The sequence below is a fragment of the Amborella trichopoda genome, chromosome 13 (genome assembly GCF_054954075.1).
Source record: "Amborella trichopoda isolate Santa Cruz 75 chromosome 13, AtrichopodaSantaCruz75HAP2 v2.0, whole genome shotgun sequence".
Taxonomy (NCBI): Eukaryota; Viridiplantae; Streptophyta; class Magnoliopsida; order Amborellales; family Amborellaceae; genus Amborella; species Amborella trichopoda.
Window position 1 is genome coordinate 42,487,244 of NC_142348.1, and position 144,179 is coordinate 42,631,422.

A 144,179-nucleotide genomic window follows, 5' to 3' on the forward strand; every position below is an offset into this window, starting at 1 on the left:
AAATAATAGAAGAAAGGGAACTATGCATATAAAAAACACAACGGACAAAGGGAGGAGACATTACATTCACTGGTGATGTAAAACCGTCACGATTATCCATTTTATGAAACCAGTACATTCTCCTCAATTGTACAACTTTCACAATTACCGAGAGTTTTTGTTAATGTTAAAAGGAAAAAAAATAAAAAATTTATAACAACTCCCCAAACTATCAGATGCAGCTGTAGGGTTCATCCACCAGCTCAAAGCTGAGGTGCTACGATGTATTTGACGGGCTTTGAGTGGAGAAAAGACAATATTCGGCGACCGGTAAGGAAGGTGTAGACAAACATGCAAATATCTTATGCATTGTCCAAAAATGCTAAGAGTTCACTAGAATTAGCCTAAGAACCCTAACATCCTATACTTTGCACCAATAAAGTTGAATTCATTAGAATTAGCCAAAGAACTTCCATAAGTGTTGAATTCAATGCAAATACCCAAAAAAAACTCAGTTTTTTTGTTGGCACATGACCCCAGCCATTACAGGCTGTGTTGGGCGGGGCATGATTAATCAATGCCCTTTGGGTTATGGTTTCTTCCGCTTAAAGTTTGTCCAGAAAAAGCAAAGTGACCTACTTTGTTTGTTTATTTAGGTGCATTAGAAGCATATGCATCTTGATTTTCTATTGAAAATGATAATGTTTGACATTGTAGAGCATGTTTACAGCTCAAATACTGAAGTTGTTTTTTACATGATTACAAGCTTATTGAAGCCATGTTCATTACACCCAAGTTTGAGTTATAGAAGAGTTCCATAGAAATGCTCCTGTACTGCAAAACAGTGAAATGGTTGTTAGAGCAGACACTTTAGCAGAATTCCCTTATGTAGAAGAAAATGGTTAAAGAGGAACTTAAAAGTAGCTTATAATCGCGTAAAAAAGATAAGCACCTCGGGTATTCAGGTATATTTTATTGATTTAAAATTTTGAGATCCACTTTAGAATAGCCACATGAGTATTTTTAAAAGGAAAATTCGGGTATTTTTTATTTATTTAAAATTTTGAGAACCACTTTAGAATAGCCACATGAGTATTAGTTTACATACGGTTGACACCCTTAAAAACTAGAATTAAGGTGCGCACCTAAAGTCTTTGAAAAGGGTTCCTTTGAATTGGAAAAGTATCTAACTGATCATCTCTACATTTGCCAAGATGTATAGATATGAAGAAAAAAAGAAATTTCAAATCCTAAAAATAGTACATCTTGCAACATATTATCTAAACCATTCATTTTCAAGAGTTACATGTGTTTATAGATTTAATTTTATTTGGTGATAATATGTGGTTATAGATATGCTTGATTTGAACCGTTTTTTAAGTTTACAATTTTATAATTAGAGATAAAAAATAGATCCCGCACCATCCTAGGAATTTTTGATACTAAAATTACACCACATGACCAAGTTTGGTGGTGCACCTTAATCTGATTGTTTAAAGTTGCAACCTGTTGCAAACTACACCCTTTCTAAAATTATAATTTTTGGAGTTTGGTTATCTACAAACTTTTTTTCTTTTTTTTAAAGGTTAACTTGGAACCTTGGTAGGAATGAAACTCCATATGTGATGCCCAGCATTGTTTTAACCAATTAGATCTAATCCAAAAATTGGATAATATTCATTGAAATTTAAGATGTTATTTTTTCAGGCATATATAAAATGTGCATGGGAAAACCCTTTTTTCCCATTTTTTTTTTCTCAATTTTTTTTAGAAGCTGATTGCTAGGTTGATGAAGTTCCATCAGTGAAATCTAAGGTCCTAAAAATACTTGCAGATGTGGTTTTTACCAGACAGACTATAGACGACAGGAGCATAAAATATTGATAAAAAAACATTGTAATCACTTCGCATGGACATTTCCTCAAACTTCTCCAAGGCGTCCAAGTATTTAACAATACTGGCTTATCCATGAAATGGAAATCATCTCTCTCGAATTCTTTCACTTTATAATAACGTCATTAATCTACTTTATCATCACTTCATTAATCTTCAAATAGAATTCTCATCCATTCAAAGTTTTCAGTATTCAGACAAGGAAAGTTTTCATGAGAGAGAGGAGCCATGGAATGCATAAATCAGATTTTCCACTAAGCATTAAACAAATTACATTGTCCAAACAGACCCAATTGAAGGGAAAGTGACTGAACTCAGAAAACCAGAATTGACAAAACAAAGAGAACCTAGACCTCATTCATCCCTGCACACAACAAACAATACTACATTAAGAGATTAATAGAATGAAAATCCAATGGATTAATTCACCCCACAAACAATACCAATACCATAATAAGAGATTAAGAGAGAGAAAACCCAATAAATTAATTCACCCCATAAAAACATATAAGGTTATTACAACTTTCACAACCAAAAAAACCCATCTCACTATAAGTAGATGAGAGAGAAAACTCATCACACCAAAAGCAAGTAGAGAGAGAAACATAGGAAAAATACTCACATTTTGGGCGTTTGTTGTTGCTCTAATTGAACAGGGGTAGAAGGGTCGAGAGACCAATCAGGAGGGAGAGGAGGGAGAGGGGGATACACAGTGGGGCCTCTCTTTATATCCCATGCCTGCCTCTTTCTCGGTCTGGTCTTCATGTGGTGAGAAGTCGCCTTCTTTTGTGGCCGAGAAGAGCACTCAACAATGCTCACCTTCCTCAATTCCACTTGCTTCTTGAGACCAAAACTAGGGCAAATCCTAGAGAGAGAAGATGGCAGCATTACGCAGGAAGAACCCATTCTTCTCTCTCTTCACCACCACAAAGGGAGTGGATAAATGGGAGGCAATGCTCCCTTTAAAGGTCTCTTAGAGTGAATTAGCTTACCCAAACTTTTTATAAATGACCATGACACACTCATTCATACCTCCCAAACCTCATGAAGAAGGGAGTCGAATTTAATGGAATGAAAAAGTTTATATAAGGATGCAAATTACGGATGCCCTTAAAAAATCCGTCCGAAAAGGTCGTTTTAATGTTAAAAAATCTTTAGATTAATCATCGACACCGAAATTTGAAAAATAAAAAAAATTTAAGTTTTAGAAATAGTATATTTTACAATATATTATCTATACTGTCAATTTTTAAGATTTTTATATATTTATAAGTCTACTTTATTTTAATTATTTTTTAAATTTAAAATTTTATAATTAAATTTAAAAATAAATTTTAAAATAATCTTAAAAACATTTTACATCGAAATTATAAATTACTATAAAATAAAATTTGAAGGTACACCTTACTTCTACACCTACGGATGCATCCGAATGCAAACCGCATCCTTAATGGAATTTCTATTTTTTTAGTCTTCATCCTTAGGTCTTCTTGACGTGACCAACATGTTTGCAAATGACCTCTCCCTCAAAAATTGTGAGAAGCATGTACAGTATGCTCCCTTTTCTCTTACTACTCACTTAAGGATTTGATGGTTATTCTATTTTATTTTATTTCAAGTTTTCTAAGATATCACCATCTAAAAATTAGATGGTATCGATTCAATCTCGAGTCTTTTTTTTTTTTTTCAAGTGCATAAATAGTATGATTAGGAAATTTTTCTTATTGATTTTAATCTATGAGTCAAAGAGATTGCGCAAAAATTGGGGTCTTAAAATTAATTCTAAATGGGGTGTTAGGGGAGGGAGTAAATGGACATTCTACTCGTGCATTAGTAGAACATCTTTTTGGCAATTGTGAAATGGTTGGGAAATAGTTATCTAGATCGATCCTCCACAGAGCCGGTGTCGATGAAATAACATATGCCAAATCACTCTCCATCATATTATTCCAGTATTAATTTGATTCCCCTACACAAACTCTGCTTCATTAGCCGAACTAGGGTCACAAGAAACCTGGAATTATGTGAGGATAGATTCATTTTGTAAACGGTGCACCTTAAACAAACCAATTAAGGCGCACCTCCAAAATTAACCATGCCATGTAATTTTGGACTAACAGATTCTTACAGTTATCTCAAATCTATTTTTATACCTAAATATAAAATATTAAACTTCAAAAATGGCTAAAATTAAGTATATCTATAAATATATGAAAATCTTGAAAATTAACTGCCTATGTAATGTGTTGCAAGATGCACTATTTTTGGGACTTAAAATCTTTTTTTTTTTTTTGCATATTCATACATCTCAATATCGAGATGATCAATTAGAGGGATTTTCAACATTAAAACAACATTTTTTGATGGAATTTTGAAGTGCATTTGTAATTATACATTTTAAGGTTACATGCAACTTATATAAACTTCTTTTTTTTTTGGTAAATATCCAGATATCCATAGGCTAGGGATTAGCCTTGGGCAACACAGTTTAGTTTACCCTAGTGCTTTAAAACTCGGATTGATAGGATGGATCATTCACTCATAGATTTGGGTCAGATCGCTAGATCGACCATCCAGTGTGGGTCTAGATCGGTATGAATCAGTGACCAGGAAAATTATAAAAAATCAATAAAATAAAGTAAAAAATTAAATATGGAGTTAAGGCGTGGAGTTCATATGACGGGGTTCTTTTACAGGGGAATTGAACTTGGCCCAATACCATCTTGAAATTGGTTTGGTCCCAATTGATTCCTATATGGATCGATGATCCAAATTAGAAATCACCGAGCTTTAAAACACTAGCTTACCCAACCTTGTGGACATGGTTGATATTTGCTTGATCTAATTGAGTAAAAGATCTCCTAGAAATTGCATGATGACTTTTCCCTTTGGGGCGATTCAAATTCTAACAGCCCGATTAGACCGGCTCAGATCGGAAATGACCACTAGCCAGTTTCGGTTTCAGCATGTTTTGGTGAATCGGTCAGGTACGTTTAAAAAATTTAAAAAGACAATTATATAAATCCCAAAAAATAAGGAATTTTGTTTGTAATGTATTTTTTTTAATTTATCACCATTTTTGCAAAGATTGGAAATCGTTTGGACCATTAATACTTATGTTTATATTTTCCCATCTTTTTGGAAAGTTTCAAAACTACCTTTGGATATAAATCGAACCTGTAAAATCTGTTTTTTCATCAATTTTCAACTTCATTTGGATGTGCTTCGTTCAATCATGCTTTAAATATGTTTTCCATTTTTCATTATATTTTTTTGTATTTTTTTTTAATCATTTTTTTTTATTGCTTGGGACTTGCCAGGTTAGGCCGGTTGAACAGGCTGGTTTACCAATTAGACCAGTTGAACTGCTTCCGGACCCATACTTCCGAACCCATGTCCAGTTATCCGTTCCGGTTCACTTTTCCTACACAAGTAGGAAGAACTCTTCAAAGTTGCTCAATGACTTTTCTGTCGGTATTAGTAAAATGTTGATTGTCACCAAATCCTAATGTTGGATGAATCGTTGTTGTCATGCCGTCTGTCACATTAGAACCAATGTATAACTGCAACAAAATCACTTTGCAAAGCATGAATACTAGGATCTATTCCAGCCATCTCCCAGCTCCATTGCTCATGAGGTAGACCACGTTTCCATGCTAGGACTCAGTAATTCAAGTCAACAAGGGCCTGAGCGGCTTGCGGGCATGCAGAGAGAGAGCATGAAATGGATAAATAAATCTGTAACACCTTTACAGAACGGTCCACAAGCACATTTTGGAAACAGTTGAAAATTTCCAATCAAGTGTAAATTCACCTGTTTACCTACACTGCTAAAGAGTGGGTAACAATGAATCACACCCAGTTGCTTAAATACATGCATGAGATTATACAAATGGAACCATAAAGACATCACGCCTCTTCAGCATTCTTCAAGGATGCATCTCTGGAGTCTCCCAAGCTCATGAAGCATGAGAAGCGCAGCAGAATCTTGAGAACTTTTCTTATCAGTTCGTTGCTCCCCCTTAATTTCAATGGCATCAGAATTGGGCAAATATAATATCATTTTTGTGACAAACCTGCAGGTAACATGAAGGTGAAACATATAAGTAAAATTTGTGTACAATCAAATCTCTCTCATAGATATGGCTTCCAAGATGAGGTCAATCAACCTTGAGCCCTCCGCAATTGACTGATATTCAGGCATTTTATAATTTAACTTCTTGCAAAGCAGGTGTAAACTTGTCCGTGGGCCACCCTTGCGCATATCCACAGACACCTTCACTGCAGGGTTGACTATTTTTTGTTAGGAGAGAGAGAGAGAGAGTGAGAGAAAGAGATGCATGTGTCACTGAAAAACGGAAGAGAGCAGATAATCACCCTTTGAAATCACAAAATATATCTTTTCATCCCAGTTCCAAACAGTATCTTACGCGATTCAGGTTAGGTTTTAAATGCAAATAGGATTTGAGTATATGATGAATATGCATCCGCATCTAGTAATGGAATGAAGAATGTCGTTGAGTTTTTAATCGATGAACATGCATTCAACTACCGAGACATGTAAGAGACTCATCAGGGGTTTCTTCATTCGCTGTTCACAATATTCAGTTACATATGATGAGGATTTGTTTTCTAGAACATGGTTTTAAGCACATGTCTAGGGTAGATAGCTCCTTACTTCAGCTATTTCTGAAATCCTACTTAGTTGATAAACACAATAAATTTTACATGGTCTCAACTTGCAAGTAACTTGCATAAGATCTCTAAAATAGTGGTGAGTTTGGTTTAAGGTGACTAATCATTAGATGTCGCACCACTCTATTTTCATAGGGCACTCAGAGATGGGTAGAAGCCCTATACATGTATAAGTTGATAACCTTCAGATGGACGTAATATCGTAGTATTGAGCATTTCCATACTACTAAAAATTTATGGGACATTTGAAGACGTATTAAAATTTATATGTGAAGTTTAGGTTTAAGGATCTTGGGCCTATAACATGCTTTCTGAGCACTAACTTATTTGAACCAGGGCTAACCTAGTGAACATGCCGCTCTCCATATGTTTCTTTAGAATGCCAATAGCAGCCTTTGCAAAATGCTCAGAGTGCATGATTAGAGACTTTTTATGATCTGGTGTGGGTGGCAAACATAATCAGCAAGTGCTTGCGTTGATTTGTGAATTACCAGGGGCACTTGTGGCAGCAAGTAGTTAAGAACAGGTAAAGGACTAGATGAAACGGTTATTGCCCTGGGACTCAATTGATACCTATGGGCCTTGGAAAGGTATAGTCTCCGGATACTTGGTTGTTGCATCAGATATAAAATCCAGGGTGAGAATAGGGGAAGGTGAGGTAGTGGAAGGATTTGTGGTCAGGGGGCTCCACTTTGGGAGTCACTCCACCGAAGACCACATACAATGGGCCAAGGGCGATGGCGTCCCAATCTTATAAAATCATTGGAGAGCAGCTGATCTGGTCTCCCAGGTTTTGGAAGGACCTAAAGGATAATGAGATATCCGACCTGGACCCTCTATTGGATACTCCAAAAGCCAAAACATATCCCAAACTCTAGTTGAGTCAGGATGGCATGAACCAACCCCTGCCCCAAGTAGTGGCTTCAAGGTTGGCCTCCTTTTACCAGTCCCTCGCCCCTTTTGTCACCCACAAAGCATGGCTCTGCTCCCTACCACCAAATATACAAGCTATCAATTGGGTGATAAAGGTTTAAAACAAGGTCCTCATATGTGATCAGCTGCACATAGAGTAAATCCAATTGCCATGTGCAAGGATGAAGAAACTATAGCTCATCCCTTCATAGAATGTTCTGCATTGGGCAAAACTTTGTCCTCTATTTAGGCCATTGGATGGGTTTGGTGGTTCAAGGGTTGTGGTACACCAAACTGTGGCGCCCTCTTGTCCACTCCATTCCCTGCGTCTCGAGTTGAGAAAGTGGTTGATCAAATTATAGAGAAAGTGATCTCGATGAGGAACAAAAACGAATTCTAGTTCTTATCAGTGGAGGACTTGCATGACCAATTGGAAGATAATACTGCCTTCAAAGACTATGCACGACCAAGGATCAAGTTCCTAGTCCCACCGGAGATGGATGTCATCAGATTGAACTTTGTTGGTTAATCCCTTGACCGTCCTGGACTTACAGGGTGTTAAAGTTATGTCCTTTCAAGGCCTTAAATTTTGACATTTTCAATGGCTCCCGACTTCAATGGGAGTAAAAAAGCAGCATGACTCTAGGATCTTGGCACACTGGGACCAAGAGCCATGGAATCCCGATTAAACCATGAGGAAGATTTATATGCATGGGAGGTACCGAGAGGGTTACCTCCTAGTCAAGGTTAGTTGTTATGTTTGTGCCATGGCGATGTGACTTATGTGTTTATATGAACTTGATGACAAAATAGCCATGTACGGGAAGGCTAGGGCAAATAGAGGACATTGGCCTGAATCCCCGACTCTAGAACCTTCTCGTAGCATATGCATATACAGTCGCAATGTATGGGAAGCCTCTCTTCCACGGATCCGCAAGTGCGAAGAGAGGAACCCCTACACCATGTGTGCATGTTGCTTAGGAGGTGCACCTGAAATCCACTTATACTTGAGGATTTAATGTCACACATTGGTTTTGACTTTGGTAGCCTAAGATCATGAGCCCTTGATTATACACTGTGGGTTATGAATCAATTGGGTCATACTGAGAAGACGGCTTTGGATTCTAGATCTAGCTGAGTGAAGTGCTCTGATTTGTAATTCAACTTCAAGAATCCTAATTTCCCTTGTAAAAGTTTTAAACAACGCCAAAATGATTTATTTTGATGAAAAATCATTAAAATATGTTGTATGGATTTTTGAGCTTTTTTTTCAAATTTTTCTAGGAAAGAAAATCCTGTTTTCAAAATTGTTTGGGATAACTAACAAACAAAGACAGTTCCCCGGGACCCACACAGGACATCCAAAGGGCCAATGGGTGTCCATGTGGTGGTTTGGGGGTCCCACATTACCTCTCGGGGAGGATGATGTGGGGGTGACGTCAACCCCCTCAAGGAAACCCCATATCATTATGCAGATTGTTGTTTTATGTTATGGGCATTGTTTTATGTAATTTTGTATTGAGATTTTGAAAAAAATCTTTGTAGCACATGTTTAATGCTTAAGGCAACGGGTTTGTGTACATGTGTAGTAGTTTCTAGGAGGGGAATAGGGTTTGTAATTACAAGCCTAACCTTAAGGGTATATGGTAAATGTGCAATTAACTACCTAGCTTATGTGGCATAATTTCATTAGCCCCACATGCTCTTATAAAATGGAGGGAACTTTTGAGATTTGCTTTTTGCTGGAATATTTGCCAAATTACCATAAAGGTATACCCTCCATCTTGGTTTCAGTTTTATTGAATGTAAAGAGCATGGGTATTTTAATAAAGGAATGATCCTTTGAATAATCTTTGATCTCTCTTGATCCATATACTTGAAGGCATCTTCTATGCATATTTTAATATAGATTCCATCAGCTTTCTTCCTTTAATTTTGGTTGATATTTCTCTGAGATTTTCATAAGCATATCAGTCACTTAGATTTTCTTTTTGATCCCTTGAATTGTTGGTTTTATAAGAGGAGACTATGCTGAAATTTTGTGAACCGAATTGTGAATTCAATTGAACTGGTTTTGTATTTTAAGAGCCCGGGTTTCTCCCACGATTTTCCCACTTGATTCGATCTTTAGATCTCTGCAAATCCTTTCATGTCTTAAGTGTGTATCAGTAGATGCTTGGCTCCTCACTTATTAGATAATGAATTAGCCCGATTTTGAGGTATGCCATAGCATTTCACCCAATGACATATAGCTAATACTCAAAGCCGTAAACTGGGCACCTGAGAGCTCCAATTGGCTTCCCATGGTCATGATGCATTGCACTCTTGAGCATATATATGTTGATGAAATGGAGATCATGTTGTGTTAAGTTTTATGAGTTTATTGATGTATAGTTTTGCCTTGTAAGTTTGAGTGGTGTCGAATTTTCAAATGCACACTATACAAGTGTATTTTGATGATCTCCCTTTGTAACTTGTTTTGTTTAGGTGCAAGGGATCCTAATTGAGTTGTATCTTCTCATTTGAGTGTATGTTTAAATCAATAGCTCACTGTAGTGACAATGACCTTGCGGTAATTTGATTCCGCAAGTTGTAATTTCCAGTGCATTGAAAATATAAAAGTGTATTGGCTTGCTTTTTTGTCTACATTGTAGTCCAAGTCAAGAGAATTGGTTTCTATACATTCACACAGGGTTCAGGGGATTGATCAAGAACAGTTTATCGCAGGTACTTCTCGCTTTTTCAGGAACTATTGGGATCACAAACTCCACCACTCCTGGGACCTAGGCCCCATTGGAAGGCTTAACCTCTATAGTAGTGGATGGAGATGCTCAATATGTAATCTCTTGGGCTCCAAAGCAACTCTGATTCCCTGGCGACTACGAGCACTTTTTGACCAAACCTTTGGAATCAACAGTTTGTAGAATGTTTCTTTCAAACATGTTCAGAGAGGCAAATGAAGATGTGGATGCATTGCCAAACAGGACACTATGGTACCTCATTTGGATGTTTATAGACCTCATCTGGAGGTCCATGAGCTCCCCTTTCTTTCCCCACCTTCCCCTGCCTTCCTATATACCTTTGTCAGTTCCAGGGTGATAAGCAACGCTCCTTCACCGTTAAGCATCTGGAGGTCCATGAGCTCCCCTTTCTTCGCCTCCCCCCCCACCCCCACCCCACCTGTCCTCATGTTATTTATGACAAAACACATGTACTCTGTGCTGTCATAACTCCTAAGTCACAGTAGGAGTCACAGACCTCACAATTTTTGCATAGACAGCACCAATATGTAAACTATAATCCTCTTATTCAATATGATACAGTCAATTATTCTCAAAAAGACTTCTAACCAATAATTGGCTTTTTCAGTGAAAGTGAGCTCAAGACCTTATTGATATGCTCATCTCCATGGCCATAAGCAAGTTGACACACTCATGGAGCTTCAAGCTAAGAGCTACAAGAATGATAGCGCACAACTTTCCAACCTTGCTTTATGCTCCATTTGAAAATGCCTTGAAACAGTGTACGGGACTTAAACAACTTTATCTGTCTAAGGAGGTTAATGCTCCATGTTTGGGAGCATTTTGAAGCTCCAAATAGCTTCCACACATAATAATTGGAGCAAATAAGCGGCATTTTACATTATGCTCAAAAAAAGGTCAGGAACCCTTTTTATCTGGCTTTCCCAAAAGGAATTCTGCCACCTAACAGAATGCAAAAGGTGAAAATGGCGTTTATCGGATAAACAATTCCAACTGAAGCCTTTTTACATACAGTTTGTATTGTTGATGTAGTTATCAACTCCAGGTACCTCACGAAAAACAAATATCAAAAGGTGGCCAGGTGATAAATATTCTGGATTAAGTTTCTAATCTACTACGACATAAACATGTAAGTATAATATACGCTGCATACATAATCCCATGTACAGGGACACATATGCACATGCGCGTACACAAATGGTAAATGGAAGTGTCCTTGAGAATCTTGAATGGCAATCAAATTGCTTTGACAGAAACTGAATCTGGTAGAACTCTTCATGTGGTGCACATTCTGGGAATTGACTTGATATGTTATGTAGAAAAAGTCACTCAAGGAACATTGACCACACAATATTAAGGCTTATGCTATTACTGCTGCTCCATTATTAAATTCAATTTGAAAGGAAACATGTTCAACATTGGAAAAATACATGGGAAATTGAATCACTAAGATGGAAAGCAAAGATTCAAACAATTCAATCAGTTCTATATTTCATCAATCCAAGTAATATCCAAACATATGAAACCAACAGAAAAATATATCACAAAACCCATCATTCAATTGCTTTGTATGATGTCAATAGAAATCATGCCAGATGCATCCAGACCATTAATTATTCTGACAAATCACATAGCATAAAGGTGACAATAAGAGGCCTTTATGCAGTTGCTTACCTAGCATAGTGACATTGGGATCACACAAATCAACAGAGGGAGGATCTGGAGATGTTTCCAATGAACATGACTCATTCATGATCCTTCGCTTTTTGAATGAATTCTCAGTGGAATTACTATCTGTTGGCATGGTTATAGAAGTGCTGGGGTTTGGATTAGTGGAATTATTAACGACTTCATTTACATGTCTACTCCTCCGTGATACAAAGCGAGAGTGCACATGGCCTCTTTCCTGAAATATTACAAAATAACCACATCATCAACCAAAGACAAGCAAGCACAACCCAACAACACCAATTAGAGAACCAAACGATGAAAACTTCTAATTAAAATCAAGATCTATGCTACGGCAGTTCTAATATGTCTTCAGATAACATAAGAAGTTGACAATTTAAGCAAGCCTGCCTCTTATTGAGGCAAATATGATACAAAACAAATGCAACCATGTGTGATAGATTGGGTTACCTCCAAGTCAGCCAACAATTGACGGGCTGCTTGTTCCATTGCAAGCTTCTTTTTTCTCTCAACTCCTGTTCTGACCAAGCGAGCATCCCTAAGTTGTATCCCAACAGTAGCAACAATGGAGAGATCCTTCTCCGCATATTCAACTCTTCGAGTAAAACCTTTTGAATCGCATAATTCATACAATTCACGCACGGGAGGCAAAGGAAGATTACATGGTGTTACAAAAGGAGACAGTATTGGTTCAAGTAATCTCCAGACAGTTTCTAGATTGAATCCTGAATCAATCAATATTGCCCCTGCAATACTCTCTAATAGGTCCCCAAGAACCTGCATTCAGGGGAAGGATATTAAGGAAACCAGCAGATTATGGCCCAAAAGAACCTTGAGGTACCAATTGGTGGGAGAACCAGAAAGGACCAACCCATGCATCTTGAAGTTCAAAATACAACAGAGCATTAGGATAGATATAGCAGCCACACCCAAATGCAAAAGAGTAAGAGAGAAAAGGTTAGGTTGAACCATAAATTTACCTTTGGACATTTAGACCGTGTAAGAGAGAGATCTTGGCATTTACTATCATGATAATCCTTGACACGCTGAACATATTCAGTAATCTGACCCAAGAGGAGGCCAGACGCATGTAGCAGATGAGGTTGAAGATCATGCTTTACAGCAATTTGAGCAAAATTTTCATTATTCACTGATGCTGAACGCAAATCAGTCAGTACCCCTGGATCAATATCTCTATGTTTTTCAAAGAGATACCGTGTGGTAAGAAGGTCCAACAAAGAGTCCCCAAGAAATTCAAGCCTCTGGTGAAATTATGATGAGCAAAAGTCAGAAAAGATGAACAATTTTTATGTACACTTACCATGTATTACATAAAACTCAGAAGATCATGTGAGAAGTCAAATGAAGACATACAACTGAAGAAACTTGAGTTCAGTTAAGATAGCACCTGGTAGCAAAAGCCTGCTCCAAATTCTTGCCGAGAAGCATGAGTAATGGACTCCACTAAAAGGGCCTTGACCAAAAAAGTGTAGCCAATTTTTGTCTCAAGTAGTTCAAGATCTTCACTTTTTGGAATATAGCACCGCAGAGATGCACTGTTAGCTGCCTCTTCAACTAAGGTGGCATCATATTCACAATCTATACCCATCAAATTCATAAAAGAAATAGCAGCTTTCAAACTGCCGCCTAAAAAGTAAGCCCCTATTAAAGCCTCCAGGCAATCAGCAATTGTTTTTGAACACATCCACCTGTGACCCCTATCACATGCACATCCAACTTTTGTAGCCGTTGATTGGGTTACGTATTGGCTATCCAATGGAACATCACGAGTATCCAAACCACATTTACAAGGAACAGGAAGAGCTATGCACTGCCCAGGTGCCACCCAACGGAGAGGATCAAATGGTGCATCTCGAATATAATTCTGTAACATATTACCCAAAAAACAATATATATAAAAAATAAGACAGCATAAAAACGAACCTGAAAGACAAATTTATAAATACATTTCAAGGATCCTATGCCAGAAAGGTTAACAACTGAGATTATGATTGAGAACTTTAGGGCGAAGGCAAAAGACCTCCACATGGTCTTCATTAATCTAGAGAAAGCTTATGATAGAGTACCTCGAGAATCGATTCGGCAGGTGTTGGAAAAGAAAGGTGTCTCTAGACATTACGTCGACTTGGTGAGAGATGTATGATGGGGCGCTAACTAGTGTACGAACAACTAGTGGAGAGACGAGTAAGTTTTCAGTGACAATAGGTCTACATCAAGGTCAGCATTGAGCCCGTACCTCTTTGTCATAGTTATGGACGACTTAACTAGGCACCTAGAGGACAAGGTACTGTGGTGCATGTTGTTCGCAGATGACAATTTTGATGATGAGACCTGAAACGGCATCAACACAAAGTTAGAACTTTGGAGGGATGCTCTAGAATCCAAAGGTTTTAAAATTAGTCGAACTAAGACAGAATATAGGAAGTGCATGTTTAGTAATCATATGAGTAGAGACAAGGAAGTAGTCAAGATTGACGGTCAGGAAGTACAAAAAAGACCACACTTTTGATGTCTTGGGTCGATAATCTAAGAAAATAGACAGATCGAGAAAGATGTCGCACACAGAATTAGAATTGGGTGGGCGAAATGGAGATGTGCAAACTGAAATTTTATGTGATCGTCGCATACCAATGAGGCTAAAGGGCAAGTTCTATAGGACAACGGTGATACCAGGTTTGCTCTATGGGGCGGCGTGTTGGGCAGGCAAAAAACAATATACCCATAGAATGAGTGTAGCAGAGATGAGAATGTTGAGATGGATGAGTGGCGAGACAAGAAGGGATAGAATTCGAAATGAATATATTCAAGAAAATTTAGGTGTGGCACCAATAGGCAATAAAGTGAGATAGAGTAGACTTAGGTGGGCTGGTCATGTGTGGCGCCGACCAAGTATAACACCTGTTAGGAGGTACGAGTTAGTTCAAGTGAAAGGACTGAAAAGGGCAAGGGGTAGGCCCAAAAAGGCGTAGTTGGAAGTAGTCCGAAAAGATATGGGGACTTATGGCTTCACTGAGGATATGACCTTTAATAGAGCATAATGGAGAACTAGGATTCATGTATCTGACCCTAATTAATTGGGAATAGGCTAAAATGATGATGATGGTTTCAAGGATCCCATATGACAAAGGAAATTCAGATTTCCGTGGACTGAAATGTTAAGCATGTTTTACTATAACCTAAATTTCTGAAAATTAAGTTTTTGAAACTCCTAGGTAAGAATGTTGAAATAACGTAAGAAATAATGTAAAATAATAGTGGAATTGTAGTGAATGTTATGACCTCATGTTGTTATTAAGGAAACCTCATGGCTCACGCTGCAATAGAGGAAACCACCAATGACGGAGCATGTGATAATAAGGTATATTGACCACGAATCCCTACATTCTTGGAAACTCAAACAGCACCAAACTTGACTAAGGAAAATCCTCACATTTTTGGAAACCCAATCAGTACCAAAATTGACCGAGGTTCTTTGAATAGTATCCTACTATATTTGGACTCCCTAATAGTCGTAACCTATGTGCATGTTGACATCAAGACATGTATTTCAAACCCCACGTAGGTACGTGTCAACATATAGGGCACATTGTCCCATATTTTAAACAATGATATATACATCCATATTTTTGCCCAATTGTTGTGCTTAAGTGTCCTTTTCCTCTCTTCTTCCTCAAACTTTCATGTTAGAAAAGAAAGGCTTGAAACCCTAGGATGTCCATTGTTTTTAAGCAACCCCAGAATCAATATTTCCTTTATTCTTGGACTTGAAGATGTGGTGCTTCAACAACCCACATTTTTAGGAAGATCATGTCGCTATTGTACCAACAAGTGAGTTCCATCCTATCAATAAGTAAGATCTTCCACAATTCTCTTTCTTTCCAACAAAAAAGGAAACCCTAGACCTTATTTTGTCAATTTTTTCTTTTTTTTTTATCCCAAGCCAAAATCACATCAAATATATTCCATATCCTTTTTGCCTAACAAACCAGAATGGGGGCCTTTTCTAAGGCTTTGAAAACTAGGGAAGTAGTGCCTTAGGAAAAGACTTCAGGTTTCAAGTTCGAGAGAGAGGAAAAATGACAGAAATCAAGTACAATATTTCCCTTTCCTTAAGAAGCAGTTAACCTAACCACCCAGGATCGATATTCACAACAATTAGGTTTGTTGGGTTTTGTGGCCTTTAAAGGCCTAGAGAGCTTGTCAATATGATACTTTATAGTGGACTATGCACTTCAGTAAGAGTGTGTGTGTTGATTGACCAAGGGTTGGGCAGTCAATAGCCCTAGTTATGTCCAAAACCCTTAACCCCTGGGCATATCGAAAAGGGTTTGCAGTAGGTCATCCCTTGTTGAGGTCGAAGAGACCCAGGGATGATGTTTGTAGGCTAGGAGAGCTGTTTAGTCTCTTGTGTGCGGTTGTAGGCCCCTGAGAGCAAAGGCTAAAGCCTTAACAAACTTCCGCACAGAATGTACACATGGCAGCCGCATTATTAGGAAGCAGCATTATAGAAGGACACGTGTACATGTGCATAGAGAACACCCTTTTGCACTGTGGTGACAAGTGTTAGACTTGCTCTTAAAAGGGGAACGAAAATCCACATTCCAGGATCATGATCCCACTGTTTGTTGTTCAACCTTGACAAACCAATCATGAGCCCTTGAAATGAGACTATGGGTCATGGATCATCTTGGGTTGGATAAGAAATCGATACTATATCATGGTTTCTTGGGTGAGTGGAGTGCCTTTATTGTCGCTATTTTTGACCTATCGGTACCAATCCACTTCTAGTAAAAAAATTGGTATTATAAATGTTTCTATGATTTTAAATATTTTTCAGAATTTTAAAATCTGCCGTTATATTTATTAAAAGGGCATTTTTGAAATTTTCAGAACTTGAAATAACACATGTGGGACCAAGGATCCAGCCCCACATGTGTGTATCTTTCTTCTACGAAAGGGGCCCACGTGCCCCCATAGGGGCCACTTTTTTTTTTTTTAACAAAAAAGAATTCACTTTTTTAAAGGGAAAACAAGAGGGCACGCCATCTTCTAAGGAAAAAGGGGGCACACCACCTTTTTAGGGAGAAAGGGTGCATGCCCCACTTTCTTTACAGGTTTTGTTTATTTGTTTGGCACGCCACCTTTTAGAGAGCAAAGGAGTACACCATGGTTTTAGGAAGTGGGGGGCACGCTCCACTTTGTTGTACTTCTTTAAATATTTTAAATTAGTTAGAGTGAACATAGGAAATCTATTTCAAATTAGATTTGGTTTCCTATCCCTATTCCAATTTTAAATAAGAGTTGGACTTGGGTCAAAGTTTAAGAGGATAAGTTTCATATCTTTTCACCCAAAATCATGATGGTTGTTTTTGGGATGGATGACTTTGATTAAATCTCTCTCACCCCATAGATTTTATATTTATCCTAAAGGTCAAGCTAGAAATTGGATTAAGGCATACTTAGATTGGAGTCCTATTCAAAATAGGAAATAGATTTTGTTTCTATTTAAACAAGATTCCAACCCCCTCTCTCATTAGAAAAAAAAGATTTCTCTCTCTCTCAATGCCCTAAGATCTTCTCTCTCATTCCAATTTTTCTTTCTCTCGATCATGCCCTATTTTGCTCTCTCTTGAAAACCATGTGACCATCTTTTGTCTTAGAGAGAATCACGCTACCCTCTCTTTCTCTCTCCTTTTAAGTAGCTTCTATTAAAGAACGAAAAGAAAAGAGAAAAAGGGTGGGACTTTCAAACCCTAAGAGATGTTTGCCGTATTTTGAAGAAAGAAGAGAGAAGCACACCTTAAGGAGAGATTAACTCGCAAGATCAGCCCTATTTTGTTTACATAGGGTTACTATAAACCCTAGTTGATTTTTAAGCTCTCCAAAACCCTAAAAAAAAAAAAACAACGTATTGCCCATAAAGCTTCCCCATCTTAGCCGCAACACCCTAAGGAGTAAAAGCGCGCCATTGGTCAGGGAATCGGGTGTGAGGTGTACTAAGTCCTGGTAGGGTAACTTCTATAGTTTTAATTAATTTTCAGTATTATTTCCTATTTTCTGTGAATTTCTAGGAACTTATTTTGTTTTAAAAATTGTGATGAAAGTTATTTTAAAGCTCCTGGATAGTTTCTATTTCTTTTGGCAGTGAAAATAGAGATCCGAGGTTGTATCGGACACTATTTTGATTTACAACAATATTTAGTAACCTTTGTAAGTGGAATTCAGGTATTTTGAATTAAAGTAAAAGATTTTTTTTTTAATTTAATACCTTGAGTTCCACATAGCCACACCTCTCATTAGTATCAAAGCCTCTTTTTTACTGTCGTATTTTATTTTTATTTGAGTCAAGAAAAATGACATCAAAAGATTTCTTGGTTGAATTTATTAAGTCTAAAAGATTTGATGGGAAGAACTATGCTAGTTGGAAGAGAAAAATAAGTTATGTCCTCTTTGAAGGACTTAGCCAAATGCTTACTAATGACCGCCCACCTATACCAAGAGGAAATCTTATAAAAGGCAGGCTGTAAGAGATGCTTATACTCAGTGGGAGCGTAAAAACACTCTAGCAAAGCATGTGCTACTTATGGCCATGGGTGACACGTTTGCTCTTGAGTATGAGCACCTGAAGACTGCAAAGGAGATTTATGAACGACTTGAGACCGATTATGCCTCACATTCTTTCACTAGAAAGACCATGGCTATGAAACAATATCCATTTTTCAAGATTAAGGAAGGAGGAAAATTAACTCAAGGCTGCACATGAAAATATGCAAATCTGTCAGATGCTGAATTCTATGCTGAGCTCATGGGAAAACTTCATTTCAGGCCTTACCGCAAGGGAAAGCATACCGAAGTTAGACAAGATCAACGCCAAACATAAAGTCGAAGACGAAAGGAGATTGTCTCGCCATACTTCAATGACTTTGTAAATTTGGTAAACCTTAAATCCGACTCTAGTTCATTCAAGAAGAAGAAGGGCAAAGGAAAGAGTAAGAACAAAACAAATGAGAACAAAAAAGGAAATAATAGGCCTAAGAAGAAAGATTTAAGAATACCCAGTGCTATAATTGTAAGAAATTTAGGCACATAGCTCAGTATTGCAAAGCACCCAAGAATACCAATCCCAAAGGCAATAGGGAGCATGCTTATGTGGTCCTTGAGACTATACTAGTTGACCCAAAAGTGGGGTCATGGTGCTTTGACTCTGGGTACACTGCCCATGTGTCAAACACCAAGGATGGATATAGAAATTTCAAGCATGTTGCCCCCGAGGATCAGTATATCTATATGGGTGGGAATCAAAGGACTGAAATTCTAGGTATTGGAGATTTTGTCCTTCAACTTGAGAACGGAAAAAGCATGGTCTTAAGAAAACTCTTTATGCTCCTGAGATGAGGAAGAGTTTGGTTTTGGTCGCTAAATTGGCTAAGGCAAGCTACTCCACCATTTTTACTGGTCATAAGGTGGAGGTGAAATATGGAAACGAAATAGTCATGAATGGTCATCCTGTAGATGGTTTCCTTTCAGTTGCAATAAATAATTCCATTTCTTATGTCTCGTGTTACAATGATAACAATGATGATGCATATATATGGCACATGAGACTAGGGCACATAAATCCTAAATGGATGGAGAGGTAACAAGAGAGGGATTAATTAATAATCCCAATGGAGACTTAACCAGAGTATGTGAATCATGTGTTCAAGGAAAGCTGGTTAAGAAATCCTTTATGAAAGCTCAAGCTGGTTATGAATGTGGCAACTAAGGGCCGTAAGAGGTACTTTATCTTCATATGACATAGCTTATTTTTCAAGGTTAGATATGACAAACTATTTAGAATGGTCCTAATTTGTCAAATGTTCATAGGACGCCAGAAAAAATTGGGTTACACATCATAGGGAAGATGGAAAGAGCCTAGATGATCCATCCCCTAAAAAAAGGAAAAGTGAGAATCTGACTGTAATGGCATGGCTTCTTCATTCCAAGTCAAGGGATTGTTGTTCCTTAGAACTACAAAAGATGTATGGGAGGCAGTAATTAAGACATACTTGCAATTAGATGATCTAGCTAGAATTTACCAGGTGCTTCACAAAATAGAAAATTGGCAGCAAGGGGAGATGATAAGGTATAAAACACTATCAGCCTATTAATATCACGCCATTGATGCCATTACAAAACAAACCAGGCAATGAAGGATCTTAAGAGTTCTTAGCAGGCCTACATCGGAACTTTGAACATCAGAGAATACATGGTCTAGACAAGGACAAATTGCCCATTCATGAATCAATATTTACATATACACTAGTTTGACATAAAGAACTAGATCTTTGTGAGTGACAACTAATCCTGCCAAAGTAGCATATGCATTGGGTGATGCACCAAGGAGTTCCTTGACCCACTTTGACCACCAATGCACCATACGCACCATTGGGCTTGCACCACACGTATCAGGCTGCACTAGTCGGCCTACACTGCACTTACCAACCACATCATTCAGCCTGCACCACATGCCATGCACCATGCTGCACGAGATTGAGGGATAAAGGGTGGATTGTGTGAAATTGACGCAGTGATGAGGGTGGCCAGGTAACTGATGTAGAATGTGTGGTGGCCAGGTGGCCTCCATACAAGTCATGGTGGAAGCATGACCAACACGTGTATAATGTGTATTTGAAATTCGAATGTGTAACTTAGAGCTATAGTAACCCCTTGCCAAGCCCCTGGTGAGGAAGTGCGTGGCTGTATACATTGGCAATTGTATAGTGGAATACCAGTGGGCTACGACCCTTGACTATTGCTTATGTGACCCTTATGTGTGAGCTTGTGCTTCAAATTCTCTTGTCTAATGTTTGGCTGGCTAAGCCTGGGTTGGGTTAGGACTAAGACTTAGCACTGCACTGAGTGTGTAGTGAGAAAATCTCCCTCGTGAGATCTTCGTGGTGTGGCAGAGTCAAACCACGAGGATAGTCCATCGAGGATGGAAGGCAAGAAGGTGGTGCGCTAGAATGGATCTAGACCTAAGAAGGAGAAAACAAAACAAAAAGAGGGACCCCAGAAGGCCATCTCAGGCTATTTCATATGCGGAAGCGGCCATTAGGCGATGGTGTGCCCACAAAAGCAACGCTCAACACTGTTCATTTAGAGCAGGACAAAGGAGACCTTAGTGCAATTGAGCTAATTACGGTTGTTGAACATAATGCAGCTGGTTGGGACAAAAGCACAGGCTTAAGCGGAGTCTAGGTCAGGTGATGAGACCACTGACTCTGAGGAGCCAAGTGATGACTCAAGTGGGTCATTGTAAGGAGACTATCAATGATGGAAGTGGGTCAGAAGGAGGAGTCCTCTAACTCAACAATCGGAGAGGCCTCTTCCACCAATGGGAGGTGTGATGGGGCAAGCCATCAACCTAGCCCTAGTGAGGCTAAGTAGAGGAGATTTGACAATCGGCATGATTGGTCAACCTATGGTCAAGCTAGTGTGTGATCATCCTCTTGAGATTGTAGGCGGCAACATGGGTCGTGGTGGTAGCGGAAGATTTGGCCACATACCGAGACACATGGTGGTAGCGCTAGGACCTGACCATGTGCATAAGCAAGTGAGACTTGGTGGAAACAGTGGACATGACCAAGTGTGAGATGGAATTAGCAGGAGGCTTGGTTTAAGAGAGCATGGTCGTTAGCTGGAGTTGTGGTTTATGAGAACTCGCAAGGTAATGCTTCCGACAAGTTAAGGAGTTTAGTATTAAGTTATAATTAAGTTTGGACCGTTTAGTTAAAATTTAATTGTATGGACAAATATTGTCCAAATCAATAATTTGCCAATATAAATAAAGGCGTGGATGGGCTGGAAAGACATTCATGTATTCCTCTTTTAAGAAAAGAAAGACTATCTTGGGAAAAGAAGCCTAAGACTTGAGCCCTAGGTAGGAGAAAACCTTAGGGCTTATCCAAAATTGATTGTCCCAATGTACTTTCTTGCTGATTTTCTATGTTTATTCAAGTCCTCTACATCAAAATTCAACTACATATTCACTTTAAAATGTTTTACATTATACCTGCAACTTGTGGTTCGTCGCCAATTTGTGAAGTGTTGCATTACATACAGCCCGTGACCTGCAAGCAGATAATTGCCCTTCATGCTTCTCTGGATATTTCAGAAAGAGCTTGCAGCTTACTGCATATTTCAATACTGAATCCCCTAATAACTCCAAACGCTCAAGGGAGAAATTTTCAGAACATCTTTTACTTGTAATTGCCTCCAACATCTGTCCATAAAGCAAATATTTTGAGTTTGTTAAGTATTTAAAATTAAGCATTTGCATACACCATGAACAGCTAGAAAGCATACCAAAGCACTAGACACATTGTGATCACCGATTTGGCAAGTAATTTCCTTTCTAAGCTGGCAAGCCAACATCAAGGACTCCATTCGGTGCATCAAAGAAGGGAGCAAGTAAAAGGACTTCAAAACATCTCCTGATAGACTAAGGTTAACTAGAAGCTCAGGAGGCATTCTGATGAAGCCCTGTGGCCCATTCACTGGCATCTTCACATCGTCTTCAGGACCACTCTTTTCAAAAGAACCAGCTGGTGAAAAATCAGAAGCAAATATCAAACTAAATCATCAAGAATTATCCTCTTCATCATAGTTAAATTGCTTCAATGGTCAAACGCAACAACAAAAAATAAATCCATCAATATTCATTGCAGAACATTAAAAGTACACAATAAACATGTATATTTAAGTTCACTTCTTATAAAGTTTTCCTCGTAGAATGAATTACGCAAGGCAAAAACCAAGTGCCCATAAAAGCAGAATTGGGAAGGATACAATTCACCGCAGTGAAAATTAATGTTTCAGAACATTTCATGTGCAGTCCAGATATTATTAAATTTCATAAATTGGAAATTACCGATTAATCTCAAAAATGGCAGATGCAAATAGTTCATTTTACCAATAGCAATATATGGCTGCTATCAATATGCTTAGCTTCAGAATTAGGCTTACCCAAAAGAAGGTTGTGTGGATTATGGCTCTGCTTCAAAAGAAACAATGGTTGCCCAGGGTATTTAAGTTCGATGTTATACCTACACAGATAAAGATATCAAATAATAGCTTTTCCGCATGAGAAGTAAATAAAGAAATCTCAACACTAGGAACTTTATATTCTGAATATATAGAAAAACAAAACATTGGCAACAAATACTTCTTCTTGAAATAATCTGCGTAAGAACTGTATTGTGAAGTTGCATCCTCTTCAAATGGGCTATCAGCCATAGTGTTGTGTATCATATCCATTATACAATAAACACGACCAGTATGAACAGACAAAACCACTCTATGTTTCAGGTCTGATATAGGGAAGGCTCCATTAGCAAGTTGGAATATTCTTGACATCATGTGTTCATCCTCACAAGTAGTACTGAAAAACGACCAACTTTGCATGGCACCAAAGAATCCACACTTTCCAATGGGCAAAGAAGTGTTCTTCCAAAAATTCATCATCGTGGCACAAGCATTAACACCCTCCCAATCAATACTTACTGCTTCATGATCATGTGGAGCAATTATAAGTGGCAAGAGCAAGTACATATTGGAAGTTGTCCATAACTGCATGTTTCCATTTTCTAGAAGACCCTCCTTTTGCTTTTCAACCCCATTTAAATTCTTCAACATTTGAAACAGTTTGCGGTACAATGCATTATAGAACATTTCATGGAATAATTTTGATTTTCTCACCTGAAGCATGGGAAAACAAATAAGTCATGGAAGCAAGTACTAGAATGAAAGAAGCATCACAAGGAAGAAAACAATATAACATCTGAACAACATGCTCCACAAACCTGATCTGCATTCAAATTGATTTCACCACATGAAAAAATACAAGATTCAACCACTTTATTGGACTTCAGATTAAGATTTATTTTAGTATTTGCCACATCATTGTCCAATAATGTGCCCATTAATAGTACGAATCCAGAATATTGCTCCCCAATTGTGTTAGAAGAGAATGATACTTTATATGCATGGAAAGTGACATCATCCACTTCATGCGACCAGGTTCCAGATATAGCATGCACTTGGGCTGTACCATGGAGCTCCTTCCTTCTAGTTGTTCCTAAAAATAAATCAAGAAAGGTGATTTCACTTCAAAAATATCGAAACTATAGCACATTAGCATATACCCCCATTTATGTAAAGGCCAAGCAAGCACGAGAATGGCATTTCTTAATATATCGAAATCCAGTGCTAGCAGAGAGAAACTCAGAACTATATTACCATGCAGAAATAGCCAACACACAAAGAAACCAATATATATACCACATGATACATGCATGTTGCACCATCAATATGCTGCTAAAAAGACAAAGGAGTTCGAGATGGTGACATTTTGTCATTTAAGATGTTTAAGGTTGATGTGGCAGATAGAAAAAGTGATATAAGGTCACAAGGGCATGTTCAACTTCAAATTGAAACAAGGTTTAACTATGGTGGAGGTTGGAAGGATCCATCACAAGGGTGTAGGGAATGGGAGTATTGTTTCCCAGGGATAAGGTAGTTGCCTGAGACTCAAAATGAAAGATCAAAGAATGATGATATTACATAGGTTGGCTATGCCTTCTAAAAGAAGGCAAGAGCCCAATTTATTTCGTTCTACATTTGCTCATTGAGAAGAGTCCAAGCCCCTAGCCACACCAAATATTTATGAGGTCTATTGTTCCACAATAGAAGTTATGGTCTTATAATTTCATTGACGACAATTGGCCTTTCCGTTTCACTTTTTATATACGTCATACAACACATGCTTGCACCCAACAGCATCTTCCTTCTTCCCAGAAAGATGTATTTTACTCTATATACTGCCAGTCCAAAGAAGACAACAAGCAAGGTCAATCGTCCCTAGTATTAACGGATTAGAAGAAGCTGTTCTGAAACAAGACAGTATCTTCTTAAAAGACTTAATAAAACTGTAATATCTTCAAAGCGGAAACCGAATATAACTTAATAGAGGCTTTTACTAGTGATGTTGAAGACCAGAGATGAGCAGGGAGAAAACCACAAACACACTTCAGAAGGCAAGCAGAGGCAGTGGATGCAAAAGATGGATTTTTTCAGAGGTCAGTTCATCTATGATAGAATAATTCAGTCACGTGATGCCAAATGGCTGGACCATGTCAACATAAATCAAACACTTTGTCCAAATCGAGAGAGTCATCATTCTAATGCAATTCACATATAACTTCTACAAGGAAATTTTTTCAAATGGGTTACATGAGTAATGAAAAGAGAGGTGTCTGTTGTATAAAAAGCAAAGTGCACATTTTAAAATTATACCCCAAACTCCACTAATAAAGAAACACTGCCACCAAACCACTTAATAAAAAGTTGTGTCAGATGCTATTGATTTAGCATATACAACAAATTGAGACATAAAGAAAGGACCCACCAGCACCCAAAGATGACCTTATAGTTTCTCCAACTAAATCATTTTCTTCTGGTTCTTCAATTATTGGAAGAAGATGATCATCAAGGGCCCCGATTTTGTGCAATTTTTGGCATGCTTCTAGACATGCAAGCTGCCGTGAAACATGACTGTTACGGTTCACAGGTCCCTTTAACATATGAAATGCTGCATTAGGTGGTAGAGTTAATGTACACTGATAAAATTTTCCCACTAAGGTGTACTGAAATGCTGGCCTTGGAGTGTAGTACCTAACACCAAACATGTTGACTTAGAAACTGAAGAAAACAATACCCTGTTTACCATGGAATATATGCTTTCCCAAAAGTAACTATGTAACGAAGAAAATTCAAATGGTAAGAAACTTACTTGTCTCCAGGTAACTTATCACAATACTTGTATAGAAGATTGATGCTTGAATCTAAAGTCACAGTAGCCCCAGTGGATGGAACAGAATAGAAGTAAGCCTCATCCAAGTGACTAACTATAGGGATACAATTATCAATAGCAGAATCTCTACTCAAAGTGGTATCCCTCATGGATTGTACACTCCTGATAAGGTCAAAAAGTGCATCTCTGTCCTTGATATTATCCCTGCAAATACTTAAACATCAAAAGCCTTTCCTTCTTTCACTAAACAAACCATGCTTCTCCTCAAGTGAGAAGAAAAGATCATGCACTAAAATTATCAATTCTCAGCCAATTCTTTCATATTCATGCACAAAGTTTTTAATTCTTACATGAAAAGGAAAAGATAATAAGCTTCTTACATGAAAAGGAAAAAATAATAAGAACCCAATTCAATCTTGAGATAACATACAACATATACTTTCCTTGAGATATTACCGGAAGCCAACATAGCAATTTCTCTTGCAAAATTTAGCAAATTAAGCTACAAAACACAGCTAGAAACACCAGTCTAGGGAAGGGTTTGTTTATGACCTTTAAAGGCCTAGAGAGCTGGTATATAAAATATTTTACAGTGATTTGTGCACTTAAGTAGAAGTGTACTATGGCTGACTGACCTAGGGTTGGGTAGCCTATGGCCCAGGTCATGTCCGTAACCCTTACCCCTGGGTATTTGGTACAACGGCTAAGGGTTTATTGTGGGTCATCCATTGTTGAGGTCGGAGAGATGCCTAGGGGAGTTGTTTGTAGGCCAAGAGAACTATGTAGTCTCCTGTGTACGGAGGAAGGGCCTGTGACAGCGAGGGTCAAATCCTCAACAAAATTCAGCACGACACGATCATATGACAACCACATTTTGGGAAGCAACCCTTTATGAGGGACACGTGTACATGTGCATAGAGAGCATCCACTTGCATTGTGTGTGCACTTAACTTACTCTTAAGGAGAACCTATAGTCCACATACTGGGACTATGGTTCTACTATTTATTGGCTAACTTTGATGGGTCAATCATGAGCCCCTACACTTGTTTGTGGATCATGGGTCCCATTGAATTAGTTTGAAAAGACAGTAATAGACAGTAATGGATCATGGATCCGGTGGATCGCTTTGATATTCGCTTGTTTTCGACCCATTAGGTACCTATCCACCTTTAAGTTATATTTCTGTATGTTTTAGATTTTATGAAACTCCAAAAATATTGTTTCAGCTTAAATCGTGTTATTGTGAATTTTGAGAATTTTTAGAATTTTAAAAACGTTTTTAAATGTATAAATACCCTAAAAGGGTATTTCTGGAATATTAAAATTATGGGGGCATTCTGGAAATTTTCAAAAGATTGGTGGGACACACGTGCTGAGCTAAGGCACCAATGCCACACATGTGGGGCCCCATTAGAATGATGGGTTTTGTGGCCTTTAAAGGCCTAGAGAGCATGTAAAAATGATATGTACAGTAAAATATACACTTCAGTGGGAGTGTGTGTGATGACTAACCAAAGGTTGGGTGGTTTATGACCCTGGTCATATCCAAAACCCTTGGCCTTGGGCATGTGGCACTACCGAGAAGGGTTTGCAGTGAGTCATCCCTTGTTGAGGTTGGAGAGATGCCCAGGGATCATGTTTGTAGGCCAAGAGAACTGTGTGATCTCCTGTGTGCGGATATAGGCTTGTGAGAACAAGGGCCATAATCCTCAATAGACTTCCATAGGGAATGTACACATGACAGTCGCATAAGAAGCAGCCCTTTCTAGAAGGACACATCTACATTGAAAGAGCCCCACTTGCACTGTAGTGACAAGTGCTAGACTTGCTCTTAAACGTGGGGAGAACTGAAATCTACATTCCAGAATCATGGTCCCACTGTTGTTATCCAACTTTGAGAAGTCAATCATGAGCCCCTACAAAGAGATTGTGGGTTACGGGACTTTGTTGAGTTGGATAAGAGAACAGTTGTGAATCATGGTTTCTGGGGTGAGTGGAGTGTCCTTATTATCGCTTATTTTGACCCATTGGTACTAATCTACTCTTAATATATTTTTAACTATTTTTTTAGAATTTTAAAATATTCTCTACTGTAAATTTTCATAAAAGGGTATTTCTGAAAATTTCATAGCATCTTTAAGCACATGTGGGGACCAAGGAACCAACCGCCACGTGTGTGCCACCCAAGTGAGGCCACATGGGCTCCTAGGGTGGTACACCGCTTTTAAAAGTTTAAATATTTTTTTAATGGTAGAAGGGAGGAGGGGCACGCCCCTTTTTGTGACATAGTATTCCCCACACCACATTTTTGTGGAATATGGCTCCACGCCATATTTTAGGAAAAAAGGGACACACCTCCTTATTTTATTTTGTTTCAAATTTAAACTTGCTAAATCTACAGATGAGAAATCTAATGAGATATGGTTTCCTAATATTGTGGGAAATCTAGATCCAAATAATATTTAAGTTTGATTTCAAACTTAATGAGAGGTATAGATTAAGTTTAAATTTGATTAGATTTATAATTTAAATAGAAGTGGATTGGGTCAAAGTGTAAGGAGCTAAGATTATTAAACTTTCCACTCAAAATCATGATGGCTGATTTTTGGGATGGATGGCTCTAATCTCTCATTTCACAGATTTCCTATTATCCTAAAAGGTTTAACTGGAAATTAGATAAGGCAAATCCTATTCAACCTAGGAGATAGGTTTTCTTCTAGATTTCCTTGTATTTAAAGACCAAGTTTGAACTTATTCAAGAGCTATCACAAGATCTTTTCTCTCTCCCTCACGCACCAAATTGGGAGATTCTCTCCTCTCTCTCTCACAAACCAAATTGGGGGGGACCTCTCTCTCTCCCTCATGCACCAAATTGTGAGAGATTCTCTCTCTCTCTCTCTCTCTCTCTCTCTCTCTCTCTCTCTCTCTCTCTCTCTCTCCCCCTCACGCCACCTTCTCGCTCCTCTAATTTTTATCCACGCCACCCTTTGTGAAAGAAAATAATGTGGGACTTGAAACCGTAGGACTAGGGTTTGTTGTATTTTTTTAAGGAAGAAGAATAGAGAGATCAACTCCCAAGATCAGCCATATTTTTGTTCCCGTGGGATTTGTATAAACCTTAGTTTATTTTGAGCTCTCTAAAACCCTAGAGGAAGAAGGATTACCTACAAAGCTTCCCTATCTTAGAATTCCAGTAACACCTTAAGGAGCAAAAGTGTGTCATTGGTTAGGGAATTGGATGTGGGATGTACCAAGTCTTAGTTGCATAACTCCAGGCATCTTCCAGTAAGTCTTCGTATAAGTTTTTATTTTTTGTGAGATGTGAAACCCTAGGACTAGGGTTTGCTATATTTTTTTAAGGAAAAAGAGGGAAGTCCACTATAGAGAGATCAACTCCCAAGATCAGCCATATTTTTGTTCTCATATGATTTGTATGAACTCTAGTTTATTTTGAGCTCTAAAACCCTAGAGGAAGAAGGATTGCCGACAAAGCTTCCCTATCTTAGGATTTCTAACAACACTTTAAGGAGCAAAAGTGCGCTATTAGTCAGGAATCAAATGTGGGATGTACCAAGTCCTGGATGGGTAACTCCAGACATCTTCCAGTAAGTCTTTGCATTAGTTTTTATTTATTCAGTTTTAATTTCTATTTTCTGTAAATTTTCAGGCACTTATATTGTGTTAAAAATTGTAATAAAAGTTAGTTTAAAGTTCCTGGATTGTTTTTATTTCAATTGCCAATAAAAATAAAGATCTTAGATTGTATCTAGGGTATTGTTTTAATTTTTCAGCAACATATTGTGGCCCATGTAAGTCGAATTCAGATATTTGAAATAAATATAAAAGAAAAATGTTGAATTTAATACCTTGATTTCCACATAGCCACACCTTTTTCATAGGGGACATCACGTTAAGCCTGCTAGGGGCCATACATCCCTCTCTATCATATGCCCCATTTTTAAGTGGCACATGTTTTAAACATCACATTATATGTTTTAAAAAGATATCTTCTTAGTGAAAACATTATTTGAATAAAAAATTTTGTTTAAAGATTATCTTGATGCCTTTTTAGTTATCTAGTTATCTTTGACCAAAGTTTGAATTAATTTGTGAGATAATAGGATTTCTAAATTATCTCTTTGTGAGATAATAGGATTTCTAATTATCTCTTTGTGAGATAATAGGATTTCTAAATTATCTCTTTGTGAGATAATAGGATTTCTAATTATCTCTTTGTGAGACAATAGGATTTCTAAATTATCCTAGATTGTCTAGATTCTAAAGAATAAGCTTTGAGTGGTAAAAGTTATAGATGGATTAGAAGTGGATATAGGTCAAATCTCAGAGGATTAAGGTTTTTGATTGGGACTCATAGCCTTAGAGGCCTATAAATTGGGAGGGGATGGGGGGTGTGGGTGGGTGGGTGGTGCGGTTGCTCCCAACATAAAAGAGAGAGAAAAAAGAAGGGGCACGCCCAACCGTAGCACTAGTTTTAGGGGAGGTGCCAGCTGTGGCATGCCCCAAGGTAAAAAAAGGGTTACTAATGAAACCCTAATTGTGACCCTAGCTCTCTTGCCTCATAATTTTCATTAGTTTCAGATTGGTGGATTCAGCAGGTTCTAGGATCAAGTGTGCCATTTGTTAGGTGATCCGGTGTGGGGTTTGCTTAGCCTTAGAGGGGTACCCCTAGGCTAAAAAGTCCGTAAGTCTTCCCTTATTTATTTAGTTCTATTTCCTAATGTTTTTATCTTATTTTTGCTTCCTAAAGTCTCAATTTTGTATTCAATTGAATAAAGTTTATTTTGGCAATAGGTTTATAAAGATACTAGATTGTAGTAGGCTGAATTTATTGTATTTGTAGTACCTGTAAGTAGAATTTTCAGCAATTAATAAAAGAAAATATTTTATTTTATAGCTTGGAATTCTACATAGCCGACTTTCATTAGTATCGGAGCTAGACAACATACATATATATATATATATATATATATATATATATATATATATATATATATATATATATATATATATATATATATATATATATATATATATATATATATATATCTGTTTTCTACCACATCATTTCAAATGAAGTTTTACCATAACATTACTGATCCTAATTTTAGAACCAGTATGAAATTTTTATTCAATTTCAATATGGAATCATGAATAGTCATTGGTTGAATTGGTTTGGTACTGGTACATAGTACATAGTTTTTATTACACCTTATTACACCCACCTATTTATCCATAGACATGGATAGGTATCTGGAAGTATCAGCAAGGATCCAATTTGACCTGATTCTATCATATGAAGGAAATCTATTCTATAAAATAAAAATAAATAAATCATAGACATTTATGATATGAGATAAACGAGTTGCTTAACACTTCTTGTTTACCAGATTTCTTCGAGACAATCAATCATGAAGGTTTCGATTCTTTCTAGAGAGACAAACCGATTGAATTGGATTCCCAATACTCGAACAGGAGTCATTAACTGAATAAGCTAAGCTATTCCAGTTATCTGGAAGGAAAGAAAGGTTGCAAGTGGGATGTGATATATTCACCAATCCACACTTCTTCCAATACTGAGGATTTTGTAGATATTTCAATGATTGGCGAAATGCCGAATTTTATCATTCTAACATAAATATAAATCTATGTTTCATTTCCAATTGAATCATCAATCAGAATCGGGGCACTATGATCCCTTGGGTACAAGTTATTCTATATACTATATAGTTATAGTATAGCTATATTCTTATCTTAATATTTTTATTCTATCATAGTATATTCTACAAATATATATATATATATATATATATATATATATATATATATATATATATATATATATATATATATATATATATATATATATATATATATATATATATATATATATATATATATATATATATATACTACAAATATATATATATATAGAGAGAGAGAGAGAGAGAAAGAGAGAGAGTCAGGAACATGGCAGTAAAGACTTTTATGGTTGAACTTCTGAAAACTGAGAAGTTTGATGGGAAGAACTATATAAGTTGGAAGAGAAAGATAGGTTATGTCCTCTTTGAAGAAGGATTTAGTTAGATGCTCACAAATTCTCCCCCACCTGTCCCTAGAGGTAATTCATATGAAAGACAAGCTATTAGGGATGCTTATGCTCAATGAAAGCGCAAAAATACCTTAACTAAGCATCTCCTTTTGATGGTTATGGATGACTCTCAGGCTCTCGAGTACGAGATTTTAAAGACTACAAAGAAGACTCATGAGAAGCTTGAGAAAGACAATGCCACCCCTTCCCTCACCAAAAAGACACTTGCAATGAAACAACATTCAGATTTGATGATGGAGGAAAATTGTCCAAGCACATCTAGCAATCCAGAGTACACGTCTGAGAACTTGAAGCGGCATAGAAAAAGCCTGATGAAAGCATCCAAGTATGTCACCTGCTCAATAGTTTGCCAACATCCTGGAAGCCTTCACCTTAGCCCCTAATGCGCAGCCCTAATGCGCAGGAGAGCACACCGAAGCTGGATGAGATTATCACCAAGCTTAAAGTTGAAGAAGACAAAAGAATGACAAGTGATCCTTCAGATACCAGAGACTATGTCAATCGGGTAAATCTCAAACCCCTCTGGCTCATTTAAGAAAAAGAAGGGCAGGGCAACAATGAGAATAAGATGAGAATAAAAAGGGGGAAACCCTAAGAAAAAGGACTTCAACAATACTAAGTGTTATAATTGCAGTAAGTATGGGAACATAACTAAGTATTGCAAGGCATCAAAGAATGCCAATCGCGGGGGTGATAGGGAGAATGCTTGTGTGGTAATTGCAACAATACTAGCTGATCCTAAAGAGGGATGCTGGTGTTTTGACTCGGATCCACTGCCCTTGTGTCTAACACCAAGGATGGTTTCAGGAATTCTAAGCCTGTTACCTCAGGAAACCAGTATATCTTTATAGGTGGAAATAGAAGACTGAAATACATGGTATTGGTGATTATGTCCTTCAATTGGATAATGGATAAAGCATGGTCCTAAAGCAAAATCTTTATGCTATTGACATGAGAAAGAGTTTGGTTTCGGTCTCAAAGTTGGCTAAGGCATCATACTCCACTATCTTCTTGGATAACGAGGCGGAAGTCAAATTAGGCAAGGAATTGGTTATGAATGGTCTTCTTGTAAACGGTTCTTTACAGTTGTAATAAAGAACTCTATTTGTTATGTCTCGTCTTCTGATGATACTGCTAATGCATACATATGGCACATGAGATTGGGGCATATTAATTATAAAAGAATGGAGAGAACAAAGAGAGGACTACTAAATGAACTAAAAAGGGATTTAACAAAGGTGTGTGACTCATGCATTCAAGGAAAGCTAGCTAAGAAATCTTTTCCAAAGCTAAAAGAGCTACTGGCATTTTAGACGTTGTCCATAGTGATATTGATGGACCTATGAATGTCACTAAGGGCCACAAGAGGTACTTTATCACTTTTATAGATGACCACTCCCATTTTGGTCATGTTTGCCTTGTGAGTAAAACGATAGAAGCCCTAGACCGTTTCATAGAGTATAAAGCTAAACTAGAAACCCAAACAAATCAGAAAATTGAGGCCCTTAGAATCGAGAGGGGCGGTGAATATTCCTTACATTTGTTTAAGGACATCTATGCACAACATGGTATCATACATCAGTACACTATGCCGTACACTTCTCAACAAAACGATGTAACCGAGAGATGGAACAAGAGCCTAAAAGAAATGGTAAAGAGTACGATGGGACATGCAAACATCTCCCTAGATTTCTAAGGGAAGCAGTTTTAACAGTTGGTTATATTTTTAATCGGACTCCCACGAAACTCCTCATAAGACCTTCACTGGTCGTGCTTCGTCCCTTGACCACCTAAAAGTATGGAATGCTCAGCCCATGTCCTAATATCCGACCAAAATAGGAAAAAGCTAAATTCCAAAACCCTTAAGTCCATCTTCATAGAATACACTGGTCATGGTAAGGGACACCGGTTCTATAACCCAAATACACGGGCTGTCCTAGAAAGTAGAGATGCCAATTTCCTTGAGGATGAGTTCATTGGGGGCCGTGCCACTCGAAAGCCGGTAGACTTATACGAAATTAAGAGCAACACAAGTGTATCTATGGATCCTGAATTGCCCCATCCTAAAAGAAGGAATCGCATTAGGAGACTTGAATTCTTCACCTTCCTAAGAGAGTTTTATAAGTAAATTGAAGAGGAATCCTTACGTGAACCTTATTAACACCAAGAAGCCATAACCTGTCCAGAAAAGAACTCGCGGGAAGAAGCCACGATTGATGAATTCAATTAAGAGTCACCCTATCTCATAATAGAAAACCAATAGGTTGCAAGTGGATCTATAAGAAAAACTTGAATGTGCCAATGTGGAAGGGAAGTTAGAAAAATAGAAAGCCAGATTAGATGAGAATGAGTATACTCAAAAAGAACGGATTGACTATGATGAGACCTTCTCCTCAGTAGCCAAGTTCCTATCCATTAGGATCCTGATAACCATAGAATCCTATTTCGACTTTAAGCTAAAAAAGGATGAAAATGAGCCTTGTTCTATGGAAATATCTTCTTCAGGTTCTTCTAGATGTGGTGATCCGGGTTAGAAATATGGTTATAACTCGAATCCGAATGAAAATAGTCGTATTAAATGTAATTATTGTGGAAAGGATACTAATGGGGGTATTTATCGGTTCAAAAAACACCTTGCCGGAATTAAAGGGGATGTTGCCCCTTGTAAAAATAATCTTAAGGGTACCAGGGAGGAGATTATACAATATTTGAGTTCAGAGAAGCACAAAAAGATAGAAAATAGTAGAGCAGCAAAGACTCCTAGAGTCTCATCTGCACATAGTAAGAGGGAGGTAGAAGATGAGAAGGACGAAGAGGCAGATTCAGAAAAAACAAAAGAGGATGAGCGTTACATTAAAAAGGGAGATAGCTCGGATAATGATGTTCTCGAATCTGATGCATATGACGAGGCTTACCCTACTCCTAATGATGATGATGACTGAAGAATGAAGAGTTGAAGACACTTGAGTGCCTGACTCTTGGTGTTGATTGTTGAGTGTTGACTATTGTGTCCTAGACTGTATATTTTCTGAATTTCTATATAATTTCTTTTTTCTTTTTTTTAGTTTCTACTTTCTAGTTTCTACTATCTAACTTTTTTGTGTATCAAACTATCAATGTATGCTTGTATGATTTTACTGTTTTAGCATTGTATAAAAATATGGATTATGGTACTACGGATTATCAAAATTCTCTTCTCGACTTCTCTTCAATTCCTCATTCATGGAAATATTAAATATGGATTATAGATAAAATATCAAAATTCCAATATTTGTGGTTAGAATATCAAAATTCTATCTTTTTTCTTTCAGCTGGGCCGCCCAGGTTCTAGTCACCTGCCTAGGCGCTAGGCAGCCTAGACCCCTACGGCCGCCTAGCGCTTTTTGAAACACTGCCCACTATCTTTCCTCACTACTTCCAACCATGTCTTTTTGGGCCTACCTCTTGCCCTTTTGAGCCTTCCACCTCCTAACAGCCATTGTACTGGGTCTCCGCTGCACATGGCTAGCCCACCTAAGTTTACTTTCTTTCATCTTATCACCAATTAGTACTATACCCAAACTTTCTCGAAAGTATTCATTTCGAATTCTATCCTTTCTTGTATGCCACTCATCCATCTCAACATATCCTCATCTTAGCTACACTCATTCTACAGTTATGTTGTTTCTTGACCACCCAACATTCCGTCCCATAAAGCAAAACCGGCAACACAAGTGTCCTATAGAACTTGCCTTTCAACTTCATTGGTATGTGGCGATTACATAAAACTCCAGTTGCACATCTCCATTTCGCCACCCAGCTCTAATGTTATGTGCAACATCTTCCTCAATCTCTCTAGTTTCTTGGATTATCAGCCCAAGTTATCGAAAGTGCACTCTTTTTGGTATTTTTTGTTGTCAATCTTAACTACTTCTTTGTCTCTACTCCTATTATTACTAAACTTGCATTCCATATAATCCATCTTAGTCTAGCTAAGTTTAAAACCTTTAGATTCTGTAGCATTCCTCCAAAGTTCTTTGTGTTGACGTTGTTTTAGATCTCATCGATCAAAACTATGTCGTCCACGAACAACATACACCACAGTACCTCATGTTGTAGGTGCCTAAGCAGTATTACATAAAGTTTCAAGAGACCTTGTCAACAGCTGGCTGCATGCTTAATAACAAATATGTCAAGGTCAATGGAAGTCATGTTGTGTTCATCTCCCCGTAAGTGGATGACATGCTAATTGCTAGTAATTTGATGACTCCTATTCTTGGAAACTAGAGCTTTCTTGTCACAAAACTTCAATATGAAAGACCTGGAGAAGCTTTGTATTTTTTGAGAATCAAGATCACACGAAATAGAAGGGAGAGAACCACTCAGCTATCACAAGAGACATACAGCAAGAAAATATTGGAAAGATTTGAAATGAAAAATACCAAACCCATACTGACCCTCATTGATAAGAAGACTAAGTTAAGTCTAGCCATGCGTCACACAAGAATAGAAGAAAAAGGGACTATGCAAAGAATTCCATACAAAAGTGCAGTTGCTTCGCTGATGTTTGCTATGTTGGGGAAGAGACAGGACTTATCATAGCGATGAGTGTGATCAGCAAGGTCCAAAGTAATCTAGACATGGAGCACTAGAGAGCAATAAAAAGAGTTCTGCAATATTTAAAGGGAATTGTTGGTCTGGAGATTTGGAGGCTCGAAAAATCAGATGCGAACTGTTAGGGCAATCCAAAGTAGATTAGATCCACATCCAAGTATATCTTCACACTTGCTAGTGGAGTTGTTTCCAGCTGCTCAAGGAAACAAGACATTGTTACACTCTCGACTATGGAGTCAGAGTACATGTCTTGTCGTCTCACAGCAAAAGAAACCGTCTAGTTGAAGAACTTGAATCAACTCACATTTGATCCAGTCGTAGTTTCAAAAAGCGCTAGGTGGGTCCTAAGCGGCATGGGAGGTCCAAACTACTCAGCGCCTAGGCGGGTGCTCAGAACCTGGGTGGCTCAGTTGAATCCAAAAAGGATTCTACAGTTTCTACAATTATATATTGTACAAAATATAAGAATTAGGTATTTAGGGCACATCAGAATGAAAGTATACTACATATTAGTATACACTCCATAAGGATAACCATAAGTCGATTCATAATCCATATCCAATTAAAACTTAAAATTTACCATTCATAGTTCAATCAAAGTTCAAAGTTTAATAATTATTCAACATTCATCATGCATCATCAGAAAAATTAGGGTCAGCTGCATTATCATCAAATTCATCAGAGTCTCTCTTATATCTCTTAGCAAACCTGTCCTTCAAGAATCGATTATACTTAATATAGACTAGGTCATTGAGCCTCTTTGATTCAAGCATGTTAGTTCTCCTTGTTTGAATCTAACAAAATCAAATCAAACTAATTAAAATCTATGGTTCATGTATTATTAATACAATTATACAAAATCCCTGACGGCCTTACCCCTTCAAAAGTACTCCAATTGCGCTCAAAACCGGATGAGGAAGTGGTTAGGTTTACGATCTGAATGGCCAACTTTTTATAAATTTGGAGAAACATATTGGCTCTACCAGTTGGTTGTAAAGATATAGAATAAAATCATAAATACATAATAGAATTATAAAAATGAAACTAGATTACTTGAACTTGATGAACTTAAAAATATTATTACTATCTGGATCAACGTTGGTCCTTTGCCTCATCGCCATTAGACTCCCAAAAGACTTTAATGAGCACTTGTAATTTATCAGCTCATCAGCGATTACAATACCCTGGATATCAAGATCAGGGACTAACACATCTACACACTTATTAAATCCAGTCATAATTGTGTCATTTGTGTGTATATCCTTGTCAACATAAAAACAAGCTGGGTTCAAATACTAACCAGCTGCTTGCAATGGCCGATGTAGCTGCTTATCCCACTTCTCATCAATAATCTCCTAAACAGGCCTGTAGCAATTCTCATCATTATCAAAATTTTGAGCCATCTCTCTTTTGCATTTCTCTATAGCTTCATATATATAGCCCATAGAAGGCTTGTCACTATCAACCATGCAAAAGACTTTGCCAAGAGGAAAAAATACCTTAAGAGCGTCCTTCACCCCTTGCCAAAAAGCCTTAGAAAGGATAATATCTCTCACCTTCTTCCCAACCTGATCATTGGACCACTTGCATGCTCTCCAATCATCCGAGGCAAACATTTGCCTCAACTGCACTCTCCTCGAATGTATGCTATCTAGCATAAGTACCAGGTCGCAAATCTCGTGACCCCAAGCCTCACAATCTCTTTCCTCTTTGTATACCTACACATCATGCAGAGGGTGAGATGGTGGCCATAAAAGAAATTTGTAACTGACTTTGCCTTCTTCACAGCACCTGATATCTCGGTTAAACCGCCAAGAGCCTCAAGCATGAGGTCTATATAATGTGCTGCACATGGTGTCCAAAAGATTCTAGGATAAGTTATGCGCAACAAATTAGCTGCAACAACATTAGGAGCAGCATTGTCTATGACAACCTGTACAACATGATGCTCTCCAACCTCCTTGATTCCCTTCTCTAAAACTTGGAATATGTAATGGGCATCATGGATTTGATCAGAGGAATCAATAGACCTCAAAAAAACAGTCCCTAAAGGACAATTCACAAGCAAATTCATCTAACTTCTTCTCTTCCTATCACTCCAAGCATCAATCATAATAGAAACCCCATACTGAGCCCATGCATCCTTCTTAACTTCAACAACTGCCTTCGTGACACTCACCGCCATTTTCAAAAGAGGCACTAAAAGCTCATATGGGGTTGGGGGTTTCATCCCAAGCTCAAATTGGCCAATTGCCTCTACCGCTACATAGAAGCTGCTTAAGTGAGCGGTATTGAAAGGAATGCCTACCTCATAAAACCATGTAGCAAGATAATAAGCAGCTTTATCTCTTTTCTTCGTTCTTCATTCTATTTTCAAAGGTTGTTGCTTTTTTGTTTTCTCTCCTGCAACCTCAGAGTCAGGCCGAGGCAAATAACTATCTATAAGGCATCTAATCCGATGCTTCTTCTTATCCCCAGAACAAGAACCAGAAGCAATTACAACTCCCTTTCCCTTTCCCCTAACAATGGATTGTTCTACTTCTACCTCTTGACATCCCTCCCCAATCCCATCCTCATCACTACTATCATCATCATAATTGACCCGAACCCCAGACCTAATCTCTGCTATGGAGTCAAATCTCTCATCTTTTTTCCTTTTTACCATATTCAAAAAATTGGTTATTTCCTCTTTAACAGCATCATGAGTCTTTTTACATGGAGCAACATCCCCCCTGATACCGACAAGATGTTTCTTGAACCGGTTTATGCCCCTTTTTGTATCCTTCTCACAAAAATTGCATCTTATGCAATTTTTATCATTAGGATCTGGGTTATAGCCATATTTCCAATCGGGATCATCACTCCTATTAGATCCCGAAGAAGACATCTCAAAATAATGCAATTTATACAAGTAATAAAAAAAATCACTTACTTTGAGTTTGAATGCTCAATCTCCAAACCTCCGCCTCAAAGATGCTTCTAAAGACTCAAAATCTTCTAAAAACCCCCCAAATAGATTTATAAAACATCAAAAATTAAATATAATATCAATGGGTGATGTCTTGATCAATTTTTCATAACTTTGAGAACCCTTCGATCTTAAAGAAATCACAAAAAAACTAGTTTTTTTGGGGTTTTCTCTCTCTAAAATGGGCTCCAATGAGTTTTAGGTTTCAAATGGACCTAAAACCCCCCTTTTTAACCCTTTAGGATAAAAAAAGGGACAAAAAATGCCCTAACGAAACTGTTTTCCACCTCTGAGCGGGGCGCAATCCCTTGGCGGTTTAGGCATTAGGCGGTCCTGGGCACCCAAGGACCACCACTTTTTTAGGGCGCCATCGCCTAGGCACCCAAGGACCACCACTTTTTTAGGGGGCCATCGCCCAAGCCCCCAAATCCACCTAGGCGACCGCCCAGGTGCTGGGCGTTACGTGTTTTGGAACACTGGATCCAATAAAGTGCTCATGTGTGAGGATCTTCTGCAATAACCAGGCAATGATTGGAGTGGCTAAAGAGTAACGATTTCACAAGAAATCACACATACAAAGGCAGACTACTACACATTCACAACAAGATCCAAGCAAGAGATATCGAGGTTGTTTATCTCTCGGCAGAGGATATACTAGTAGATCCTTTGACAAAAGGATTGGTAGCAAATGTGTTAGCCAAGCATGTACATGGGATGGGCTTGAGAAAGAGTGAGGAGTCATTGTACGGCCTTCAAAGGACAATTGGAAGTGAAATCAATTGTAAATGTTTAGAAATTACAAAAGAGCATAAGATTTCTTGTCATATGATAATGGTCATATTACGTTGGCAATGAATCTTAAATATGATTCAAGGATGCAACACCAAGGGACCAATCATCACCTCATCAAATAAAGAATATCACAAGAAGAGAATCAAACATCATCACAAACTAGAAGCACACAGTCACGAAGTTCTCAAGTAGCAAGAAGCACAAGAATTTGACTAAGCGAATAATGGTTTCAATCTATATCCTGATGTGTCAATGACTAAGGGCCAGTTCAGATAACCTGCATATTCATCATGAGTACCATATTTAAATAGTTTCATTCACGAATAGTGGAAAGCATCTTTATAGACTGGACAAGGTCACGCACTAACTGTACATAATTCATTTGCAGGTAGCCATTGTATTTGGCACATCCATTGCTTGTTACGTGTCATTAATCAACCTCAATTGGCCAAGTCCCAGGGCGCAAATGGACATGTTAGTGTGTCTTTATTTGAGTACTTATATATTTGTAAACAAAATGTAAGTACTTATGTATGTATAGTTAAACCTAATCTATGAATTAAGCAAGCAATCCACTGGATTTGCCATTACCATGAGAGTAGTGCCATACCGATTGTAACTTTTATTTCCTTGACTGGAAAATACATTCCTAAAACAAGCAAAAGCAATTCTCTTTCTTTCAAATTCATAATGAAAAAGAGTCTATACTTCAATCGTTCAGCAGTTAACATTCACAGGTACAATTAGCACAAACAACGGAAAATTAGCCAAACATTGCACAGGTACCATTAGCACAAACATCATATTGACGACTGACCTTTCAAGCATAAGAACATAATGAGAATCAGTATGCCGAGCACGTCCTCGTGACTGAATGTAACTCCGAATAGTTTTTGGTAGATCAAACCGTATTACAGAAGAGCAGATATGCAAATCCATTCCTTCCTCAGCAACATCAGTAGTGAACAACAAATTAACCTAAATAAGTAGCACAACGGTCACCAATCAAAAGAAGAAAAAAAAGAGTGGGACAATAGCCACCAAGAACCAACAAATCAAGAAGCCCAAAGACTCCAATAAAACAAAATTTAATTGCAACTACAATTGAAATTTTTTTATTAGAAGTAATAAATTTGAACATCCTAAGAATCCACAAAAGAACCAAAATTCCAAGTACCCAAACACGTAATGACCATACCTTCCCAGAACGAAACAAATCTAAAGTTTGCTTTTGCACTTTTGGTGCCAATGCATCTGATGATGAAGTATCCCCAGTCAAATAAGAACTTGTGAATTCTGATAGGAGACTCATCTTTGACACAAAACATGCCAATACTTTAGCTGCAATGATTCTTTCCACAAAAATTAGACAATGAAACAGCTTGGACGTCCTACACACCAAACAATCATCATAAATTAGAAGACTATCACCAATATGAGTCAGCAACTCAGCATCCAAAAGCAATGTACTGTAGACCTCCTTACCCCAACAAACAAATGACTCGCACAAGTTTACATAACTTGGGAGAAATATAACCCTTTTGAACAGCTAACGCCAAGCCCTCTTCTCTTTCAAACCAATTTCCAATGTCTGGTAAGATAAAATACAGCATTACTAACACTCTCCACACTAAGAATAATGGCAATCCTGAAGATATAAGTGAGAAACAAAAGCCACAGGTAAAACATGCTGGAGCAATTTCATACCCAAAACAAACAAAAGTCAGATCATTGTCTTCCACTTGTGGATATAGTTTCAAGACAAAAGTGCTTGGCCTCAAGTTTGAGTATACCAGGAGAACATGCTCCCAAATCCACACTATAAAATGTTTAGTACACGCCAAAAAACTTCAATCTAATTGACTTTTAGATTCTTTATTTTCGAAGGACAAAGGATGAGGGTTGGGCCTCAGGCAAGGCATGTCAACATTCCATGTCAAAAATGTTGACAATCAAAGGCAAGTATCTTATGTCACGATGGTATTAAAAAGTAATGTCAGTAGTGCAGTTTGAACCCACAATCTATTGTGGAGAGGCAAACTCTACCACTTTGCACCATGATACAATGTATACAATGTCAAAAATTACAATATTCATATATGTCAAAATAAGTATTATTTTGAAAAATAAAAATACGATTAATTTTAAATTTATTGCATCATAATAATTTTCATTTCATTTTATTCCAACTTTGTTAACTTTATATAGTTTATATATTCAAGACTTTGAATTTATATAAATTATATAAAGTTAACAAAGTTTAGAATTTAAAATGAATCCATTTGGGAAAATTTAGGTGTGGCACTAATAGGCTGTAAGATGAGAGAGAGTAGACTTAGGTAGGCTAGCCATGTGACGCCAACCAAGTAAATCACCTGTTAGGAGGTGCGAATTAGTTCAAGTGGAAGGAATGAAAAGGGCAAAGGTTAGGCCCAAAAAGACGTGGTTGGAAGTAGTCCGAAAAGATATGGGGACTTATGGCCTTACTGAGGATATGGCCTTTGATAGAGCATAATGGCAGACCAAGATTCGTGTAGCCAACCCAAATTAATTGGGAAAAGGCTACGATGATGATAATGATATATATTCAACACTTTCATAAAATATACTTATTTACAAGCAATGTAGGTTGTGTGATTTGAACCCACAGCAATTCAAGGAAAGGCACAACATTCTACCCATCTACTACATGTAACAATGTAAACAATAATTGCATACCCATATTATTGATATTGTCAAAATAAACACCATCTTTGATTGTTTTTTTCCTTACCTGCCTTGACATGTCACATTCTGTTATGTTCCTATAGAAACTAGGATAGAGGCAGCTAAATTAGCCTATACAGAGTCTTACAAGGTCATTTAGCTGTTGCCATGAAACTATGATAGAGGGAAGTAAATTAGCTGCAAAGTCGCTTACAAGGTCATTTAGTTGTTGCCTTGACACCTCTTTGAACCTTTACCTATTATACTTGATACATTTTAACAGAACTTTTATCACTTGCTAAAACAAAAATTCTAGCATAATTTACCAATACACGAAGCAACAATGAAGTAGCAAGTTTAAAACATGACAAGTTCAAACATGATATGGTATTATAGCAATCAAGGGTGCCTTCACTGCCATGAAACTAGAATTTTTATATATTTTCAAAGCATAGTAACTAGGAACGGGAGCAACAAAAGCTCCAGGATTAGGAGCAGGAGCGCGGAGCAAGGGAGGCTTGAAGTTCCATGGATGGATGGGGGAACAAGGTTTGTACATGGTAAAATAAAGGGATCGCAATCCCAGACTTTCAGGGAGCGCATTCTGTATCTATACAAAAGCAAATTCATTACTAAATGGGATCGTGTTCCACCAAGATTAGGATGGAGGTTCCTGAAGTTCACTTATCCAGTGTATTGTAATTTCGGAGTAAATTTTATTTAACAATATTGTTTAACTTTTTCCAAATACAAAAACCCAAGGTCAATGTAACCAAGAATCACGTCATTGAAATTTTCTTTTACATTTTGCCATCATTTTGTGCAACCCCTTCTGACTTAGAGAGACAATTATGCAAGATTTGTGTATTTAGGTGATAATACATCAATGACAGTAAATGACATCTTTTTCAACTTGATTTGTACTTCAAGTTGTTAACAAGAAGTTCGCCACACACCCTGATAAAAACAATTTCTTTTTTGACATGTTAGTAGTGGGAATAGAGGGTGATATAAACAATTACTTATGCACGATCACTCTGAAAAATTACTCATGTGGGTCCATCATAAAAATTGCACACTACCTACATTGATCTGCCTATGTACACATTAGTCCTCATTTTGGCACCAATCAGTAGGAATGGACGATTATCACTCAAATATCGATTGATGATAACATTTAAGAATGCTCTGATAGATTGTTTCCAACAAGGAAATGCCATGATAGCTAAGTTCCCCTTTGAAAAACAGGAAAAAAGGAAAGATATCTATCATCATCATCAGAGTCTTTTCCCAACTATTTAGGGTCGGCTACACGAATCCTGGTCTACCATTCTGCTCTATCAAGGGCCAAGAAAAAAAAAAGGAAAGACATCACCATATATAACTCCTAATACCTCTGCTCCATCCAAGACTGCTAGAGGGTCAATAATATATACATGAGAGAGACTTCATATTTCCAAGCATATATGATAGATTAAATGCAGAGTAATTTTTTCATAGTAATGGAAGTACTCAACAAATGCATGCATGGTGAAAGTCCAAAAACCACATACCAGGGGGTACAATTTCTTTCAAAGTATGAAATACTTCATCAAGATAACTTTTGCACAAACCCAGTGCAGGAAATATAGATCTCTCCAATTCATTCAAAAGACCAATTTTCTCCATGCAGAATTTAGCAGCCTTCAAGGTAAATGTTCCACATAAGGCACACAGTAGACAGAAAATAAAGGGAATAAACCAACAACACATATACAAATAGTAAAGTTAATCACAACAGGTTTTGCACCATTATTAGCATAGCAACAAAATCATAAAACAGACCAAAAAAATGGATAAATCTAATAAAAGATTAGTTGTTTTGCGATAAACAAAAATAAGAACAAGAGTTTACAAAACACATTACTAACTTACGATCAAAAAAGATCCTAAGGTGCATTTATATGGACCATATGAAAGAATAAAGGCATGCATTTTAAATAAATTATATATATGTTGTTTTAGGGTAGTTAAGCTATTGTTTATTGTTCAAGGGCAGCTGCGTTATTCCCCTCATTAGGGCATTCTAGCCATTCTTTATTCTTTATTGTATATATAAGTTATAAATTTCAGGAATCACTTATAAGATCCTTTTTTTTCCTTCTCAGCTCTATAGTATCGTAGAGAGACATGTCTTCTGCCCCAAGTTAAAGGGGTAGCAAGGCAACCTAAGGTTTTTCTCAATTTTTTCACCAATAAGCTCAGAGAGGCCAAGTAGATCTCAGTGTTGGGTTTTCATGGCCATTAAAGGCCTTGTGTGAGCATGTAATCAATATTTTGATATGGTGGAACACAGAACTCTAGTGGGAGTATGGTCCAGTGGAACAGACATTGGCAAATGATGTTTGTTGAGACTCAGACTAGACTTAACAAGCTAGGCCTTACAAACACCTGGACATAGAGCACAACCGATGAGGGTTAAAAGGGTTATCCCTTGATGAGGTTGGAGTTGCCCAGGATAGTGAGCCAAGGGACTGTGTGACCCTTGTGTGTGATGGCAGGCCTGTAGGGACGAGAGCCAAATCCTCATCTTGAACCATCACACATCATGTACATATGATAGCCGTGTCCGGAGAGAAAATACCATTGAGGGTGATACGTGTATATGTGCGAGAGATGATCCCCATATACATCATAGAGTTGTGGTTGTACCAAGTCTGTGTGACATGGGACATGTCCCTAGGGGGAACCTGTAATACATAGACTATGATTGTGTCCCCTCACCTATTGGCTGACTTTGGTAGCCCAATCATGAATCCCTACGATGGTCTATGGATCATGGAACCACTGGATCAGTTTGAGAAAGTGAGCACGAATTATAGTCCTTAATATAAGATGGAGTGCTTTAGCAAAAACTAATATCTTCTTAACATATTTAGATCCAAATCCCATCAAATCAATTTGAAATTAATAATTTGACTTTAAATGATTTTTAGATTGATAAAATAAATTTTTAGAAGTCCCTGGATATTTTATTTTCTAAAAATGGATTTATAAATAGAGAGAAACTAAATTCTCAATATTTTCAATATTCAGAGAGAAAAATAAAATAACTAAGTATTTCTAAAAATTATTTTATATTTTTATAAATCACATATATATATATATATATATATATATATATATATATATATATATACGGGCTATGGGGCCCACCATGTTTAACACATGTGGGTGGTGCGTGGGGCCCACATAAGGCCCCATGACAGGCGCGCCCCCCTTTTATGCTTTTCTTTCCTAATTTGTGATGAGGGCAATCAAGCCACTCAATCAATTGACAACAATATGGAAAGTTTTGAAAATTAAGACATTTGAATTTTCAAAATAGAGCATGTGTAAAAGATTTATGGAAGATATAGGAAGTATAATATATTTTCCCTACTAATTTGTTTGATGGGATTAAGTTAAGGAAGGTGAAGGATAAGGTTCTTGCACCTTCCTTTTAATCATGATGGTTGATGTAAGGATTGTATGGCGAAGATCTATCACCCCACAGGTCTCCTAGGATCAATGGTCTGGATCTATTCTCCATAAAGATGGCTAATCCTAAGAAACCCTAACCCTAGAGAAAGTCTACAAATAGACACCATGGGAGACCCTATACTCTACACCTTGAGCTCTCTCTCTACGGCACAAGGTGGCACGCCGCCCTCTATCTCTCTCTCTTGATCTCTTCTCTCTTAAGCCTCTCTAAGATAGAGCCATCTTTGAGAAATGAAAAGAGAGCCACGTCCCAAACCTTAGGAGTTTAGGAGACACGCCCTAAGCCTAGGGATTGAGACCTAGCCCACCATACAAGCCTAGGTATTGAGACTTAGCCCACCATACAAGGTTTTGAGACCTAACCTTCCATACTAGGTATTGAGACCCAGTCTATCATACTAGGTATTGAGACCTAGCCTTCCATACTTGATAGTGAGACTTAGCTTACTATACTACGTATTAAGACCTTGTCTACCATGCTTAAGCATGGAGGCCTAGTATTGCTTCTAGTTTCACCATTGCCCTCTGGTTTGAAAGCGTTGATAGCCTATGGTTTCCCCTACTTCGAAGATTTGAGATTAATCTTGATTTCCCCTACTTTGAAGATCTGAGATAAACCTTGATCCCATGCGCCATTGGAGGAGGAGACCCCGAGTAGGGTGTGCAAAGTCCAGTTGAGGTAATCTTCTGATATTTTACTGTGTATTCAGCATGTGTTTCATGCTACCAAAAATCAAGTTTATGCAATTTTGTTTGTGTACTAAAGAGTTGTTAAAGTGGCAACAGGTCAAAGTCTTTGGGATTCTTTTTGTTTTTATTGTTTCTCATAATGTATTAATTGGGGCTATGGGGCCATTTAAAGGCCTTATGAGAGCATGTAATAGAAACATATAGTAAAATATTGGCTCCAATGAGAGTGTATTCCACATTGGACTATGAGGCATTTGTGATGCCTGGACACAACTGAGCTTTGACTGGCTATGGCTCAGTGTCGTGTCTAAAAACAGTAGTCATGGGCATTGTGTGAGCACAACCGACAAGGGTTTTCGATGTGGGGTTAGCCCTCGTTGAGGTCAAAAATGTGCCTAGGCCAGTTGGCCAGGGGCCATGAATTTGACCCCTGTGTGTCATGGATTGCCAGAGAGGACAAGGGCCTAAATCCTCATCATTACCATCACATGGCATGTACACTAGATAGCTGTTCGGGAAGCAGCCCTTTTGGATAAGGGTGTGTGACGTGTACATCTGCAGAAGAGATCACTCCCTGCAACACTGGACTGTGTTGGAAGGACCCATGGAGCATACTACTGAAATGGGGCATGGACTGTCCTCAGGGAGGGACCTATAATCCATGATCTAGAATGGTACTTTTTCATTTTATTGGTTGATTTTGATTGTCCAATCATGATCCCCAGCGAAAGGTTGTGAGTCATCTGTTGGGTCATTTTGAGAAGGTGTAGTGAAATACGGTCTCTAAAAAGGATGGAGTCCTCAGCACATTTGTCGTAATCCTAACTCTATGGATCCAATTGCCAACAAATCTTCTTAGATATGTTTAAATATGTTTTAATCATTTTTCAAAAAATTAAAATGAATTTTTAGACCTCTCTAGGTATTTTATTTTATTAAGAAATGATTTTTAACAAAGGAAAAATCAATTTTCTAGATTTATTTTAATCATAGATAAATATTAAATATTTAGACGTTTTATAAAATTATTTTATTATCTGAAATTATGTTTAAAGTATTCGAGGGCCCAATGGGGTACATTGGGCCCACCATATTATGGGGTGTGGAGCCCACATGGCCACCCTATGGGTGGTGCGCTACACCTCTAAACTTTCCCAAATTGAAAGATGGCGATTATGCCATATGTTGACTTGATATTTTAGGAAACATTTTGTGTAGAGATTTTGATTGATTTCAAAATAGGACGGTGTAAGAAATTAATTGTGATTGGTTTCAAAATAAGAAGGTGTCAAAAATTAATTGTGATTGATTTCAAAATAGGAAGGTATAAGAAATTAATTGTGATTGATTTAGTACTTTCTCTACACAATATTTGATGGGACTAGAGTTATGAAAACTGAAGGACAATGATTCCACCTCATCTTTTTAATCATAATGGTGGATTTAAGGGATGAATGAATGAGATCCCTTCACCCCACAGGTTTCTAAGATCAAAGGTCAAGATTATGTCTCAGAAAGATGGAAAAACCCTAACCCTAGAAACCCTAGCCTTTATTCTATATAAACTAGCTACGGATGGGGCTCATACTCTACACTTGACATCTCTCTCTCTCTCTCTCTCTCTCTCTCTCTCTCTCTCTCTCTCTCAAGGAATGGCATGCCACTCTTTAAATATCTCTCTCCTCTTCTCTCTCCAAACTTCAAGGTTTAGGAAGGAAAACTAAGCCAAGGGGTGGCACGCCCAAACCACATATAACCTGTCCCTAGGTCTTGGACTTATGCTCATGTGTTGAGCCTTGGTTAAGCATATCCCATGTGATGCTCGCTGCTGGTTTTTACCTAGGCTTTCCAAATTTGTGAGACAAGTTCATGGACCTAGATCCTGTGTGTCATTGATGAAAGAGATCCAGTGTGGGGTGTGCTAAGTCCTTGGGGATAACCTGAGGAAAGACATAAGGTAGTGTTTCAAAAAGCAGACTGCCCAACGCCTGGGAGGCAAAAAAGGCAATACAAGGGGCATGAGCGATGCGCCCAGGCCTAAGGCACCAAAAAAAAGCGAAAAACCCTGTGAACCCGCATAGGCAGCCGCTCAGGTACTACGCCCAGCTCAGAGGCGAAAAAGCCACTTGATAGGGGCATTTCATGTCTTTTTTTTTAAACTAAGGGGTCGAAATTGTGGATTTTAGAATCATTTGAAACCTAAAACTCATTAGAGCCCATTTTAGAGAGAAAATCCCCCAAAAACTAGTCTTTGGTGATTTCTTTAGGATCAAAGAGTCAAAGTTATGAGAAATTGATCAAAACATCACCCATTGATATTAGATTTAATTTTTGATGTTTTATAAATCTATTGGAGGGTTTTTTATAAGATTTTGAGTCCTTAAAAGCATCTTTGAGGTAAAAGCTTGGATATTGAGTAATCAAATTAAGTAATTTTTTTATTGCTTGTATAACTTGTATTATTTTGAGATATCTTCTTCGGGATCTAATAGAAGTGGTGATCCCGATTGGAAATATGGCTACAACCCAGATCCTAATGATAAAAATAGCATAGGATGCCAGTTTTGTTAGAAGGATACAAAAAGGGGGCATAAACCGATTCAAGAAACATCTTGTGGGTATCAGGGGGGATGTTACCCCATGTAAAAAGACTCCTGATGTTGTTAAAGAAGAAATAATCAATTTTTTTAGTATGATAACAAATGAAATAAATTGAGAAATTTGCCTCCATAGTGATGACGATGATGATGATGATGATAGTGATGAGGATGGAGAGGGTTGTCAAGAGGAAAAACAATCCATTAACAACTCATCACAATCTCCCTCGGCCATGTTTGTTGCTTCCTCCTTAGGTAAATCTTCTTCAGGATGGATCTTTGATTCAAGGGTGTCCCATCGGATGTGGGACAGAATGCCTCTTATTTTATAAATTTTTCCTATAAGATCATAGAGATATATTTTTGGGATTTTTAGAATTTATCTTTGGGTTTTTTAAGTTTTTTTGGGATTTTAGGATTTGTTTTTTTGTTTTTTTTTTTTAGTTTTGGGTTGCTTGGGAAAGTCGTTAAGAGTCTCTGTGGGATTATTTATTTGACTAGGAGCAAAAATATCATTACATATTTTGTTCTAATTAGGACCTCTATTCAATTGGGGTTGTGACTTCTTGGGTTCTAAGTACGAACTTTTATTATAAATAGGTGTTGTACTAGAATTTTTCTTTCATAGATGAATATTATTTGCTTTGAGAGTCCTAGTTAAACTAGAGTAACAAAGTTTGGCTTGTAAGCTTCCACCATTATTTTCAATCTATCAATTCTTTGATTTCATTACATGGATTCTTCTCTACATTACCAGCATATGACCTCAAATGACTCTTTTTTTGTTTTCTTTTTATTTTTTATTTTTTTGAGAGAGATAGAGAAGACTCTCTGTCGTTACGTTATTCTACACCCCGGTCCTATATTATCATGAGCATCTAATATTCCCAACACAACATTTTCATCAGCAGACCTTCGCTCTGTGTTTCTAGTTCTACACCTTCAGTTTCTTTATGCCATTGTAGAGGAGGTGATGTCATAAGTTGTCTTCTCATTCAGCTGTGTATCTTTCTTAGGTACGGCATCAAGCACAAGGGCAATCGTTGCAATTATCCCAAAGCTCGTAAGCTCCGGATTCCTAGGCATGTACCCTTCCTGCAGTCTTTAGATCTTCTGAAATTGCTTGTCTCAACTTCTCTTTCCCCTTATATCCTTTAACTGATTCTCTATCTCATGAGACCTCTATCATTTCCCTATCCCCACAACATCTTCTTGCAGAGTGACCTCCGATCATGCAGGTCCCTCTGTTGATGCCCTGCACACCACTACTTCAGCACCTTCTAATTCCCTCGCATGTACCAATATCCCCCCATCTGAATGTTGTTTTCCTAAGTGTGAGCATCAACCCCCCCCCTGCCACTTTTCTTTTTTTTCTTTTTTTTTGTGTAGATAAGCATCGTCCTCCTCATCACAATGGGTTTACAACATTTGATTGATATTCATGCGTATTTTGAGCTTTCTTCTTCTCTTGTAGTTTCCCTTGTTTCTTCTGAACCTTTCTTTCAGAATAGCACTGGGGCTCAATAGGGTGCCTTCGCGGGTTGAATGAATCCGGCATGAGCTCTTTTAGCGGTTTCCTTAGTTCCTCCATCTCAGGATGTGCCATCCGGTATGGGGCCAATGCTGGGGGCTTGGCTCCTGGCTCCAACTCTATCTTATGATCTACAGTTGTCCTATAAGGAGGCTTTCAATTCTCCTCATTGGCAGCAGGTCATGGCCGAAGAGATTCACACAATAGAGCAAGCTGGTACTTGGGAATTGATCCCTCTTCCACCTGGCAAGTGTGACATTAGCTGCAAGTGGGTCTACATAGTTAGAATTCAGTGTGATGTTTCTATTGAGCACTATAAGACTTGCTGGTTCCACGCCATCCCATATATCCGTGGTACTTATCACATTCTATGCTCTTCACATCTTCAACCCAGCTTCAGCTTCGAGTTTATACTGATGCTGACTGGGCCAGTGAGGTGAATGATCACCGTTCTACTACTGGCTTGTGCTTCTTTTACAGTGACTAATATCTTGAAGATGCACGAAGCAAGAAATCATCTAAGCACTCTCATGCAAAGGCTGAGTACCGTGCCATAGTTGATATTGCAAAGGTTACTTAGCTTTGTTGGCTATTTGCCCCTTTATATTGTGACAACAAGAGTGCAACAATCCTGTCTATCACGATCATGCTACGAATATTGAGCTTGACTATTACTTTATTCAGCATCACTTTCACTCTAGTGCTCTCGCATTGACAATGGCATATTGCCTCATATTTCATTACAGCTCCAGCTTGCAGATTTATTCACCAAGTCGCACACCATCCCTCGGTTCAGATTTCTCTTGTGCAAACTATCTATGGTCACCCATCTAGATTTTGAGTGGTAGTGTTAAAGAGTACAGGTCCTCCTAATCTCATATTGTATATTGTCCAAGGGCAGTTAAGGTTATTCCTCTCATTAGGGATATTTTTGTCATTCTTTATTCTTTATTGTGCATATCAGTTGTAAATTGCTGGAATCATTTATGCGATCAATTTCTTTTCAGCTCTCTGGTATTGTAGAGAGATGTGTCTTCCTCTCCAAGTTAACGCTTACCTCCAAGTAAATTTTCCACACGAGACACCAAAGTAATTTCAGGTAGAAAGAAAGCACAGGAACGAGCATTCCAATTGTACTTCATATGCCTTATGTAAGCCAACAAAACATTAAGCGCATCATCAATATCCAAAAATCCGAAGACACAAAAGCATTACAAAACAAATAACAGCACTTAGGCAGCCTCCAAAGCTAGAAAGAGTCAGATTGCCTGAATGGAATCCATTTAATACAAGCTTGATATCCAGCTTAGTCATAATCTTTTTTATTTTTGAAATGTTAACATTGTATTACTGAGACAGTAATAATTACAGAGGTAGAAGGGACCAAGAGCACCTACTAAGAGTGACTCTCGATAAAAAATACATCAGTCAGTCATGTACAAAAAAAGGCTTACAAGTCCCGCCCAATTACAATGAATAACAATGATTTTTCAAAAAGTAAACAAGGGCTGCGGAGTGCCCGAGTCAAGAGGGGCTACATAGTGCGCCTGTGGTCCAGAACAAAAAAGAAGTAGGACCTGGCGTGGTATTCCACTTGGATTCTAGCACCCTCTTTCGCCATGAGATCTGCGAGCTCGTTGGACATCCTCCATGTATGCTTCCAGGAGACGTCCATATCCCTCCAAATGTGAGCAATTTCATCAAAAATTGTAGTTAGTTGCCATGAGGGAGGGGTCACCCCGCTTGCCCATGAGAGTGTTTCGGGAATCTCCTTCCACAATCAGGTGTGTGCCCCAAGACGGATTGAACTTTTTCAGGCCTAATAAAAGAGCCATAGCTTCTGCATATTGGGAGTCATTGCTGCCAAGATGCTCAGAATAGGTTAGAGGATGTTTCGATGGTGATATCTAAAGACTCCCCCAGTGCCTGTCGGGCCAGGATTCCCTAGGGAGCAACCATCAAAATTCAGCTTGATGCTACCTTCTGGTGGTGGTTGCCAATTGTTAGGTCTTGAAACTTTTCGTGGCTGGTGGTTAAGGATATTTTTCCATTGGCAAAGGAAAAAGTTCCTTGATAATCCTGAGAACGTCTTGTGATTAGCGGCCCTAAAGGAGGCCAGCGATATTACCCTGGGGAATAGAGCTGGTAAATGGAGTTTAAGTCCATTAAAAATTCTATTATTTTTTTCTACCCATAATGTCCATATGATAACAGCCACAGTAGCCTTCCATAAAGTTCTTCCAGCCAAAGGCCAATGAGACTCCAGTTCGTAAGATATCAGGGCCCTGACCATGGGGGGTGTGACCCATTGAATACCGAAGAGTTGCAACACTTGGCTCCAGAGCTCACGGTTAAAATTGCAAAGAATAAAGAGGTGGGGGTTGGATTCCTCCTCACATTGGCACAAGGCACATCTATTAGGTATCGAGATCCCTCGCTTTTGAAGGTGGCCCACTGTGAGTGCTCTTTGGGAGCAGGCAATCCAATTGAAGGTTTGAATATTAGGTGGGGCGATGGTGGACATTACTCTTGCCAGAACTGAAGTGGGATTGAGAGGATAAGTTGGGGGTTGGGTGAGACTCTTATAAAAAGAGGCTACCGTGAAGAGACCTGAGGGGGATAGAGTCCAAACCACTATGTCTCTCCCATGTGTTGGAATAAAGAGTGAGGAAAGAGCAGTCGATAGTAGCTGGAATTGATAGGTTTCCTCTACTGTAAGGTTTCTTCGAAAGGATGAGTTCCAGACTCTTCGGCCTCTTGAAAGTATCATTTCCTCAGCGATCGTGAAGTTTTTGTTAGAGACAAGTAAATAAAGGGTTGGGTAATCCTAATGCAGTGGAGAGTTTCCCAGCCATAAATCTGACCAGAAACTCACCCTATCTCCTTCTCTAGGGTGAAATCTAATGAATCTTCTAAAATGTAAAAGGGAAGAGGCAAAAGATTTCCAAGCTCCTGATGCTCTATGCCTCTGGGTCCTTTCTGAAAACCAGGTTCCTTCCAGGATCCTATATTTACACCGTAAAACCCGAGCCCAAAGGGAGTCTGGCTGAGAGGCTAGGCGCCACCACCATTGCATAGGAGTGCCGTATTGTGTTTTCTAAGAACCCGAATCCCTAAATCCCCTTGCTTTCTTAGTAGACAAATATTATCCCATGCTACTAAGTGGAATTTAGTCTTGTTTGCCTGCCTTGACCACAAGAAATTCCGCATAAGCTGTTCTATGCAGCTAGCCACCTGAGCAGGCATCTGGTAAAGGGACATGAGGTAAACCGAGGTATTTGCCAAGGTGGCTTTAATCAGGGTATCTCTCCCTACCATAGAGAGATATCTTCCTTTCCACCCCGCCAGACGTCTCTCTACCTTGTCTAAGACATGAGACCAATGTCTCTTTTTTGGTTTCCCCAACCCCAGAGGGAGACCAAGGTATGTTGTGGGAAGGTCCTCCACTTTGCACTCCCAATTTGGGATGATTGCTCTTACTTCTGCATTTGTCATAGCAACTCCCATCATTTTAGATTTCTCCATATTTACTTTAAACCATGTTGCTCTCTGAAAGCATTTAAGGAAGAACTTGAAAGTGTTGACTTCATTGCGTGAGGCATCAAGGAAAACCAGAGTGTCATCTGCATATTGCAGATGAGACACCGTTGGGCCCTGAGTACTACTTTTAAAGCAGAAAAGGAGGCCAATTTGGTAAAGGTGGGAAATCGATCGGCTGAAGACTTCTGCTGCGATAGCAAATAGGAAGGGGGATAGGGGATCCCCTTGTCGGAGTCCCCTTGAGGATGGGAAGAAGCCTTTCGAGGTTCCACTGATGAGGATAGAAAAATGGGGGTGAGAGTAACAGCCTCTCATCCACCTCCTCCATCGCTCCTTGAACCCCATTCTTACCATGGGCTCCTCCAGAATTGACCAGTCAACGTGGACAAAAGCTTTTTCCCAATCTATTTTGAAGATTAGGGCTGGTTTCTTGGCTAAGTGCCTCTAGTGGATACACTCATGAGCCACCAGAGCCCCATCTAGAATCTACCTCTCTTGGATGAAGGCAGTTTGAGATGAAGACATAACTGAGGGGAGGACTTGTTGAAACCTAGAGGCAAGGACGTTAGCCAGTATTTTATAAGCAGCATTCAAGAGGCTAATCAAGCAGAAGTCCTTGATTTCCTCTGCCCCTTCAACTTTGGGGACAAGGGCTAGGAAAGTGGCATTGATTGCTTTGTGGAGAGTTCCCCTGTGGAAGAACTCCTCAAAGAAACCGATAAAGTCAGGACAGAAGGTGTCCCAAAAAGTTTTGAAAGGTGTTATCGGAAAACCATCTAGTCCAGGGGCTTTGTCTTTGGCTAAGGCATCAACTACTTGTAAAATTTCTTCTTTTGTGAAGGGTTGCTCTAGCCAAACTGCCCGATCTACAGGGAGAACCAGGAAGTCAAGAGTTGACATTCTTGGTCTCGGGCCAGCAGCAGCAGAGCATAGAGTCTAAAAAACCTCTACAATAGCCTACTCGATTTCTTCAGGTTGGACCAAGTAACAGTTGTTGATTTTGAGCATCGAAATAGTATTGTCTCTTCTGTGACAATTAGCTATTCCATGGAAAAAAAATGTGTTTTGGTCACCCACTTTATCCATGATCTCTGGAACCAATAAATGTCTTCTTTTTTTAAAGTGGAAAGGTATTCCAATTTTGACTGTGTTCTGAGATTTAACTCTGTGGTGTCTAGAGACCTGGATTCTTCAAGACGGTCCAGTTCTTGGATGGTACTCAGGAGGGAGGATTTGATTAGGGAGTAGTTGCCTGGAATGGATCTACTCCAGGTTTTGAGAGAAGCTTTGAGAAGCTGGATTTTTGTCTGAAGTCTATAGCCTGCTCTACCCTTGACCTGGGATTGTAAGGAGTTCCACCAGGTTGGTATAACGGTAGTTAGGAACTCCTCTTGGAGCCATGCTAATTCAAACCTGAAAGGTTTTGGGCCTCTCCTTACTGCAATGGTATCCAGAAGAATGGGGCAACGGTCAGAAGTGGGTTTGGGCAAGGCCAAGGCAAAAGAGCCCGGGAACTGTTCCTCCCAGTTTGGGGATAAAAGAAAACGATCTAGTTTAGAGAGAGAAGATTCGGCAGCATGGTTGAACCACGTATAGTCACTTCCTTGAAGAGGAATATCAAGGAGTTCATTCCGACTAATGAAGTAAGAGAAGTCCCTCATGTCCCTAGAGATGGAGGTAGAGGAGTTCCTCTCATAGGACCATCTGGTAACATTGAAGTCTCCTCCCAAACACCAAATTAGTTGCGGCAGGGCGGCGATGTGGTCCAATCCAGACCAGAATCTAAATCTAAGAGAAGCAGAATTTGGGTTGTAAATGGTCGTGAATTTCCAGGGGATACCATCAAGGGATACTAGAGAGGAGAATGGTCACAGAAAACTCCCCTATGTGGGAGGAGTCGAGGGAATGGTCCGAAGGCTTCCAGATCACCAAGATGCCTCCTGAAGCCCCATTTGCTGGTAGTGAGACCCACTGACAAGGCCTTCTACCCCATATCTGGCGAATGAGCCACAGGGTGGGCTCAGGTTGTTTGGTTTCGATGACGGCAAGGACAACGGGAGGTGTTTAAGGGTTAAATCCTTGACAGCATTCCATTTGGACTATTGTCCTAGTCCCCTAACATTCCACGTAAAAACCTTCACGGGTTAGGGGAGGGAGAGGAGGAGGTGGCCATTCTGGGTGACCTCCTCGGACGGTTGGTGGGGGAAGCTGACGGGAGGCCTACTACAGTCTGTCCCTCAAAGGAGTTAGAGGAGAATAAGCTTAACAATTCTCTGTCCTTTGAACCTCACCATCATCCTCCTTTGCGCGTCTGCAGTGAGAAACTTGTGAGCCGGACCTTCGAGGCCGTCGTGATGGAACCCCATGATTTTCTACATCTCCTTCATTTTCTCATTGGACTGTTATCCCCATCCCCGTCGACCTCCCCTACGTTGTCAGCGGCCGGAGAGGGAGAGATGGGTTCCCTTTGCATTTCAGATGAATCTAAATCATGTTCAAGCAGAAGCACAGAAGGGTTGGTAGGATAAAGATCATAGGGTAAGGAGAGGAGGGGCTCAGAGTTTACAGGCCCTGGCAGAGGAAGAGGGGTAGGATTAGGGTAAACCGAAGAGGAAAGAGGGGGGAGAGGGGAGAGGGGACGAAACTGCAAGAGGCTGATCCAAAGAGAGGGTAGGCTCCTGGTTTGGGTTCGAGGGAGGAGGGGGCGAGACAATGGTTGGGGGGTCAACAGAAGGGGTGGAGGGAGGAAGGAGAGGAAGCAACTGGGATGGGGTTCCATGGGAGTAAGAGGGGAGGTAGGTGAGGAAATGGTGGGTCTAGACAGAGGAAAAACAGGAATACTGCAATGGGAAGAGGAGGGCCAAGCAAAGTGAAAAGTGCGTACCGGCTAATGTGGACCAGGTGCGGGGTATAAGGAAAGTGACGGGCTAGCAGAGAAGAGATAGTATCAGGGTCCGAGGGAGAAAGGTCCAAGGTATGAGCCGCCACAATTCCTTGGGGAAGGAGGTTACTGTCCATTATACGTTTAAAACAAAGGTCAGCTGACTCCTTGAACTTCTGAGAGGGTTCAGGGAAATCAATGAGGTTAAGAGGGAAGAAAGTAAGGGATAAAGGAGGAGGGATAGGTCTTGTATGGGGCAAGGATGGATGGTAAGGGAAGGGCAGGACTTACAGAGCCACTGGCGAGGAGAGGTCAAGGGAGGGGGGAGAGGAAGAGAGTTTAGAGGTCAGGAGGAGTGATTTTAGAGCAGAGTAAACCGAGGTGGGGTGGGGCTCAAGGAGAGAAACAAGGCAAGGGGAAATAAAGGAAGAAAACGCAGTGGGATTATCCAGGGGATAAGCCAAAGGGGAGAAAGTTGGAGAGCAAGGCGTTGATAGGGGGGGAGAGGATATAAGCCAGGTGTCCCCATCCTGAGAAGGGAGACCTAGGGATGCAAAGTTGTGACACGACTCGCCAGAGGGGTTAGGTGGGAAAGGCAGTGAGGGGGCAGAGGAAAATGGCGGGAAAAGGTAAGGGAGAGGGGAAGAACTAAGCGATGTAGCCACATCAGCTGGGGGGGATGGCGCAAGTGACAGAAGGACAGGGAGGAGCAACACGGGTAATAGGTGGACAGAGGGGAGCGATGAGGGCGACAGGTGGGCAGGGAAGGTCGACGATGTGTACACGTCAGCTGAGGGGGGCGGCGCAGGCGATAGAAGGACAGGAGGGGGCGGCGCGGGTGGGCAGGGAGGGTCAACACCGACGACAAGTGGGCAGGGATGGTCAGCAGGGGTGGCAGGGCCTCTGACGTAGACGAGGGCAGGTGGCCTAGGAGAGGCACCGATTGCGGCAAGTGTTCAAAGGATGGTGGATGGGGACACGTGTAGGGCGGGGAAGAAAAAGGGTAGGGAGGAAGTAAAGGGTAGGGCTCAGGAACCGATGAGTGAAGGGGAGAGGAAAAAGGTGGGGGAGAAGGAATTTTGGAGAAAGACAGCTAGGGATCCTCACGAGGGCCCAAAGAGAGTGAGAAGGTAGATGGGTCAACCCAGGTTTCCTTTCCCGGTAGACGAGAGAAAGGAGGGGAATCAACAGGAGAAGGGCAGAGGGAAGCGGGCTCATACCGGTCCTACAGTTCCAGCCAAAATACATCACGAAGCCTAGAAACAGGAAGGGCTCTAACAAACATAGACACCACGGCACTCATGAAAAACAATGGTAAATCCATCAAATCTTCAATGGACAATTATTATTCCCCAAGAAACATTATCTAGAGTTTAAAATTAAACCTAATAACCTTTGCTAAAATATAGGAACAATATAAATACGTCAAATTGTTTTCGAGTAGGGTACTCACTTAACTACCACAATGGTTTCCCACATGAGTGCACACACTCAAACTAAAAAAATGCAAAAGCAAAAGAATTTTTTTTTTTTTTTACCTTAACTATATGCAAAAGGAATTTTTCTGAGAGGCATTACCACATACTTAAGCACAGGAGCTTGAAAGCTCTTTATATATCTGGAGTGATATGTAGCCCCAAGAAAATAAGGAAAACAACGATAAAAAGAGTTGATGATACCTCATAAGCACAAGCTGGGCCAAGGTTGTCTAGGCAATGCATAATTTTGTCATGGCATTTCCATGTCTTCTTTTTCAAATTCCCGTAGATTTCTTCAGTGTCCTTGTAATTTATCTGCTCTGACTGCTTCAAGCTAAGCAGTGCATTAAACTGTTCACCATGAACAAATTATGTGAAAGGTCATTTGTCAAAATCCTATCAATATTTCACAACAAATTTCTCAGAAATGATCAGTCAACCTTTTGCCATAAAGTATCCAACTTAATTTTTAGATCTTCATAAGGACAAACAAAAGGGTCATAATAGACATTAGATTCTTTGGGCAGTGGAACAAATACTTCAACCACATCTCTGTCCTCCACTGTGTAGACCTGAACAACACATTACAGGCCTATTTAGAATAAAGAGTCTTTAGGCTTTCAGAACACACACAACAAAGGTTAGTCTTCCAGAAAATAGACGTAAATGTAGAAAATCCCAAAAAACCTGGGAATACAAAATCCTTTCAAGCTCGGATATTTGTTCCTCGCAGTCATCAATTGATGTCACCCCTGAAACCAGTGAAATGCAAATTATTCAGAAATATGTTCTGTGAACAGGGGAAAAAAGAAATTCTAATGGAAAAGTCAAATAATCAAGAAAAGGAAAAGTAAAGCATCATTAAAGCACAACACCAAACCACAATGCACTAAAAGCCATATCATATGATGATCACAAAAATGAAGTAGAAGACTCAAAAGTAAAGAGTAAAAATATGTATCCTGTGTAAGCACATACAAAAGAAGAAAATGAAATGACAATCAGGTTAAAATAAGAGCTTCTAATGGGCCGTAACTCAGTTTTAAATAATTGAGTTTCTACTAATATTTTCTCAGGGTTTGCTCAGAAATCCATAAAGAGTGAAGAAACAAGTTGAGAATATTAATTAAGCTAATTGAGTCCACAATCAATCTTGGAATGTCTCTAACAATAAAAACATAATCTTGAAAACAATTTTTCTTATGATCACCACCATCTGTAAGAGAAAGCCTTTGCTTCAGCAACAAAATGTGAACATCATGAAAAGCGTGAAACGACTCAAACCTTGAAAAAAAAAAATGTCCCGATTCCAACAATAAAATTCAAGGAAGCAATCATGTGGCTGCTTCTACAATGAAAGCACACTCAAACAAGGAAAATGGCGTTCACAACAAACTCCATCCATACCAGATGAAAGCACCCCACTAAAACTTTTCTTCTTTCAAACCCCAAGAGATTGCTTGAGAATTTGCATATCGTAGGATAGACAAGCCAAAAGTCACAAGTTCAACTTCCTACAGAGGGAACAGCTTGTCCAACATAAAGCAGCAAGAGATCCTGAAGCCCCATCCTGTAAACTATTTTTTGACCCAAGGAGTTGCAAGCAGGTTTCGTCATCCTCTCTCCACATGAAGCTCATGTACCGAAGTCTCAAATTTGACTCATGACCTGGCTAGGCGACCCTTGACCTGCATATAACTCATGCAACTAAAAACTAAAAGGAATCTTAACCAAAGGGATAAGGATATAGACTAAAGAGAATCACCGGGCCAGAAGAATTATGGTCTCTCCATTTCAGAAGCACATCAAGCAAACGATCCACAATGTTTCTCACACTATATTTTCAAGAGATTACGATCATAAATTCCACCAAAGTAGCCCAAGAAAAGTAGCACCATCCATTCCATACACCATTTCCATATGCAACATAAACATGAAAAGTTAACATGTCTAAACTCTCAATCACACAACAGTCATATTCACATACATCTATATTACTAAGGGAAAACAAATTATAGAAGTCGTGATTTTTGAAGTCTTCTTCATGGGTCCTTTTTCCCTCCAACTTTCCTAAAATCATTCTCTAAAAGAATGAGTAAGTCTAGCATTCCAAGAACATTTCTCTCCTCACATCATTCTCAATCTTCTTGTCCAAGCACATCCAATAAATATAGCTCTAACTCCAACTGATTAATAGATTCTCTCCCTAAAAAGTGTAGAGAGAGTAGGACTCCCATCTCATGCCTGTACTAAAATTTGAAATCTCTTATTTCTGGCGCTAACAATTTTCAAAACAAAGAATTCTCATAACTTCAAATCTTAAACATTTGTAGGAAAATAGATGTTCTAAACAGACAAACGATGATATAGCAGAACTCCTTTCCTAAAATCTCAGATTTCTTATTTTACATCAGCACTAATTATTTTTAAAACCAAGCATATTCATCATTCAAAATTTAAAATTTTTATCATGTATTAGATGGGTTAGGTAGGTGGAATTTTAAAATCCAATTGTCTTATCATGGCATAAATTGGTTAAAAGTAGGACTTGTGGAAGGGTGAAAATCTGACACCCCTTTCTTAACATTTATCTTTCACTCATGCCACCAGTTGAGCACAAATTTCAGGTTTATGCTTGTTTTTGCATGCTCCATCAATTGAATATATCAGATTTGAGAGATCATAAATGTCAAACTAGATTTTGGTTGTACTCAAAATTTGTGGTTTCCTCAACACCATTGGTCAATCTCACATGAAAATGGTTTCCCAAGCCTATCTTTAGATTCTTCACCTAATCATAGGCTTGTTTTACATAAAAACGAATTTCCAATATTTGGGATTCACTATTCACACAAAATATTTTAAGAGCTTAATTAACTTACTCAAATCCAAATGTGGTTTGGAGGTTGTAATTTGGGGTATTTCAAGATGCTTTATAGTAAGGATGAAGGCAACAATTCACATTAAGCACAAAAGTTGAGGATTGGCCACGAAATTTTGGGTAATTTTTTTTTTTTTTTTTTTCAATTTGAATCCATATAATTGATGTTTCTCAATTTAAATTCATTTCAATCTAATTTTCCACAATGTATATCTTTTATTTAGTTTTATTCACTTATCTTTCTGATTTTTCTAATTTTCTACAATTTTCCAAAATTTTTCAGGATATATTTCAGCCAACTTAGAGCTAACTCGGGGAGTCAGCTTGGAACTCACAGAGACGACTCGCCCATGCCATGCCCCGAGTTCTTCCCTAGAGCGGATTTTGGTAACACTTACTAATGTGATAAATCCTGATGAATTGAGACAAAAAAAACCAATTGAAACAATACATACCTGAAATTCTAAAAATTCATTTATCAAGCAACAAAATGTCAAACTAATAAAAAATGACCTAACTATAAAAACTACAGAAAAACTAGTCTAACTATTATCTAACACACCAGCTATGTCTTCCCCCAAACAAACCCCCAAATATATATATATATATATTTATATAAAGACCACTCAAGATTCATGGGCCAAAAAGACGACAGTATGTCTTACACAGTAAGTGTGTGTTGTGAAGGACAAAATGGAAGTATCAGGAAACCTAATCTGCCATTAACAAACCCCCACCTTTTCTGATAACAGGTGATGCAGTCATGCCAAACACTTTTGGTTTGTTCGCTGGTTTGTGGTAAAATTCCTGCACAAAAGGAGACAACTATAATCTTTCTTAAAATCAAGGGCCCCTAACCATGCAACGTATCCATCAACCATGCTAATAGTTTAAGAAAGAAAAAATAATGTAAAACAGCTAATGATCGAACAGAACATGTACTCACCGTCATTATTTTTGTATATGGATGGTTCCCTTTTGCATGATGGCACTCGTCAAATATGATTAACTTTACAATATCCAGTGTCACGAAAGCATTCCTCAATGCATCCAACAAAATTTGTGGTGTCATAACCATTACCTAGAATTTGCCAAAAGATCGTGTGTTATGTATAAAGCAACTACTCTTTTCTTAATTTCCAAGCAATCACAAGATAATATACATCATTGATAAAATCATCTTAATGATTGATTGACTAGATTTGAAAATATCTTCAAATTGTTTGAAGTGTCATAAAAGCAATGACCCTAAACTATTTTTAGTTTGGTAGCTACACAAGTCTTAGATAAAAGAAGTAATATCACATCCAATTCTACATAAAATAGTAGATTTATAATTGAACATATCAACGAACATCCAATACCATCAATCCTTCCCAATATCCTGTCTAATAGAATGCGCATGTACCTCAACTTCATCACAAACCCTCCCCCCACACAGAATGTTTTGTCACCTAAGCTGAGACGGCAGTGAGTTTGCTAAGCAGATTTAGGCAGCCAAAGAGTAAGAATAGCAACTTCAGGTGAGGTAGATAAGAGATGTGCCCTTGAGGTGAAGGGGATTATAGGAGCTTCTTCATCCTGGAGAGCAGAATGGAGCAGCTAGTCAGTGTTGGGTCCACTAGCTCATAGACAAGAGGTAAGAAATTAATCCTCCAGCTATTCAGCAGGCTCAACCCTCAAACGATTGCAGGCCCTAATGGACCTGATCCTATATGTCCTCTAGTGACTTGAAAATGTTAATTTTCACATGAAGAGCAAAATACTTAAAAGGAGCGGTAGCGTAAGATGATCAATGAAATGCATTTATGAAGTCTGCATCACTTTCTACTCCATGCATAGAGAATTAGATACTATTAAGAGACCATGAAGACAACCAAAATACAAGGAAACGCCTAGTGTCGTAATATTGGATGGGGGGAAACATATCTCTAAAAGAACGTAGGTTTACACCTTTATTTCTTATTTGCATGGAAATGTATTCCACAACAGTGTCGATCAACCAAATTGTGTAAAGATCTAAAATAATTATTTTTTGCACAGCAATATGTAGGCCTCGTAAGACTGCTGAGATAACAGAGACTATTAGCGATGCAAGGAGAACAGGAAAATTATGAGAGAGAGAGAGAGAGAGTTCACCAAATAAGGTCGACAACAGCAAAGCCATGGGAACCAACGGAAAGAATAGGACTCGGAACATGGAACTTCTGAGCCTAAATGTTTTTTCTACTCTTACCAAAGGTAATAACACCTAGTATATATAGAGAACAAACATTTGAGCAAACCTTCATGACCTATTCATCCTTATCCCAACACAAACAAGATATAAATTTCAAAAAATAAAAATTCGAAAAATAGGAGTATCCTATTCCAGCTTACAAGAAACAATTTCCTTGAGCCCAAGCCCCCACCCCAAACCCCCCTCCCAAAAAAAAAAAAGCAAAACAATATTGGTTATCTCTAGGTGCGTAGCATACGTAGATAATCTAGAAACAATGAAATTAAGATCGACCAAACGCGCTAGTTGAACAGGGAACTAGGGTATCCAACTTGTCAAACCGAAACCGGTCGAACCATTGAACTGACACTAAAACAGAGAATATCCAATTCAATACCTGGAACGGCCAGTTTGTTCAATAAAAACAAAATAAACCTTCTAAATATATCAAACATTTTTTTTTTATTTTAGTCGAGATTTTGTCTTTTTAACATTCTTAAGGATGCTTGGCCCAAAACAAAGTTTAGGTGGGTTTTGGGGTTAAAAAGTATAACTTTTATATATAGAGAGAGAGAGAGCAAAATTGGAATTTTTGCTTGCTCCTCTCTCTCCACAAAAGCCCTAAATTCTAAGGGCATTTTCTAGCAACGTTTGTGAACACTTGTTCGGGTGAGTATCAGCCTCTGAAATGTATTGTATTTATTTTCTAATCTGTTTGCTTTAGATTTTAGAAAATTTAATAAATAAGTAAGGTTTCTTAAGAATTTGGTTTTAGGAAAATTAAAGTTTTTTAAATCACTGTATTGGATTATTCTTAGGTTTGTGTCGTGGGTTCAAACACTATATTGGTTTTGGGTTTGAATATTGTAGATTCAAGATCAATTTTATGTATCTTTTTTATAATGATAATTGGCTATTTCGGTCTTTTGTGTTTGTTCATTTTGTTATTTTTGTTATTAAAAACTATGTGGAACTATGCAAAATGTTGAAATATGGAAATTTGTTCCCTAATTGCTGTTTTTAATTTGATATGAATAAATGAATTTTTCTTTTTTGGCATGTTAATGGGCAGCGTAGATAGGAAAAAATCAGTGATGTCATGTTGTGGGTCCATCATCTTGACCACGCAAGCCTCAAGCCCAATCATGAATAATCGATTTTTTTCTCAATAACCCAAATGAACCTTAGAAATTATTAAATTATGGAAATTGTTCCATAATTAGGGTTTTGTGCATTTTTGGTTTTGATATGGATAATCACTAACTTTTCATTCATTCTTGTTATCTTTAGTTTATTCAAGGATCTATAGAACAATCAATGTTTCAATTAAATATTTGATGTTTTAGGTGCAAGATCGGCACCCTAAAATCAGAGATCCGAGACCATTGCGCAACAATAGCTCGATGATTGCAGTAGTCGATTGATCAGTGAGGAAACTACCTCAACCACTATCTAGGAAGGAAAGGAACTAATGAACCATTAGCCCTATATATCAGCAGTACACCTCGTACTGGTAGAGGCCTTCTAACTCACAAATTGGGCAAATCTCCCTCTCTCTCTCTCTCTCTCTCTCTCTCTCTCTCTCTCTCTCTCTCTCTCTCTCTCTCTCTCTCTCTCTCTCTCTCTCTCTCTCTCTCTCTGAGTAAGAGAATAAGAATAATGTTTTATTTTTATTCATCCACCCAAAAAAAAACAACACAATGTTCCAACAACATACCTTGTGTTTAAAAAAGCCAGACGCCAAGGGGCCTTAGGACGCATGCCTAAACCTGGACGCACCTTCCTGGGCGCCAGCCCAGGCAAGCACCTAGGTGGGCGCGCAAGGCTGTGGGGGCTAACCTAAGGGCAATTGCGGTAATTTTGACTTACGAAATTGTTTAAAAAGAGTGTGTGAGGTAGTTTAAACCCCCCAAACTAAAAAAAACAAACTCCACAACGTTAAATTGATTAATTACGCCCATTTCTTAGAATCGAAAAAAAAAATTGAGGTTTGAAGAAGCATCCTAAGCTTATCTTTTCTCATTGGAATTATTTTTTGCGAACAAATGGAGGTATGAGAAGACTTTTGAGTTGAATTGTAGCTCGATTGACATCACAAAATCAGGTAAACTGTTAGTTTATAATCTGTATTTGAGTTTCCTTTTTCAAATTTGCGATGTCTTCTACATCGTCTACTAGGAGTGGGGATCCGGGATGAAAGTATTGTGTTAACCCAAATAAAAATGACAAAAATAAATTATATACAATTTTTGTAGACATCTTTCTAATGTCGACATAAATAGATTCAAGAAACATCTTACCGCTTTTAGAGGTGATGTTGCCCCATGTAAAAAAGGTTCTCAAACTTGAACAGAGATTTTTGAGTACATAGAAGCTGAAATAAACAGAAGATTAACGAAGGAAACGAATATAGCTGAATTGTGTGCAGGGATCCATATATTTTATGATGATGTTGACACTGATGAGAATCAAAATGGAGAAGAGGAGTTAGGTCAGGTGGCAGTTGCTCAGAGGGCCCGTATGAAAGGGCCTATTGATACTTTTTTTACACCTAAACTAGATACAATAATTGAGAAAAGGAAAGGTAAGGTGAAAAGATAAGTGACACTTGAAAACAGATTTAAGAAGGAAGATAGAGGCCATGTAGTTCAGTATACTGTTTGGAGGTTTTACCATGCGATATTTCTTTTAATACTGCTCACATGAATAATTTTCATACAATGTTAGAAGCAATTGAGCAATTTGGGCTAGGTTTAAAAGGTCCAGCTTTATATGAGCTTAGCGAACAACTATTGAAGAAAGAGGTTGAAGTCACTAAGGAATATCTCAAAACCCATAAGGATAGGTGGGCTCAATTTGGATTCCATAATGACCGATTTATGGAGTGAAGGGAGTAGTACCATGAATTTGTTGATAAGGGGCATTAAGGAGGTTCAGGAGGAGCATGTAATTCAATTAGTCATAGATAGTGCTACTCCTAACTTAGTTGCGAGTCATTTGCTTCGTTAGAAGAGGCCTTGCATGTTTTGGACCCCTTGCACTGTACATTGCATCGATCTTATGCTTGAGGGCATTTGTGACATGTCTACTATTAAAGGAATTCTTTTTAAGGCTAAGGAGGTTACAGTCTTCATATACAGCCACACGATTATCCTTAGCATGATGTGCAAGTTTACATGGAAGAGGGACCTAGTGAGAACCCAGATCACTAGATTTACCAATGGCTACCTTAGTCTTAAGAGCATGTATAAAAGGAGGATCCCATTCAGGACTATGTCTGCTTCAGAGGATTGGAGTAACGCAGGTGGTCTAGAGATACACGGGATATTATTCTTTCTAAATATTTTTGGCATGGGGTAAAGCATGTGATACAAGTATTTCTACGGTGACGGTCATACGCCTGGCTGGTGTTGATAAGCCCTCTAGGGTCTTTATATAAGATGCACTTGAAGGATCTAGGAAGGATATTGCAGAGAATTTGGGCAATAATGAGGCCAAGTACGGCCCAATTTGGGAGATTATAGATGACAAGTGGGATGGGCAGCTCCATAGACCATTGCAAAGGTACTACTTGAACCCCAAGTTCTTTTATGTTGATGATGATATTGAGACAAAGGATACAATTATGGATGGTTTTAATGAGTGCCTTGAAGTGTAAGTGTTGTGAAGTCATTCGGGAAAGAAATGGCACTAAGACAGAGGAGCAAAGCATATCCAGGTAACATATGTTGTTTGAAAGTTTTCTTTCAACTTACTAATAACTAGTGTGGTATTTTAAATTTGCTAAATTCTTTATGATAATGTTAAATGCTTAAATCAATTATAAAGGTTGCACAGAAATTGCAGTCAGCATTGGGAGTAGCGCTCCAAACCTCCAGAATATGGCTATTCGAATCTTGAGTTCGACAACTAGCTCTTCTGGTTGTGAGAAAAATTGGAGTTCGTTTGAGATCATATTTTATATTATTTTCTTGTTTACAAATCCATTTTTTATTATAGACTCATAGAAGATATAAATATATTAACAAATAATACATTATTAATATATGGGTTAATTAGTAGCACTTATGCACTTTTTCTTATTAGTGCATACAAAGAAAAGAAATAGGCTTGAGCAAAGGAAGCTCAAAGACTTGGTTTTTGTTAGAGAGAATCAAAGGCTTAAGGAGAAGTTCAAGAAATCCAAGTACAGGAAAATTTGAGATTATATTTATAAAAGACAGGCTAAGCAATTGCATTATTCTACATGTAGCTGCTTATTTGCTTAACTCAAAAAACATGTTTACAACAAATTCACATTTTTCACCGATCTAGAGATTCCAATAGGCTTGAACATCATGATTGAAATGGTGTATACTGATAGGCACATACAAGTAAGGATAAGGAAAGCAATACACTCGTATAAGAAAGGTCGGGAAGATTTTGGGTGAAAGGATGGCAGTAAACATTCATGAACATATCCTCCCAGGTAATCCAATTTGTCCTCTTCTAATTTCAAAGTTTCATTCCTCCATTTGGTTAATTTATATAAAGATTTTAAAGTGTCTATCTCCTAAAGTTAAATACAAATTACAATCTTTCATGTTATATTCTCTAATATTCAATTTCAGTACAATCGCCGTCGAGAACAGCCACTCAGCTGGAATCAGATCTACGATCTGTATCCCAAAACCTACCCACCACCACCACGTTCCGCGCCTCTTCCCCCACCTCCACCCCCATTCCACCTTGAGAGGCCTAAGCCGACCGTATCGGAAGTAAACCAGCCCTCGAAAGCCTCTTTCTCCTAAGTGGTAGCCTCTGCGAAACCAACAACCACCTCTCACCAAACAACCTTTACACCTCCTAGTGGGAGCCCCTCCACCAAATACCGCTCCCCGTTTCTCCCCTTCTGTATTTCTACCCCTCTTGAGGGGTTAGCAAAACTCAAATCCAATCTCTTTGCTTCCCTGGTTGGAAGGTTCCAACCCAAACGAGATGACGTTAGAGGAATTGAAAGATGGGCCCAATGCCATTGGGGGAAGCCCAATCTTACCTGCAGACGTCTTTCTAGTGGCGAATTCCTCTTCTCATTCCCATCACCGGAAAGCTCAACGCATCTTACAGGAGGCCAACTCCTTTACCTTCAAAGGGGCTTCTTGTCTCCTACGAGCTTGGTCTCCCAAAGAGGGATCCTTCAGGAAACAAAGAGTATGGTTCACTCTGGACCATATCCCTCTCCACGCGCGGTCTCCATCTACTTTTAGGAGAATGGCGGAAGCTTGCGGCATATTGATTATTATCCACTAGATATCCCTCGAGACGCTCCCTCTTGGATCAATCCGTATCCTCCTGGAAGTCCTGGACACCAACCTCATCCCTCCAACAATCTGGCTTGAAGTAGATAACCACTACTTCCCGATCTCGATCTCTTGGTCGACGGCCTTCCCCCCCCCCCCCCCCCCTCTCCCCACTTCTTCAACCCTTCTGAACCTGTTCAATCACCAAAAAAATCATCTCAGACTTGGTTCACAGTGTCAAGGAAAGCTCACGACCACAGGAGGCGCCGCCGGCAACCCCCTAGCCTGGCCCCCCTCAGAGCGCACCACCAGGGCCACCTGTCCCTTCCACAACGGGCGGCCAGTTGGCACCCACATGTCGACACCCTCAATCAGTCTGATCTGGGGGGGGCGGGGGGGGGGGGCTACCGAGTCAGCAAAGCAGCCTACAGGTTCTCCACTCCTGACAGGCTCAGGCCCTGAAGGTGGCGAGCCCGCTGGCCCATCTTTGTCATCTCCTATCATTTTTTCTTCCCCCCCTCGCCGACCCGGGAAGGAAGTATTCGTAGACTCCTTTCCGTCATCTCAATCTCTGGATCAACACTTGAGACCTGGCCCGTCCAATTCGAACCATCTGACAAAGGCCCCTGTGAATCAGGCCCACATCCCAACCATCCAGCCTGCATACTCGACACCTGTGCCCACCGCCTTAACTCCTCCCTACCCCTCGTACATACTGCCCACCACGTGTCACCTCATGCCGTTCCTCCCGGAAAACTTGTCGCCATCGCCCAACCCAACCCTACCCCAAGTAGCCTTTCCCGCCCACCCCCATCGTCTCATCACCGCCTCTCCTCTCGCATCAGCCACCTCCCTACCTACCACTTCCCCTCAGCCGTCTCCCGAAAAGTCACCCTCTCGTCGTTATCCTTACGATGGCGACACCTGGCCTTCCTTACCCCCCAGTCACCCTCAGCCTTTGATGGCCTCACCCCCATCTTCCCCCTCTGTCGACCCTCCAGGCGCCTCCCTATACCTCTCAAAATCTTGAAGCCCTCACTGCTACCTCCCCCCCCCCCCCCCCCCCCCCCCCCCCCCCCCCCCAAGGAACCCTGACCAGGGACCCACTCTGCTGTTCCCGAATACCTCTCCCTCTTTCTCCTTTATAAAATCTTCTTAGCCCCTGGCGTTTGTCCCCCCCTCCCCCCATTCTCCCTGACATTCCTCGCCCTCAACCTTGAAGAGCTATTTGAACCAACTCAGACGCACAAGCAGTCGGACCACCCAACTCATCGTGATAAAATGGACAGGCACCTGCTCCCCTATGGCATAGTGGCGGTTCACTCAACGAACCCTTCTCTCCCTGACCTAGCCTTAATCTCCTCCTTGCCAGGCCCACACCTTTCCTATACCCCCCACCAGGTCCACACCTGCAAAGTCCGCACCTTGCATTTCGCCTTTCCACCCCCCTCCCAGTGGCCTTACTCCACTTATACTTCCCCCCAACTCCACCACTTTCTCACCTACCTCCCCCCGTTCAATAATGGAACCCTCTCCCCTGTCTACCATTTCCTTCACCCCTCCCCCTCTCTCTCCTTTTCCCTCAGTTTCCCGCCCTTTTCTCCTTCGACCCAGGCCCAGGGGCTGCTGACCTCTAGTCCCTCAGCCTTTTCAGGATCGCCTCCTATAAAAACGCTCTCTCCCCGCTCTCACCCCTCCTCTTCGGTTCCTCCAAGCCTAGCAAACCTGCAGATGTGCAAGAAATGTATAGGATCATGGGGTTCCAATATGATGGCCCCGAAGGATCGGCTCACAAATTTCCACTTGCAGATGTGTAGAGTCGGCTGAAGGTGAGATTTAAAGGACAGAGAGAACTCATGAACCTGTTCTCCTCAATTTCCCACGAGGGACAACATGCAGATGGCCTCTTGATCTCTATTATCCCCACTTTTCCGACGGGGCTAGAATCCAAGTAGAAGACCACACCCAGTTCACCTCCTTTTTTGCTCTGGTCCACAGGCACACAGCATAGAAATATTTTGTATTCAGGCAAATCTATAAGCCCAATTTTTTGAGAACTTCATGTAAATCGTTGAAATCGGGCAGATTCTATAAGCCCAATTTTTGTACAAGGTTAACCCATTTTTTACGAAGAGACACGCCTTGAGGGTGCTCTCGGACCACCATACCTCTGTAATCTAACACTCCATAGCAATACAATGTTAACTTTATTAAAAAAAAAAAAGGCTCAGATACTTGGTCTCCATGCATTTAACTTGAGGTTGAGACAAAGGTAAAAACAGGTTGATAGCAATTAGGTATAAACCCAAACTATATTTCTATTAAGGTATAATACTACAGTTCTTAATTCTAATCAAGTGGAATAATGTGAAATTGCAGGACCATTGAAAGGCCTACATGCTCGGACCTCAATGACTTAGAGAAGATTGAGATTGCAAGAGAGGTTAGTTCTCAAAGGCATGGAGGAGGTTCTTAAAAACTCGATAGAAATGGAACCAGCACAAGGAAGTAACTTCTAACTTTCAACTTTTAAATCCTTGTTTAGATTTTTTATTTTATTTTTAATGATATCCAAGACCCAAAATTGTTGGAAGTAGTGAGAAAAGATACAGGGACTTATAGCCTCACTGAGTGTATGGCCCTTGATAGACCAGAATGGCGGACCTGGATTAGTGTAACCAACTCCAAATAGTTTCGAAAAAGGCTCTAATGATGACAATGATGATGATAATGGTTATATCCAAAACCATACTTGTTGAAAGAAAAAGCAGGACTAGGAGCGTAGGTTGGATAGAGAGTAGGGATTGAGGCTTGCTATAAGCAACTTTATTAGGAAGCACCCTTAAAATAAACATTAAAAGATAATCTTTTAAAAATAACATATACTTTCAAAAAATAATTGAAGGATTTAGATGCTCAAGTTCTCTTTTAAATTTTGTATAGAATAAAAATGCTCTTCCCTCCTTAAAACCAAAAATTTGCCTTGTGATACATTTTGCAGGTACCACAAATGGAGGTTGCAAAATGATAAACTAGGCTCTTCCTTAACAACTTTAGCAAAAAGAGTTCCCAGCCCCTAGACCATGGAACCATGTTTAAAGAGCGAGGTCATCACCTTAAATAGGAGATCCTAGTATATATGTTTAAGACATCCTAGTATATATGTTTAAGACACTTAGAGTCCTAGGGTTTGTTAGCAACAACAAATATTTCTCATAGGTGGTGGAGACAAGGATTTAGATAATTCCTGTAGAGGGAAATCAATGATGATGAGAAAGGTGGTAATAGTGATGAAAAAAAAGGATATGAAGATGAAGATTATATATTACTTGCATTTACGGGTTCTATCATTTGTTATCATGCACCCCTTTTGATTTTGATCCCATGTTTGTAACAATCTAATTTAGAAATTTTGATTTTCTTTTTAATATGGTTAACTTTGTTGAATAAAAAATGATAGATTACATTAGATCAGGTTGGGGAAAAGAAAGGCATCCCATAAGCTAGGTGTTCAGACTACAGGGGGGAGAGAATATATAGAAAACCACTTCTACTACTGAGACTGTTTGAACATGGAAAAACTTCTGATGTGAAAACTCCATAGAAAGAAGGGGGAAGCCGAAAGGAAGAGGTGGGTAAAGAGGGTCCAAGGGGGAGGGGAGAGCCATTAAAATGAGAGATTGGGGTGGAAAGTCTGTTGGCAAAATCCCCGAGGCTGAAATGGCCCGTTCCACGAGATAGGTGACTCTGATCATTAAGAGGTCACAAGAGCCTTGTTGTGAGGTTGGTAAGGGCCAGTTTCATTGGTTGAGTAAGATGGGATGAGTAGTGAGAGCCTCTTCCAACTCAGTCTTGTAAGAAAACTTTCTTTTACTGTTCAATGCTGAAAGACAAGTCTAGAAAGGGGAAAAGAGGGGTAGAGGGGGAGAGGGCTGGCCATCCGACACCTGGAGAAGAAGAGGAGAGTAGAGATATGGGGTGGGTTGTAACAGTCAAGGAAGGGCTAGAGATTTTTAGAGAAAGCTAGAGAAAGGGGGTGTGTAGCATGGGGGTTCTAGAAAAAGAGAGAGAGAGAGAGAGAGAGGAGGGATGGAGCCAAAATAAAGGTTAAGATGAAAGGGGGAAGAGACTGATGATCCTTTCTATGCCTTCGCTGTTTTTTTTTTTTTTTTTTTCTCTTTCTTTTTTTCCTTTTCTGCCTTTTTTTTCTCCCGAACTTTAGAAAGAGAAAGAGAAAAGGGAGGTGGATAGCGTGGGCAATGCAGACAAAGAGGAGAAAGAGAGGATGGGCAGTAGCAGACCAAAGAGGTGACAGGTTAATAGGTATACGAAAGAGAGAGAGAGAGAGAGAGAGAGAGAGAGAGAAAGGGAGAGAGGAGGGATGGAATCCGAATAGAGAATAAGATGAAGGGGGGAAGAGAAATAATCCTTTCTATGTTTTTTTTTTTTTCTTTTTTCTTTGTTTTTTTCCTTGTTCCCCCCATTTTTTTTGAGGGGGGGTTGGGGTAAGGGGAGAGGTGTGGTGTTATGTAATACAGGGGGATGGCAGTGGGAGAAGAGATAGAGGAAACAGAGAGGGAGAAAGATAGAGAGATAGAGAGAAGGGAGAGGGAAGAAGAAGGGAAAGTTATGATTATCGAGCATACCTGTAACTTAAGTTGCGCACTCCTTATTTGCAAGGGTAAAATATTTGCAAGGGCATACCTTCTACTTTTTTTTTTCTTTTATTTGTTTGTTTTTTTTTTTTGATATTAACATTTGAATTGCATTAGAGAAGTTACCTTCTATCTTTACACTTCGCCTCTCTCACTCATCCCTTTTCCTCTTATCTTTACTTCTCTTCTCCCTCTTCCCCTCTCTCCACTTTCCTCCTCTCTCTTCTCATCAGTCAGCTCTACCAAACTCCCCCTTGCCTTTAGGCTCAGCCCCTCTTGCCCTATTGGATAGAATTAGCTTGTTATCTGGCTGGAAGACAGAAAAACATCACAAGCCTTTCGGGTTACAGCCACTACGCTACCGCAGCCCTCTCCACTTGCATCTTGCCCAGCTTAAAAGATGCCTGGACAACCCCGACATCATAGTTCTTCAGCTCAACTTGAAGACCCCTCTATAAGTTCTTTTGAGTTTCTCTCTCTTCAAGTTTATTTTTCTACAATTTATGTGGTCACACCTCTCTTGGACTTTCTCTCTCTACCTGCTGCCCCTTGCTTTCTTTCCTCTATTTCTCTGCACTGTAGACTACCCGACAAGTGGGGGTGCCTACTATAGTATATTAGCTCTCTCTCTCTCCCAAGTTTCTTCTCTTTTCTTGCTTTCTGCCTCTGTATTGCGAGTACCCTGCAGGAGGGTTGCCACCTTCTAATTCTACAAGACTTTCGGTCTGCCACACCATCGACCATAGCAGATGACTGGCAACCAAGGACTTCCAAAGTATGGTCTCCTGGGTTACTGTTTTTTTGCATCGGTGACTCTCTCCTAATGCTTTTCGCCCTCCGTAGTTGCTCGTCAGATACTGAAAGCCAGTCCAAACATCTTACTCCACCAGAGTATTAGAAGAACTTCATTAGCACTTTATCTTTTTGGAATATGTTTCTCTCTCCAACTTTTGTACTCCTTTCTTCTAGTTTTATCCTGTATACTTAGTTTTCTTTTTGTATGGCTTTACTCTCTCTCCCCAGGAGCATCTTTGCTCTTCCTTTTTCTTTTTTTACTGTATACTGAGCACCTGAAATGTGGGATGCCATAGGTAGCTTACTCTTCATGTAAATCCTTTTTTTAAAAAAAAATACAAGTTACCATTATCAAAAAGAAAAAAGGACAAAATAGTTGTTCCTGCTAAAGAGCCATGAAAAGGTCCCCAGAATCAGAGGGCGTCAGCCAGTGAGTTTACGCCTCTATGGATGTGGGTAAAGGTCAGTGTTGGGAAGTTGCTGCAAATAAGGGTGATGATGTCAAAAATAGCCACCAATCTCCAAGGGTGCTGCACCAAATTGGTAGCCCATGAAACTACGCTTCTTGAGTTGCACTCCACTTCTACTGCTGAAAATTGGCAACGAGCTAGATGTATCTCCTTGAGGCCTTCCAATAAGGCAGTGACTTCTGCAGTATTTGAGTCTGAAGTTCCCAGTGGACTCGAAAAAGGAGGAAGATTCCACTCAAATTTGCTAGGGATCCACCGTATCCTGAAGGGACCGGGTTCTTAAAAGAGGCTATGTCCGTATTGAGTTCAATCACTTCTGAAGGAGGGGGATGCATTGACTACTAATCCAACGGGAAGGTGAGGGCAAGGAGAGAAGGTTGTGCCAACTACCCCGAAGATGAGAGATAGGCATATGAGAGAAGGCTGGGATGCTACTAGCCCAATAGGAAACCAGAGAGATAACCGAGTCCAGAAAGGAGGGTCGGGGTTTTGCAAGACCACGAAAGGTTCTTGCGTATCTTTCAAGCCAAACCGACCACAGAATGGCCGCAATGGCCATGTTCCAAAGTTTTCTACCATTTTTGGGGAAGGGAGTGGCCAAGAAGGCCATTTCGAAATTTGGATTGCTTTATGGTTTCTTTGTTTGTGATAGTGAGAGTGCTACACAATTACGTTGTGGGGCTTTGTAATTTGTATGATATGGGATTCAATTTACTAATTTACTTGCTTAATGCCCTTCAAATTCAACGTTTAATTGTTCATTGCTTAATGAGTTAGTGCCTTAGTGGAGTGCTACATGTGATATACATTGTTATTTTGTGATTTTGGCTTCCAATGTCATTTATTCCCTATTGTGCCTAATATCTTTTTGGATATTTTGGAATTCTTTTAGATTTATCAGGTTTTTTCCATTTTTCTCTATTTTCTTAAATTTTGTAAATATTTTGAAAACTTGATCAGTCAGACAAGTGAACAAATCCAACCAAGCCTCCACCAGTTCAATGGCCGATACAGTACTAATGACATTGGTTGAAAGAGATGGACAAGACAAAAGGCTGAAGGAATCAACAGAAAAAGGAAGCTGCTTATATTTGTGACAACACTTAGGTGCTCAAGTGGATTAGGAGATATTCCTGACCAAGGACAATATACCCTAATTCGTCTTCATCGATAAGCCAATCTTAGACTCCCAGGCCATTACAAGAGCAATAAGAAGAATCATCTTACTTCTAGTTGCTCACAACAACCTACACCCATTGCACAATTACCCCAATGCATGTATATATAGGGCCATCTAGCACAGTATAGCACTCGATCTATAGACACTCACATAAATAGCACCGTTGCATGAGTATGGAAGCCAACGTGTCTGCAATTTTCTTGTTCACTATGCATAGCCAACTACTTCTGACTTTGATACACACACAATCTGGACAAGTGGCACTCAGGATGCCATGGGACTTTATTGCAAATAGCAGCTGGCCTGTCCAGGTGCCTGAATTAGTCATTTGCATCTTGTCGCTTGAATATATAAAAACATTAATACTAAACTTTCATGAGGTACACTAACTCAGGCTTAAGTTTGCAACTACATGTCCTTCCCGCACCAATACAGTACTACAGTTTTGGTCTCAGAAGGCAGGACGTATTTCATCATCCGTATTTTGCTAAATGTTCCCAAACATTCACTTATGGACAACAAAACAACCAAAAATCCAAAGAACATGAGCTATTTCTCTTCAACAGACTGAATTTGCCTCAATATGTAATGTTCATAGAAACAATCAGAGAAGAATGTCAGCACCAAGGGGGTGTGAATTAAAGGAGAAAAGAAACAAGAAGAAAGAGCTTAAAAATCTGAAAGATGCTTTTTTTTCATTAAGTTCTAAAAATGTGGTGAGCATACTGAACCAATGGTTTAAAAAACGGATCGGTGACCCGGACCGGGCTTCCAAAAAACCGATCCGGATCGGCAAATCGGCGATCCGGATCGGGAATCGGGTGAATCGGTCAGAATAAAGCTTAAAAAAAATCCGAAAAAAATATTAAAATTCATTATAAATATTGTTTTTTAGGAATTCAATAAGAAATGAGGGTACTCCATTAAGAATTTTCATGTTTTTGAATGAATATGCGAATATTGATATGTGCTTTCCCTGCATGAACCGCCATTCAGCATTTAATTTATATCACACAAAAGGATAAATATAAAATTATCATGGAATAAGTATATCAACATACATGGACTACAATAAAGCATAAAATTAGTAACATATGATCTAAAAATAAAATGATAGACGACGTTATTGTTCTTCTTGGTCACGTTGGTACCATTGATTGAATTTGTTTAACAATTCATTGATTCGATCTAAAAACGAATCATTGATATTAGCAGGCGTCTGACTATTCCCAAATCCCTGAGTGTTAGTGTTTTGTTGTGTTCCCAATCTAAAATCCCCGAAGATTATCCATCCTTCATGCTCACCTGCACTATTGCTGTTGGGACTCGATACGTGAATAATATGGCTGGGATAGGGTGGCTTCGGAATCATCATCTCTCTCATTTTCTCTTTGAATAATATGGATTAAAAAATAATAATAACAAATTTTCAAAAAAATCGATCATAAATTAAAAAAAAAAAATCACAAATTTTTAAAAAATTCTATCATGGACTACAAAAAAAAAATTGATCATGGATTAAAAAAAAAAAATCACAAAGTTTCAAAAAATTCTATCATGGATTACAAAAAAAAATTCGATCATGGATTAAAAAAATCACAAATTTTCAAAAAATTCAATCATGGATTACAAAAAATTCGATCATGAATTACATAAAATTCGATCATGGATTACATAAAATTCGATCATGGATTACAAAAAAAAACAAACAAAAAAAAACAAAAAATTCAATCGTGGATTACAAAAAAAGGAAAAAACAATTCGATCATGGATTACAAAAAATTCAATCATGGATTACAAAAAACTCTATCATGGGTTACAAAAAATACAAAAAACAAAAAACAAAAAATTCGATCATGGATTACAAAAAAGAAAACAAACATTTCGATCATGGATTACAAAAAAAAAACAAACATTTCAATCATGTATTACAAAACATTCGATCATGGATTACAAAAAATTCTATCATGGGTTACAAAAAAAAAAAAAAAAATTCGATCATGGATTACAAGAAAAAACAACAAACATTTCGATCATGGATTACAAAAAATTTGATCATGGATTACAAAAAATTCTATCATGGGTTACAAAAAAAAAAAAAAAACAAAAAATTTGATCATGGATTACAAAAAAAAACAAAAAACAATTCGATCATGGATTACAAAAAAATCGATCAAGTATTACAAAAAAATCTATCATGGATTAAAAAAAAAAAAAAAAAAAGAAGTTCCGTACGGGACTCGCCGATTCACTGTACGACACGCCGATTCCGTACAGTGAATCGGCGAGTCACTGTACAGAATCGTCCGATTCTCTCTAGAACCGGACGATTCCCGTTTTTTTCGCCGATTCGATCCGTCCATGGCGATTCCCGAGTCGAACCGGGCGAGTCCGGTTCGACTCAGCGTTTTTTTAAACACTGGACTGAACACATTCAGAGTATTTTTAGAACTTAGCAAATCAATAAATAAAATAAACAATTTATTTGATTTTTAAGCTCTTTTTTCACAGATTTATATAGGCATAGCTAAGACTTCTAGTCTCATATGAACGAGTTGAAGCTGTAATATGGCCCTAGTTATTTTATTCTTTAAAAATTTTACTATGTCCAGTCCAACTACCAATCAAAAAAGGGATCATTTCCACTTAGGTTCAGAGCCACTCCAGATGTTAACAATTATGTGTCTGCTGCATGTTCATTTCTGTTTGTAGATAAAATAGTTATATAGGCCTTTTTTGGGCCATCCTCAGTTCAGTCATGCAAATGGATTTCGGACTACATTAACAGCTGTAGTATATTACTTCTAACTAATAATATAACACAGTCCTTGATCATTCCTAACTATTGCAGGATATCACATATTGCTGACCCCAAATAGTTGGGGTAAGGTTCTAACGATGATGATGATGATACCAAATATTACTTGAGTACACAATATCAAACATCAAAAGAGTATTTGCAGAATTAACTAACAGCACCAAATCAGGTAAATAAATATCACTGCTCTCATCAAGTACAAATTGAGTTTCACCAGTACTTGTAAAATAGGAGCTTTCTAGTCCCACCAAGGAGATTCACCACCCAAATCAAACATAAAACAATCAGCACATGAATATGGCATGGGGAAATGGAGAAGATAACAACCTCTTGACTGTTAATTTCTCTATCCCAACATTGCTTGTTCCACTCATCAATTCCCTTGGCTCCATGGTAGTCCATGACACGGAAGTTTGTATGAATTTTTATCACTTCACATTGCTGTAAACACAACATCGTAGCCCCTAACTCAGCCACAATACTCAAGGCCATAGCCACATCTTCTCGCAAGAAAAAGACTAGGATAAACTGCACAATAACCAGCGGATTATGGTTCATTGTACTCTAAAGGGGCATCCACCGTTATTCTTGATGATGCCTGTGGAGATTAACAATGTTGAGCTCACTAGCCATCCACACAGGTACGGTGAAAATTGCCACTGTCCATGAGGTGGAATCCCCTTTGGATACGTACCATACTCCACTCGATTGTGGTATACTTTGGACGAATATGAATATGAAAAAGAATAGAGTATGCCATAATCCCAAGGAGTAAGGTGAATTGGGATATGGCACGCCATTCCCTAAAGGGCAATCGATGGTCCACTCCCATAACAGACAGTGAAGATTAACAATACGGGGGCCAAGTATGGTTAATCTCCATCATTTGTCACAAGAATAGAAACCGAATGCCCCTTTGCATTACAAAAGACCATGCTCCATTGGATTATGATATACTTTGTCAATAACAATAAAATAATAATAATAACAATAATGATGATGATGATTATGATGATGACAATGATAACGATGACGATCATGAACATGACAATAATAACAATAACAATAATTTCAATAATAACAACCACAACAACAATAGCAATACCGAGTGATAGGAGAGAGGCAGCGGTGGATCAAGAGAGGAGAGAACTCTTTTTGAGGTTTTGATATAAAGGTATAATATGAAAACATAGAGAAACAAAAGCGACTCAGTGTATGGTACTTTTTGATATAAAAGGAAAAACTCAGACAACGGAAGACAAAAGACACACTAAGAGATATAACTGAAAAACTAAAGGATAACAAAGGATTTTTTTTGTTTTTTTATAAAGAGAGAGAAAGAACCCTTGGTAGGTAAAGGGTAGACAAGGGAAGGAGATTGAAGGTTTCAGATCTCCTAGCTAGGAGTTGCACCAGATACCCAACTCCCTAAATGGCTCACTGACAAAAAAGACGAGAAAGAATATTAACCAGTATGCTGGAAAAGGCGTATCAAGACTGACGGTCTGAGACCACCTAGTTGTTTCTTCTCAAGTGGGCTAACAACAGAGAAGATAGATCCTATGAAAGACTTGACTGATATCTTGATTAACGTACTAGAACAAATCTTTGGACGATTTCTCTTACGACACTCAGAGTAAACTCCCACAAAAGCAATTGCCCAAAAATTAAACATTTAAACTTTTGCTTCAGTCAATGGAACAAGTAACATTTTCATACAAAGAAAAAAGGGCCAATAACTTTCGCAAAAGTTAAGTCATCTCATCGTTAAATAAAGCTACTTTTTAAAAGTAAAAGAAATCTCTTTCTGTAAAGTTGCTTTTCAAAAAGTCAAAAGAATATCCTTCTATAGATTAGAGCTATTTTATAAAAAAGTTCCTCTTATTAAAAACTACTTTATAAAAGAACAAGGAATTAATTATTCACTTTCCATAATGTACATATTCCCTTCTTCAAAGGCATCTTCTACTTCTTCCTCTGTTGCAATCATCTTCGATACTTCTTACATTTCTTCATTCTTTAAAATAGCTCTGATTTATTATGGAGCTTTAGAGGTATTGGAGTTTGTGGCCTTTAAAGGCTGTGAGAGCATGTAAAAGACATTTCTAGTAGATTATACACTTCAGGGAAGTGTGTATTTTTTCATTGACCAAGGGTGCTCTATGGCCTTGGTCAAGCCCAAAAACCTTCCACTGGGCATGTCGCACTACCGAAAAGGGTTTACAAAGGGTCATCTCTTGTTTAGGTTAGAGAGATGTCCAGGGATAGTTTGTAGGCCAAAAGAGCGGTGTGGTCTCCTACGTGCAAATGTAGGCCTATGAGAGCAAGGGCTAAATCTGCAAAAAAACTTCCGCAGAATATATATAGATATATATATATATATGACAGCCACATTACCAAGAAGCAACCTTGAAATGTGATATATGCACAAGTGTATAGAGAGTCTCCCTTGCACTATAGTGAAATGTGTTCCAAGATTGTAGTTCCACAGCTTATTGGTTAGCTTTGACAAGCCGATCATGAAGCCCTACATGAGACTTTAGGTCATGGGTTTCATGGGGTTGGTTTAAGTAGACAGTTGCAGATCATGATCACAGGGTTGGCTAGAGTGCCCTTATAGTTACTTGGTTTTGACCCAATGGTTCCAGTTCACTTCTAGATGTTTTATTTTTTACTTTAGAAATATTTTTTTGAATTTTAGAAATTTTTAGAATTTGTGAAATTGTTTATGCTGTAATTTCTTTGAAAAGGGGTATTTTCGAAATTATTAACAAGGAAGGGTACATGTGGGGCTCTTGGATCCAGCCCCACATGTGTGCCATATCCCATGGGTGGGGCGTGGGGCCCATAGGGGCAACATGCCACCCTTACGGGTGGCATGGCCCCCTTCTTTATTTTTTAAGTTCTTGTATTAATTAAAATTAGTTTAAGCATGGTTAGTTAGATAATCTTAAAAAGAAAAGAAAAGATTTTGTGCCTATTTTTCGTGGGAGTTAGTTGTAACCAAGAAATATTATTTTGACTTCCTATAATTAGAGATAAATTAGGAAGTTCTAGAAGGTTTTTTAAATTGGTATGATTCTAACTAAACTAGAAGTGGATATAAGTCAAATATTAAAGGGATAAAGTTCCTGTTATGCCTCCCAAAATCATGATGGTTGATTTATGGGATGGATGGTTCTCACTTATTCTCTCACCTCACAGATTTCTTAATTCCAATTGGTCAAGGTGAATGACTGGATAGGCATACCTAGGGGTGGTATTGAGGTCTACATAAGGAGGTGTACCCCCTCTATTACACAATTTTTTTTGTAGCCTCTTCCTAATTCTTTTTCCTCCAACCCTAGTTCTTTTCTTCTCTCTCATCTCTATAGTGCCCATCCCATCCCTCCTCTCTCTTACAATTAATGGCACGCCACCCATAGACAAATTAAAGAGGGCAGCACACCTAAACCTAATTAGGGTCTTGTAGACCAAAAAGGGAGGTGTCTTTTTTAGGCATGCCCTAATAGTGTTTCTATGCTCGCTAAAACCCTAGTCATAGAGGTAATACCTAAGGAAGTTTCCCAGCTCTGAAAATTCAGCAAGATCAATAGGATTGAAGTGCGTCATCGGTCAGAAAATCAATTGTGGGGTATACTAAGTCCTGTGAGGGTGACCCTAGGCACAATCAAGTAAGTCTTCAGGCTGTTTATTTTTGTTTTTCAATCATAGGCCTATATGTACTTCGATTTTTTGAAAACATTATTTGTACTCAAATAGATAGTCGAAGTTAGATTTTTATTCCTAAATTGCATCTATTTATTTTGGCAATAAAAGGAAAGGTTAGATTGTATTTAGGGTTTTAATTTTCTTTTACAGCAGAGTATTGTGGCACTTGTAAGTGGAATTCAGATTCAATAATTAAGATAAGACAAAACATTTGGATTTTATAGCCTTGAATCCCACATAACCACCTCTTTCAGTATTCGCTATTCTATAATTTCTTTAATTCCTCCACCCAATCAATCATTATTCATCACCTTCTTCTCTCCCACCTATTTTGTTACACTCAATTAGAGCTTCCTACAGTAAAAATTCCTGATTCTCCATATAGAAATTCTGCTTAGGCAAAAATGTTCAGAACTTTGAAAGGGAATCAAGGTGATGAAAAGAATATGGGAGTAGACGGAGAATGGCCATAAAAAATGGCCCACTCAACAGCTACTCCTGATTAGCTGGAAGAACACCCACATTAAGAGCTGACGTAAGTTATTTACTCCTATAACATTAATTCCCTGAAAGGCCAAAGTGATGACAGCAGGCGGCTAAACTATTTGTTGCATTGGACTTCAGTTGCTAAAAAGCATATCTCTACTGTAGAAAGTCAGCCAAGAGACGAAGAACAAACTTGAATTATTGGCAGAAACAAAGCAACAGGAAGAAAAAGAAAAATTCAAGGGGAAAGAAAAAAATTTGGAAATTAATGAAGACCATTTAAAAATGCTGGAATGAAGGGAGGCTTGAGAAGAAAAAATGGAGCAATCGAAGTCATTTTTTAACATCTCAAGAAAGTCTCAACAAAATAATGAAGTAAAGGGTGAAAATTATGGGATTAATCCCAAAATAAAAATGACAAGAGCTACAGGGAAATTCCAGGATCAAGAGACATTGGGATTGTGATGCAAAGAATCTTGGGAATCAGTAAAATCAGAAAGAAACAAAGCCAAACACAAGCATAATTCCAAGAAACCCAAGGTTTCTTCTCCATGACCAAGCTAGGGTTCCAAAAGCCTAAGCTTTTCTCTCTTCCAATTTCTACAAATCATGTGGAATGACCCCCTCAAGGACCCACACACCTCTTATATATTATAATCTAATATCCAAAGACATTCAATGTCCACATAATAATTAAATGACCCAAAAAAAACCTAACTTAAACAAAACAATTTGTAATGATAATTTTGTCCCCATGAACAATACTTGTAAATAAAAAATATAAAATCCTAGAATCCCTAAAAAAACTAAAAAAGCCCTAGAAATAAACCTGAAAACTAAAACTATAATATAGATCCTTCGAAATTGAATAAAAATTAAAAATAAGAAATACTTTGCCCTCCATCATTCTCCCCTAGTTGGAGAAAACTCACCCTTGAGTTTTTGAGTTTTAAAGTGTGTTAAGATGAATTCAACGTCAAAACTACCTTCTTCAACCTTTTTCTTTGTTGGCTCAATAATTATTTGTGGTAGAAATAATTCCTCAAGAAACGGATCTTGATATGCATATTGATGAATCAATGCAAATTTATCAAATACAGGTATCCAAAACCCCCTATTGAAAATCGTGTAAGATACACCAAACTCAATTTCTAGTTTTTAGAGGCTTTCTCGTCATCTATTACATTACTCTCTAAAACCAAGGCCACAATTCACAGTTTATCAGTCGACCACACTTCCACTGCGCTACTCTTAACTCCAATGCCCTAAATCTTTTAAATGCTCCACCCAGTGTTATTAAATTCAGTTCGCTTAAGGCGAAACACCCGAAGCCTTTGGATTTTCTCTGACTACCGAAACAAAGCGAACATAAAGATATTTCGACGCAGTATTTTAGTTAACCAAAGGTCCAAAACTACCTCTCTTCAAGCATAGAGAGAGAGAGAGAGCAGGGGAACCCCAAATTCAAAGTGTTCCCAAGACTTCACCACCTCCCACGTGACCCATCCCTCATCATTGTGCTCAAAATGTAACAACTTTGCCCCCATTTTCTTGCCTTTAGTGTCCTTTACTTGTATTAAAATAATAAATTAATTTCAAATCACCTCTACCTTATGCAAAACGAATATATCCTCCCTAAAATAAAGATATTCTCATTTCCTCACATGATAAAATAAATTGAATGGACTTTTCTTTCTCATTTTGATATTTTTATTATTTTAATATATTTTATATACAAAGATATATTTTATTTTCATTAATTTTTTAAAAAAAAAATGTCTGAAGTCTTAACCCGAATTAGTCGAAGCACGAAATTGCTTCATTTATCTGACCAAACCGAAGAAGGTTCCGAAGCGATTCTGACAACATTGGCTCCACCTCTTCGATATTAATGAGATATTCAAAGGCCAGTATTTGGATCAGTCCTTCAGCTGCCTTCTCTCCAAATTCTTCACCCTCATCCAAAATTTCCTCAACATCATCATGATCCTTATCATAGATCAGATCGTCTAAACGAACTTGTTGCTCATCGGAGTATGTATCGAGGATTGGTGGTGAATCCCAATCTAAAACTTGCTGATTTTCAATGCAATATGTATCAAAATCAATAATCTCATCCTTCAAATAAAAACCCTAATGCTATATTCCCAACATCGAGGTCTTCTATCACTACCTCATCACTCGACTCCACACACGGAGCGCAAAAGTGAAAGGCTTGTACTCGAGATCCTCTTAGGCTGAAAGATCACCGTGTTGCCCATTATTGAGGCTCGCGAGTTGCTGCGTTAGCTGCTGAACTTGCCTTTCAAGTTCCTCTATTCTCTCACCTTTGGGATCACAGAGCGGGTCTACAAAAATCCCCTTCTACGACCCCTTCTCGCTATCATGCCAAAATCACAAACTCTAGGCAAATAATCAACAAAACCTGCTGAAATCAACAAGATCTAGGTTGTTTTGGCAAAACTTTGACCCAAAAAAGAAACCCTAGACCCCCACTGCAACTTTTCCACTTTGTTGTTGATCTAGAGCACCAAAAATTGACAGTTACAGCACTGTTTGTACAGCGCTCACGTAACTTCCTTACACTACTATAGTAACTCCCTTACATTGCTACTATAAGTTCTGGATTGCGATATCTGATACCAATTTGATATCTAGATTTTGAGAAAGCAGTAAAATCTACAAGAAACAAAGTAAAAACAAGCATAATTCAAAGATACCTAGGGTTTCTTCTCCATACCCCCCAAGTTAAAGTTCCAAAAGCCTAAGCTTTTCTCTCTTTCAATTTCAAAAAATCGCATGGAATGACCCCTTCATAGTAAGGCTCATACGTTTAATCCCTGTATGAAATATCGAGGAATCAAGCTTTTGAGGCATACTATGAAGCTCTAAGAGAGAATGATTGAGTAACGACTAAGGCATGAAATGAGTGTATCTTAAACCCAATTTGGTTTTATACCAGAAAGGTCAACAATTAAGGCTATTTTCCTACTTAGGCACTGATTGAGAAGTTTAGGGCAAAGGAAAAAGACCGTCTTTATTGATCTAGAGAAAGCTTACGATAGAGTACCTCGAGATTTGATTTGGTGGGTGTTGGAAAAGAAAGGAGTCTCCACACACTACATCGACTTGGTGAGAGGTATGTACGATGGAACATTAACTAGTGTAGGAACAACTAGTGTAGAGACGAGTGAGTTTTCAGTGATATTAAGTCTACATCAAGGGTCAGCGTTGAGCCCGTACCTTTGTCTTAGTTATGGACGACTTGACTAGGCACCTACAGGATGAGGTACCATGGTATATGTTATTCGTAGATGACATAGTTTTGATTGATGAGACCCAAAACGGTGTCAACACAAAGTTAGAACTTTGGAGAGGTACTCCAGAATCCAAAGGTTTTAAAATTAGCCAGACTAAGACAGAGTATATGGAATGCAAGATTAGTAATAACAGGAGTAGAGACGAGGAAGTAGTTAAGATTGACAACCATGAAGTATAAAAAATACTGCATTTTCGATATCTTGGATCGATAATCCACGAAAATGGAGAGATTGAGAAAGATATCGCACACAGAATTAGAGTAGGGTGGACGAAGTGGAGATGTGCCACTAGAATTTTATGTGATTACCGCATACCAATGAAACTGAAGGACAAGTTCTATAGGACAGTTGTGAGACCAACTTTGCTATGAAGCGGAATGTTGGGCGGACAAAAAACATATACCCATAAAATGAGTGCAGCAGAGATGAGGATGTTGAGATGGATGGGCGGCAAGACAAGAAGGGATAAAACTTGAAATGAATCCATTCGGGAAATTTAAGTGTGGCACCCAATAGGCGATAAGATGAGAGAGAGCAGACTTAGGTGGGTTGGCCATGTGGCCGACCAAATTCAGCACATGTTAGGAAATGTGAGTTAGTTCAAGTGGAAGAACTGAAAAGGCCAAGGGGGATGCCCAAATGGACATGGTTGGAAGTAGTCCGAAAAGATATAGGGACTTATGGACCCACTGTGGGTATAGCCTTTAATAAAGCAGAATGGCGGACTAGGATTTGTGTAGCCGACCTTAATTAATAGAGAAAATGCTATAATGATGATGATGATGATGTGCAATGACCCCCACAAGGCCCCACACACCTCTTATATATTATAATTTAATGTCCAAAGATATTAAATGTCCATACAATAATTAAATGACCCCCACAAATACCTAACTTAAACAAAGAAAACTGTAATGACAGTTCAGGCCCGATGAACAGTACTTGGGAATAGTACTCATGAAGTAAATAAAAAATATAAAAACCCTACAATCCCTAAAAAAAACTAAATATACATCCTTAAAACTAAATATACATCCTTCAAATTTGAATAAAAAATAAACATAACAATAATTTTGCCCTCTATCAGATTGATATTCCAATTTTCAACATAAACGAGTTGATTAGTAATAAAACAGGAGAAAATACAATCTCTTCAGTCCATAAGTTCCATATGATACATGAAATAAGAAAACGGGTCACAGAAGATGTTGTGGATAGAGTTGTAGGGATGTTTTAGGGAAAAGCTCTGTATTGGGATAAAATTTGATTGACCAAGAAAATATGCCTTCACAGTAAGAGAATTGATCAAGCTGGGTTCAAAATTTATTTACATAGTTTATAGCTCGTCATCCTAATCAGAAAGCTATGGATATGATACTATTAATAAGAAGGAACCTGACTGGTCCATATAATTTTGAGCAATTTTCTGAAAGTTTTATTCAAGAAAGTCACATACTAGAACTCCATAGAACACCCATGTGTAATGCTACATATTTAGGCGCTCATTCATAAAGTAATGCCGAAATGGTGGTAGAAGCAATTTTAATTAAAGAGACAACATTAGATTCTTTTGTTTTATCTGATGTTATTGGATTTGCTTGCATCGAGATTAAAAAGTTATCATATTTGTGCACAAAGCATTTCCCTAAAGTTAGTAATAATATTGAATAAGCTGAAACTTATAATATTCCCAAATTCAGTAAAATTCATAAAAGAAGGTCTTTTAGACCTTACAAGTTTTATCAGAAAGGTAGGAAGAAGGCATCAAGTCTATATTATGCTTGCAAGCAAGAAGGCCATTTTGCAATTTCATGTCACTTAAAACTCAAAAACAAATCAGAGCTGGTTTAAAGAATGAGGAAATATAGGAAACATGAGAGATGATTGAAACAAAAAAAGAATTAGACGATGCCTCTAAATAAGGGAATATATAGTTAAGAAAAATGAATAATTAAAGAAGATTCCTTTTACTTTAACAAAGTAACTTTTTATTTACAAAAGTAGGATAAGTTGTCCCACTTGCCGAGTTTTTTACTTTTTGCCCTAGATTTGATGTACACCACATGTGAAATTGTAAAAGTAGTATTGGCAACTTCTTTCTCTCTACAAGTATATAATCTGTTTCAACAAATGAAGCACGAGTTGAATATTTGAGCAGTTGCTTGTGGGAGTTTACTCTGAGAGTCCCTTAAGAGAGATCGTCCAAAGGTCTGTCCTCATACGTTAATCCAGATATTGGCCAAGTCTTTCATAAAACCTATCTTCTCTAGTTATAAGACAGTTGAGAAGAAACTGCAAGGTGGTTTTAATCTTTCAGACCAAAGTCTTAGCACACCTTTTCTAGTATACAGGTTAAAGATTTTTTCTCATCTTTTTCATCTCAATAAGCCACTTAGGGAGTCATGTATCCATCCAACTCCCAACCAAGTAATCAGAAACCTCTCACTCCTTCCCATTCTTGTACCCTTTAGTACAGCCTCCCAAAGGTTCTACTTCCCATTCTTGTACCCTTTAGTACAGCCTCCCAAAGGTTCTATCACTTTATTTTATTTTTTTTAAAAAAAATCGTTTGTAATCATTTACTCTCTTAGTTATATAACCTCGTGGTTCTTGTATCTATTCTTGTATGGGTTTCTATTTTTATATCAAAAATGCCAAAATTTGTCCCTCGTAATTGTCTTTGTTTATGTTTTTTTATATCAAAAAAAAAACACCAAAAAAGAATCTTTTAGGTTTGTATGTGTTTGTTTTATTCCTTTATATAAAAAATCTCAAAAAAAGTCTCTCTTGTCTCTTAGTATCATAACAGTCTCTCCCCCCTCTCCCCTCTCACGATATGATAATAATAACAATAAGAATAACAATAATGATGCTAATGAAAATAGTAGTAGTAGTAGTAGTAGTAGTAGTAATAGATTGTACACTATAAGACCATTTATCTTTCATATAAAAAGGTTACAATCGCATCTAATCATCAAATGTGAAATTCGTCAACTTCGGGTAAGCCACAAATTTCAAAAAATATTCCTTTAGACTTTGAGCCTAATCAATAGCATACCCCCAACCATTCGAATTCATATCCAACGACCAAAGGTGATTGTGATCCCTTTGTACTAAAAGTATATGGTCTTATTGTTTACTCTTCCACAACAGCAACAACAACAACAATAAGAAGAAAAACAAGAAGAAGAAATGAAGAATACATAGAAGTCACCTGGGTTACGAGGTGAACAGTGGGGGCAAGAAAAATCATTAACCCTTTATCCTCGCCACTCTTTAAGACTTGTCCAATTTCTTTCATCAACATAACAGCAATCATTGTTTTTCCAGACCCAGTATCCAGAACGGCAATCGTATTCCTCTTCATAGCCACCTTCAAAATATCTATCTGGTAGCTATATCACCGAAAAACCCCAAAATTTAGAAGGATTAAAGGAAACGAGAAAAAAAAAAGGAAGAAAAGGTGAAAACTAACAGAAATGTAGCAAGGAAGAAGAATTAGAAGTATCCTCTAAATAATCAAGCCCCAATTCTGACAAACATCAATAATCTATATGAGGGAGTCTTTTTCATAGGTGCATTAGGAAAAATTCTACAAAATTCAGAAAAGAAAAAGAGAAGAGCAAATAGGAGATAGAGCAAACATGATATAATAATTGTAAATGAACAAAAACAATGAGAATCAAAAGCTTCTTGCAACTAAACCATGCATAATAAAGGTCATCTTTAGAATGTCCCGCTACTTGGACAACAAAATATTACAAGAAAATCAAGAAAAATAAAAGATAAAATAAAAAATAAAATAAAAAGGAAACCAATCAAGAAAATAGCATGAATTGAAAGAAATAAATTTAATGAAAAAAACATGACAAAAAAATCAAAACACAAGAAAAAAGCCAAGCTTGAAAGAGTCCTCCTAAGAACATCCAGTATGATTGTTGAAACACAGAAAAACACATCAAAATTCAGAAAATTCAAACAAGAAAAGAAGAATAAAAACAAAACAAAACAGCAACATGCACATAATAGCAGTGTTAAAAACTTGCGGGCCAACATGAATGAAACATGGAGATCTCCAGTTTAAATGGCCAAAAACCAAAGACTGACTCTAGTTTGACGAGAATCGCCTGGTTCACTACCGCTTCATTGTAGCAAACGAGGTGATTCACTGTACAAAGTCGGGTATTTGAGCCTGGCCAATTCAGGTGATTCATTGTACAGAGTCGTGCATTTAAGTCCTGGCCAATTCAAGCGATCCACTGAAGAGACTCAGGTGTTTTGAGTCCTGGCCAATTCCTAGGGAATTACCCAAGTCCAAACTGAAAACCCTTTTTGAGGGTTTTCTCATCTGGGCATGATAATTTTGCTTTTTCCCTTCAATTCAGAACCCATTTGAAGCCATTTCAGCCAAATTTGAGCCTTGTACTACTTTTCAATGTTGTATGAGTACTCCAACATTCTTACCGTTGCGTGTAACCATTTGTCAACACTATGACATATGGCAACCTTGACGACACATCCCAGACACACTGTCCATACATGTCGGGTGGCATCAAGTTTAGTACATATCACCCTCTTATAGATGATCTTTTAACAGCTGAGTCAAAAGGTTTACGTGGTAGAGTATACAGGCTTCTATTGTGGAAGAAATGACATTTTCGGTTCAAATCCTATTGTAGGTCAAGCTTTTTAATTTTTTTATCAAGATAAAAAATGAAGACGTTGAGCTCCATCATTTTAGAACCGATGTCCTCTTGAGAGTTAATGTAAGATCCACCAACATGCCGGTGATGCGTAGATGCAATCAGTATGCAAATAGTTTTATATATGATAAAAAAAGTATATCTATTTAATATAATAAAGAACAATACTTAACCCTCCAGCTCCAACTTGGAACATCTTGTGAGGGATCAGCAATCTACACTCTTTTACCTTGCATTGTGTACCAGAATGAAAAAAATTATATTATGTAAACCTAATCATCTTATTCAATACAGCACTTGTATGTAAGTGTCTAGTCGTACTAGCTTTTTATGATAGAGTACTAGACATTTTAGACATGTACTTGACACGACACTCATGTCAGTACCCATGTAACATTGCCCATTTTTGCATCTATAACAAGATTTACAACAAATTTTCTAGAATCAAAGCTTTATTTCCTCGAAATTGAAAGAATCCGGAATTGGAGTTCTCTTTTTTAATTTCAACTTGAATCCTTTCCGACCTTTTGGACATAACCAAGGCCAAAGATCGCCCAACCAACATTGTCAGATTCGCTTTGGAGTCTTCTTCGGTTCGTTGAGAAAAATAAAGCAATTCGATACTTTGGCCGATGTGGGGGAAGGCTTAGGACTTTTTTAAAAAATGTAATATAAATAATTTAGACATTTTTAGATATAATATATAAAAATAATGGAAAAACTACAAATAAAATAAAAATTATATATGTATTTCTCTTCTGACCGAAGTAGCCCGAAGCTTCGGCCGAATCAGACCTGAAGCAGACCGAAGCCGGCCAAAGCAGACCGAAGCGGCCTGAATCTGATCAAAGTGGTAGCACCATGCTTCTCTTCGCTTCGGTTTATGCTTAAAATCCGAAGGCTTCGGCCGAAGCGAAGCGAATTTGATAACATTGCGCCCAACCCTTGGTCAACCAACACAGACACTCATATTTACAAGCTTTTTAGGCCTTTAAAGGCCACAAAACCCAACAATCCGCCTGCATGAAGTGGACGATCTCATCAATAGTCGAAGGAGTGTCCTTTGCCAGTAAATTAGCCATAAAAACCTCCCATGAGGGAGATATGGAGATAATAAAGAGGGTCTTGAGGGTTCTTGGATGAATGAAATCTTTCATGCATTGGTTGAATTCTCTCAAGTGATCACTTACTCTTGTATGATCATCCATCTTGCAAATTAGGAGGCTTCTCATCTTGACAATTCTCTTAGTTTCCTTTAGTGCATCATACTTCTTTTTTATGTCATTCAAAATTTGTTTCACGGAGCCATAATCATCATATTCTTTAACATAAATTTCATTCATGGTGGCTAGAACAATGTTTACGGCACTTACTACTCTTTCACTGCCAAGTATCATACACATCCCTAATTTCTTGAGAGGCATTTTGGGCTGGTGAATTAGGAGGGTATTGGGTCAAGAGTGTGGTCAAATCTTCTTTAAGGGAGACATACCCTATCCTTCTCCTTCATTCAGGATAGTTGACCCAGTGAATCTTTCTTTAAGCAATTAGGTTAATATGGACTTTGTAGTCATTGCCTCCTATTTGGGACTCTAAGAACTCAATCTACGACACATAAGGGGGATTAAGGGCACTACCAAAGAGCCTTAGCTTTGATACCAATTGTAGTGATATAGAGGGTAGACTTCTCTTGTATACAGTACTGGATTTGTGAATGTAGTTTAAAATTTTACAAGCAATCCATGCACATGCAAGTGCAAATACACTTTCACAACTGTTACACCCACAAAATACAACTTTTGACTCTAATGTCACTTGTAAAACCCAAATTAGAATTCAATGGAGTCCCCAACACAAAATCTTAAACACTTAGAATATAAAAACTCAAACTATTTCACTTTATGGAAGCACCCTTACATAAACTACACATAAAACTTTGCCATCATTGAAAACACAAATTCAAAGCTCAATGACTCAACTGTTGTGAACTCAAAACCACAATGAATAGAGTGCCAAAAGTACAAAAAGGAAACCAACAATTGAACCCTTAATGCCAAGATCACAAATCGGATCTTTTTGGAACTTAATGTTGTCTCATAAATAAAAGTATGGATGGCTCAAACTCAAGGGCTTACTCACTCACACCAATGGGAAGCTTGAAATCATTAATTCACCATTTTGTATTGTTCAGTATGAGAGAGAGATATAGATGTAATTTTGAGCCCTAAAAAGGTTTGGTGAAGCTTAGAAAATTAGCTCACAAGAAACACAAGTTATAAGAATGTTGTGAAGTACCTTGTAGCATAACATCAAACACTTTGCTCTCTAACTCCAATCTCCAATTAATAATGATTAAAATGCCACAAATACTCACTAATATTTATGAGAATAAAGCTCCAAATCTCAGATAAAAACCAGGGGTCAAAACACAAAGGTAAATAGTGTCTAGTGATAGAAGGTAATGACTACACTATGTATACTACAAAATATACATGCATAGTATAAGAAGGGCTATAATGGGTCACCAAAGCTTAATGAGTAGAATTAAAATGTTGCTGTAAATGATGAATTACAGCAATGAAAGAAAAGGTATAAGGCTTAGAAAATGAAAAAAAATGGATGAGGCAACTACCTTAAAGGAGTAGAACTAAACACCATGAGATTTGACATACACCATCACCATGACAAGGAGTTTCACAAAAGAAAGGGGGAAGAGGTTCAAGGAAGGCAATTCTTTCTCTTATTTCTCTCACTACAATGGCTCATAAGTGTGTAAAAAATGGGGTTGAGTAGGGGTATTTATAGCTTTGAGGTAGTGAGACATTTTGAGTGAGTCAATCCTAGCCCTTGATGCTGTTCATTTATGGCATATGAGAGGGCTTTGATCCTAGTAACACATCCATGTCTAATCATCAAGATCAATGTATGTGATTTGCACACTTTTATCACTCCATGAAAACCCTAGATTAGCTATTTTACCAAATTGTCATTGTCCCATAAAAGATTTCCTTCTAAGTTCTTTAATCATTCCATAGTTGACCATGAAACTTTATGAAAATAATAAAACATCATAAAGGTAGGGGCATGCCCCTATGATAATTTGGAAATGTATTCCAACTAGGATAATATCTCATTGCTTAGCCAATCCACAATGTATCAATCCATAAACTTTACATGGGCTTAGCCAATGAGATAATGTCACACAAAAAGCTACTTTGACTTTTATTTTCTCTCATGGATTAGGGTTTAAGTCAAAATATTATTTCTAAGCTCAGCCCTTGGCACATGCTATCTAATTCACATGTGTCAAACTCCCATGTGACAATAACTTGACTTAAGTTATAAAATAAGTTTCTATTAAAAACTATACAACTTAAGTGAACAAATAATATAATTCCGAAAAGAGGACTCCCACTGGTGATGACATCATCAGCATGGGGAGCCATGTGGCCCACGCTATGGCCACTTGGGTGGCACGTGGGACCGCCCCACAAGCTTTCCTTCCTTAGAATTATCCCCAAACAACTTTAAAAGCCACATTTTTTGCCCCAAATAAATTCCAAAAAATCCTTAAAAAATTCCAAAAACTTCTGGATATTCTTCAGCATAAATAAACATTTTCTCATCAGAATAAAATGGGACAATTATTAAATAAGATCTTTAGGATTAGATATAGGAATTGGTGTACTCCGTTGGGCTAATCTAGAATGGTGGTCCACTTTATCTTGGGATGACCCAACAGGTATGTTCCACGGTCTATAGCATGAACACGTAATTTGGCATCATCAAAGTCTATACATTCAAGCTTTCCATTACCTAGTGCTCAATGGATTACAGGTGCATCCCTGTGAGACATATAAATGCTCATATACAGAGGTCCTCCCAAAGAACATATACACTAGCTCTTCTTAGCTGGATCAAACAATAGAAGAGTGGTTTCCCATACTATAGGGTAGTCTCATGTTAGGATACGGACTCATATCTCACCATTACGCATAAATTACTTGAGTTTTCTTATACTCTTTTGGTTCTCCTAGCCCTGGCCAATCACAACAACCATGAGGCATACTCATCAACATAGCCCAGAGTTAGAAGTGATCATCATACCTCCCAGAGAGATTTCTCTCTCTTAAATTGTAAAACACTCATTATCTCATGCACCCAGGGTACATGAATCTTAGCCCCAATGTGCCAAACACCCAAATCCATTCTCACTCATTCCCATTGAGCAAGAGAATTTTAGCTTTAAAGCCTTGAAAGGTCAGAAATCCAACATTTCCCAACTAATGATCAATGCCAAAAAGAAGACAATCTTAGTTGCATTGAAGGAAAATACCACAATATATAAAAAAAATTCCAAAAAAAATAAAAGAAAAGAAAATGAAACCCAAAAGCTTCTTCTTGTAAAGCATTGCCAAAAAACCGTTGGAAAATACAGGAAAATACCAAAAAATTCAAAAAACTTAGGGCCAGTTTGGATGTATCCAAAATTGCAATATTTTTGGATTGCAATTTTGTGAAATAGATTTGAACCGTTTGGACAACCACAAGATTTTACTAGATTTTTAGATTGAAATAAAAAATTATACAGTCTCAAGGTAAAAGTTACCGTAAAAACAAATTCAAGTCAGACTTGAATTTTTTTTTTATTATGAAAGTACGGCTCTCTCACCCCGTGCAAACTCCACCTTGTCACGCAACAACCCACACCATGAAACCTCAAAAACCCCAAACCTACTCTCTCTCTCTACCTCATAAACTCTAAATCTACTCTCTCTTTCTCTACCTCACAAACCCCAAATCTACTCTCTCCCTCAAAAACCCCAAATCTACTCTCCCTCTCAACCTCAAAAACCCCAAATCTACTCTCTCTCTCTCTAAACTACAACCCAAAATCTTCAAAAGAAAATCAATTGTCACAAAGAAATGACTCTCTACTTTAAAAACCCCAAATCTACTCTCTCTCTCTCTCTCTCTCTAAACTACTTCAACCCGAAATCTTCAAAGGAAAACCAACTGTCACAAAGAAATGAGAAGATGAGAGAAGCTCAAATAAGGCAGAGAAGATGATAGAAGGGGAACAACTATATATGGAGCTTGGGTCTCTTGTTAAAGGGGAGAAGAAAAGAGGTAAAATAGTAAGTTCAAATAAGACATAGAAGATGAGAAAAGAAGAACAACAATAACACAAGCTTGGGTCTCTTGTTTAAGGGGAGAAGAGAAGAGGGATGCAAGGAGATCATTAATTTACCATTAGGGTTTGCTAGCTTGGGTATTGTTAAAGGGGAGAAAAGAAGAGGGACGCAAGGAGATCTCTAATTCACCATTGTTCCATTCTTCTGCTCGCAGATTTGTGGTAATCAAGGTTAGAGGGAAAAACAGGCTGAGAGAGAGCGTTAATTGCGTATATATCCCCTTCTTGTTGAGGGAGAGAATTGCAGAGAGAAAAATAGACTTTAACACCCAAAAAGAAAAAAGGCTCGGTATTTTTGCAATTGGTATTTGAGAAACTGGATTTTTATTGGATAAAATTTTCTTTTTATTTGACATCCAAACTGGCCCTTAATGAATGAAAAAAAGAGAACAATAAAAAACTAACAAGAAAAAGAAATCCACCGTTTACTCCTTCCAACTAATCAACTCCTCAGTCCCAAAGAAAAAGGAGAAAAAAAATCAAAATAATCAACAAGATGAATGCACCTTCGAGGCTCAAACTCCTCGGGCTTGGACCCCTTTGCTTCCAGGCATTGCCCCTTCACCTCAGATACAATCTCCTTTCCCTCGTGATTTCTCTTCAAAGGATTCGTCATCTCTGCAAAAACAACTTAAAACACCTCAAAAACCAGACAAAATCCTTCAAAAAGAAGTTCCAAAGAACAGCTACTCTCCCCTAAAGCCTCAAAGACTTTTCACGTACACATAACACCTTAAAAAACCATATTTCTCAAACACCAAGCAAACTCAAATATGAACCAGAAGCCACCATGTTACTCGAATCCGAAGTAAGGAAGAAGGATCAAAACCACACAAGCAGAAGGCATGAAAACCCTAAACCTAACCTACATTGCAAAGTTGCTTCAGAAATTTTTACCTGGACAAGGTTCAGCGATCGCCATTAAAGGGTAAGGGAAAACATAAATTCTCGTATCCTTAACTGATAAGAAGAGTCGTTTTTCTCATGACCGTGAAGAAGGGCGGGAGACGAATTTATGAGTATTTGTCTGTTTATTATTCCGTAATTTCCCTGACGAGTTCTCTTCGGTCCTAATTTCCGTTTTTTTGGCATTTTACCAACGTGGACTCTCGGTCTTGGATTGGGCGCCATATTGCATTTTGTGTATATACTATGCTCCCTTGGGAGCATTACTGTACATTTACTCCTTCAGTCAAAACATGAAGATTTTTTTTTTTACTTGAAATTTTAGAATCCATTAAGTATGACTAGATGATTATTTTTAAAGAAAAAATTAAATATTAGATTCTTGAACTTCCATATTATTCACTTCAAAAATTGGATAGTCCTAATTAGTGTAGGAAAAATCAAACAGTTGAAATCGGAACCACCCAGTTAGATCGAATTTGATCGGTTTTGGTGAACAGGCCAGGTATTTTATATAAAATAAAAAATTACGTAAAATTTCAAAAATAATGGATTTTGTTTGTAATATATTTTTTAATGTTTATCATCATTTTGGCGAAGATTGAAAATTATTTAGGCTATTAATACTTATTTTTACTTTTTTTGAAATTTAAAAGATACTTCGGGCACAAATCGATTCTTTAAAATTCATTTTTTCATTAATTTTCAACTTCATTTGGATTGTTTTATGTAATCATGCTTTAAACATACTTCTCATATTTTATAATATTTTTTTTATATTTTTTAACACATTTTTATTGCCCAAGACTTGTCTGGTTCGACAAGTTGATTTACTGATTAGTGTCGAGTAACCGCTTCAGGTTTCATATCCGGTTAACGATTCTGGTTCAATTTTTCTACACTAGTTCTAAAGTGAGAGCTAAATCTGTTTCTCTTTAATATTGGTTTATAGGCTTTAGAAAGTACATCTTCAAATTTTAGTATCTAAAAGATGTTCTAGAGTAAATTCTGCCCCATAGGTAAATAGTATGCTTCCAGGAGAGTAGTAAATCTTATGAGTGAGAGTAAAAGGCAAGGTTTCTTTAAACGCTTCCATGCAGTTTCTTCGAGACTAAGTTGGCTTTCTGCATGGGTCAGAGTCTTTAGCAACCCACATGTGTCGGAAGCCAGTGAAAGAGACGTTTTTCCCTGTTATAAAATTTAAAAAATGGATTCTCATTACGGGTACCATGTTTTTATACAAATACTCCGTTGGAGTTTGTTTGTATGAAATCGGGACAGGAAATAGTATGAATTAAAAAAATGAAAGTTTCATAAACGCAAATGAGTTATCTCAAGATGATATTTGTCCTCTTCGATATAGTATTTGATGTGTATGGCAAATCGATATTTTTAATGTTCCCATACTCCATGCACCCAAGCTAGGAAACCAAACATTAGGCACTAAAGTCTTTATGTATTAGAGAGAGAAAATCGAGTAGATAGAATTTATGTATTAGAGAGAGAAAATCGAGTGGATAGAGTTTAGCCCAATGGTTTGCTTGCCTGAATTGCATAGAATAGTGTGATGTTGAGAGGCTCAAAAAGTATTCTAAGTGTCCAACATATATGGGTAGGATGACTGTTATTATAGAGCACTAAGAGGTTGTCTATTTAGTATTGTCATGGTTGCAGGCATCACCCAATAGCTATAAGTTACATGCACCCTAATAGCTACAAGTTACATGCACTTGAATGGTTACATGCATTTCAACGGCTACAAGTTAATTGCAAAGTGCGTCATCAAGCACCCTTACGCCCCATGCCCTAGCACTTGCATGTGAGTATAAAGTATGCCATCAAGCGCCCTTGCGTCCATGCCCTTAAACACGCACATACACACACATATGCATGTGTGTGTTACATGCTTCACGTACTCCGCACATACGCCTTCTCTATCCTTTATATCTTAATACAAAGCAATTGAGGACAGAACTATAAAACCAAAATTATTATTTTAAAATATACTTCAGCATTTTTCAAACAAAAAATACTAACAATTTCCTCCACTATTTCAAAATAAAAAATAAAACATTGGAAACATATTATTTGCATACCATCAAAGTATTTTTTTATTTGAACTTTTACTTAGAGTATACACTACAAAGTCCATCAAGTATCTTGATAGCGTATAGCTTTGAACCAGGTTGTTTATCTAACAGATCAGTAGTATAACTCACAAACAATATTCCACTCTGATGTATTTTTACTGCCAGCATATTTGGGCCTTGTGCTTATGTCCCGCTTTCATAAGTGCTTTAGAGACAAGTCCATCTCATAGGAAGCGGCATCACTTCCACACTTATATAAGTGTGCCAATCAATAGTGCCCTTTGTTTATAAAACACTCAAACTTATAAATATAGCCCACAGACAACATTAATAGCATAGTTCATCCTAGTAACATATAGGTTATTACGAGACTTATCCATCGTATGGATTTTTTTAGAATGGCTGCTATTGTATTTTGTCGTTTAGTGACCAAACTAAGCATACATACAACTTGTTTTTACCATATTGAACTAAGAATTTTGAGGTTACAAAATGAAAGTGCGACCAATGTGATCTTGCTGGGGATTTTCTTTTTGTTTTCACCTCTTCTTCTTTTTTTCCTTTTGGCAAAGATCACTTACAAATAGTCTTATTACAATAACTCTTGCTTCAAAGAAAATAAAAAGTTACAAATCCAATATTTTTAAAACTTTGATGCCACTAAACCAATTTTCTTTAATTAAATAAAATAACAACAAATCTTGTGCTTAATATAAATACCATACAGTTAAATATAAAAGAAACAATACAGAATATTGGAGATTACTTTAACTTGACTTATTACACCTCATACCGAGGCACCACCATCCGATGGCGCGGGATCGACGGTCTTCGTTCAATCTCAATTGGGAAAGCTATTTTCAACTAAGCTCTTCAATGGAACCCTTATGCTCAAGCTAGATTCTCGAGATAAATCTTCCAAAATATTGAGAGAAAACTTCTTTCTTCTTTATTTTTTTTGAACCCTAGAACTTTGAATAAAATTGAGAATTTTCTACGATTTAGGAGAGAGACATATCCCCTTTCTATAAGAGGTCAAAGAAGAAAGAGACTAAGCAGTGCATGAGATAAATTTGAGAGATGGAGGATAAAGTTGAGAGAGATGGATAAAGTTGAGTGTGCCCCTTACCTTTAAAGGATGACATGGAGAAAATGAATAATGTGTGAGAGAGGAGAGGTACGAGATAGAGAAGAGAGCTAGGACCTCATAAAATTGGGTTTTGGATTTTCATTATTTGAGTCACAATATTGAATTTGAACCATCGATCAAGGGTGAGTTGTGGGGTGAGAGATCTGAGTCATCAATTTCATAAATGGACCATCAACATACTTAGTTGAAACCATTATCCCTTTTTTCCTTTGACTAGTATCCCATCACATAAAAATCAATTATATTCTAGAAGATTTTACTCAAATCTTTTAAAGATAGAGCATACTTATCAACTCAAGCTTATTTAGATAAGCCATATCAAAAGCTCATATCAACTTATTATCTCAATCCCACTTAAAATAAATCAAAATCAACCAACCCATAAAAATAGGGCATGCCTCCTATGGGGATAGGAAGCCCCCTAAAATAGGGGCGTGCTAACCAAGGGATGGCAACGTGGGCCCCATAAAATCTGGGTATAGTGGGCCTATGTGCACAATGCAACCCCCAAAAAAAAAAAAAGACATATATTAAAAATAAATTTTAGAATATTATTTAAATATTTAAATTTTTAACAATTTAATATCTTTAATTTTATAAATCCAAATATTATAAATAAAATATTCAGAGTTTTATAAAAATTCAAATAATAATTCGAAAATAATATCTACCATAAAAGAAACATAATTAAATTAATTTGATGAGAAAATGATCTATATGGTCAAGGAATTAAATCAACAACAGGTCACTCCACCGTCAACTGTGAACTACATACCATGATTGCTTTATCATGTCGACCTAGTGTTGCCCATGACCCATTTCAAGTAGGAGCTCGTTAGCGGGTCACCAAAGTCTAGTCGATGAGCCAAGGGGTTGCAATCCCACTATGTGGATTTCAAGTTCTCGCCTATAAACGAGTCAAAGTTACCTAGACCTGATGCAACCACAACTCTATGGCGCATAGGGCATCTCTCACACATGCATACACTTCATCCAAAAGAGATGACTTGTTTACTTTCCCGAACGTCTATCAATATTCATGTCGTGTGATAGTACATAGATAAGGTTTTGAACCCCATCTCCGTAGGCCACCATCACACACAAGGGTCACACAGTCCCTCGGCTCACTCATTTGGGCATACTCTGACCTCATCAAAGGATAACTCATTATAACCCTTATCAGTTTATTCTCTATGCCCAAGCAACTTGGGTTTTTCCCAACTAACTAGCTTAGACCGTTAAGCACAGTTCGATATGTGCAAATATCGTTTGCATGATATAATCCACTAGGGACCACACTCCTTCTAAGCTCATGATCCACTATATCAAATGTCTCCTCACAATCACTCATAAGGCCACATAAACCCAACACAAAAGACTAAGTTGGATTTCTATTGTAGATAATTATTCAATGGATTCTAGCCCCATTCTTTTGATATCTTACTAATGTCATCCATTATAAGGCATTTAGTCAAAGGATCAACCAAATTTTTATTTGATTTTACATATTCTACACTAATTACTCCATCCCCAATTAACATTTTAATGGAGTTATGCCTTCTCGCAATATGTGTAGATTTTTTATTATATATATCATTACAAGCTCTCGCGATAGGTTGTTATTGCAGGTATTGGTTTTGGTCACATGGGAATGTCATATAACAAATTCTTTAGCCATTCGGCCTCTTTATCGGCAAAGTTTAAAACAATAATTTCATATTCTATAGTAGAGCGTAAAATAAACGTTTTTATTTGACCCCCATGATATCGTACCACCTGATAATGTAAATATCCATATGGATGTTGATAGTGAATCTTTGTTTTCTTTATTCAATTAACATCACTATACCTTTCCAACATTCCAGGATAACCCACATATTTCATTCCATAATTGATAATTCATTTTAAATATCTTAATAGTCGAGATATAGCATCTTAATGCTCTTTACTTGAGCAATTTGTATATCGACAAAGTTTGCCCACTACATATGCATGTCAGGCCTTATGTTAGTTGCATACATTAAACTACCAATTACTCTAATATATTCAAGTTGAGATATACATCTCTCATCATTTTTCTTTAATTTAATATGAGGATTTATATGGGTAGAGACTAACTTACTATCAGTATGTTCAAATTTATTAAGCATTTTTCTCAATATAAAAAGATTAAGTTAATATTAGTACTTTTATTTGCTTAATATTTTGATACCAAGTATGACGTCAGCTTTTCCTAAGTCCTTTATATCAAAGTTAAATGTGATGAACTTTTTAGTTTCCTCTGCAATTTATAGATTAGAGCCAAAGATAAGCATGTCATCCACATATAAACAAATTATGACACATAGAGAATTTATTTTCTTACTATACATACATTTATCAGCCTCATTTATTTTAAAACCATTTGTTATGCCATTGTTTAGGTGCTTGTTTTAGTCCATAAAATGATCTAATTAATTTACAAATTTTATTCTTATGACCTGGCATTACAAACCATTCGGGTTGCTTCATATATATTTCTTTATCTAAGTTATAACAATAGGGATCTACCCTACATTTCTTATTTTTCCCTTTTTCTAAAAATTAATTTATCAATTTGCTTATTATTATTATTTTTATTTTTATTACAATGAAGTTGCATAAATCTAAGGATTAAAACATTTTTTTCTGAATTTTTGCCTCTTTTTTTTCTTGGAACTCCCTTCGCTACATTACTCTCTCAATTTTTATTTTTTTTAAATTTCCTTTGCTTCATTTTAATTTTGATCTTGTCTTGTTCAAGAGAAGCTGGTTAAATTTTATTTTTGCTTCATTTTTCTAAATCTTTAGTTTCCTTTTCTCACCACCGATGTACTTTAAAATGGCATTTTTTTTAGATTAACCAAAATCAATTAATAAAAGCACCAGGAATCTTCCAAAATTGCATAATGGCCTCTTGCTCTTTTGTATTTTAATTTTGAAACATTACATCATATGTTTTTGAAAGTCAGCTTTTGTGGGTCTCTCTACGACAAATTTATTGGACCCTAAACCTTGTTTTTATTGTACGTGCAATGAGTTTTAATAAACTCAACGTAAGAGCTTGGGTCGAGGGAAAAAGTTTATATAAGGATGCTATCTTATAATGTAGAACTACGAATGCCTCTCAAAAATCCGGATGTATTCTTAAAAATCCCTTTAATTGATCATCTTGACATCGAGATGTATGACTATGAAAAATAAAAAGATTTAAGTCTCAAATATAATGCATTTTACAACATATTATCTATACTATTCATTTTCAAGATTTTCATATGTTTATAGATCTATTTGATTTGAACAATTTTTAAAATTTAAAATTTTATAATTAGATATAAAAATAGATTTTGAGATAATCCTAAAAACATTTTACATCAAAATTATATACTATGATAAAATTTGAAGGTACACCTTACCTTACTTCTACACTTATGGATGCATCGATATGCCAACTGCAAAGGCCTTTCAGAGAGAGAGAGCTTGGGTCTCACTGAAAAGAAGCCCTAATTTCTGACGATATTGGTTGCAAAAGGTTTGTAAACTACAAAACCCCAATATCGCCGGTTTTTATGTTGGCGGATCTTCTGCAACTTCATTGCTTCACTGTTTTTCATCCTAGAGGGTTGCATTTTTTTTTTTTTTTTTTTGCATAGAGCTTCTGTAATTGTTAAGATTAATTGTATTTCGTTTAAGAAAACCTAGGTATTGGGCTCTAAGTTTTTGGATTTCCATCTGTTCGTTTTCTTTTGGTTGTGCAGGACTCTTTAGTTTGTAAATTCTAATGTGTGGTGCATTCACACGAATTTCTTTATTGCAACCATGATTTTTCAGTGATTAATTATGAAATCGGATTTCTACCTTTTCGAACCTCTAACCTCTGATTAGATGAAAAACATTATCTGATTTTATGTGGAAGCATCCATTTTCGCTCTGCAACTACAGACCTGCATTGCGTGAATCTAAGAAGCATTTGTACTGCTCGTAAATTTCACTTACCCGTTTGTTCATGAGGTTTTAATCACTTTTTTTTTTTTTTTTTTTTTTTTTTTCTTTTTCAGTTTTTTTGAAGCTTCAAATCTATCTTATATTTGTGTAGGAACCTTCAAATATATTTGTTATAGTATTGATAATTTATTTCAAAATTTCTTGTCAATAAAATAAGACAATTTATTTCAAAAAATAATTTTTTATTGACCATGTATTACTAGAGAATCATCAACTTATAAAATGAATGGCTAAATTGCATTAACAACAAATAACAAATAACAAAAACATGGTTTTCATCTTCATGGTGCCAAACATGATGTTTAACATGGTTTTCATCTTCATGGTGCCAAACATGATGTTTTTCATATACCGGGTTCTTCGAGCAGCAAGCCAAACAACATTTTTTGCTAAACCAGCTCTTATATATATACTAGAATCTACAAAATCAAGTATTGGGAAAATTTCAGGATTTACATATCCAGGGACCCAAACGACCCATTAATGTTGAAAATATAAAGGCAAGGCCGGTTTAATAAGTGAGTTGGGCCGGTTTAATAAGTGAGTTGGGCCAGTTCAAGGGGGAGCCAGCCAATTCTCGATATATTCCAGGAACTGAACCGGTCCTAACTATTTTTTATCTGGATCGATTGATTTCGATTTGAATTGGCATTTTTCAAAACAGTGGGTAAAATATAATACATTTGGATTGCTTCCGAATATATCTCTTTCCTTACAACCATTTGATCTGAAATTTGATAGCTTGGATGTGCCACAAAGTTCGAAAAAATTTATTTTGAAGTTTAAGCGTGGTCAATAGAATAATTGCCGCCACCCAACTTTACATCCAATGGTCAAGATTATTGTGACCACCTTGTATAAAAGGTAAATGGTCTCATTCTATACTTTTTCTAAAATAAAAGCAATTTATTTCGTATTTAAAATCGAGACGGTTTAAAATAAGAAAAAAAATTATATAAGGTGTTAAGTGTCAACCTTATACTGTAGAAGTAAAGTGCACCTCAAAAACCCATTGAAGAATGTTGTTTAGTCACTAAAAATTATCCAATTGATCATCTTGACTGTATAGATATGAAAGAAAAAATGAATTTTAAATCTTAAAAGTACATCTTGTAACACATTATCTAGATAGCCCATTTTTAAGATTTTCAAGTGTTTATAGATATGCTAGATCTACACTCTTTTTGGAGCTTTTAGTTTCCTAATAGCGGTGAAAAATAGACTCTTAGGCCATGATGAGAGTTTCGACACCGAAAATACATCTTGTAAAGAGATTTTGAGGTGCACCTTATCGTGATTGTTTAAGGTTGACACATTATACAAACCTCACCCTTAATATAAAGGCTAATGCGAATTATGGAATACAATTGTGGAAATTGGCTATGAGTATAACTAAGTATAAAATAGTGACTAAGACTCGTCATGAATAATTATGCAAAATTTCAGGCTCTTGAGGAAGGTATTATCTTAGTTATCCAGATGGCCTGCTTCCCAATACAATAGAAAGTGATTCATCTTTGTTAGTAGATGTTATTCAAGATCGTTGAAGTGCCCCATGGAAATTACAAACAATAGTTGACATTTGTCGTTCAAGGCTCTTGGCCTATATTACTTATGTTTCTTGCGAGGCGAATATGGTAGCTGATGCTTTAGCCAAGAAAGCATTGGCTTCGGCAGATGTGACAATTTGGCGTCGTCATCCGCTAGACTTTCTTTTTCTTCTATTATTACATGATTTGACGCAATTGCCCTATTACAGGGTTGTAAAATAATGTGTTCTTCTTTTTCTTATTAATGAAAAATTTGGGTAGGGGCCTTCTCCCCCAACTGACTTGCCTAAAAAAACAAAAGACTCGCAATGAAGGAATGTCCTATAAACCAAGTATTTTTAAACTATAAAAACCATGTGTTTTTAACTAGTGACTAGTTATTATTTTAAATGAAAAATTACAATTTATTTTTCAAAACGCTCCCTTGGCATAAATTGTTTTTAAATGGTAGAAACCTATAAGGAAAAAATAGAAAACAAATAGGGCGTCTTTACTTGGAACTAAAAATAAAAAATAAAAAATATCTTCTATGAAACCTTATGAGCATTAAGGATATTTAGTCAAATAGATTTGTAATTGACAACAAAATCGAACCCTTTATTTTGCAGTAGTCTAAATATTTAACTATTTTTGGCTAAAAAATATTTTAATTATAAAAACTCATAATTAAAAATTTCAAATATTAAGAAGTGTCTCATTCCTTGAATTACTTGAAAATAGAAAATCTATAAAATTAAAACATGGGTATTTGTGTTATTCCTCGACGCAAGAGGAACTTCTTTATAGATCGTCATTATTCCTTGGCAGGAGACGCAGAGCCATTTGAATTGTTAAATCCAACTCTTTAAAGAGAAAGTTATTTTCCTAAGAAATTTAAAGTTTGAAAAGCCCAAAATATTCAATGGTCCATATATATTTAAATAGAAAATGACATCTCAATATTCACATATTTTTGTAAGATAATGAAAATTCCTAATGCACTACTCCCGTTTTTCTTGAGACAAAAACAAACAATATTTACAACAATTTTTAGTAATTTTTTGAAATTTTTAAAAGGCCGAATTTAGCCGATCGGGCCGATTGATCGATCTAGACATCTAATATGCTGATCCAAACTGGTTTTACAATGGAATGATCCAAGTCACCGATCCATTTTTTAGACCTTGTACCCAACTATTTCATCATTTATGAAAAAATAAATAAGTCATTTAGTATTTTATTTAGACAACTCCATGAACACGCTAGCACTGATTACTAAAGGAAGCCATTAAGCGCACCCATCCTAAGTGAAAATAAATGTACTCAAATTTGTCAAGAAGGACCATTTCGTCATTATGATATATTCATTGAATATCATTTAGACATCTCCATGAACCACCCTATGATCTCTTATCAATATGAGTAATACAACCCCATCAACCACCCTATGATCTCTGAAGTATAATAATTCATAAAGAAATGGGTGTGATTTGTATTAGGTTGACTCCCTAAACAGTCAAATAAGGCACTCCTTCAAATATTGTCAAAATACGTCGTTCCAGAATAAAAAAAAATTTGTGATGACTTGAAAATTTATTTTCACATCTAATTATAAAAATTTAAAAATTAAAAAATACTCTAATTTGAGCATATCTATGAACATTTGAAATTCTTGAAACTTAACAGTCTAGATAATACATTACAAGATATACTATTTCAAAGATTTGAATTCTATTTTTTTCATGTCCATAGATCTTGAGATCGAGATGATTGAATTGAAGATTTTTCAGCATCGAAACACCCTTTTATAGTGAATTTTTGAAGTGTGCCATTTGATTATTTAGGGCCTCATCCTTATATAATATTTTTCCAAAAGAAATAAATTAACCACGCTAGAGCGTTTCTTCCAAAATTTTCTACTTTATCGAAAGCTTTTCCGGCTAAAGTAATGCTTTACACATGAGAGGTAAAAAAGAAAGGACATGGGAGATAAAAAAAAAAAAACACAGAGAGTAAAACATTAAAGGTTGAAAATAAGCCATTGTCTAACGACGACTCTATGGTAATGGAATATAACTGCAATTCATTATAGGAAAAATTTTATGTAAGGTTGCAACTTTAAAATGTAGGATTAAAGATGCACACCAAAAATCTATCATAAAAGGTTGTTTGGATATTGGAAAACCTTCTAATTGATTATCTCGACATCAAGATGTATGAATACGTGTAAATGCCTTGATCTTGAGTGGAGAAGTTACGGATAGGTTGAAATGTCCTAGGCAAACCACTTGAATATTTTAAACCATTCGTCCTACTTAAACCCTTACATAAACCTAGCCTTTACCAAACCAGTATTGCCCCCATGGGATCAAAGGCACTGAAAGGCAGAATAAGGTAGACAGATTTAGAATCGCTTGACTTAGAGCATTTTCAGAAGGGGAGGCTCTGGCGTTCCCCAATGGCTGCCAAAGCTCTGTAGAGATCCGAAGACAAGGAGATTACGGTACCTCAGTCACATAACAAGCAGTTGGAATGGATAGAAGTCTGGTGACATTGCCAATGTCACCAACGCCATTTGAAATGTCGCCAGGCCCGGAGACCTAAAATGGTGGAAAACAACTTGGCCGACAAGACTGATAGAGGTGGCGACGTGTCAGGCCGTATTGGCAGTTGTAGCAGGACCATGCTGACATGTTAGATGTCAGTACGAATTATGGTTGTCAAATTTCGATTGGAATATCGTACAGCTAAACAGCGTGCCAACTAACATTTGACGCCATTGCAACTGTCTCCAACGCCATTCGGAATAGCTCCGAGTTGTGATTGATCCGTCAAAAAGAAATCACAATCAGGAGATGGTGACACGTGTCCAACATAGTTGTGAAGGCAGTAGGAAGGCCGCTAGCGCCATTTCCAGTGGCGCAGAATCTGGCAAAGCCATATCAATCGCATTAAAATACAATTAATATTTGTTGACTGTAATTAATAATACATTAATGACAGGTCGATGGTCCGAAGGCCTCCGGTGCTATTCTGAATGTCCTCGAAATTTGGATGGTCTGATTTTTCACACAAAACCGACCTAAGAGTTGTGATGAGCCTACTCTTCCTATTTATACCCCTCTAAACCTCAAAACAAAGGTCTGAATTTTCTTTATCTTGAAGCCCAAGCTATGTCCAAGATTTTGATTAAGGATATATGTTAGAGGTTGTGGGAGAGCCTTGGGTGTGAGCCCACTTGAACAACCCCCCATCCATCCTAAATCCTTAAATCTAAAACCCAAGTTTCTAACCCCTTCAAGCTACACTACAAAACTGAAGGCAATCCGGATAATCCGAGTTTTCGGGCTCCCTTCTTCCTATTTTTAGTTGCTCCATTAAAACTGAAAGTTCGGAATTGATTGTGCATACTCGATCTAAATTAGCGTTGACTCTGGGGGCCGGACCTAGGGGCCCGGCCTCAAGTATTGTTTTATCTTTTCTTTTATTTTGTTTATTACATTTATTTCCTTTTATTAGTTGTACTCATGTGTTTCCTTCTTTTCTCTCTTCATTTATGATCAAGTTCATTCTCTCTTTCTCTTTCATTTGACATTTATTTATCTTATTTAGTTGCATTTATTCCTCTTTTCCTTCTTCTTCTCATCTTGTAGCTTAACTCTCTCTCTCTCTCTCTCTCTCTCTCTTTCTTTTGTATTTATTCTTTACTCTTGTGTATCTTTAGTTCCATAGTTTGTTAATTTTTTTTTACTTATATTCTCTCCTCCCTTTTCTAAATCCATTAATCTAAAAAGCTTATTTTCACATCTAAACCATTTTCTCAAACCTTCTTATTGAGTTTCAAGGCTCAAATAGGAGGAAAGCCGGCTTTGTCAGTGGTCTGAGAGGGATACAGTCTTATGATCAGATTCTCATTCGAAATGTAATTTGACTGGACCCATTCTCTTTCAGCTCTTTGATTTGTTTGCATCCAAAACCAAGGCATGGGTGAAGTCCATTGACCACATTTTTCGAGTATAAACATTACGAGGAAAAAAAAAAAAAAAGATTTCGGATCCACGAAATAGTGTATCTTGCAACACATTATCTGTACAATCCATTTTCAATATTTTCATGTGTTTACATATATAATTGATTTGAACCATTTTTAGAGTTTAAAATTTCTATTTAGAGAAGAAAATAGATTCTCAAGCCATCCTAAAAAGTTTTGAAATTAAAATTGTATTTATGAAAAAATTTAGAAATGCACTTTATTTGGATTGTTTAAGGTTGCAACGTATGCAAAACCACACCTTTCATTATATGCTAACAAGTATTATAATAACAAAGATAAATTAAACACGGATGTCACATCATGAAAAAGAAAAACGCCATTACAATGATGGTATAACAATTTATAGTTGGAACAACTCAAAAGCTATCAACAAATTGTTACTTTTTATACATCATTGTAACACCCCTAAAAATTTCTTTAAAAATACGTAAACCCTAAGCATTATCAGTGCCAGCATTATTCTCCATATAAGCCAACTCTTTTTTATGTTATGCATTCATCATCCACTCAATACATTATTTTCATTTTCCTTTAATTTTTTATAGCATAGATTACAGTATTTCTAAAATCAAATCAAATCAAACAACCATATCAAAATCTGATCCACTGTATCATCATTTATTACATTCAAACCCATCAAAATCAGAAATCCACTGTATCTATGTCCACTATATCACAACAATTCATTGCACTACCCATGAAACATTCATACCCATTAAAAACAAAGATCCACCCCATAACAACCATATAAAAATCAGATCAAAATAAGAGTTCTACTGTATTAAAATCCATCATCGTCTTACATTCAAACTCATCCACTATATCAAAAACATTATGTAGAAGTTTTGTTATTGTCTTACCTTAATCAGGGACAACAACATTTTTTTGATAGTAATATCATTGGAACATCCCATACACATTATTACTATATAATATTAATATTTTAAATTAAATATTTATTCCAAATAAAATTATATAAATATTTCAAATAAGCTAATTATTCCAAATATAATATTCCATAATTAGCTCACCATATAATAGACCTGCCGAAGATGGTTGTTTTATAATGAAAAGAAAGGAACACCAGAACAATTAGCACAACAACATGATGCCAATATCAAACCGGTAGAAGGCTGGTACACATTGGGCCAATACTCGTTGATTGGGGTAGAAGGTTAATACTCATTGACTGGGGATTGATTGGGATTGTTGGGCTAAAGGCTGAAGTTGGGATTGATTGGGGTTTTAGGGCTAATGGCTGGGCTAACTTTGCTTAATACATTTGCTGGTTTGATTGGGATTATTGGTTATGGGATGGGAAAAGTTTATATAGAGATGAGGCTCTAAACAATCAAATTGGAGCCTACCTTAAAAATTTCACTCGAAGAGGTTGTTTTGATGTCTAAATATCCTCAAATTGATCATCTCGCCATCAAGATGCATGGACATGAGAAAAAAAAATGGATTTCAAGTTTTGGAAATAGTATATTTTGTAACGTATTTTTTAATCATCAAATTTCAATATTTTCTAGTTTTCATAGATCTCTTGATCTACACTATTTTTAAAGTTTTAAACTTTATAAATAAAGATGAAAATATATTTTAAAGTTATCACAAAGATTTCTAGTATTGAAACCACATTTCTCAACACTAGTTGAAAGTAGGCTCTAATTTGATGGTTTAGAGCCTAGGCTCTATACAAATCGCACCCTTATGGAATGGGGTATTTTCGTGAGACTCTACTTGGGTGGATTATTAATTATGGGATCGGTTATACTTTTTAATTGTGGGATTGGTTATATTTATTTTACTCTCATTTTGATTGGGATTATCAATTGTGGGATTGGTTCTACTTGAGGGGATTATTAATTGTGGGATTGGTGGATTATTAATTATGGGATTGGTTATACTTTTTAATTGTGGGATTGGTTATACTTTATTTTACTCTCATTTTGATTGGGATTATCAATTTTGGGATTGGGTCTACTTGAGAGGATTATTAATTGTGAGATTGGTTATACTTATTAATCGTGGGATTGGTTATACTCATTTTACTATAATTTTGATTGGGATTATTGATGATGGACGGCATTGGGATAACTATTGATGCGATAATTAATAATTATTGATGATGGGCTGATACTCATTCATTAGGATACTCATTGATTGGGGTTGATGATGGGTTGATATTCATACATTGAGATACTCATTGATTGGGGTTGAGCTGATACTTGATTGGGGTTTTGGTGCTTATACTTACCTTGATTAATTGGGGTTTTGGTACTGATACTCATTTGATTGGTTTTGGGGGTGATACTCACATTCATTGTGCTCTTGACCTTAATTTTATGGTACGGGTCGTCATTGATTTGATTAAAAACTATAGAAAAAAAAGTTGGCCTCCCAAAAGGAAAATCCCCAGCTAGCAACAACCTACCAAATTCTTTTATTTAAAGTAACAGGTCCAAATACGGAATAAAGGCACTTTCCGCATTTTCTAATACTTCATTAATTTTTTTTAAACATAACTACTTTGTTGGTAAATTAGTTGATTTAACCTCCTTGTCGATTATTTATTTATTTACTTTGAGAAAGACTTCAAAGAGACCAGCATGACAATGAGTATGATGAAAAAGAGTGGGAAAAAATAAAATAAAATACTATAACATTTAATTTAGCCAGTTCAAAATCCTTGTTAATTGGGAAAAGACTACGATGATATATATATATATAGGAAAAATTTTATATAAGGATGCAACCTTATAATGTAGAACTACATATGCACCTCAAAAATCCATCGGAAAAGCTAGTTTTAATGCTGAAAAACCCTTTGATTGATCATCTCGACATCGAGATGTAGGACCATGTAAAATAAAAAGATTTTAAATATTAAAAATAATGCATTTTACAACATATTATCTACATTGTCCATTTTCAACAATTTCATATGTTTGTAGATCTACTTGATTTTAGCTATTTTTTAAATTTAAAATTTTATAATTAGATATAAAAATAGATTTTAAGATAATCCTAAGAACATTTTACATAAAAAATATATACCATGATAAATTTTGAAGGTGCACCTTACCTCTACAGCTATGGATACATCTGTATGCCAACTGCATATATATATATATATATATATATATATATATATATATATATATATATATATTGTATTAGGGTGCCCACACTATGGAGTAATTTAACATTATCCTTAACAAACTTTGGAAACTTAGATATGCTTATACATGGAACTTTTTTTAAGTAGGTTATTCTTGGTCATATCTACACTAGTGTGTTCCATGTAAGTGATGTCACATCGTATGTTGATGACATCACATCCCTCCTAATGACAAAAAATACCTTCATTAAAAAGTACTCCATATACAAAACAACGGTATAGAAGTGTATAAAATTTGTTGACTATGATAAATTCCTCCAAAGTGCCCAATGGTCCATATTGAATCTTAACCGATCCAATGGTCAAGATTGTATTTCATATTTGAAATTTAAATTTTTTTAAACAAATCTGAATCACTTGAAATTTTGAGCGTCTATTATTTAAAAATAAGATAATCTAATAAAAATATTTAAAAAATAATTCACAAAAAAATAAAAATAAAAATATTTAAAAAATAATTAACCAAAATATCTCTAAAACTTTCAAGGGTATTTTCATCAATTTATTTTTTAAGAATTATTTTTTAATAATTTTATTATGCGTAAATTGATGAAAATAATGTACACTTAAATTTTCATGTGATTTGTTGTATAAAATATATTAAAATTATATTACGAAATGAGCTCGTGACTGGATCCAGATTCAATATGGGCCGTTGGACTTACACTGTAGCTGTCAGTTAGTGGGCTAACCTCATATTCTCTACACACACACACACACACACATATATATGGAAGATAATATAAAACGCCTATAGACGAAAATGAACAATGATTTCGCCTACCCTCATTAACTTCATAGCGCAGTCACAATTGTCTGGTAGTATTTTAATTTTTCATTTTTTTATTAATCGGAATGATCTGAAATTTGGAGCGTGTGTACATCTTAGTGAGGTGCACCTAATAAAAATATGAAAAAAATAATTCGTAAAATATAAATTGACTAAAATAACAAAATTCGTACCATATCTCGATACTTTAACTAAATTAAATATTAACTTATTTTTAAATTTTCCTTTAGTTTTAAGTTATTTAATATTTTAGAGAAAATTTATCAAAATAGATATAAGAGATGAACTATTTAACATTTTACTTATATAGTCCGATTTAATTTGAAAATATCTATAAAAAGACACCTGATTATGAGTTAGAATAGTTGTTTATGTATAAAATATTAAATAGTGCATATCTCATTGGTATTTTGATAAATTTTCATTTAGCATTATCTATAAAATATTTGATTTCATATATAGTAATTTCTAGTTGGTTTTCATATTAGATTTTATTTCTTAGATTCCAATCAATTTTTTTTTCTTTTTAAACATGGACACCTATTTTATAAAGAAATGTATGTCGAGTTCGATTGTTTGGAACTTTTAATTCAGTAAGAATATCATATTTGACTTATAATGGATAATTTATACTAAAAATTTCTAATGCTTTTATTTTTTTAATTTCTCTTTTGAATTCTTCACTCTTCTTTATTTGCATTAAAAATTTTGTGATAAATGAGATATATTTTTAAGTGGAGATAGAGATGAGAGTTTTTAGCTAATTATCATTAGATTTTTCAAAATTTTAATGAAAGTTAAACAATAATATATTATATTTGAAGTTAAACAATAATGTATTATATTTGTTTGGTATTTGATTTTAAAATATTTGAATATTATTTAAATAATTATTTAGAAGAAAAATTTATATAGAGCCGAGGCTCTAAACAATCAAATTAGAGCCCACCTCAAAAATTTCACTATCAAATGTTGTTTTGATGCCCAAATATCCTCAAATTGATCATCTCGACATCAAGTGTCATGGACATGAGAAAAAAGTGGACTTCAAGTTTTTGAAATATTGCATCATGTAACGCATATTTGGACCATCAATTTTCAAGATTTTCATAGATCTCCTCGAGCTACACTATTTTTGAAGCTTTAAATTTTATAATTAAAGATGAAACTATAGTTTAAGGTTATCACAAAGATTTCCAGCGTTGAAACCACATTTCTCGACACTATTTGAAGGTGCGCTTTACTTTGGTTGTTTAGAGCTCTATACATACTACATCCTTATTTAAATATATGATATTTAATTTTTGTAAAAAAATATATGTTATTTCTTGAATTCCACTTATTTTCTATTATGTTTTAAATTAGATATATATTTTATTGACAAAAATGTATATAGTTAAATTGACATGAACTCTCATTCTAGGAAGAAATTATGTTTTTAGTTTATTTGTAGATTATTTTTAGAAATATTTTTTTGCATTATTTTTTCAATGAAATTTTCACTCTAGTTTATTTCTATTAAGGGTGTGGTTTGCATTAGGCACCAACCTTAAACAATCCAAGTTAAGTGTGCCTTTAAAAGATGTAGTTTTGATGCAAAAAACTTTGTGATGGCAAAAAAAATTGTTTTCATCCCTAATCGTGGAATTAAAATCTTTAAAAATAGTGTAGATCGAGTAGATCTATTAACACGTGAAAATCAAAATAGACTGTTTAGCTAATGTACTACAAAATGCACTAGTTTCAGGACTCAAAATCAAATTTTCTTTTCATATCCATGCATCTCGAGGTCAAGATGACAATTGAAGGATTTTGCATGGTCAGAACAATTTATATTTGTGGGTTTTGAGGTGTGCCTTACTTCTACAATATAAGGTTGACACCTTATATAAACCTTTTCCTTCTATTAAAGCTAAATTTAGATAATAAACTAGATGGATTTTAAATAAGAGATATACAAGAAATTTTTTGGCTAATAATATTGGATTTAAATTGGAAAAAAGTTTATATAAGGTTGCTACCCTTAAAATGTAGAATTAAAGGTGCACCTCAAAAATCCATCTGAAAAAGTTGTTTGGATGTTGGAAAACCTTCTAATTGATCATCTAAAAAAGAAAAAAATATTTCGAGTCCGCAAAATAATGTATCTTGCAACAATTTATCTAGACCATCTACTTTCAAGATTTTTATGTGGGTATAGATCTAGTTGATTTGAACCGTTTTTAGAGTTTAAAATTTTATATTTAGAAATAAAAATAGATTATCAAAATATCAAGTCATCCTAAGAATTGATATCAAAAGTATATTTATGACAAAATTTAGAAGTGCACCTTAATTGGATTGTTTAAGTTTGCAACCTTGTGCAAACCACGTCCCTTTAAATTAAGCGCCTAACACCCCTTTAAATTAAGAGCCTATCTAAAATAGTTTAAAGTTAGGTTTTTGAAAAATAGGAGGGAAAGATAACACAGTTAAATTTTTTTGGGAAAGCTTTCTATTTCCTATACCATACAGAAGTTATATACTCACACCCCCCTAATCCAGCCGACCAATTTAGATCTAGCCATTGACCATTCGATCTAGATCCGATGCCTCGGAGTATTTTTTTTTTATTTTACAAATCATGTGAATATGAAATTTGATACATGCCATCATCTCAAATGGTTGCACCTAAAAAAATATAAAAATGTTTCTGATAAAATAAAATGATCAAAATACCCCTTAAACTTTCAAAGGTATTTTAATCATTTTATTTTATCAAGAATACTTTTTTTATATTTTTTGCAATTGTAAGTTTAAGGGAGAAATGGACGAACAAAATTTGGTGTAAAAATGTTTTGTAGAAAATAATTAAAATAAAATAGTGTAGAGGTTTAATATTATAATTGGGTCCATCTAGGCATCCTTTCATATTAGATGGTTGGATAGGGGAGGTATATAATTTATACATAATAGGGGAAGTATAAAAAGATTTTCGATTGTTTCTTATGGTAAAAAGTAAAGCTTAAATAACGTTAATGAATTTATGAAAAAAATGAAAAACATGTTATTGTTTACACATTAATTTAATATAAAATTATATAAAGACTAAAAATTGTTAACTTCTATTACTTATATAACCGCGTCATCGATCTCCTTAGATGTTTCAAAGTCGAGATTTTCTCAATATCAACCTCGTCATTAATTATGGATGTTGGCCTTTGAGAAATAAATCCCTTGAGAAAACTTTTGCACATGTTTTCTACATTTCAAGATTCAACCTAAATCACGATGAAAACATTTTAGTATTCATGTAAGAGGTAAGATGGTCTATAGATTCCTTGAAAGCTATGCATACTATATAACTAATGTTATACAAACACTTACACAAGGGCAAATTAATGTTACATAAACACTTACACAAGGGCAAGCTTTCTATGCTTTCCTTACAACATATAACTTATATACTTCTTTTTATCCAACCGTCCATTCTAAATCGAGGATTAAGATTGCCTCAATCACAATGTCATGACTCTACATTATTTTATTTTTATTTTTTTTCTATAAACTATTTTGACACCAAATTTTAGACGTCCAATCCTCAATTATACTCGCACTAGCGAAAAATATATAAAAAAAATATTTTCAATAAAATAAAATGGCCAAAATACTCTTGAAAAATTCAAGAGGTATTTTGGTCATTATATTTTATCGAAAAGTTATTTTTAATATTTTTTATAGGTGCGCCCCAATGAGAATATGCACGTACCAAATTTCATATTCATACAATTTGTATTAAAAAAAACTAAAAATAAAATACTTTAAGATGTCGGATCTAAGATCAAACGATGAGTGGCTCTCTTGATCAAAATTAGACGGCTTTAAGCATAGATCTTCTATGTTGTAGAAGAAGTATAGAAACCTTTCCCTTATGCAAATGTTGATATCTAGCACATATGATGGTGTCCAATATTTCTCTTAGAAAAATAAAGCAAATATTGATATCTAACACATATGATGGTGTCCAATATTTCTCTTAGAAAAATAAATTATGCGTGATACGTATGTATAATTATTATTTTATATATAAAAGAATATTTTTAATAGATTTATAAATAAGCCTTCCTTTTTATAACATGTAAACGGATTGGTTGGGTATATTTTCATGTTCTGATTCATGTTCAAGTCCCAAGCTTGAACTCCTTATTAAAATTAAGGGAAAAGTTTATATAGAGCCTAGGCTCTAAACAATCAAATTAGAGCCTACGCTACATCTGGTAGAAACTTGGGAAATACATTATCCCCATTTTGGCTTGAAAAAATTGCATAAATTTTACCTATTATAACGTGATTTTTTTTGTACAATTGGTTGTATATTACCTTTTTTAGGATAAAATGTCAAAATTGCAACTAAACTACAAACGCATCTCAATTTATGTCATGATACTAATGTTTTACCTCAAGAATTTTCCAAGATAGAGACCAATTATTCATGTTCTATAGCAAAACGAATCAGCATAAATTCGATGAGCATGTGACTTGAACTTTGTGAATGAAAAAAAAAAATGGTGACGCCATTTTCCTAATCTCATGTTGAGACTTGTTAAGCATGGCCTCTAGATCATTCAATGACATGTGCATTTTCCTCTAAATTATCACTACATGAAGCACAACCATAATCACGTTGGTTTTGGGGGTTTGGAGGTATAGAGAGAAGAGAGAGAGGATGCCGCATGATACACTTTTCAATGTTAAGTAAAAAAACTTTTTCCATATAAAGAGATACTTAACTTGTTGGAAAATATCAAAGCATATTAATACTGAATTGTCTTTAAAAAATTAATAAAAGAGTCTCCAAATACTATGAACCGTAAATACAAAAAGAATTATAATATCATTCTTCACTTGAAAACCCAAATTACAGCCAAAGTTCTGGTTCTTTTAAGTTTGATAAATATCTATGATTATACTGGATTACGAGATTTTTTTTAACAAAATAAATATGATAATGAAAAGACGGGTACAACGAGAAGACCATTAGTTATACATAGGAAATACAAAAACGTGTCTCAGCTGCCCCAATTCAACATAGTTGGATTTTTGTCATGGTAGGGGTTTTTATCAGTACACATGCTTGCAATTTTATGAGCCAATCCACTCTGGTGTATGTTGGTGCCTCAAATTTGGAATGTAGTTTATGTATGCCATATACTCATCGTACCATTGAAAGAATATGCATTTTTTCTATGGACATGTATAACAATTAGTCTGTCCGAGTCGATAGAGAAGTCTATTTGGGTTGCTTCTTGTTCTTGATGTGTAGATAGCACAATCAACATCACAATGAAAGCACAAAAGAGTTGGAAGGGCCCCAATGTTTGTAGAGGACGATGACTGATTCTTGTTGCAATCTCAAATCAATCACAATATAACATTGAAATCCTACTCTTTCTTTTTTGATACAAAATTCAATTGAATTGTGCATAAACAATAATCAAACGTCAAGTTCCTAGTTTTTATCCAAAGGAAGGATATAAAGAATGATCAATGGAGACACATGCCAATTCTAGAGATTGTTAAGAAATTATCATATGCCCTTTCACATTCAAAATTCACAAACGTATAATCAACGCCAACATGCCTCCCCATCAACATGATCCATAATTGAAGGCAACAAACATTTATGGAGGGGGTGGGTGGGGAGAGCGTATTGCTTACTAGAGATGAGAGTGATATATATATATAGCGTATTGCTTACTAGAGATGAGAGTGATATATATATATATATATATATATTATTGTGGCTTTCATGTTTTGCCCCAAGGCTATGGAGCTGGAGCTTCAACCCTTGGAGAGTAAAATAGATTTCACCATTTTAGGGTCAAGCTTAGGTATTGTGTTTCTATTTTCTGCCTATTATGTGCATACCCAAACTCAGGGAATAGCATATTTCCTTCTAATCCATTTCTCTGTAATAGAAACTAGTATGATACACGTGCTTTACACTTGTCACTAAAATATTAATCATTTTAAAAAATCAAAATTTAATTGTTATATTTAAAAAAATTTATAAAAGAAAAAAGTTTATATGGTGTTGAGGTTCTAAACCATCAAATTAGAGCCCACTTCAAAATTTTCACTAGAAGAGGTTGTTTTGATGTCCAAATATCCTCAAATGGATTATCTTGACATCAACATGCTTGGACATGAGAAAAAAATGGCTTTCAAGTTTTGGAAATAGTGCATCTTGTAACATATTTTTGGACCGTTAATTTGCAAGATTTTCAAGATTTCATAGATTTGCTCGATCTATACTATTTTTGAAGCTTTAAATTTTATAATTAAAGATGAAAATATATTTTAAGGCTATCACAAAGATTTTCAGTATTGAAACCACATTTCTCGACACTATTTGAATATGCGCTTTACTATGCAAACCACACCCTTTATAAAATACACCTAAAATTTTAATAATTTATCTATTTTACCTTTTTTCAACTATTCGAACTCATGGGTAATTTATGGATATTTTGAAATAAAATCAAAAGGCATGGGTAAAATGTTAAGTAGTGGACTTGTAATATGTATGTCGATAAATTTTCCTTAAATTTATATAAATTAAAAGAATAATGATCCTATGAGACCCTTCCACACCCATATGTGTAGGACCCCAAAGGATTACCATTAAGTTTGGTACATATCTCTAGAAAACTTATCACATGGGTGTGAGACTTGACTTTTCTAGAGATCTATGTCAAATTTAATGGTGATCATTAGAAGTTCTATACATATGAATATGGGAGGGTCTCATAAGATCATTACTCAAATTAAAATTATTAGAAAAAATACCCTTATAATTATAGAAAATATGCATTTACTTTCTCTCTGTGGAAATTTAGTCAAAATAAAAAAAGAAAAATACAGTCTCACTTTGCTCTAGGATCTTACCTCTTTTCATTGAAATGGTCATATAATGATTGTAAATTTCATAAATATAGAAATAATCAATTTTAATTAAAATAAATATTTACATCCAATATTATTTATCATGAACTTGGATGATTTTTGTTTAGTATATTACGACAAATAATATTCCTAGTTTGTAAAGAAAATAGACACTTGAGTCTCTCTATATATTTTTCATATTGCAAGTATTCTAAATAGAATATTTTAATAATATAATAAATTATAATGAAAATAACTAAAATATAGTTATAGGCAATTTTAGAAGATAAATTCACACTTAAGAAGCATAGAGAGGGTCAAACTTACATAAAGTAAATCACATTAGGTTTTCTGAAAACCTATTTGAGACTTTAATGGTAGAGAGAGAGATAAAGCTTAGATTTTAATGGCAGGAGAGAGAGACATGGGGGAAAGCTCATTGCCTACTAGATTGGTCCAAAACGTGGGTCTTGTACAACCTAGGATCCAAATGGAACATAGAGTAAGTGATTTAATTATAATCTTTTAGATATTCATGTATCTCATTACAAACTAGGAACCTTTCCTTATAAATTGAAATTTTATTTATTAGGATTGCCCTAAATATATTTTCTCTATTTAGTGATAATTACGGTTATCCAAGCAGGAGTATTATATCAAGATATTGTCCAGTGCATCTTTTTCTTTGGAAATTTATTGTAAATTGATTTAGTATTAATTATGAAATAATTTACTTATTAAATCATATATTACTTATTATGAAGCAAATATTCTTTGAAAATTAATATACATGTATTTCTACTTTTGCACTATTGTAACATTTAAATTTTCAAAAAAATGGATGAATGTTTTAAGTAAGCTATACTTTTTGTAATTCAAAATTTCGAACACTTCCTACCAAAGTAACTTGATTTTAATATCATTATTTTAACAGTTTTAGATCCCTTATATTTTAGGGAGTTCTCCCTATCTTCCTATTTTAAATTTATTTTTATGAATTTATTTACTATTTATAATTTAAAAGTAGAATTTCAGTAATATTGGATTTCTTTTTATCGATATAATATTTGGCCATCGGTAAAAATGTGATAATTTTATTTGCTTAGATAATATCACAAACAATTAAAAGAGCCGTAACCCGATGCCGGTCTTGGGAAACAGTCCTAATATTTGGCTTTTAAAGTACAAAGTGACCACTTTTGGCACTCGAACCCACACTTAGGAAACGGTCATAATATTTGGCTTTTAATGCACAAAGTGACCGCTTTTAGGACTCGAACCCACACACTTGCTCTGGCTACTCGAGCCTTTTGTCGTGAGCTAGAAACGGTCATAATCTTTGGCTTTTCATGCACAAAGTGGCCGCTTTCAGGACTTGAACCCCGCACTCTTGTGTTGGCTACCCGAGCCTTTTACCGTCACACCAAGTGACGTCCCAATAATATCACAAACAATTAAATAAAAAAAGGGAAAATATCTCCATACCCCACATTTTTAAGTTTTATATCTCAATAGACCCAAGGTTTCAAAACATATGTTAAATCGTAAAAATTCAAAGTTTTATATCTTTTAACTCCTTGAACTAACTTTATCATCTTTAAACCTATTCTTTTGCCCCAAATAAAAATAAGGAAGTCATATCCTTTCTAAACACCATCTTTTCTAAAGACCATCATTTTTATCTCTTCATATGATTTTTATCTAAATCTCTCTTTATTTATTTTTCCACTCTCTCTCCTCCCATGTCTCTCTCACTCTCTCTCTCTGGTTAGAGAGACAAAGAGGGGGGAATATTATAGAGAGAGAGAAATTTGGGGGGAATAAATCACGTAAAGAGATGAAGGATTTGGGATGAGCAAATCTTTTTTATATTTGTTAAGGCTAAAAAACTAGTTAAAAGTGGATAAAGTTAGTTAAGGGATTAGAAGATATATTTTGAATCTTTGGGTCTATTAAGATATGAAAACAAAAAATAAAGGGTATAATGATATTTCCCCTTAAAAAAAAATGTATTAAAGGCTAGGTTTTACTCATGTCCCTTGACCTATTTTAGTGGACTAATTTCTTCTAGCGGGTCCATTGCGGCAGTATGAATTTTCAAAAGAAAAAGAAAAAAAAAAGGGAAGTATTTTGAATCTTGAAAAGGTCCATTTGTGCTTTTTCCGACTTCTATTTTAATCTTAAAAAATTACCCAATCTATAGTGTTTTTTATCATTAAAACCATGCAAAAATAAAAAAACTTATGCTCGCAGCTCTAAATTCATATATTTGAGACAAAAATAGATCTACAATTATTTAAAGGTTCTTTAGAAGTCTATGATGCTATTTAGGAATCTGTCAAGAATTCCATAGCTCTGATCTCTACTTTTATTTTGAAAGTAAGCCATACAAACCCTAATGCCCCTAATGAGCATTTCATCTCTTCCCTATTTAGATGTATTTTCACAGTCCCAAACTTTGGGATCTAACCTATTGAACCCTAACAACTTAATGAGTCGTTTGGGAACCTCGGATAGGCCAAATCAAGATTTGCATATCCAGGTTTTGCACTCATAGTAGCGTTTGGTCCAAAACATGGGGCCCAAATCCAGGTTTCACATTGAAAAAGAGAAACATAGGCACTCCATATGAGAAAATTTTTATATAAGGTTGCAACCTTATAATGTAGAACTAAAGACGCATTTCAAAAATCCATCGGAAAATGTTGTTTAAATGTTGAAAAACCCTCTAATTGACCAACATAGGGCCCAAATTCAGGTTTCACATTGAAAAAGAGAAACATAGGCACTTCATACGAGAAAAAGTTTATATATGGGATATTCTAAACTTCACAACCGTTCAAATTACAAAGTTTCAAGATAGAGAGAGTTGTGAATGATGGATTTATTAATTTTATAGTTTATTTTTTTAAAAAAGTTATTTTTATGAGGCAATTTTGTAAATATTACTACAAGATGAAAGATACTTTTGTCATCTCTATAAAGGGCAAACTTGAAATTTTAACTAAAAGTTAAGGGCACTTTATAAATAAAGTTTTTGGATACTAATTTCTATATATATATATATATATATATATATATATATATATATATATATATATATATATATATATATATATATATATATATATATATATATATATATATATATAAGATTTTACGTCCAAAAAATAGTGCAGCTTGCAACACATTATCTAAATCGTCATTTTTCAAGATTTTCATATGTTTATAGATCTACTTGATTTTAACCATTCTTGGAGTTTAAAATTGATAATTAGATATGAAAATTGATTTTCAGATAATTCTAAGAATTTTTTATACCAAAATTACATGTTATGATAAAATTTAGAAGTATGCTTTAAATGGATTGTTTAACGTTGCAACTTTATACAAACCATCCTTAGATTTAAGGAATATTGTCCAATTTTCCCAAGATTTCACATTGAAAATCTTGGGAAAATTATAAATACCCCCAATTTCAACTTTCTACACATCCTACTGCTTAATATTTTTGTATTATCCCTAAACCCCAACACTATTTTTCTTTGTATTTACCCCTAGTCAAATATCAAAGCATTTTGAGACTAAAATGCCCTTTTTTTCATCTCTTCCCCTTTTTTTTCTCTCTTTGTCCTTCAAACATGTGACCCTCTCTTACTTTATCTCTCTACCTCTCTCCCCCCATCATCTCTCTCTTTCTCTCTTTATCCTCCCTCACTTTCTCTCTCTATCTCTCTACCCTCCCTCATTCTTTCTCTCTACCACTCGCATGCTTGTGTGCCGGACCGTATTGGATTCGAATAACTTTTGCATCCCATAATGTGGTCTGACCTATCGAATTTTTTTCTCGGTCCAGCACACCTTGTGCCGGACCACATTTCTATCGATTCTTTTTCGATCGAGATATATGGATCCATGGATCTATGTATCTATATAGATTCATTTTCATGGATTAACAAAATTGTGCAAAAGTCTATTGGCCTCTGTTATTCTATGAGGCTCTTCCTTTTTGCGTATGTCATCGCTGTTCCCTTTGACAACATCCACTAATTCGGAACTTAATTTGAAAGCTATATTTTGACCCAGACATTTTCAAGATGCCCCTAATAACCAATGAATGGCAAGTGTTTTTCCTTGTGTTGATCCTATTTCAATGGGAACTGCAAGTGAATGGTAGAGAGAAAAAGAATGAGGGAGGGTAGAGAGAGAAAGAGAGATAGAGAGGGAGGGTAGAGAGAGAAAGAATGAAGGAGGGTAGAGAGAAAGAATGAAGGAGGGTAGAGAGAGAGAAAGAATGGGTGAGAAAGAGATTTGTTTTTGGGGAAGTAGAGAGAGTTTGAGAGAGAAATATAAAAAGGATCCGGTTTCTATGTAGTTAAGCCTGGATAGGTAGAAATGCGGGCCTATTAATAAACCTATTTTGAGATTGATTTTTGGACTTAATTTTTAAGGACATATAATCTCTAACATGGAGATCATGTATATGAAAAAATAAGTAAATTTTAAAAACTAAAAATAAGAATTCTAGTAAGAAAACATTTGGACCGTTAGTTTTTCTTTGTTTTTAGATGGAACACCTACTTGCATCTATCTTTAAAATAGATGTTTTATACTTTTTGGACCGCATATGTAGTCATGCGGTCGAGCCAGCATCAAACAATTTTGTATATAAAAAAGTGAAAAGGTGAAGAGATAGGAAAAAAATGACATTTTGGTCTCAAAATGCCTTGATTATTTGATTACGGGTAAATACAAGGAAATATAGTATTGAAGTTTAAGGGTATAATACAATAAGTATTAGAGGAATGATGTTTAGAAAGTTGAAATTGGGGGTATCTATAATTTTCTCAAAAATCTTTTGAAGTGGTATTTTTTGAAAAATAGAGTAAGTAGATAGTGTGCTCCGGCAGGAGTACACAGTACCCATGTATCTCTTTTTTAGGGTTAGGGCAAAAAAATCTCAACTTAACCAGCCAATAAATTTTGGATCATAAAGAAGTCCATTGCCCAACGGCTACAAAATCCTCGGGTAAAACCCAGGCCGTTTAAAAAGTCAAAAAAGAGCCCAAAAAGAAATTACTGATCACCCAACGGTCTTCTTTTGTTCTTTTATTTGTTGAAAATCTAGCCGTTACGAAGTTCGTAAAAACTTCTCTCTCTTGCTTTACACTTTACTCTTCCCTGTTATTTCGTGATCCTCTGATACCAAAATCGCTTGTGCTGCTCTCTCTCTCTCTCTCTCTCATCATCAACAACAGGATAAATCCAATTAACCTCTCTCTGTTTCCCTTGTAAAGCTCCCCTCTCTCTCTTAAATCCAATCAAGCTCTGTTTCTCTCTATTTCCCTTGTAAAGCTCCTCTCTCTCTCTCTCTCTCTCTCTCTCTCTCTCAGAGACGAGTACTGTAAATAGAAATCTATGGCTTCTGGTTTCAGAAACCCTGATGGCATCAGGAAGAGTTACAGTCCCAATGTGGTGACAAAATCCTTTTCTTCAACCTCAAGGACCCTGTTTCCATCCACCCCAGCCAATAGCCCTGCAGGTAATTTCTGAAGAAACCCTTCTTTTTCTTTTGGAATTTTAACTTGATATCCTTCTTTTCTACTCCCTCTCTCTCTCTCTCTCTCTCTCTCTCTCTCTAACTTCCGGATTATTGAGCTTGTATCTTGAAACCTGGGTGTTCTTAATTGGGTGCATAATACTAACGATAAGCCACCTTTTTCTTTTCTCTATCTTTTGTTCTGCAACTTTTGCCTCTTGATATGGTGGTTTTAATCCCGTAATTTATTTTATTGGATGTAGATTTTTCACATAGAAGCTCATTCATTAGAGATGGAAACATATCTCCTAGGGTTTCCTTTGATTCGAAGGAAAACAGTGATAAGGAAGCGATAAACCAGCCTTCTGGGAAAGCCATCAGAGCTCGTTCTCCAACTGTTATCTCAAAGGGTGCAAAGAATTTCATGGCATCCACCATTTCTGCAGCATCAAAGGTTGCTGCCCCATCACCAAGAAAGCGAGTCTTGACTGAAAGAAATGAGGGCCTTGAATCTTCTCCAATCCCTGCCAATGTTGCAACTCCAGTTTCAGCTGGAGAGGCCCACTTCCTCTCTCTAAACCCTCCAGATTTAGCAGATAAAGTATCAGAAAACAAGGTCCAGGAATATGCGGTGGCAAATTATCTGCAGTTCTCTGAAAAAATGCCAGAAAACCATCAGGACAATGCTAAAAAATGGAGTTCTGAATTGGGTAAAGGCTCTAGACCACCTGATAGCCAAAACCATGACACGAGATTCAACAAACTAAGAAATCCAACTTCTGAGAATGATTCACCTTTCCCACCTTATGATCCAGAAACCAATTATATCTCTCCAAGGCCCCAGTTCCTCCATTACAGGCCCAATCCTAGGCTTGAGATTTATCTTCGATCAGAGAAAGGAGAGGGAGTGAGGCTTGATAGTAGCTTCTCCTCTGAGAGTTGCTTGGATAGCGAGCATCAGCAAAATGAGGAGACTTTCTCTTCACCTGAGAAGAGCTCTTCTTCTGATGAGGATTTTGCTCCACGTGAAACCAAACCAGCAGAAGATCATGGTTCCTCTCAATCTGGTTCTGAACCATTCAGGACACCAGAAGAAGATGATGATTCTGCTAAATCTGAAGGGCAGTTAATGGAGAAACCAGAACCCAGGAAGGCCAATAGTAAAGCGATGAAAAGGTCTTCTTCTTCAAACTTGTTTAAAAAACTGGGGTCTCTGTCTCTTTTATTGCTGATTTTTACTTGTGCCTCTCTTTATTTTGCAAATCCTCCAACTCTTGTGTCTGTCTTTGGAAACTTACTGGAAACTAATGTCCCTGAGTATGTTACTGTGTCCATGGCCAAGATTTCAGAGTCTTTTAGCCCTACACTTGAATTGATGGCTGTGAAATTTAGGAAGTGGTCTGATATTTGCTCCACTTATGTGCATACAATATTGTCTACCCAAATGGAAGAAGAAAAATGTCATTTCATAGGCAATTTCAGTGACCCATATGAGGATACCAGGGCTTCTGGACTCGTGATAGATGCTACCAGTAACATAGATTTTAAAGCATATATAGCTGTTTTCCCCAGGAAATTTGAAGAAGAAAAAAGTATCCTAGATCACGGAGAAATAGCAGTGATTGAAGGGGGAGAAGCTACCCAAAGGGAAGGAGAAGAAGATGATCTCTTGTCACAATTTATAGAACTAGAGGAAAGTATCAGGGAAATCGAACCCTTATCAGACCAAACCCATGACATAGATTTCAAAGCAAAGGTTGAGGGAGACAAGGGTAAACTGGATGTTGAGGAATGTGCTGAGATTGACAAAGGAGAAGCTTCACAGTCTACAGTTGTGATTGACTTGGAGATGTCCCAACAGATTGACCACACACCTGAGGAACCTGCTATACCAGTGAATGACGGTGGAATGAATGCTTGGTTGATTACTGGAACAGAAGACTCTGATACAGAAACAACCTTTGAAGATGCTCCACAACCAGTAAATGAACGTGGAATGAATACTGGAACAGAAGACTCTGTTTCAGAAACAACCAATGAAGATGCTCCACAAGCTGATACACTAACCCAACTAGAAACCACTAATGAACAGATTGAGAAGGCTGATGAATCCACTGAAGAATTTCCTGAAGAGAAAATCATTGCAGGACCAGTGGGTTCTATGAAGTGGGATTTGAAAGAAAAGTTTTCAACTCAAACTGCTATCGGGTCATTTATGGGTGCTCTGATGCTCCTGGTTGGAGTTGCTGCTTTGAAGTCCAACTCAAAGAAAACCCCAGCAAATGAAGAGGCACCAAAGGTGACATACCCGTTAGAGAAGAAGATGAATAAGTGTGATTCCATGACCGCAAGTAGTGAAAGTGACCCTACTTTCAGGAATTCTTTTGAGGTTAATATGTTGGGGGAGTCTGGTCCAATGGAGGCCAGCAGCAGTTCAGCTAGGAGCCTATGTTATAGCAAGCAATCCACTAGAAAAGCAGCGGAGAAACTAGAGAAGAGTATGAGCAAATCAGGAAGCCATCTTAACAGGGAGGCTGCTACTCTTTCTTCAGAGTATTCTGCAGGTTCTCCTTCCTATGGAAGCTTCACCACATATGAGAAGCTATCCAGTAAACAGGCAACTCTCTCTCTCTCTCTCTCTCTCTCTCTCTTGCACATACACCAAGTCAATTTGCTATTGGGGATCATTAATTTGCACTTGATAATATTCAGATGATTGATATGTAATTCTTTTGTGCTTGTTAGTATTAACCTTTTTCTATTTGTTTGCTTCTATTGGGCACTGCAGGGAGGTGGTATTGAAGGTACAGTGACTCCTGTGAGGCGTTCAAACAGAATCCGAAAGACGCTGATTTCTCCATGAGCAGGAACTTTTTGACGTTTTAACTAATTATTTTTCATTGACCTCACTAAGAAACTAAATTCTTTTTTATTTTTCTCGATTTGCATCTGTACTTTGTTTTGTTTCTCATCATTTGTACTCCGAGAATTGTCTTCCACGTGGCCAATGAGCAGCTCCACTCCGGCTGTTGCCCAGTTTTGCTTGTTGCCTTCGTTTTATTGCGCTTTCTTTTCTTCCAGAATGGGAAATCACTTTCCTTTTTTTCTTTTTGTTGCACTTTTGGGGTTTAACATCAGAAACATGGATAAATTAAGTGGTTGCATGCTTGAATCTGGATTCCAGCTTACTGTTGAACAATAGATGCTGGTCCTACAAATTCATGTTTGAAAATGGATTCCAGCTTACTTTTACACACTTGAAACAATAGGTGTGCACTCTGGTCTTTACAGAGATTGCCTACTCGACAACATCTGTAATTCGGGCAAACCCATCATGCTTTCAAACCGATGGGGGTATACACCATTTATGTAATTCGGGCAAATGGAAAATATGCACACAAACCCATCATGCTTTCAAATCAAACAGATGGGGGTATACACCATTTATGTATCACATTCGGGCAAATGGAAAATATGCATCGTGCTTTCAAACGGATGCGGGCATATGCCATTTATGTACTGTACATTCGAGCAAATGGAAAATATTTACACAAACCCATCATGCTTTCAAACAGATGGGGCGCCATTTATGTACTGCACATTCGGGCAAATGGAAAATATGCATCGTGCTTTCAAACGGATGTGGGCATACGCCATTTATGTACTGCACATTCGGGCAAATGGAAAATATTTACACAAACCATCATGCTTTCAAACAGATGGGGCGCCATTTATGTACTGCATATTCGGGCAAATGGAAAATATGCATCGTGCTTTCAAACGGATGCGGGCATATGCCATTTATGTACTGTACATTCAAGCAAATGGAAAATATTTACACAAACCCATCATGCTTTCAAACAGATGGGGCGCCATTTATGTACTGCACATTCGGGCAAATGGAAAATATGCATCGTGCTTTCAAACGGATGCGGGCATATGCCATTTATGTACTGTACATTCGAGCAAATGGAAAATATTTACACAAACCCATCATGCTTTCAAACAGATGGGGCGCCATTTATGTACTGCACATTCGGGCAAATGGAAAATATGCATCGTGCTTTCAAACGGATGCGGGCATACGCCATTATGTACTGCACATTCGGGCAAATGGAAAATATGCACACAAACCCATCATGCTTTCAAACGATGTGGGTATACGCCATTTATGTACTGCACATTCGGGCAAATGGAAAATATGCACACAAACCCATCATGCTTTCAACCGGATGCAGGTATACGCCATTTACGCACTGCACATTCGAGCAAATGGAAAATATGCACATTCATATGTATAAGGCGATTGCTAACGGACATCATTGTCTTTCAAACTATCCAAAATGAGCTTTTGTTAGATGGTCAAAAAGCCCTCTTAAAAAAACTGCCAGATTTCAGATTAAGTCTTGTAATTTAAAAACGAAAACAAACCCATGAATTTCTAGAAATTTGATCAAATTCGAGATTCAAATTTCAGAAAATATTCTCATTTTAAATTAAAATGGAAATTATAAAAAATTGGAATTATTTTAATCAAGGAAAAGTTTTTGGTGTATTGGGTAACACAACTCAATATGCACCAAGCATCCATCTTAAAACTAACAGTAAAACATTGTCCTTAAAAAATATCATTTTTTATTTTTAAAATCTATTTTCTTAAGGGTGCGGTTTGTGTAAAGCCTAGGCTCTAAACAATCAAACTAGAGCCTAACTTCAAATAGTGTCCAAAAATTTGGTTTCAATATAGAAAGCTTACCTTCAAATAGAGTCGAGAAATGTGATTTCAATATTGGAAATCTTTGTGATAGCCTTAAAATATATTTTCATATTTCTTTATAAAGTTTAAAGCTTAAAAAATAGTTTTGATCAACAGATATATCAAAACTTGAAAATCATGAAAATTGGCAGTCCAAGTTTATGTTACAAATACACTATTTCCAAAACTTGAAATCTATTTTTTCTTGTGTCCATGCATCTTGATGTCGAGATGATCAATTTAAAGATATTTGGTGATCAATTTGAAGATATTTGGACATCAAACCAACCTCTTCTAGTGAAATTTTTACGGTAGGCTCAAATTTGATTGTTTAGAGCCTCGCTCTATATAAACTTTCCCCTTTTTTTAAATATCAATGATCCCCATCCCCATGTTCGAGACTATATATTCTAAAAAAATGGAGAGAGAACACACATCTACATATGAGTCAGCGGACTCATATAACCCATGTCCTTTAATCAAACATATGCCATCAACATGAAGTCCATATGCACGCTGTTTGGAATGTGCATAAGTCATGAGCCTCATATGCATCCACCTCATTATACAGAGTTTGGTATGGAGTTGTGGACGCGCTTATCTCCAATAATTTGGTGGCCTTTTAAAGGTTCAACATAAGTTATTAGGGACGGGGGTAAATCATGGAGTTGTGGATGCGCATATCTCCAATAATTTGATGGACTTTTTAAAGGTTCAACATAAGTTATTAGGGACAGGGGTAAATCATTAAAAGTTGTTTCTCCCCATCCTCAAAAGGGCAGCACTTCGACGTACCGGCATTCAAACTGGATGGAGAATGATTGCGAAATCATTGAACAAGCATCTGAACTCTGTTCTTCATTTGCTCCATTATGACCACGTCATTCAGAAAAAACCAGAAACTGAAATTTGGACCCTCTTTCTAAAACAAGTCCACATCTCTTTATTCATTGGAAGTGATAAGCACTAATGAAGGAATTAGTAACCATGAAGGATAAGTGCTAATGAACAACCAACAATGCAACTGTTAGATTTATTGTCAAAAAAGGGAAAAAAAAGTATCATATTGAATCGCTCTATATTTATTGTTGGTTGCACAAATGAGGTCCTCATAGACTACATAACACCTTTAAAAGGTTTCTCTAGCATATTTTCTCATTGAGGAAAGCTGGATCTCAAATAACATAAAGTTCTGAGATGAACTAGGTTGTAGTTCATTTTTCCTGCTCAAGGAAGCCTGTTATCGAGCCCAGGTCAAATGATTAAGATGAAGAGATGCAAAATCTCAAGGCTTGGATTTGCATCTTAGCATTAGAGCACTATAATTAACCATTGCCTCGAGTTAATGTTTCAAATTACAGTTCTCCTGTGCCATGCTTCATTTCTGTTTAGCAGCATAATGCCTAACACAGCCAAACAGCTAGTAAAATTACAGAGAAGTCCTTAATGACCTCATTCGCTTCTTCTACAATGTATTATACACATTAGTAGCGAAAGAAAAATCTCACCATGGATTGTCAACTGATCCACCACCCTCTAACTTTTTCACACTCCAAAACTCTCCAATCTCATAAACATTCTCTTCCTCCTCTTCAATGACCTCTTGCCAATCCTCCCCAATTCCAGACTCCCATAAATCTCTAAAACCAAATCCATCATCATCATCGTCAACATCATCACTATCACCATAATCAGCTTCATCATCTTCACCATCCCCATCACCACCACCATAAAGTTTCTCTCTCTTCATCCTCTTCCCTTCCCTAACCAGTTCCATCAGCCTCTCTTTAGCACCCAAAAGCTCATCCTTGTCCAACAACTCCCTCCTCTCATAAGCCTCTGTCAAAAACACAGAGTCCCTCAGTCCTTTGAGGGATACATAAAACATCTCGGGATGTCTCACTAGCATAGCCCTCAACCTATTTGGTAATCCAAAATCCTTTCTAAAATGTGTTAAATGATCCACCAAGGTCCTCTTCTCCATTGTGAGGCCCAACACCTCACGGACCACCCCACATGCTCTCTTCTCAGCCTCCATTGTAAAGGGCTTAAACTCTTTGGCATCTGAATAAGGGGAGACTTGATTCATCTCCTCAAACTTAAACAAGTAATCCCTATGCTTTCTCTTCAAATTCAACCCTTTTTGCAACCACAGCTGTTTGAACTTTGGAGGCCGGTCTATAATGAGATCATCCCTAGCTCTTCTCTTTTGTGGGATTGGGGTTGCAAGAATTGGGTCCCAAGACACAAGCTCTAAGGCTAGACCATAGCTGGTATCTATGACTTTGAAGTATTGGGGGTATTTTTGGCAGAGTTTAGAGCGAAAGTCAATGGGGAGGCCAAGGTCAGGACCAAGATGGACAAGCTTAGAGAGAAGTAGGCGCCTGTGTTGTGAGAGCATAAGTAGCTTGCGCAGCTTAAGGACAAGTTGGCCTTCTATTTGGGCTTTGAGAGATGATTCTTGGGCATAGAGCTCAAAGGCAGCAGGCGTGAGAGTGACTGAGAGAGAATGAGAGGAGTCTGGGTTATGAAAGAGGTGGAAGATGGAGGGGTAGCGTCTGATCATGAGGAGGAGGCGGCGACGAGGGATACCAAGATAAGGGAGACATTTGGAGAGAGTGTGTAGAGAAAGAAAATGTTGGGGTTTGGACAGGAGGAGGGTCTTTAGCTTGGTTATGAACCTCAGCTTGTTCTTCTTCTTAACCAAGTTGTCTAGTGGGCGGTAAGGAATGGGTTTGAGAGCAAGCGAGATTGGGGGATTGGGTTTTGGAGTTGATTTGCAGGTGGTTGTGTGTTGTTTTAGAAGATGGAAGCTTGAGGGAACAAATGAAGTTTTGTTAGACAGAAGAGAGCAGCTTCTTTTGGAAAAAGAGATTTGTGAAGTATTATTAGGAAGCAATTGGGATAGACTAACCATCATCATGCGTTGCGGTGCCTGTGTGATTTCAATGGAGGAAAAAGGTCAGTCTCACAAAATTGAGGGTGTGCTTCAAATAAAAAATTCTCAGCTATTTGCACTCAAAATCTCAAGAGTTCTTAAAATATCAAATCATTGAAATAAAAACCATCCAGAACTCAACAAGACAAACAATGTGAAATATCAATCTAAACATGCCTGACACTCTACCACGTCAAGTAATTTTACTCTGTTCTCAACAAATGTATTGCGCCATTTGTGATCAATAAAGAAGAAATAGCTGTAGTGTCTGATCTTCCTAAATAAGACCGAATGAGTGATATTTTGGATCAACTCCTCCCATCTTCCTATGGCGTACAAAAGAGATCCATTTTCCAAAAGTTTTAAAAAGAAATGAAAATACGCATATATTACGTTATCTTATGAAAAGAGGTCCATATTCCAAAACCTCATTGTCTCGAGAACTGATCGCCCCAGAACAAAACCAAGAGGGTGGTATGGTTTTGAATAACATAATCAATAGAATGGAACATGAACAGCTCCTACAAGTACTTCATATGGGAATTTCATTGAACAGTTGGAAGCACATATCTTTCAAGGCTTCACTTGTTTTTGAATGATATAGAAATGCACAAAAGCAAGTATTGAATTTCACAAGACAATCGAAAGTACCGAACTCAAATTTTAAAACAGAACCAACATTACAAAAATTTACAGAAACCTGTATGAATACAATCGTTGCACAGAAACTTGTATGAATACTCTCACCTCAGATCCCCAAATTAGAGAAAGCCTCCATATCCAAGCACAGCAATGTAGAAACCAAATTAGCGGCAAGTTTTGGGAGGTTTTCTGCGATGAACATGGCGTCGACACTACTGGTGCATACAAAGGAGACTCTCTATTGTAGATAGAGAGAGTGAAGGTTTATTACAATGAAGCGAGCAGAGGCCACTAAGTTCCAAGAGCTGTGTTGGTGGACCTTGAACTAGGCACCATGGATAGCCTGAGAACATGTTCTATTCGTCGAATTTTCAGGCCTGATAACCTTTGTTTTTGGGCCAAATGGAGCTGGGAACAATTGGGACCATGGGGCCTTGATGCAGAGGGGCCAGAGCTCATTGATGCCTATGCTTGATGCGGTCAAGGAGATTAAGAATTGGACCCACCCCCCTCTCTCTCTCCAAATGATTTCTTACTTCGTTAACGGGTGACTTGGCACCCCCAAATGTCATCGAAATATTGAGAGAGATCTGACGGTAATAGAAGGAGGTCCGAGGGGATCATATGATCATTACTCATGACTATTTATCCCGGAAAGATCATATCAGACCTATCAAGTGTACAAAACTTCAAAGGATCATTACTAATTTGACATAAATCTTTAAAAAAATTTATAATATGGGTGTGGGACTTGATTTTTTTAGATATCTGTACTAAATTTAATGATGATCGTTTGAAATTTTATACACGCAAGTGTAGGAGGGTCTTACAAAGTCATTTCCCTTACTTATTCGTAATGAGATCACACTTGGCTATTAGTTGTTGGATGATTTGAGGTGCGTGACAACGGTTCGAAAAAATTCTTTTTGAATTTTAAATCTAATTAATGATATGTTTATAATCACCTCATTTGAAATCCAAAGGACAAGTGCCGTAGTCTTAAAAGTAAATAGACTCTTTATATACTTTTGCCCATACATCTAATCATTTTCGAAACGGGAAAATTAGCCGGTCATGCACCATCTGCCACCTCAAAACGTCCTCGTCCATGAGTACATGACAAAATCAATAATGAGGCAAAGTTGTTCAAAGGTGGTTTTTAGTGTGACAATAGTATATGTATGGTGGCTGCTTTATTTGTAAAAATAAGATTGCAATCCTTTATTCTATGAAAAGAAAAAAAAAGATTGCAATGCTTTGTATCGTTTATTTTATTTGGATACTATTGTAAAAGACATCCTATGTATTGCTATTGTCTTAAAATATCAAATCTACTTTAACTTTATCGAATTTGAAGCATCCAAAATGGTGCATATTTGACGAATCTTTGAAGAGTTGAAATGTTCCATCTAAAAAAATGTAATGCAAGATGTACTATCTTTACGGTTTGCAATCTTTTATTTATTTATTTATTTTTTTTGAGAAAATTGCATGAGTTCCCCTACATTGAAGTTCCTACACGTAGGAAGCCAAACTATTTCTATTTTTATACAAAATACCTTAGTACTTAAATGAAGATGCCCCTTATAGTCAAATACTTCGAAGTTTTAAATTTTATTTTACCTCCATTCATTTTTTTAAACCAAAGTCAAGGTTAGTTTGGCAAGAATTTAGCACAAGTAGCCTCAACAAAGAATTTTCAATCGAGGCTAATCAACTTTCCAAGGGATGAACCTTTAGTTCAATACAATGTACAGAGGTGGGTATGGACTCGAAGTGCCAAATTGATTTTAGGTTTCAAATTTAAACTTATACTATGAAATGTTTAACAATTATAGGCATTTTTATCTAAAATGACAACTATAGACCACATGATGGAAGGAAGCTTCAAAATCCCTAAGAAGGATCAAGATTTCATCCATAAGACTACTAAGCCGCCATTGGGTGGTGTCTAGAACCAGCTAATCACTGCAGAGTCACCTTCAATGATAACTCTAGGGAACGAAAGGTCCAATTTAGATATTCCCATATTCATGATCCATAGCTCATCTTCATTAATTTTACAAGGATGAAGCCTCCTAAAATAAGTCCAAATCGTAGACCTGAGATGGTATCTAAGAAGGCCCCCATAGTCAGCAACCTGACCCTTCCCACTGCCGTCAAAATTAAGCCTAACTCATCCTTCAGGAAGGGTATTCCAAACATAGCCCAAGGAAGTGCGGCTAGGTTTGAAAAGCATCAAGTATCTATAATACATGAAGAATAAGTCCTTGTGTACTGCTTTAACGGGGAGGAAGGAGTAAGTCCAAGCCACAATGGAGCGCTGGACCGCTGAGAGGAAAGACTGCATATCTCTACTGCAACCTTCAAAGGTCCTCAAGTTTTGTTCCTTCTAGAGGTTCCATAACAAAGTTGCAACAAAAATTCTCCACAATTTAGTTCTTAAAGGCGAGAAAGAAGGAGCCCATTGCTGTTGTAGCAGAGCATGAACATCCCTAGGCCTAGGCCCAATCGAATTAGCACTATCCACCAACCATTCCCACATAGCTACCACAAAGGGGCAATGGATGAATAAATGATCAATGGACTCCTCATCACATTTGCAAAGAAGGCGTATATTAGTGAGTATCATACCCTTTCTTCAAAGGCGATCAATAGTGAGAAGCCTCACGAGGTCTAGTAGCCAAAAAAGAGTCTTAACTCTATGTGGCACTTTGCAATTCCATACTTCAGTCACCGAAGGCCAATCTTCAATATATTAATCCCTACTTACAATTTAGTAAAGTGATCTCCTGAAAAAGAAACCATATTGGCAACCAATTTCTGTTTTTGCATGGACCTTCTATACAGCGCTCCGTATAATAGCTTCAAGGGGCACTCATTCAACCATTTGGCATGCCTAAAGCGAGTCCAGTATCCATCACTCAATAGAATCCTTGAATAATCAAGGAACAGAGGCCTAACTCCTTGAATCCCCTTCTAGATAGGAGACAGGATTAGCCAGTCCGGGCAGCGCTCATGGTACAACGCATTGAACGTTCATCAACTCACCCAAAACGCCATCTCTTCCAAATTAAAATAGAGTTTGCCCTTCCTAACTCACTACTAACAAAATACTTATTTTCTAAAAGAAAGTCATCTGAACCTTTTCAATCGCGTTTCTATCACAATCAAATTAATTTCACCAAAGTATGACAAGAGATTCCTTATTTAAAATGACAACACAGAGGGCACGGACGTGTTCAAAAGCAAAGCCACCCACAAAAACTGCAAATGCAAATCCCCCATACAGATTGTCCATCTGCTCCATCGGGTAAAACTGTCCAAATATATATAAAAAGCGAGAGAGCGGACTGCAAACAATCTAACATGCATTCCTAAAATATACAACACTTGAAACATCTTCTCAGAGATGTAATGCATCAAGATCTTAGGGGTGATAGAGAGCAATTCATCTTTTTACAATCGTGAAAACACGAGATATTATGGCATCGAGATAAGAGACACGGAAATCTCCTCTGAATCACAAGGCATCTAACAACATACAAAGCTTCCTACTCCAACACCAGCAAGAGAGAGAAAGTACACAATCGACTACGTGAGACCAAATAATGGTACACTTGAATTTGCTTTCAGCTTCAGAGTGTCACAAGGACATGCACAAGTGGCATCAAAATTTTAGAGAGAGTCCCTTCCCTGAACCCGTGACCCATACCAACACAAAAAGCTTCCCACTCGAACCCCAACATTGAAATAACCCACTTTAACATCATCCAAGCCTCTCCCTCTCCCTCTCTACCTCTCGTGTATGAAAGAAAAATCACAACCAAAGACTACCAAAAGCCTCCATAACAGCCCTCCTCTTACTAATCTCCACAGTCCATCCACCCGCCCTTGCACCCCTCTCAGCACGAAGTTTCAGCGTGACCTCATCTTCTGCCATGGAAGCGTCAGGGATGCCCTTAATGGGCACTGGCTGTGGAGCAGTACCCATAGGTCTCGGCTGCATGAATGCTCCCCCCCCTGCCATAGCAGGTGCATACTGCCCCTGCATACTAGCAGCAAATTGCGTGTTTTGGGCTCCTGTCTGCAATGAGAGATTCATTCATATGAAAACACACATCACTTCATGTGGTAAAATTTAATGAGAAACTGTACTGATTACTTGGGCAAAAAGAAAGCAGAATCTAATAGAGAATGATACTACCAGCTTAATGCTCTCTCTCTCTCTTTCTCCCCCTCTCTCTCCCTCTCTTTCTCAAACACACACACGGGGAAAACATAATATTTTTTAAAGCTGTGAAAGAAAATCCAGTATGTGTGTGTGCACGTTTATATTCTAGCAAAACACTGTGCATGCAAATGCACAATGGGGAACATGGTAGGTTGCTCATGACAAGGTAAATTATCTCTACATTCTCAGCATCTGGATGTAAAAGATCCATGGCTTCTATAAAAAACATTTGTAGGAAAGGTTCTTCTTTTCCTTGTTCGCCAAGGACAGAACAAAATTTTGCAGTAAATTAAAAGGCAATAAAATAAAAACTGTTGCCATGGTTCTCCCTTATGGCTGAAGGTTAGCCCATTTTTTAGTGTGAAATTTTGTCAGAAAACCACTAGGAAATGATAAAGACTAACCTGCCTAAAAATGATTTGCAGTAAGTTCCAAGAGTATTTCAGCACGCTAAAGAGAGGTACCCAAATTGTGAAGAAATCAAGCATATATAGTTATATCTAAGGTCAAGATATTGGTGATAAAAAAAGAAAGTTACGATTGAATTTTATTTGTAAAACTCTAGTGCTTCTGTTATGATTTTTTTTTGAATAAGTTGACTATTGTATAAGTGGATACAAAAAATAGGTAAACCTAGTGAATGGGTGCCCTGAACAAAAATCCCAAGGGGCCCAAAAAATGCTCTACATCAGAAACCAAGAATAAATGTGGGATGCAGACTTGAAAAATGACTGCAGTCGACAGGGAGGTGTTGAGACTAGCTCCTGCCCTAGCTAAAGCGTTGGCAGCAACATTGGCTTCCCTATGAATGTGTCTCAAAGGGAACCGAGTGTTGCTGCAAATATGTGTAATCTCTGCAAAAATGGGGTCCAGTCTCCAAGGGCATGATATAGCTCCAGAGGCCCAAATAATGGTGTTTCTGGAGTCACCCTCGACTATCAAGTCAGTATTCCAGTAATTAGTGAAGAGTTTGTGGTTGAGGGCCCAGAAAGTTGAGCGACCATCTCTTTTCGACAAGGACAGGGATGGGAGCTTTCTCCCCTCTGAATATCCAACTGTTTCTCTCAAGCGAAATGGTCCACAGAGTGGTGGTAATGACGGCCCTCCAGAGGAGCTTCCCTGATTTGCTCCAAGGGGTGCAAAGGCATGTAGAGAAGAGATGAGGGACTGACTGAGGGGTAACCCACAACCAGTTAAAGAGGAGAAGCAAGTCAGACCACAGAGCCGTTGCAACTTCACAAAGAAGAAAGAGATGTTGGTTCGTCTCTTTGGCCCTTGAACACATAACACATTGATTGGGTAGAGAAATACCTTTACACTGTTATTAGTCAAGGGTAAGGGCCCTGCGTGGAGAGCAATCCAACATAAGAATTGAATCTTGGGGGTTATGAAGGAGCACTAGGCCATGGTCGCAATGGATGGAGGTACCAATCTGCGGATGGGTTGTGAGGAAATGCTATGCTAGAAAGAGGCCACTGAGAGATCTCCAGAAGGAGTGGAGGACCAAATGATCGTGTCATCCCTGGAAGGGGGAAGGAACACTGTGAAGCAGGGCTGAGAGTTCCAAAAATTCTACGAGCTCATGACCTGCGACAGGTCTCCTGAAATAAGGGTTCCAAGATCTGGTGGTTCGTGGGGTAACAAAAAGCTGTCCACCATGGTCGAGAAGGGGTTGCAGGCAAGGGATGGAAACTGGTCCTTAAGTGGGGTGGAGCCAACTAAGGTGTCACACCAGAATCCAACCCTGTTACCACTACTGGGAGTAAAGTGCACCTGGTTGAGGAAGAGTTGGCAGAAGTGGAGGAGGGACCTCCAGAAGCCAGAGAAGTTGCCCCCCATCCTGCATGGGGAGCCAAGCGTAATCTTCACGACAATATTTTCATCTTATCACCTCTCTCCAAAGATTGTTGGGTTGGGTGGTGTAGCGCCACCACCATTTACCCATTAAGGCGATGTTGGATTTGAGATTGTGAATTCCAAGACCTCCTTGAGCTTTGGGTAGGCACACTTTCGCCCAAGAGATGAGATGGAATTTTGGTCTCCTTCACCCAACCAAAGGAAGTCTCTCATGAGCTTTTCCAGCCTAGGGAAGTCTCTTAAGAGGGCAAATTTTTCAAACCAAAGGAAGTCTCTCAAGAGGGACATGAAGAATAAGGGAATATTGGAGAGCGTGGCCTTAATGGGAGTCATTCTTCTGGCTGGAGATGAGAATCTCTCTTTCCAAGCAGCCAGTCGCATTTCAAGTTTGTCAATAACAAGGCTACAGTGAGGGATTCTCGGTAGGCCGAGGCAAAGTGGAAGACCAAGATAGGTGGAGGGCAGCTCGTCAACAGCACAACCCCATAGATCGGCAAGGCTTTGGACAAGGGAATGGTTAATGCAAATACCCATCATCTTAGTTTTCTCCAAGTTAAGCCTTAAACCCGTTGCCATCTTGAAACATTGGAGAAAAAGGAGAAGGCGGTCAACTTGTTGTTGGGTGGCATTGCAAAAAAGAAGAATGTTATCAGCGTATTGGAGGCAGGAGATGGAGGGGCCCGACCTACCAATGTGGAAGCCCGACAGAAGACCCACATTGTACATCCAAGAGATGGATGCACCAAATACCTCAACCGCAATTGTGAAGCGGAAAGATGACAGGGGGTCCCCTTGGAGGAGCCCTCGCGAAGCTTGAAAGTAACCCTTGGGAGTGCCATTTATAAGTACAGAGAACTGGGGTTTTTGGAGATGCACCCTTGAATCCATTTTCTTCAAATAGCCTTGAAGCCCATTCTAGAGAGGGTTTCGTCTAGGATTTCTCAATCAACATGGTCATAAGCTTTCTCCCGGTCTAGTTTGATAATTAGACTAGGAGTTTTGGAGATGAGCCAAGAATGGATCCATTCATGGGCAATTAACGCCTCATCAAAGATCTGGCGATCCTTCACGAATGCCCCTTGGGTTGGGGAGATGACCCAACCGAGGACCGACATGAGGCAAGATGCCAAGATTTTGGACAGAATCTTGTAGGAGCTATTAATCAAACTTATTGGCCTGAATATTTGATTTTTCAGCTCCCTCAATTTTAGGAATCAAAGCTATGAAAGTAGTTACATAGCCTTATGGATGGTAGCCCGGGAGTGGAATTCATTGAAGAAGGCTATGATATCTGGCTTTAAGGTGTCCCAAAAGGATTTGAAGAGGGCAATGGGAAAGCCGTCAGGTCTGGGAGCTCGTCACTGCTAAGGTTCCTAATTGCCCTGAGGATCTCATCCTCCGAGAAGGGTCGTTCAAGAGAGGCTACAATTTAAGGGGTAATGGTTGAAAAGGAGAGGTCCGCCATTTCAGGTTTAGGGCAGATTGGAGTGGAGAAGAGCTGGGACAAGTATAGGACAACAGCCTAATCAATGAGGTGTGGTTGATCTAGGATGCGGTCCCCCACTTTCAGATGGGTGATGGAATTCTCCCTCCTATGACAGTTTCTCCTATGACAGTTTGCAAATTTTGTGGAAATAAGCGGTGTTTTGTTCACTGAGCTTGAGCATTTAACCTTGGCTCGCTGGGACCATTACATCTCTTCTTTCTTGAGGAGGTTTTGGTTCTCATGTGTGGCTTTAGAGTGACCCTCCACCTCAGTAGGTGAAAGGGATCTTGATTCTTCAATGGAATCCCAATGCTGTATGCACTGTAGTGGGGCATCCTTTTGCATGCAAAAATTTCCCGGTAGTTGGGAGCTTCGAGATTTGATAAAGTTCTTAAGCATTTGAAGTTTCTTCTGCAATATAAATCCAGCCCACCCTTGAGTGCTTTTAGCTGTTTTGCAACATATATCAATGGAAAACAAAGGAAACTGCCTCAAAATGAACAACAAAAGAAGGAATTACATTGACCTGTTGTTTACCTTTGTTTGGAGACAATAACAGGGTTATTTTTGAAGATTAGTAAAAGTAATAGGACAGAACAACGTTTAGGGGGAAGGTGGGAGGCACTAACTTCTTGTACTTCAAATAACCTAATTAACAAAGGTATGTAATGCAATGACCCATTAAGTTCGAACACATTACTGTTCACTACTAGTTAACTTTCCCTGTAGAGAACACAAGAGATGGTGGTGATTCTGAACAGCAAGCAAAGTTATACTGCCATTCCCAAAAACATTTGTATGTGAATGCTAGTCAATGTCCAGTTTCGCGACACCAATATGAATGCAACTAGGCTACGTAAACCTGTACACACATTTATTATCAAAGAAGCATCGAAGCATGAGCAATCCAAAATGGAGATAAGAACTCTGAAATTCACAAATAATTTTCTCACCGCATCAATGGAATCAGTTTGTGAAGAATGTCCTTGGTTTGTTCTTAATGCTGCCGCAAGCTCTTCTGCCTGTAAATACAAAGGGACCAAGCACAGGTAATATAATATGTGCAGATAAATTCATTTAAATTACTGAAGATATAAAATTTGAGGAAATAAACCTCTGAGGAAGATTGTAAAGC

General features: G+C 37.2%; 4 protein-coding genes across 20 annotated transcripts in view; 1 reads left to right on the top strand and 3 right to left on the bottom strand.

Annotated features, from left to right (window-relative positions):
* Positions 1–5,577: 5,577 nt before the first annotated feature.
* On the bottom strand, positions 5,578–98,045 carry DCL3 (dicer-like 3). Of its 9 annotated transcripts, XM_020672348.2 has the most exons (26): positions 97,840–98,045; positions 97,449–97,560; positions 90,260–90,440; positions 79,856–79,969; positions 63,060–63,194; positions 62,851–62,920; positions 59,920–59,984; positions 59,673–59,804; positions 59,434–59,583; positions 44,547–44,676; positions 41,773–41,878; positions 41,486–41,678; positions 41,105–41,265; positions 25,783–26,007; positions 25,399–25,664; positions 23,795–24,069; positions 23,158–23,690; positions 22,959–23,038; positions 22,299–22,537; positions 22,006–22,215; positions 13,339–13,815; positions 12,911–13,192; positions 12,381–12,707; positions 11,916–12,147; positions 6,042–6,153; positions 5,578–5,948 (listed from the first exon to the last, which is right to left on the bottom strand). In XM_020672348.2, exons 1-26 carry the CDS (start codon positions 97,862–97,864, stop codon positions 5,792–5,794), a joined length of 4,989 nt encoding a protein of 1,662 aa, XP_020528007.2. In that variant the 5' UTR covers positions 97,865–98,045; the 3' UTR covers positions 5,578–5,791. The 9 variants fall into 9 exon arrangements, 7 of the variants coding, with proteins under 7 accessions (XP_020528007.2, XP_088711851.1, XP_088711853.1 ...); XR_016047488.1 differs by lacking the exon at positions 23,158–23,690; XM_088855725.1 differs by lacking the exon at positions 79,856–79,969 and having other exon boundaries at positions 97,840–97,989.
* Positions 98,046–126,594: 28,549 nt separating this feature from the next.
* Positions 126,595–130,167, top strand: LOC18442483 (uncharacterized). Of its 3 annotated transcripts, XM_088855124.1 has the most exons (4): positions 126,723–127,134; positions 127,395–128,307; positions 128,704–129,748; positions 129,920–130,167. In XM_088855124.1, the coding sequence occupies exons 1-4, from the start codon at positions 127,011–127,013 to the stop codon at positions 129,992–129,994; spliced, it is 2,157 nt and encodes a 718-aa protein (XP_088711250.1). In that variant the 5' UTR covers positions 126,723–127,010; the 3' UTR covers positions 129,995–130,167. The 3 variants fall into 3 exon arrangements, with proteins under 3 accessions (XP_088711249.1, XP_088711250.1, XP_088711251.1); XM_088855123.1 differs by having other exon boundaries at positions 126,595–127,134; positions 127,395–129,748; XM_088855125.1 differs by lacking the exon at positions 128,704–129,748.
* A 2,786-nt stretch (positions 130,168–132,953) lies between these two features.
* Positions 132,954–135,674, bottom strand: EMB1692 (Ubiquitin carboxyl-terminal hydrolase family protein). The gene is made up of 2 exons (XM_006852700.4): positions 135,573–135,674; positions 132,954–134,822 (listed from the first exon to the last, which is right to left on the bottom strand). Exon 2 carries the CDS (start codon positions 134,808–134,810, stop codon positions 133,392–133,394), a length of 1,419 nt encoding a protein of 472 aa, XP_006852762.1. The 5' UTR covers positions 134,811–134,822; positions 135,573–135,674; the 3' UTR covers positions 132,954–133,391.
* A 3,182-nt stretch (positions 135,675–138,856) lies between these two features.
* Positions 138,857–144,179, bottom strand: part of LOC18442485 (cyclin-dependent kinase-activating kinase assembly factor-related / CDK-activating kinase assembly factor-like protein) — a 16,566-nt gene continuing 11,243 nt past the window's right edge. For all 7 annotated transcript variants that reach the window (XM_006852701.4, XM_020672460.2, XM_011628075.3 and 4 more), the window contains 2 exons: positions 143,998–144,066; positions 138,857–139,554 (listed from right to left, as the gene is read on the bottom strand). In XM_006852701.4, coding sequence (XP_006852763.1) covers positions 139,288–139,554; positions 143,998–144,066 — 336 coding nt within the window. In that variant the 3' untranslated portion in view covers positions 138,857–139,287. The remainder of the gene's footprint in view (positions 139,555–143,997; positions 144,067–144,179) is intronic.

Excerpts from the sequence above, each read along its gene's own strand:
- DCL3 (XM_020672348.2), bottom strand. The coding sequence starts at position 97,864 with ATGGCGATCGCTGAACCTTGTCCAG. Across the intron at positions 59,985-62,850 it reads ATCACCTGTTATCAGAAAAG|GGGTGACATCAATTGATGAC; the intron begins GTGGGGGTTTGT and ends CACTGGTTTCAG. Across the intron at positions 23,691-23,794 it reads TCAATTTGAATGCAGATCAG|GTGAGAAAATCAAAATTATT; the intron begins GTTTGTGGAGCA and ends CCCATGCTTCAG.
- EMB1692 (XM_006852700.4), bottom strand. The coding sequence starts at position 134,810 with ATGATGATGGTTAGTCTATCCCAATTGCTTCCTAATAATACTTCACAA.
- LOC18442483 (XM_088855123.1), top strand. The coding sequence starts at position 127,011 with ATGGCTTCTGGTTTCAGAAACCCTGATGGCATCAGGAAGAGTTACAGT. Across the intron at positions 127,135-127,394 it reads CCCAGCCAATAGCCCTGCAG|ATTTTTCACATAGAAGCTCA; the intron begins GTAATTTCTGAA and ends TATTGGATGTAG. Across the intron at positions 129,749-129,919 it reads AGAAGCTATCCAGTAAACAG|GGAGGTGGTATTGAAGGTAC; the intron begins GCAACTCTCTCT and ends TGGGCACTGCAG.